Consider the following 143,251-nt stretch of genomic DNA (forward strand, 5'->3'; position numbering starts at 1 on the left):
AGAACAACTGACCAGGAATGCTACCAATTAACAGACAAAACCAGGGGTTTGTGCTTTCTGGGACAGGCAACACAACCCTGCTCTCTTATTCCCTCCCTCATGTGTGAAAGGAAATACCTGTGCTAAGAACATGCATGGTATGGTAACTGGTACCCATCACACCTCACAACACTTACCACTCTAGGAGATTCCCCTGGTGAAGTTCTCAACCAGGGACAGATGCTGGCAGCCATTTTGAGTGGCCTGGAGAGTCCTACTATGGATCTGGGGCCTGTTTTAAAGGGGAAGGGTAAGACAAGTGAACTCCCCCCCAGCAAGGATTGGGGGTCTGGGAGCTTGCTACTCCTCCCTGATAATTACAAATATGGGGTGACATCAGGCTGACTGAGAGATTAACCTTTGGACACTTGACTGAGACTATTGGCAAATGGGCCAATTAGCACCAGCTGCGAAGGCTGGTCCACTAGGAGTTAGAAGAAGACAACTAGGCTCATTTCACACTGGCCAATGAACAACTGTCCAATGGAAACTACTGGCCTGCCCGGGACTAGACTTGAGCTTGTGGCAATGAAAGACTGAGGCCCATTACCAGTCCCCCAAGTCCTGCAGATCCTCCCATCTTGAAGTCATTGTGATAAGTGTATTTGAATACTGGGCATTTTTTACATGGCTTGTCAACAGCCAATAGGCTTGACAGCGTTCCCTGCCCTGTGCTTTGTTGGCACTGACAAATTCTGCTTTCAAGAAAATGAAAGCACCCCAAACACTTGGGTTAGCTGCACCCCTCACACACACAGCAGAAGAGAAGCACTGTATTATAGCAGTGGCATGCTGTCCTTTAGTACACGTGTAACATATTAATTGGACTAGGACTGGCTTCTCTCTAACTAGTGAACTATACGGTGCCCATCACTGTTGTACTTGAGTACCTTTTAACTGGACTCGCATTGGCTGCAAGGGAGATCCACGGACTAGTGTTCTGAGCACAGGACTGGGAGCTAAGACTGTCTATGCCCTGCACTGACACTCACTTCCTCTGGAGCACTGGCCAAATCATTTCAACTTTCCTTCTCAGTTTCCCCATCTGTAAAATAGGAATAATACCACCAACCTGGCTCACAAAGGTGCTGTGTGGGGTGATTTGTGTTTTCAAGGGTTTTAAGGATTGTAAATGTGAAGAATTACCATTTTGGCTTGCACCAAAATAACACCTGGGTAGTCCTGGCTGTCAGGATACACGGGAGACCTTTACTGTGTCCATATTCCATGCTACAGTTTTGTTGTGGCTCATGCCCTTGGAAAGTGCAACTTCCCCATCCATCCACTTATCCCATGTCACACAAGGCCCTCTTCCTGTAAACCACCTCCGAGCAGCATTGGTAGCTGCATGTGGTGCAGCGCTAAATGGGTTAATGCCATGTGTGGGTCTGCTTGCATAAGTGCAGGCCAGCATCCAGGGACATTTGTGTCACAGCAAAGCCAGGAATCACTTCCCTCTCATTATGTCTGGGCTAACATGGTTCCCCTTTCATCAGGTTGTCTCTTGCCTCCAAGTTTATAGTTTCTATTTCTTTGTATTGGGTCAGAGGGAACTAATTTCCCCAGCTCCACCTCCTGCAGTGGAGAGTGGGAGAGCTTAGAACTGTCTGTGTGGGTGGCATCAGAGATTCCTTGCATTCTTCTAATATAAACGCTATTGTTGAACAACAAGAAGGGAAACCCCTCCCAAACCTCTCTTGGGCTGTACTCTTCTTCAGCCTAACTGCCCCGCTTTCCCATGGCATAGAGGAGACTCAGTATTTCCTCTCCCCTGCTTGGGGACTTCAGCGTCTCATCCTCTCTTAGGCCAAGAGAGGTAGTATGCATGGGTGGCCGTGGCAGGTGCAAGAGGCCAGGGCAGGCTAAGCCTCCCTAAACAGCCAGCCTGCCGCCGAAAGGGTGCCCACCCCAAGACCCCGCTCCCGCTTGTTCTCTTCCCCCAGAGCCCCTGCCCTTTCCCGTCCCCACTCTGCCAGCATGGGGGCCTCAGGGGTAAGGTTGAAGAGGCACATGCAAGTGGTGAGGGGCAGGCCAGATAGCCAGTCAGCAGGCAGGCGGGTGGGGCGGGGGCCTCAGGGGAAGAGTTGCAAGAGGCAGGTGGAGGGGGGAGACCTGAGGGGAAGGGGCCGGCGGGGCCACAGCCTCCCCAAATGGAGGAGTCCCGTGCCACCCTTGGTGGTATGGTCAGAGCAAGGGGCAGGGAGACAGCTGCTGGGTTCCATTCCCAACTCTACCACTGACTTGCGATGTGCCCACGGGCAAGTCATTTAGGGACCAGTTTCCCCGGCCCCTGCACAGGATGGGCAGGAGAGTGCAAGGAGACTTCTCCCCTGGAACCCACCATGCAGGGCCATGGCCCTGTCCCCCTTTGCACCAGTCCATGGAGTGGGGCAGGCTGCATTCTTAAGGGATGGTGCAGTGCACGTGTCCCCCTTGCATGCCAGGGAGCTCAGGAATGGATTGTACCTCCCTGAGCTCTCCCTGGGGAGGGGTGGTTCAGCACCACCTCCAGCACAGGGCAGTGGATAAATGGCACCATCTGGCCCTTTCCTTTGCTGTAAAATGGGGGTGGTAGTAGTGACCTGCCCTACGGGGTGCTGTGAGGCTTACTCCCTGTTTGTTTGGTGCTCTGAGATCCCCAGGTGCTACATGGTGCACAGGAGCGGTTATTGCTGCTCTCCCTTCCCACAGTGCTAACACCTGCCACGACTCTTCCTGCCACATTACGTGAGTGCGCCCCACACACACACAGCGAGTTTGGTGCTGCCAACAGAGCTTCTGTGGAAAGATTAGATCTAGGACTCTAAACCTCAGTGTGGAGGCTTTTGGAGCAAAGTCCAAGCCGCAAACATCCATGGAATGCCAAGGTGTTACAGGAAGAAGCCACTGTACAGAATCTGTGCTGTGTCTTTGTACCCCGGCCAGAACCTTATCCCTGGATCACACCTGCCATTTCTACAGTGGTGTGATTTTAATGGAGCAGGGGATCAAATACCTTATTTCGGAATGAGGGGAGTCACCAGGGTGACTAAACTTAGCGTTTTTTCCTGTAGAACAAAATAATTCTACTGAGGTCCACAGGCAATGCTCACCAGCATGCTGGGCACCTCAAATTTTGACCACCCTAGTAGGTCTGGAATCCATGAATGTTGGCATCATAAGACAACACCGATAGTACTGAGCCATGAAACTGCAGCGTCATTACACCCCAAAACAACGTCAGGGTACAAACATCCAGGATCAAGTAATCTGGGGACTTGTCACGTGTCCTGCAAGCTATGTATGACTGCTGTGCGACAATCAGGTCCAGCAGCAATCCACAAGGGAAGCGAGTATTGTGTGTGTGGTCAGAGCAGAAGTTGGGGAGCCTGCTTTACCCGTGGAGCCAGATTCAATGCACAGTAATGGGTCCTCGGCTTCAGAAAGTCAATGAGGAGTAAGGATGCAGAGAAGCAAGGATGCACCATTACCCTGCTGAGGAGTCCGAAGTCAGCCACAAGCCAACCCCAGAGCTAGCCCCAAAGCAGCCAAGGCCAGGCCAGATGGAGGAAAGATGTACTGTTCCAATATCTCACCTGGGCTCCCATCGGGTGAATCCCACCTTCCCCCCCTCCACTGCAGCAGCTGCAAGGGAGTCACACTTGCTCCCCCAGGGTGAATCTGAATCTGGCCTCCGAGTTCTAGTCCCAGCTCTGCCACTGACTTGCCATGTAAGTTTGGGCAAGTGATAGTGCTCTGTGCCTCAGTTTCCCCATCTGTAAATCAGGGGTAATGACCCTCACCTCCCTACCAGCAGCCTTAGTTAGTTAATTGCCAGTGTAATGCAGCTGTCAGAGTGCTCTGCCATCCAGAGGTGAAAAGAGCTATACAGAAATGGGAAGACAGACAGAGGGGTTCCCCCCCAGCTCCCCATTATAAAGACATTTCATCTCCTGTGGCAGGATAAGTAGATGCAGATGAAATACTTGAGCCACGACAGTGTGGAGGGAGGGAGGGGGAGGAGGAATGCACCAATAGCTTGCAAAGGAGTTAATGTTAGGGAAGAATTCTCCTTTTGGGTCACCACAAAGGGAAGCAGCAGCAGCAGCAGCAGTGCAGCAGCAGCCCTGGGAAAGATTCTTGGTACGAGAGCAGGAGTTCTGGGGACATGTTCTCTAAAGCGTTGAGAAGAGAGAATAGAAACCAGAGGGCCTGTGCTTCTCAGTTATCCTGAGGCCCTTTTAAGCCACTCTGGCAGCATAAAGGGAGCTTAATGTATGTGGAAGCCAGCCCTTGAGAATACCCCCTGCACAGCTGGCTTCCCCAGCCCGTGTAGAACTGGTGTAAAGGCTCTGCATCAGCTCTGCTGCCAGCCCCCAGTGTGTGCGAATCAGACAGGCATAGCCAGAGTATACTGCCCTAGGGCTGGTCTCTGCTTCCCAGGGCCCCAGGACAGCAGAGCTTACATTTAGAGCAGCTTCATAAGAATAATGTACTTGATCTTATTATTAAGAATCCGGGAAACTACATTCGATTCAAAAAAAGGAAAATCTCATGGGAATTTTCAGCTACCAGGAAAAACCGTGAATCCCCTGCCTGGATTGAAAGAGTTTGTTTGCCGTCTCAAAGAGAGAATGGTGGCTGGATGGGGTTAAAAGCTGCACAGCCATGGGAAACTCCCCTACCCAAGGAAAATCCAAAACCGTTGCTAGAGCACAGACAGGCTCAGAGATGGACTGCAGAAGCTTACTGCAGCTCCAGCATTCTTTGTAATAAATGAGGGGGTCTGCCCCTCCACTCACAGCTGGTTAAACGAGCCCCGCAGCCCTCTGCATTGTGCAGGCTGGCAAGGAAAGTAAAACCCCTACACTTTTTTAAGTATTAACATTCTTTCCTGTTCCTGGGTCCTGTGATGGGGAAGAGGGCAGGGTGGGAGCAACTGGGATCGGAAGTGATGGGATGGGAGGGCGTGATGATGGGACAATGGGTTTGCCATGAGCCAGATGGTCGGAGGGGGCATGGGGTGGGAGAGGACGTTCTGCAGAGATGCCTGTGGGAGGAATGTGGAAGAGAGGGCAGCATGGGAATGTGATGACATAGCTCCACTGACTGCAATGGGGCTGTGACAACTGACAGCAGCTGAGGATCGGCCCCAGGGAGCAAAGGGCGTTCTAGTAGGAGGCGACAGCAGAAGTAGCGTAAGGTCAATTTAGTTTACATCCCAAATAGACAGACCTGTTTTATGATTGACAAGTTGAGAGATTCTCCAGACAGGGCTCATCAAGGACTTTGCTAGTATCACAGAACTGCCTTCAGCAATGGATGCTCTTTAAAGTAAATGATGCATTCATGTACTAACACTCTCAGACCCGGCGGACATATCATATAAAGCAAACTTGCCACGTTTATTCATCTTTGCCCAGGGCATCTAATTTTTTTTTCTGACTGGCAAGTAAAACATCTTTTTCCTTCTATTACAATCACCTGCATTGCGAATGTTGTTGTTATTTGTATTGTCCTAGAAGAACCTAGAGGCCTCAGCCAGAATCCGGGCTCCATTGTGCACAAACACAGCAAAGAGTGCGTTCCTGGCCTGAATAGCTTATGGTTTAAATAGACAAGATAGGCAAAAAGTGGGAGAAAGGAAGCATCCCCATTAATACACATCAGGGAAACTGAGACACAGCGATCATGTGATTTACCCAAACCCACACAGGAAATCTGTAGCACAGCCGGAATGAACCCAAATCTCAGGGCCTTTACACCAAGTCCAGCCTTTCAATTTTGTGCCTGATCAGGTCCATTTTCATACCAATTTTCCAAGATGGCTCTATAACACGTCCAGCACAGCGGCAGCTGAATGGGTTTTTAATTCACATCCTGCTGATGCGGTTCAGGCCCCCGGGGACATGCCTGCCTGGGCTCCAGGAGCTCAAATCAGCTGAGTACATCTAAAAACCGCCACAGGGAGCGTGGGGATCTTCAGAGATATCGTAAGGGCCAAAGCATCATATCAACTTGCCTGCTGGGTCCATCATCGTCATGCAGCATGGAGGGCGGGGGCATTAAGGGATGCTGAGCTGTGAATGTGGTAACAAAAGCGAGTTAAGCTTCTATGTCAGACAGAGCACTTACTTACCTCCCCTGGAAAAGCTGGGCAGGAATCAGCCTCGCAGACTGTCCATGAAGACATTTCATTGCCTAGGTACTGAGGTGAGAGGTGGCGAAGCTGTGAGCACTGCATATCTCACCCAGGGGATGCAGCAATAAAGAGCAAAATACTATTGCCCAGCAGGGCTGGCTCCAGGTTTTTTGCCGCCCCAAGCGAAAAAAATTTTGGCTGCCCCCCATCCCAGCCCTGGGCTCCTCGCCACACCCCCCTGCCGCCCCAACCCTGGGATCTCCCCCACCACCCGCACCCCCCTGCCACCCCAACCCTGGGATCTCCCCCACCACCCGCACCCCCCTGCCGCCCCAGCTCTGGGCTTCCCCCCTACCCCCTCACCATTGCCCCCCACATATACCTCCTGCTGCCCCAGCCCTGGGCTCTCCTCCCCCACACACCTACATCCTCCTTCCGCCGCAGCCCCGGGTCACTGGTAACTCGCTCCCAGGGCGGGTCATTCAGCAGGAATTTTGGATGTGCACAGAACACAGACAGGATTGGTTCCCATATGGTTACAGAACTGCAGTAAAGTGGAACAATTTTCAGCTTGTGTGATTGGAGGATATCTGGATGCATATTATAAGACTGTCCTACATAAATGAGGAAAAGTTGAGGTGCCTTTATTATTCTTTTCTTCCACTCTTTCTATGGGGAATTTGCCAATGCAATATCACTGTCTTCCTTTTAAACAAACAAACAAACAAACAAACAAACAAACAAACAAACAAACAAACAAAAGGCAATGGCTGTTGAAAATAGCAATTCCAGTCCTAATAACCACCGGGAAGCATTTCTTGCTCAATTTTTTCCTACTTTTTCTACAGCAAGTTACAGTGGATCAGTATATTTGATTTGGGAGAAATGAAGTAACAGCTGCCCAAACTGAGCTTGAGCACTCCTGAATTCTGAGGTGTCCAAATCTGGAAGGCAGGTGCTGGGGGGGGCTGTGGCTCCGCAGGGGAGCACGGCAGCATGTATGCAGCAGTGTATCTGGCACTGCGCGAAGCCAGACATGCTGGTCTGAGTGGCACAGTAAGGGGACTGGGGGGTTGGAGAAGGGGTAGGGGGTTCTGGGGGGGCAGTCAAGGGACAGGGAGCAGGGGGGGTTGGATGGAGCGGAGGTTCCGGGGGGGCAATCATGGGCAGGGAGAAGGGGGGGTTAGATGGGTCAGGGGTTGGGGTGGCAGTCAGGGGATAGGCAGCAATTGGATAGGCATGGGAGTCCCAGAGGTTTGTCAGGGGACAGGTGGTGTCCTAGGGGGGAACTTGGGGGGGGTCTCAGGAGGGGGCAGTTGGGGACAAGGAGAAGGGAGGCTTAGATAGCGGGTGGAGCCCCGGGAGGGGGCAATCAGGGGACGAGGACCAGTGGGGCTTAGATGTGGGGGGCAGTCGGAGGGGGTGGATGGTGGCAGGGTGGGGCTACCCTCTCTGTGGACTGTCCTATTTTTTGAATGTTAAAATATGGTATCCCTGCCCTTCCCAATGCAGCTCTCCATTCACAGCAGGCTGCAGCATGAGGTCTCAGCTTCCTCACTCACTCCCCCTCTTTCCTGTTGGTAGTGGCCAAGGGAATGCTGGGAAATGTAGTTCTTTCCCTGCTCCAGGGCTGGCTCTATAGGCAGGGAGCTAACCAAGGAACTACAGTTCCCAGGGCCCCGTGTTGGTTCTCAGCTCCCATGCTGGATCCCTGCCACCCCTGCAAATGGGCTGCCCCAAGCACGTGCTTGCTTTGCTAGTGCCTAGAGCCGCCCCTGTTGCCCAGTTAGGGGCCAGATTCCTACCTGCAGACATGAGGGGTGTGTCTGCAGGGGTAGTTGCACTGGAGTGGGAAGATTTACCCCTGCAGGGAGGGCAGCTGTGAAATCCCAGGCAGAGGCTGCATGCGAGAAGCACTGAATCATTATTATTATTACTACTATTTACAATATGGAAGCAGCTCGGGACCCCTATTGTGAAAATCACTCTGCAAACAGACCAAGACACAGCCCTGCCCTGAACAGCTTACAACTGAATCCGTGTCTCTCCTGTCTCGCCCCTGGTTGGCTCCATCCATTTTTCGGGCTGCTCCAGCAGCTAGTTTTGATTACTTGGTGCAGGGGGGAAAGGGAGTCACAACCTCTGCTCCATGTGGGCTTACTGTAACCAGGGGCTGCAATCTGGGAGTGAAGTTGGTCCCTGAATTATTGGAGCTTGGGCGGAGTAAATGATTTGCATTATGGAACCTACTAGGGGAACGTAACATCTTTTCTCTGCTCATGCTCAGATTGCGATTTCTTCTGCTCTATTAATGAATCATCTCTAAGTTCTTGCATTAATCATGAGCACTCAGTGGTCATGCTTGTGCTGCTTGGTACGGATTGGTCACAAAAGCCACATGGTATTCCGTGTCCTGAGTGGGTGAGCATCCGAGCACTTCCAGCATGAATTCTAGCAACTGCAAATGAAACATTCCGTTTCCATGACTCATCTTGCGCGCGACCCTAATAGTCACATTCCGCAAACCTTCGTGCCAGCAAAACTCGATGGCGTGAATATTTGCAGAAAGCAAAGGTAACGGCAACCTTGGTCTGTCACTGGGGTTGACAACACCACCTCCAGCGCTAAAGAATGAGCCCCAGCAGCTCAGGGTAAAGGCCAACCCCCTTAGCTGGGAGCTGTAACTGGCTCATGGCTCCTGTGGATGTGCACCAGAGGGGGGCACATAACACAGACTGAGCAGCAGGAGACACAAACACCAAAAGGGCATAAGTAAGGCTGAAGTGAATTGGTTAAGAAATTCAATCCCATATTCTTGGGGAGTGCTTTGCATCATTCACCCAGCTCTGCTCCTTCATGGTAGCCATTGGCTGCACTGGGATGTGCTGTGAAGCAAGGACATTTTCCAAACCGAGCAACACTGACCCTTTTTCAGAATGCACATGGGCTAACGGCTGCAGGCTGGGCTGGGAGTCTAATGAACTATTGCCATCCCATGAGCAAACAGAAAGTGTCTTGAAATAGCAGGCTGTATGCTGCTCCTTAGCGACCCCTTCTGGTAGAGGCACGTATGATGTAGGTAGGCTCTAGAAGCAATGGTTCTCACTCTCTGCTGCTAGAGGAAGATGTAGCATTTGGCGAGGAGACTGCATATAACGGGGGGGGGGGGAGGTCTCTCAGCGCTGATGACATCACATGGGCAGGGGAAAGCTTTGAGTGACTGACACAAAATTATATTTTAAGGCAAACCATCCTCAAAATACACATGCATCTCTTGTCAGCTCTGCCAGCCTGCTCCAACTAATCCCTCCACCATTCAGTACAGCTACATATAAGGCCATGAATGCAGCTGGAGTGCATGCAGATAAATGCTGGAATTCACATCTGGAATGCAACACAAACAATAGCACAATCTCTTATTTATTCTTCACGTCTACTTGTTACCACCCTTGCGGAGCCATTCGCAGTGGCGATGATCAGCTTCAAGCTTCAGGTTAAGGTTGTGTTGCAGGGGTGGTGCGTACATTAACTTTTCATGTGCCGGTTTTCAGAGGTTTAGCTTTAGCTGCCCGCTACATTCTAGAAGGGCATGAGGTATCACTGGGCAACCGTAACTCTGTGCTAATAAAGTTTTGAGGCAGTTAATACAGGATAACGGCACATCTGTTTCCTTCAGCGCTTCCTAAAATTCCTTCAGAGTTTCCATCCAGGGATACAGGAAATAACAGAAGGCCCATGTTCAGGAGATGTAAAACAACTCCACACCAGACAGCCAAGTAACACTTATGACGTAAGAAACAATCCTGCAATGAAGTGCCTAGAGGATCTAATATATCCTTTCCATCTCCGTTTCCCAGGATTTCTGATTAAAATTCCTATTCTGGGATTGCAGAACAAGATACACGGACACATTGTATAAATTAGATATCGATACAGCTATAGATATAAAAAGCTTACCATCTTCAGTTTTATTTAATCTTATATGAAGAAAAAGAAAGAAAGAAAGAAAGAAAGAAAGAAAGAAAGAAAGAAAGAAAGAAAGAAAGAATTTTAGTGCCCAGTAATGAGGCTGGAGGAGGTACTGCTGCTGCAGAAACAGCTTTGGAGAAGTCCCTGGCTGGGATCCAGAAGAAGGGCACCCTGAGACTGTTGATTCTAGTATTTGCATTTGCAAATATTTGCCCAGCAGATTGGGTGGACCCGAGCGCTACCGGCTTCACGGTTTGCCGGGAAGCCTCCAGAACCTGCGCCCCCGGCCGGCGCTTCCCCAGCGCAGCTGGAGCCCGGGAGGGGAAGTGCCCAGCTGGGGGCGCGGGGTCTGGAGGCTGCCCGGCAAACCCTGAAGCCAGTAGCGCTCGGGCTTCGGGCAGCCCCTATGCCTCCGGACCCTGCGCCCCCGGCCGGGCACTTCGCCTCCCCGGCTCCAGCTGCTCTGCTCCCCCCTGACTCAGACTTCGGCTCTGTTTAAGAGCCAAGCTGCCCGAGCCAGCGCTACCGGCTTCGGGCAGCCCCCGTGCCTCCGGGCCCTGCGCCGCCGGAGCAGAGCAGCTGGAGCCCGGGAAGGGAAGCGCCCGGCTGGCGGCTCGGGGTCTGGAGGCACGGGGGCTGCCCAAAGCCGGTAGCGCTGGCTCGGGCAGCTTGGCTCTTAAACAGAGCCAAAGTCTGAGTCAGGGGAGGATCAGAGCAGCTGGAGCCGGGGAGGAGAAGTGCCTGGCCGGGGGCGCAGGGTCCGGAGGCATAGGGACTGCCCGAAGCCCGAGCGCTACTGAAGTCTGAGTCGGGGAGGAGCAGAGCAGCCGCGGGAGAGGAAGTGCCCGGCCGGTATTTTTCCCGGACATGTTCGGCTTTTTGGCAATTCCCCCCGGACAGGGGTTTGATTGCCGAAAAGCCGGACATGTCCGGGAAAAACCGGACATATGGTAACCCTAGGGTATGGGTATGGGTGGGGGAAGGAACTTACCTGTGAGTGTGACTTTCCCCCAGCGTGAGGTGAGGCAGGCTTGGCGGCTCTGGCACCAGTATCCTTTGTTGTCCCCCATAATGTCCATTCTTCTCCCCCCCCAACGAGCACCCCCCATCTTCCCCCTCCCCTCCGGCAGGGCTGGGTTGGGTGAGGTGCTGGGGAAGGAATGAAAGTGAAAGTAACTCACTTCCTCAGCAGCCAGCCAGGATTGGAATGGTCACACAGGGCTGGGCTGGGGATAGAGTGACCAGATAGCACGTGTGAAAAATCAGGACGGGGGTTGGGGTAGGGTGAGCAGATGTCCCACTTTTATAGGGACAGTCCCAATTTTTGGGTGTTTTTCTTATATAGTCTCCTATTACCTTCCCACCCCCTGTCCTGATTTTTCACACTTGCTGTTTGGTCACCCTAGGTGGGGGTAATTGGTGCCTATATAAGACAAAGCCCCAAATATCATGACTGGCCCTATAAGATCAGGACATCTGGTCACCCTAGCTGGGGAGCGCGTCTCTCCCCCGGGCTGGCATCGATCCATCTCATCCGGGGGAAGCTGCACAGGGCAAGATGAGCTGTGGTGGCTCCATGGGTGCCCCGTCCCTGAGATCAGATGCAGGGCTAACTTCACCATGGTCCGTGGGGCTGGCGATGGTGCCCATTGGTGTGTGATCGGACCTGAGGGTTTTCTGCTGCTGTTGCTACTATGCACCCCAAGAGGTGGTTTTGGGGGTCCTGCAGTTTTCCACCGATCTCCTCCTCTACTGCAGCTGTGGGACCCCCGGCTGCGGGTGAGCCAAGCATGAAAGCAGGACTGTGTTGCCATTTAGATTGTCATTTAACAACTTTGTTTGCCAAAAATGCTTGCTAACAGTCCTGAATCCAATTTCAATACTTTTTTTTTTTAATCAATATCTTAGCCAAAAAACAGAAAATTAAGTTGTTGACAATTATTTGTGACAGGTTTGGTTTGGGGCAGGGAGTGGGCCAGTTTTCATCAGAGAAACAAAAAATGTTGACAGGCTTTCCTATAGCCCTGTTACTGCTAAATAGAGCCTCCAACAACTGTAATATGCTCATCTCCTTACTAGTGTACAGAGCAGGGGTCGGCAACCTATGGCACACGTGCCAAAGGTGGCATGTGAGCTGATTTTTGATGGCACGCCGCAGCGGGCTGAGTGGCTCAGCCCACCTCTGCTCTGGGGTTCTGGCTGCTGCCCCATTGCCAGCCGGGGTCCCAGCCGCCGGCCCCACTCAGTGCCTGCTGCTGGCCTGGGGACCCCCAAGGAACCCCAGGCTGTCAGCGGGCTGAGCAGGCCGGCGGCTGAGACCCCGGCTGAGCCACTCAACCCACTGCCGGCCTGGGGTTCCATTCACTCAGCCGGCAGCGGGCTGAGCGGGGCCAGCGGCTGGGACCCCGACTGGCAAGGGGCCAGCAACCGGAACCCCAGAGCGGCAGCAGGCTGAGTGCTGCCAGCACCCCAGACTGGCCACGGACTGAGCCACTCAGCCCCCCGCTGGCCCTGCTCAGCCCGCCAGCGTCCCGCTCAGCCCGCTGCCGGCTGAGTGAATGGAATCCCAGACTGGCAGTGGGCTGAGCAGGGCCAGTGGCTGGACCCCAGACTGGCAGTGGGCTGAGCGGGGCTGGTGGCTGGAACCCCAGACAAGGATCCCAGGCAAGGATCACACTAAATTGATAAGATCTGCATTTTAATTTTATTTTAAATGAAGCTTCTTAAATATTTTAAAAACCTTATTTACTTTAAATACAATAATGGTTTGTTTATATAATATAGACATAGAGAGAGACCTTCTACAAACATTAAAATGTATTACTGGCATGGGAAACCTTAAATTACAGTGAACTTGGCACACCACTTCTGAAAGGTTGCCGACCCCGGTATAGAGTGACCATATGTTGTACTAAGATTCTCTTGGTTTTTTTTCCAGTGTGTCAGTATAGCTTTTGCCAGCCCAGAGGTTGGGCAGCCAACGTCTTACGTTTTCACATAAATCCTAAGGACGGCCCTGCTTGTAGCTTAATAGAATGAAACTTTTACTTTCAAGAAGATCATGTGATTTCCAGGAAAGGAAGTGCCATATTTGGGCAGGACCAGTAGAAACCGCTTGCATCACCACAGCTATACTAGAAATATGCTCTGGTGAAGTTTCGTGTTGTTGTTTTATCAGTCCACTCTGATTGGCTACAGGCTGTGATCCCAGGGCCACTGTTGCCAATGCGCTGGGCTGACGACACCTTCCAGAAGAGTATAAAAGGGAGACTCCTTGCTGGAAATACTTTGATATTTCAACTATTCACAAAATCCCTGGTAACATCGTCTGGTAACAGCAAAGGTAACAGATCTGTTTTTTATAGGTTCTATTAATGGATCAGAGCTGGGGAGAAGTGGGAGGAGGGAATTGCAAATAAGAGATTTGGCAGCTTCTTGGGAAAAAGCAAGCAGAATTAATCACAATCCCATAAAGCTGCCTTCAGTAGCTTCTTTGGAAACAACAATGCAGTTTTGAATGGGTGCCAGGAGATACAAACGGTTGGATTTCTTGGTAATTGGTGCACTGGGGTGTGAGTGTGTGCGCATTGGGTGTGTGTGTGTGTGTGTGCGCACACTGGGGTATGTGTGTGTGCACGCACTGGGGGGGTGCACTAGGGCAGAGGTTCTCAAACTAGGGGTTGGGACCCCTCTGGGGGTCGTGAGGTTATTACATGGGGGGTCACGAGCTGTCTGCCTCCACCCCAAACCCCGCTTTGCCTCCAGCATTTATAATGGTATTAAATATATTTTAAAGTGTTTTTAATTTATAGGGGGAGGGTGTCACACTCAGAGGCTTGCTATGTGAAAGGGGTCACCGAGAGATTTTATGGCAGTGCTGCAAATTCACTTGCAGGATGGAAGCTAGAGAAATTCCTTTTTTACACTCTGATTCCCAGCTGTGCGTGTACTGTAGCTTTGCAAATCCGTCTTTCTCCTCCTCCTCTCTATTTTCTTGTGGTTTGCCGAGGTGCTCTGAGGCACGTTCGCCTATATCTGCAAAGGCCTTTGAGATCCTCAGATGAAAGGCCTGCAGAAGTGTATCTCAAAACGCTAAATATATTATAACGAGACGAGACTCATACCTCAGCCTGCAGCTGTGGCTTCCCCCTTCCTCCCTCTATGAATGTGAGCATTACTCAGCTGATTTGCACCATGTTTGCAATTCAGAGAAGGGAGCAGGGAAGAAGGAATAATACAGACTTCTTGTGTTTCAGCGCTTATATTTAAATACCTATTATTTCCCGTCTGCTTAATGCCAAACAGCAGGCTAACTTTTACATTGGTTCCTCAGCATTTATAGGTTTCAGAGTAGCAGCCGTGTTAGTCTGTATCCGCAAAAAGAACAGGAGTACTTGTGGCACATTAGAGACTAACAAATTTATTAGAGCATAAGCTTTCGTGGGCTACAGCCCACTTCTTCAGATGCATACCTTGCAAATTTATTAGAGCATAAGCTTTCATGGACTACAGCCCACTTCTTCGGATGTATATGCATCCGAAGAAGTGGGCTGTAGTCCACGAAAGCTTATGCTCTAATAAATTTGTTAGTCTCTAATGTGCCACAAGTACTCCTGTTCTTTCAGCATTTATAGTTGTTTACTTAGCACTTGCAATGCAATTTGCATTTGCAAAAGCACTTTACAATATTATCCCTTATGAATCTCTGCAGCACCCATGTGCAATAGGTTGGGAAGCTAAGGCATAGAAAGATGGGGGCGGGAGAACTAAGGCATATGGAGGTATTGGTGGCTTGCCCACGATCATGCTGCAAATCAGTGGTTGAATCAGGATTAGAATTTAGCATCTCCTGACCCAAATACCTTTGGCTTCATTCTAAACCACCTCAGCTCTCTGTAAGGGGAATTTGATATTGCATGGATGAGACTGCCATGGGATCGGGTTGGCTCAAGAGCCAGACATTAGATGCTCCTGGGATATCTTAGCTATCTTCTCTACTGAAGATGGGTACCAGCTGAGTACCAGCGAGTAAAGGGGGAAGGGGGACTGATCTTGTGTAACATTGGAATACGGTGGAGAGTAAGGTGTTGCATGAATTGCAGGAGATTTTTCTTAAACTCAAGGAGGGCTGGGAGCTCAGCATGTCCCCTTCCCTCCCTTGTGGTTTGTAGCCGGAAGCCAGAGAGGAGCATTATAAGAAACACCCCAGCAAGTCAGGTGAAGTATTGGTTCCTCAGCAGCAGTATTGTTCATTAGACTGTAAGCTCTTCGAGGGAGGGGCTGTGGGACTGCACCTGGGTTGCAGATGCAGTACAAAGAGAAACGGCTCCATCTGCCAGCAAAGCCTGCCAGCTGCATGTGCCCCTCCCTTTCCCTGAGACTGGCGCCTCCTGGGGGTTCCTGCTGGGCAGCGGAGCTCCACACCATCCACACTGCGGTGGCTCGGGGCTCAGTGCCACAAGTCACGTTGCTCGAGTGGTTGTCGGCACACCCCGGAGAGGGCTCCGGTGCTAACACAAGAGTTGATTTGGGGTTACATCATGGTGGCGAATGTGAGTGACGCGCCCTGCTTCTCCCTCCAATTCATACAGGTCCTGCTTGGAGGTTTCCAATTCATCCACAAGAATTCCGTTTGGTAGCAAAGGAGTGAACTCCCCAATCCTTCCTTCCGCAATTAACCTGCCACTGGCTGCGTGATGGCTGCATCCGAGAGCGAGGGGTAAGTGGATTTGGGGGAGCTGGCCGCGGGTGCGGTCAGTGCAGCATGGGCAACGTACACAAGCCAATGGCAGTAGTGCAACTTGCACTGTCTTGCTGTAACCATTGCCAGCAGGCCTGAGAGGACAGCCCCCGGGTAGGTGGATCACACAGCAACAACTTTTTTCCTAATCTCATGCTGGCAGCAAAGGCAGCGATGCCTGGCTAATGTCTGCCAAGGAACCGCTGGAGACTGGCCCTCAGGGCTGTAACAGCCACTGTCATTCATCTAAGCGGCTGTCAACTGTGGCACATGGATGCCTGAGGACTAGTTGCTCTGCTAAAGGGAAGGAGCAGTTTATGGCCTTGTCTCCACTACAAGCATAAATTGATGTTGAGCGTGGCTGTCAGCAACTGGTTACCTCAGCCCGGACTGAGGGCTGCTAAGCCACAAGCATAGGAAATGATAAACCATGTCGAGCCCCATTTCGTCAAACTGTCTGAGTTCATTTGGGTGGAATGGTGCTAATGCCGGTGGGCCAGATCCTCAACTGGTATCAAGCTAGGGTGACCAGATGTCCCGATTTTATAGGGACAGTCCCGATATTTGGGGCTTTTTTTTATATAGGCTCCTATTACCCCCTAACCCAGTCCCAATTTTTCACACTTGCTGCCTGGTCACCCTATATCAAGCCAACGGAGCGATGCTGACCGACAGCAGCTGGTGAGCTGGCGAGGGCTTTCCTGGTCTCTGCTTGCAACTTAACTGTGCTCACAAAGGTTTAAATGTCGCAGTGCATAAGACCAGGCCTAAGAGTCCACAGGATGATAGTGGATGCCAAATTGGACATGAGACTGCCGATGAAAAGTACTGTCATAATTACGGGTTTGCTGAAGTGCACTGGGTGTGAAATATGACCACTTCTTTCTGCTGCAGGAAACAGGAATGGGAACATCTCAGTGAAGTATTTTAAGTTAAGGGGTTCCTACCCTTTCTGTATCATTTGTATTCCCTTAGTGCCCATGGCCCAGAGCCAAAAAAATAGCTAGGCTTCTAACTCTTATTGAAATCAACAGGAGCTAGGTGCCTAACTACCATTGAGGATCTGAGCCTAGAGGGCCCAAGTGAGATGGGAACTCAGTGATGCTAGGTGCTTTACCAGGGCTCACCACACTGGCGCCTCCTGCTGGTCATCTTGGGGATTAGCTCTGCAGGTCAGTACGCCTACTCCCAGTGGTGCCTCACTCAGTGTCCCTTCTGCTCCCGGACTCTCATCACTCCAAGGACCACGGTGTTCTCGTCACAACCCAGCCCTCTGGACGTGTCATGATCTGCGCACCCCCCTTCCAGGGGTGAGTGCTGCAGTCTAACTGTCCCACCACTTCCCCAGTGGGGACTACAGTCAATTGTCCGGCCACTTCCCCATGACCCCAGCACCCTCTTTGCCCTTGCCTCAGGGCTTCAGCCTGCAAATCCCAGCAGCCAGCCAGGAGCTCTTCTCTGGTCCCTGCACTGCTCAGTCCAGGGTGCAGGCTTCCTTCTGCCTGCCAGATACCCAGTCCTCCCTTCTTAAGCTCTAGGAAGTAACTGACCCTCCTCTGCCCTGCGGCTCTTCTTATATGGGCCTGCTGGGCCTTGATTGGCTGTTCCTCACAGCCTCTCTCCTATTGGCTGCTTCCTGAGCAGCCTCTCCTGGGTCCTATTAACTCCTTGCATGCCAGTGTGGGTAGACACCTAATCACAGTGCTGTAGAAACACATCAATTCATAGATTCCAAGACCAGAAGAGAGAACTGTGATCATCTGGTCTGCCCATGTACCACATAACAAAGGCCATGTGACTTCCCCACAATAATTCCTGTTCGAATATGGAAAGATATGGATTCAATAGACCAGTTAGACAAAAAGTGCAGGGAGGGAAATGAACCATCGTCATCCCCATTTTACAGATGGGGAAACTGAGGTCCAGGGAGATCGAGAGATTTGCCCCAAGTCACACAAGGAGTTTGCAACACTGAGGCACCTAATTTTCATATTAATTAGTTATTATTGACTCACAATCCATTTATAGCATTTCTGTGCACGTGTTTCTCCAGAATAACTGCACATAGCTGTCTTGCGTGTGCGTTTTTATCTCTTCTGATAGATGCCTAGCAACTGTTGCTTGTTCGTTTGCGCTCACCAGCAACAGAAACCTGCAGCTGATCAACTCTGTCCTTCCCATGCATTCCCAGGGAGAAGGCAGCATTTCCTTGGGCTGCATTTTCTCCTTCAGCAGCACACCCACTGTTCAGCCTTAGCTGGAACAGCAGAGCTCTTCCCTGGCGGCTCTGGTATTACTCGATTGTTGTTGTTTGCAGGGGTGGATCTTTGATCTGCCATTGACCAATAGGCCTGGCATAACCTCTGTCTCTGTCATTACAGGGGTTCTCAAAAATTACGATTTGCCTTCTGGCTGATTAAGCAGATCAACAGCGAAAACTACGAGGGGCTCCGCTGGGTAGACAGGGACCACACTCAGTTTCGCATCCCCTGGAAACACACTTCCAGGAAGGATATCAACCCTAACGATTACAAGATTTTCAAGGTAGGATCCCAAATGATTCTCTTTTTCCCATCCCCACTAACCCCCATCTCCTGCAGAAGCAAGTCCCAGTCCAGGGTGTAACTTTGGATTTACACCAGGGTAACTAATTAAGAGGAACTAACAAAACGATCAGTGTTGATGCCCTAATGTTGCTCTGTGACATTTGCCTTACAATGGTGTGTCACTGCGTGATGACCTTACATTGTAAGGATGCAGCATTGTCACAGTGTGGCACCAGGCAGTAGTTGGCTAGTGCCCTCTCATTCGATGGAGTATCCATCCACCAGGGTATCAGAGCACAGAAGGGTTCCTTGGCAGAATGCACACCAGGCCTCAGAATAATGACCAGCTTCAATTCCCATGGCTGTGGGAGGATCCCAATGACGCTGGTGGGGTTTGTAACATGTTCCCTTGCAGTACATCATCCGTCACTTGCTAGCCCCATGTGCTGAATATATCCCTAAGTAGGGGGTGGTTCCTGGTAAACAGAAGGCAAAGCTGGAACTCAACCAGTGTGGAAGATTGTTTCTGTCTGTCGTTTCAGTTATTTTCTTTAATAATTACCTCCTGTTTAAGACTGTTTCTATACATCATAATAGGGCTTCTGCCCTATCTGGAATGTCCTGGACTGTCCACATTTTAATGGGATCTTCCCTGCAGACTGCAGCTTACAGGCAATTGAAAGGTTCCCAGATAACATTGTCCTCTCATAATGCTCAGAATTTATGTCGAGATGTGACATGAAATGTCTCAGCTCAAGCTGGTTAGAAATTTTCAGGTGGAACATTTTTCTGTTCCATTGTCAAAATGGAAACATTTTGCTGGAATGTGTCAACTTCAATGAAATTTTGATGGAAACCAGGAAGATTCCTAATCACACCCTGCCTGCCAGGCAGAGTTCCATAGAGCCCCAGCTTCCAGGCTCCCCAACCTGCCTTGCTCCCTGCCTGGTGGGCAGCTGGGATTCTGAGCAGCTCAGGGAGCTGGGGAAAGGTTGCCAAAAGTTGGAATGACGTTTTGGAATGTCACTTTTCTGAAACAAAATTTCAGAATTCTCCTTCCCTGGGAAATTTCAAATTTGCATTTTTTGTTCTGTTTCAGAATAATTTTTCCCCCCTAAAATTTCAGAATTTCCTGCAGAATGGGAATTTCAGTTTCAGCCGGCACTAGGCACAGCTAAGAGTAGGATTACCCTCCAAAAGACTGATCTGGCAATTATCAGGGGGTAGCCGTGTTAGTCTGTATCTACAAAAACAACAAGGAGTCTGGTGGCACCTTAAAGACTAACAGATTTATTTGGGTCATGAGGGGCTTCACTTCGGATGCATAGAGTGAAAGACTTTCACTCTATGCATCCGAAGAAGTGAGGTTTTTACCCACGAAAGCTTATGCCCAAATAAATCTGTTAGTCTTTAAGGTGCCACCAGACTCCTTGTTGTTTTTGATCTGGCAATAGCTCTCAAAAATCCTGAAGCTGGGCTGTCTTACCACACTGAGAATTATAATAGTTGCGGTGTCACGGTTGGTAAAGGCCAAAATAATCTCCCACTTGATTCTGCTTAACTTCTGTTTGTGATCTTTCCCTTGGCAGCCAATTAATGGGCACGTGCCTTGGAAAACAAAAATTGTCATCCAGGAGATAGATCTCGCTTTCAGACTTCAGGCTTATTACAAAGGATTGGACAGAGCTGCATTAACAGATCGTAGGCAATACAGGGCAGGGCCGGTCTATCACTCTATATTTGTATAGTGCATAGCACAATGGGGCCTCAGACACTACCGTTATACAATAAATAATAATATGGACCAGTTGGGCAGTAGCCTATTGTAATGAATGAGCCCAGAACAACAGTCATTGAGGGGGTACCTTATAAGAAAAAGGGAGGGGGGAAATGGGATCCACTGATGATTTTTCCTAGTATTTCTCCTTTCCTTTCCATTTAACTCAATGCTGCATTGTACGATGCATGTCTGTATTTGGACCCAGTGTCCAACATGCTCAGATGCTGTGATGATAGGAGACTGTATATGCACCTAGGCAGAGCACATGTCTGAAATCTTGCCAAAATCAGCACCAGAAACCTCGGCATCCTAGGAGGAGGTTGGGTCAAGTTCTAAACCCTTGGGTGGTGGGGGTTGGGGGTTGTGTTTTAGTCCTGGACCACAGTAACGAAAAGGGAAGGGGTTACTCCACACTGTGGTCTGAGTGGAGGTTGGGGAGGGAAAGGAGGTTTACGCTTACGGCAAAGCGCTTGATGGGCTCCTTTAAAAAACCGACGGTGCTAACAGAGAGCTTGGAAGGAATTGTACAGAGATCTTCATGCCTTGCTGCCCGTGGGGCTAAGATCAAAATGGCTTTCTGCTTGACTGCACTGACAGACTGCTCCTTCTCTAATGCCTTCCGACCTGTCTTCTCTCCCTCACTCCCTCTCTTTATGGAAAGGCCTGGGCCATAACCAGCGGAAAGTACAACGAAAAGCTGAAAGATCTAGCCAAGTGGAAAACCAACTTCCGCTGTGCCATGAGAAGCACAAACATGTTCCTGATGGTGCAGGATAACTCAAAGACCTCTGAGGACCCTCACAAAGTGTATCAATACATCAGCCCAAGCCCCGATGCTGTGGCAGCTGCTAATGCCCCGACTACTAAAAGTAAGGATGCTGGCAATACAGGTGCAGACAGACATGGTTCTGATTTGTGCATTGAGCTCTATTCTTTTACTCTCTGCCTGGCACTAGTCCAGCTCCAGTCTGAATAGAATCATAGAATATCAGGGTTGGAAGGACCTCAGGAGGTCATCTAGTCCAACCCCCCCCTGTTCAAAGCAGGACCAATCCCCAGACAGATTTTTACCACAGTTCCCTAAATGGCCCCCTCAAGGAGTGAACTCACAACTCTGGGTTTAGCAGGCCAGTGTGCAAACCACTGAGCTATCCCTCCCCCTGCCCCCAGTGTCATGTACGAAAAGATAGGATTTTAGGCAACTGCCTTTAAAAAAAGACCATGGGGGGCAATATTTCAAAAATATTCATCCCCCAGCAGCTCCTAGTGTTCTCAGTCAATGGGAGCTGCTGAATACTCTTGAAAATCAGGGCTTGTGGCCTGAACTATGGGTGACATGGTTGGAGTGAGATCATGGTGTTAGTGCTGCTCCCTGCTGGTAGGGCAGAAGTGCTAACAGTACCGGATGTTTTCCAAGGGAAATCTCACTACCCTGCTCCTGCAGATTTCTGCTTTGAGCAAACTCTGACCTAGTTAGAGCTACCCTGTAAAGTCAATGGGGCTGTGAAGGCTATGGTGACACAGGTATAACTGAGGGCAGCTTTCAAGGCTTCCAAACAAAGTGTCCAAAAGATCACAAAGGACCAGATAAACTGGTGGCATTAAGGGCAACATTTTCAGGAGTGCCCACTAATTTTTTGGGTGCACAACTTGAGACGCTGCAAAAGGACCTGACGTTAAGAAAGGGGTCTGCATCTGCCCTCCGAAAACTAGACCTCTTCAAAGTGTCTCAAGTTGGGCACCCAAATTCACCAGTCCCTTTTGAGAAGTTAGGCCCTTGGTGTCTCCAGTTGGGCTCCTAAAACTTGAGGGAACCCCAAATTAGTGAAGAGCTTTCAAAATATGGGCCTTAAGCCCTGAGCAAATCCCACTTCTTGGAACTATGGATCGTGTTTAACTTCCCATGTCAGAAATTCCATTTGCTAAACCACTGCTTTTTTCCTCCCCATCCCTATGTAATTTGCTGTTGTCTTTTAGACAATAACCTGCGTGCCAGTAAAGAAGACATCAGCCCCCATTCTGAAGAAGCCCCTCATCTGCACCACCATATGCCACAGCAACTGCAGGTACCAGAACTGCGGATGGGAGAAGCGGGGGGAGTGCTAAGCTTGAAGGCGCCCTGGAATCATCAGAACCTGATAACATTTCACTAAACTTAGGTGGCTCATGGGAAATTAACATGGATAAACTCCCCACCACCACCACCCCCAATGCTGTAGAGTTCTGACTCAATCAGCGTCACTACTAGAGCCCTCCATGTGACTGTCTCTCTAGACCAGGGGTCGGCAACCTACGGCACGCGTGCCAAAGGTGGCACACGAGCTGATTTTCAGTGGTACTCACACTACGCGGGTCCTGGCCACCAGTCCGGGGGGGCTCTGCATTTTAATTTAATTTTCAATGAAGCTTCTTAAACATTTTAAAAACTTTATTTACTTTACATACAACAATAGTTTAGTTATATATTATAGACTTATAGAAAGAGACCTTCTAAAAACGTTAAAATGTATTACTGGCACGCGAAACCTTAAATTAGAGTGAATAAATGAAGACTCGGCACCGCACTTCTGAAAGGTTGCCGACCCCTGCTCTAGACAGTGTCCCTGGGAGTTGCTTGTACGCTGAAGGGACAGAATCTGGCCCCAGGAAAACAGCTGGGCAAATGATCATGCATCTCTTTTTGCAAGAGGTCATATTTGCAACACCAAATCGAAATACACAGAAGATGATCCAGCTCAGTCTTCTCACTGTGTGAAAAAAGTTTTCCCACGATGGAATGAAAGTTTTTGGCTGGGGGAAAACGGCTTTCGTCTGCTACTAATGTAACCTTTTCATGCACACAGTGGATTGAGGTGAGGAGGGAACAAAGTTTACCTGTTCTGATTTTGGCATGAACATGTCCAAACATTCAGGACACCCTTTCTCCCCTCCAGCTCTTCCAGGAACCTTCTGTCTCTCAGAGGCCTTGTCTACAGGAAAAGTCTAAAATTTAACTAAGGGTGTGATTCAAAATCAGTTAAGCTAAACCAGAGCAAATCCTTGTGCGGACACTTCTGGTTTGGTTTAACCCAGTCTTGGTTTGGTTTAGCTTACGTCCGTTGGGAATCAGTTTAAAGCTACACTAGAATAAGCTACTCTTAAACTGCAATAAGTTCCACCCAGTTGTTTGTAGCAGTTTAGCTGAAATCAGTTTTAAGTTAACCTGGTGCGGCTTTCTCATGTAGGCCTATGACCTTGGGAAGATTCTATTGGCTGCTGTGGAACTACTCTAATTCACACCAGCTGAGAATCTGGCCCCTGGGTCACACTGGGAGAATTGTCTCCATTCCAGCCACCAGTGGCCATATACCAGCATAGCTGCAAACCTTCATGTCCATAACGAAAGCCACCATTTGCATCAGGGGTGTTTATCCCTGTGTCAAGCAGGCTCCCAGTTTCTCAGCCCCTCCCTCTCGGATGCCTCTTCAAGTCAAGAATGCAAAGCATATTTGGCTTGCATGCATCAGAATAGCCATTCTCTTTGGCTCAGACTGGTCTTAGCTGGGACTCACATGTTTCTGCTGGGCCACTGGGAAGCAGCAAGTCTAGCAATAGAGTGAGGCCATGCCTGAATCCACTTTACTAGTCAAAGTCTCTCTGTGAATGGGTGCCTAGAAATGCCCAGCTAATTGTAGGGACGTTGCTTCACTGATGCACTTTGTCTCTCACATATCTCTGTGATGAATCCAATAAAACAAAAGGAAAATGGCCTCGTGTGCTTTGTTTTGCAGCCGCAGATAGAATTAGATTTGGAGATGTTGTCGCTGGAAAACCCTCCCCAAGGTAAGTTACTTGCTGATTTCTTTTTAAATGTAAATGATTGAATTCCAGAAGATAAAACCCAGAATAGAAACCGTGGTGCTGCATATGGCCCTGTGCTCCTCCATTATTTGTTCATGGATTTGGATCTCTTAACTGGCTTGGGCACTGGACTGAAAGTTGGGAGCCCGGGGGACTCTTCCCTGCTCTGCCACTGACTCATTCAGCACTTTGGTTGAGTCTATCAGCATTTCCCCATGACCTGGGGTAGGAAGCAGGATGAACTAACCAGAAATTATCCTGCGGCATACAGACTTTGATTCAAAGCCCTTGCCTCCTAGTGCAATAGCCCTGAGGCTTTTCCAGCTTGACTGGAATTCTGGTGGAAGGTCTGTGTTGCATTTAATTCTAAACAAATAGAACAGGAGTGAGTAAATGTAATACATGCTTGGGAACCCTAGAGGGAGCTTAGGGAAGGAGTCAGGAGAGAATAACAATATGGTGGCGCTGATAAACCTTCGCTCGAATAAGCAGTCAAGTTTAATCCTTGTTCACTTCAATTCAGATTCAGTGCCCTGCAGTTGGACTGTGGTCTGATTGCCTTTAAAATCAGCCTATTCAAGATCAATTTCCAACCCAGCAATCAATCAGAGACACTACCCCATAGTCGGTGGGTCAGTGGCAACAAGTCTACCAAAGAACCCCTGCGTGATGCCATCAGGGGCAACAACCCCGGGCAGGTTCAACCATGGTGCTAAGGTCAGGAGGGAGACAGACTTGGCCAACAGTGTCACACCCCCAACAGCTCCCTTTGGCCATGAATGGTGAGGTCCTAGCCAAACCCCATGGGTAGGAGCAGGGCTATTGCAGGCTTCCACCATGCAAAGTGAACTGCTAAGGAAAACCAGTTTCTAATGGGGCAGGTGGAGAGGTGCGTGGGGAAAAACTTGTGACACGCATAGAGAAGTGCGTATGATTGAGACCATCCTCTGCTTTTGTTGCTCCACAGAGATGGATAGCGTGCAGAACGAAAGGCCAGTCTATGACCCTGGCAGGAATCCTCCCCAGGACTACACCACCAATAATTCGGCCCCAAATGGCTACCAGTACAGCCCCAACACACTCCACTGGATTCTGCAGCAGTGCAACTTAACCCAGAATGACTGCAGCCCACAGCAGCTGCCGTGGGCTCTGGATGGAGGTTTAGATCACGGTTCAGGTAGGCTGAGGCCCCAAAGAGTAGAGCTGTACCCAGAGGCGCCTACGTTTCATAATATAGCTGGCTCTCGCTGGACTTCCCATACTGCGCCTGTCTTAGAAGCGTTGGGTGGGGAGTGTCGGGACAGTCCCGTTGTATTCCAGGGATGAGGAAATCCTGCCCTTCCTTCTGATGTTCTGGTCGAGAGCTGTGGTTCTTCACAGTCCCATGCCAGCAGAGCCTCCTCCCACAGTGCGGACAGTCCCAGACAGGAAGCCGATGGGCTGCAGGGAAGTGGTCTGGGAGGTATCCCTCTAAACAGCTGCTCCACCCCATGTACTTGGCTCAGAAACTAAGTGGCAGGTTATTGTACGGCATCCAAGCAACAGCAATGGAGAGGACCTAAAGCAGGGGTGCCCACCCCGTGGCCCTCGAGGCTCTTAATTGTGCCCCCTCCCCAGGGGCAACTGTGTAGAAGTAAATTCATACTTGGTCCTCGCTGAACGCGTGTCCCTGAGCGGCACCGTGTGACTTTGCAATGCGGTGTTTGTATCAGCCCGGTTGCTGCAGCAAGGTGCGGGGAGTGCCGCTGCCCAGCCAACGCCCACGGTATCTCCCTCAGCAGCTTTGGTGTGAGCCAGAAGCACAGGGAGCGGCTACTCTCCCTTTCCCCTTGCAGCTGCTCAGCAGCACCCCTGCTGGCTGCCTGCTGCATTACAGGCAAGAGAGGTTGCTCTCTTCCCCGTGGGCTATGGGAGCTGTAGGGAAAGCAGGACAAGAGTTTGACTAGCACGGTGTGGGTCCTGGGGGAGAGCCTGGCAAAGGACTTACTCCCCTTCCCCATACAGTCATCCAGGGCAGCCCAGGAGAAAGGAAAGACAAGAGTCATTCTGATTCTCTGCCCCATAGGCTAGAGCTCCATCTGTGACCCCCTCCTCCTGCATGCCCACTGCTAGGAGGACATCTAGGAGCCAGCTGTGCTGACTCTGGCTCCTGCTGGGGACTCCCCCACATAAGGGAACAGTGTTGTCCATTCTCAGGATTTTAAGCATTGAGTCCTGGGCGATTTGATATCTTGTTGTAAAGCCCCAGCTCCTGGAGTCATGGGATGACACAAAATTCCCATCTTTCATTTAAAAAATGAGAAATAAGTTTCTAGCCCTCATGGTTGCAGAGAACAGCTTGAAATCGTGAACTTCAGAGGTAAATAAAAAGAGCCCCAAATTGGGGGCTGGGGGATGGTTATTTTCGGGGACTTGCGTGATGATTTGAGAGCAAGCTGGGTTACTGACACCATGGGAGTCCTGCAGGGTAAGTTCCATGCCTGCCTCAGCAGTGGAAAGCGAGCCAACTTTTTGATTGGGACCCTCCCACCCTGCCCTTTCTGAGATGTCTGACCTTCAGGCTCGGAAGCTCTGGCACCACATCTCAAACAAACGGCAAGAGTCATTCACCCTGCCCACCCCAAGACCAGACCTGTGCTAGCGATGGGCAGCAAGGGCCCTGCACTGAGCCACTCACCCACATCGGGTGTGTTACGGCTGGGTGGATCAACCTCCGAGGTCAGGGTCAGTCAACAGCACTGAAATCTATCTCCTCTCCCTGTTTGGATTCCCAAAAGTGAGGTTCCGGGTAGGGTTGGGAAGCATGGGGAGAGCATTGTGATGGCAAAGCTTTATTCAATAGGAAGATCTTGCAGCATTTCCAAAAAGTGACAGAGCACGCTCAGCAGCTACTGAATTGTCTAATGCAATTGCTAGCATGCTGCAGTGCCTTACCCAACTCTGGTAATTAACACTGCGCTTCTTTCCCCCAGGCTATCCAAACCAACATATTGGCCAAAATAGCTACCCACAGCAGGGGAGCGGGGTGGCAAATGGACCAGTGGAGGACTATCACCAATCAATTGGCCAGTGGGTGACCCAAACCATGGCAGAGACCCAAACCATGCAAAATGCTTATGGCCCTTCTGCTGCCTCACTTCTCCAGCAGCCCCTCCCATCCAGCACAGTTCCTGGCACGAGTCAGCTTCTTAATAACACAGGTCAGTATATCCCCATTATCTGAGAGCTGGCTGGTTTAAGCAGGCACTGGTCGGGTCATTGAGCCCCACAATGGAAGGATATGCTCCCCCAAGAGCAAATGAATCAGATACATAACTAGGCTCGGGAGGGTTAGATTTTTATCCGTAAATGTCGGTAGACGTCGATTTCACTCTACACACACAAACCAAGGAATAAATATTCCATCAATAAAAACTGAAATATGCAGATAAGCAGCATTTTTCCTACTCTGGCTAACAGTTTACTAGCGTTTGGTTTAAGGCTATGGGCTGTGTACATTTTGACCGGTGATGTCGACGATTTATGTTCTAACAGTTAGAAAGCTTTAGCTTTTTTGAAATCAAAGTCGGTCATTAAAGAATTAGTGCCTGGCCTGCCCTGCTGTCTGACCCCCTCCCTTCATTTCCCACAACTGTGAACATTTAAATTGAAAAAAATGCTTAAAAATAAACCATCGCCATTATCCATCAGTTATCAGAAATAAACATCGAGCTCTGCCAAGCCTACTTAGAGCCGATACCGCACGTGAAGCCAGTTTGCCAGAAAAGCCCTGCTCCAGTTCAGCACCTAAATGAAGCTCTTTGCTAGATGTAAAACTTCCCCCATTCCCTTGTAATTATTCATACTGCACCAGCAGGCCGTGAGGTGCTTTAGGGAGATAAAGTCTCTGTTCCAAAGAGCTTCCAGTCTACGGAATGTGGAGGATGGAAGGCAGCAAAAGCAAAACAGCCGAGCAGTGACGCAGTGCACGTGTCTGGGCAGTGCTGCCGTTTGTGCAGAATTATGATTTTGTTTCCTTCTCTTTAAAAATCTTTTTTTCTTTTTTTTTGGACAGACAGTTTAGGGCTCAAAGCAGGGGGTTTCCAGGAGGGACTTTAGAAGAGAATGGAAAATGATTGACTTGAGGACTGATCCAACACCCACTAAAGTCAGTGGAAGGACTCCTAGGCCTACTGGAAGACTCTCGTTGGTATCAGTGGGCATTGGATCAGGTCTGTCGACAATGGCGGGTTCCAGGCATGGGGCACAGCACAGTTGCGTGGGATGAATACAAGGACCAGTTAGTCACACAGAGCAGAGTGGGTGAGAAGAGCAGAGCTAAGCAGAAACTAACGTGTTCATTACTGCCTAGCAGTCTCACAAGCCTGTTGTTCCCCATCCTAGCGGAAGTCCTGTTTGAGGGGAGACCTCACCTCAATAACCAAAGCACTTTCCTGAGTGAAGCACCTGCAGGAAACGCACTGATCTATCCAACACTGAATGGCCCGGAAGAGAACAGTTATCACCAGCTGGCAAATCAGTGGGCAGCCCCAGCAGTGGTGGAGCAGAACGGGTTCACCCAGCCTGCTGCCCCTCTCCCAGAGCAGCATCCTCCTCCCCACACAGCGCCATCGCGGAACAATACAGGTCAGTGACGCCACCCCAGCTGCCTGCTCCAGGGAAGGAGACCTGCCCCAAGCACAGAGTCCATCAGTCACCCACCCCTGCCTCTTACCTCTGAAGGTGAACGGGAACTGGGCCAGACTAGTCAACTCTTTAGGAAAACGCAGCTATTGGAACCAAATGGCACCGGCCTTTCCCACCCCACCCCTAGATTAGAGGGCCCTCTTCACTTCTCTTGTAGGTTTAGACATCTCGGCTTCAGGTTTGAAATAGACACCCCGCCCCACCCCCATCTACATCTCAGCGGCCTCGTCTCCCCTTGCGGAGGCGGATCCAGGAAAATCCATGGGGTTCACAGACATGGCACTCACATGTAAAGCGGGGACCAACTGCAGGGATGAACAGGTACCTTAACACTCAGGCAATGCTCTGCTGAGACTCCCAACAAGGGTGCCAGTGGAGACCAGGCGTGGGGACGATGGGCTCAGCATGTCAGGGGCTAATCCAGCACCCACTGAGGTCAGTGAAAGTGTCTTCACTGACTTCAGTGAGCATTACATTGGGCCCTTGGCAAGCAGCCTGTTAGGAACCAGAGAGCACCTGTTCCTGGCAGGCCCTCCTATATACTCCAAGCATTCCCTCATCTCTTGCAGAAACCATTCCTCCCAATATGGACGTCACCATCTATTACCGAGGGAAGCCACTCCACGAGGTGCAGGTGGCCACCAGCAGCTTCCTGTTCACGTACAATAATGAAGACACCACCGTTGTCCCGGGCTGCGCGCAGGTGGTCCAATTCCCAAGCCCAGATGAGCTGCCTGACCAGAAACAGGTTCAGTTCACCAGGCAGCTGCTCCTGAACACAGGGCTGCTGCTGGAGCAGAAGCACAAGAAGATCTATGCCAAGCGCCTGAATAAATGCAAGGTCTTCTGGGCCCTCTCCAGGCAACTGGCGAACATGGCTCAGAACCCTGAGCCCAAGCTGCTGCCACGTGGCACAGAGACGGAGATCTTCGACTATGAGGTGTTCTCAAAGGGTGAGTCTGCAGCCGGGTAGTTCTTACTCTATGGGGCCAGATTTATGGGTAGTAGTTCGATTAGCCGAGATAAACTCCAAGGGACTTTATTTACCATATGTTTGCACCATGGGGCTCCAATATGGTTGAGGCGCATAGGCTGATCATGGCCTGGAGCCCAACCTGCATAAGCACTGGACTCCAGGTTTTGCCTGGGCACTTCGGAGAGCAGAGAGAATGGCCAGGAGTAAGGATGAGGAAACCCCAGAATCTCCTAATCAGAAAGCTCCTCTCATGGCCATGATCTCCTGACCATCCCAGGGCAGTTTATTTAATCCAGCCAACCGAATGCCTTCCTTGTCCTAGCACTACTAAAACCATCCTGGTTCTTCTTGCAGAGCTGAAGGATTTTAAGGAACATCAAAGGGCTGCATCTCCCGACTTCACCATCTACCTTTGCTTTGGGCAGTGCTTCTCCAAATCCAAGCCCAAGGAGACCATGTTAATCCTGGTGAAGGTGAGCCACGAAGCATCGTTCTCCCTTAGCTATGGAGGGAAGCGCTGGCTAAATGCCAAGCATCATTAGTCTCTGGCGGGATGGTTCAGTGGTTAGTGTTCATTCACTGACGGCCAGCTCCATTGACTTCAGGCTGCGCCCCTCTTCTGCATGGAAAGGTCCGTGTAGCTGGTGAATAGCTAGTGCTTGAGTGGAGATCCCTGGATAACCAGCTGGGGGAGATTTACCCCCACCCACTTAACTTCATAGCCACACCGCAAGACGTGGGGAATCCTCCTCTGCCTCTAAAGCTTTACAGTCCTGGGAGGGTAACGAAGCATCCCTTTCTAGCTTAATGATTAGTCCTCTTTGACTACCCAAATTCCCCTCCCATGAGCCCTGCCAATGCACGCACCAGTCCTGGCTCAACGCTGTTCGAGAGGCGTGGGAACGCCTACCGTTCAGCACTCTGACACCACCACGGTGGGTACCAAGATAAGAACCTAGACTGATCCGATGGGGCTGCAGCATAGGCATAAGGGCCTTCTAGGGAAGAGCCCCAGTGCAGGAAACCCCTTCAATCCAGGCACAGAGCCAGCCTGATGCTGCTTTCACAGCAGCCCCCAATGCAGAGCATAAGCAAAAGGAAGGAAGAGGTGGATCAGGCACGGAAAGGCTGTGGCGAAGGCCGACCTGCACCCTGGCTAGTCTGCATGCTTGCAAAGCCCACAGCAGACTGTTGCAGCCAGCACAGGGCTGCATCTGGGGTTGCCAGACATAGGTGAGAGATGCACTTGCCCCACTCTTGCACCCCAAGCCCTCACTTCCTTGTCTCTGGGCATTGCTGACAGAGCACGTCTCCCCCAGCAGTCACCCCCGGGGGCAGGGGACCAGATGGAGGCTCTGACGGGCCCATTCACGTGACTCCTTCACAAGAGGCAAAGCGTAGCAATGTGGCAGCGCAGGTGAACGCCTCCTGAGGGGTGTTTGTTTCTCTCTTGCAGCTGGTGCCTAAGTTCTGTGAGTATTTCCACGACATGGTGCTGCGGGAGGGAGCCTCGTCCCTGAACAGCGGGAACGTGAGCCTCCAGCTGTCCAGCTGCTTCAACAGCTTGTATGACCTCATTGAGCAGTTCAACATGCAGATTGACTGAACCTTCTCCCCTCCCTAGGACCCGATCTGCATGTGCATTGGCCAGTCCTTGCCTAGGTCTCTGCCTGACTGGCCTGCCTTTGAAAACACTTCTGCCTTTCCCTCACCCACTTGCATCAGTTTGCTCCCATCAGAAAACATGCGGGTGAGATGATGGGTGGCCTTGTGGCTTAGCCACATCACTGGGACTCAGTAAAGCTGGGTTCAATCTCTGCTGTGCCACTAGCCTTCTTAGTGACCTTGGGCAAGTCACTGCATCTGGGCCTCACTTTCCCCATCTGTAAAATGGGAATAATTCCTTACCTCACAGGGTTGTTGTGAGGAGAAATGCATGTGAAGTGCTCAGATATTATGGCAATAGACAGCTCAGCCTTCCCCACTCTGGGCCACCAATTGAAAATAGAGATTTTTTTTCCCCCAGCTGAAACAAACAGACTACCAGACACTGTGCTCTGAAGGTAGAAGCAAGAGAATCTTCCTCTGTTTCAGGATGTCAGCAAGAAAGTCAGGGCGTGGGGGCGGGGGGGGAAGAGGAGGCAGGGAGGGGAATACTCTTCTACAGCACTGCCATGTAATGATCTTGTGGAGCTGGCTGGATTTTAAGCTGGGTGAGGTGTTTTTTTTTTTTTTTTTTAAGAAATGGGGATGTTGACGCGGGGGGAGGGGAGGAATCCTTACCACCTGTTGCTGAAGTGAGCGAAGCAGGAACCCCTGGGGTGGATTGTACAATAGCCCTGGCCAGCTCTCCTGGGATCACAGGGTTAGTACAAGGTGAGCTAATCCGTCGGACAGAGGCTAAGGCCCAGCTCCTAACGTCCACTGATTTGAATGGAAGTTCAGAGCCTAAATACTTGGGGAGCTGGGCTTTAATCAGTTGATCAACCATTATGGAAAAATCTCCACCCAGGGCTAGGAACAGGGGAGGGGCCCCTATAGAAGAGACAGACTCCACGTTCTCCCCAGGCTCTGTCCCTTTCAAGCGCTCGCCTGTCAGAGGTCTGTGAAATGGAAGCACCCATGGTCACGTCGATCTGCGAGTGACTGCAGCTGTGTGCAAGGAGTGTACAGAAGGCTGAAGTAAGCAAGCTCTAGGAGGGCTGCTTTAAACAGCTGGCCCATGCCTCAAGCCCTCCCCTTACCACAATGCGAGGAGAGGGGAAAGAAGGAGAATGAGTAACACCCTGAACAGTGTAGCAGAGGGGAGGCCCGGAAGCCACCACAGAGGCTGGTCCTGCTCCCAATGGAATTTTGCCATTGACTTTCCTGGGAGCAGGATCAGTCCTATGCCAAAGTAGCTTGCGCCCCCAAATGTGGCTGGCTAATAAATTAAAGTTTATAGCTCAACCCTGTATTTTAACCTCTCCACACTCTGCCTGAGGTCAGTCTGCAGGCCCAGCTGCGCTCAGGCCTTGTGCATGTTGTATGAGCCCATGCGCCCTACAACTCCTTGTCATCCTTGAGCACGGAGCTGCATCTGCCCGAACCAAGTCACACCGACAACACCCCACATCATTCTTTGCCAGCTTCTTGCCCCATAAAGCACATTCACACAAGAGAAATGCACTCCATGTTGATGTAGGATAATCCACCATACCGCCTCCCTATCCCTTTTTCTGTCCCGCCTCCCTCGGACACCACAGCACGCACGTGCTGGCTTGCAGTCATCTGATGAGCACACAGCATATATAGGCACAGATCCATAAAGCTGGCACTTTCCTAACCATACATGCTCAGGGTAACCAGTTGTTTTAATGGGCATAGGCCAGCAATTCTTAAACTATGGTTCACGCTTTATTTTTTTAACTGCAGCGTAGCCAAAATCTCAATTCATTAATTGCCTTTCAAACAGCTGCACAGGCACTAAGTACCGCCGGTGCTTTCCCCACGTTAACAATTGCGCTAGTTGCCACCATGATGTTGTGCAATCAGAGCAACGAAGCTTGTGCAGCGGGATGGGTCATAAGACATTAGGTCATGACCAACACTGGATCAGTATGGGAAGGCCTACTGCTGTAGGCTACTGTTACGCAAGCAGTTTGGACTCTGACAGGAGACCTGTATGAAACTGACATCACACACTGGGCATTATTTTTTCCTCCAAAAGCAACTACAGATGTTAGCTTTAGGACCCTTCCATGTCCTAGCTTAGCTGTGCTATTGCTAAGACACCTGAGTATCACCATGGTATCTGAGCACTGAGCATCTGTGGAAAGCAGCAAGAGGGAGATGACGAGTGTATCTTCCTCTTTTTGCCTCCCCACAATTCTGAGCTGTCTATATTTATTGTGTTAACGCGGTTCTGGGTAGTTTCAATTATGTTAATTTTAAATTTCTTGCATTCCATGAGCTTAGTAACTGAGGCAGTAAATGAGTGCCAATTCGCTTAGTCATTGCAATGTGTGCGTGTATTACACACACACACGAAGGTTGGCATCCACACCAGCAGCTCTGATTGCTTCCTCCTTGTCCTTTAAAGGCTGCTTAGATCTTTATACGTGTCATCCTGACTGAGCTGTGAGGAACAAAAATGCAAGTGTCTCAAGGTCTGATGGCTAAAAGTTTGATTTAAATAGAAAAATGAATAGATTCCAAGAAGTCTCATCCTCTGCCCTTCCTTTGACCAGCCAAGGGCATTTTAAGAAAAAGGGGTGGGGGGTAGAAATCAGGGAAGCAGGTCTTCCCAAACCTATGCACTGATGGAGCCCAACATGCCTTACAAAGGGTGAATGAAATCCTGGCCCTGCTGAATCAATGGGCGTCCTGCCATTGACATCAGAGGGGCCTGGATTTCACCTGGTGTGTCTGGCAGAATGTTAAGCACTAATATTAAAGTATAATTTATAGAACACATGCCCCGCTGTGGTACTTTCCCTAGGTTTTCTTTATTGCTTAGGTTGCATAAGTAAGTTGTGCATGTTTGGTTTTTAGCTTCCTTTTATTAGCACGGGGGCTCTGGGTTTCATCCAAATGGATTTTGACTTAAATTTTCAAAAGTGATTTTGGGGGACATTTTTTAAAAGGGCCTGATTGTCAGAACATGCAGAGCACCTGCCCTCTCAAAGGCTGTCAAGCCAGCACCCACAAACTGAGCCCACCCCACCCACCCACAAATCACTAGTAAATGGGTATGTGCACAACTGCCTGCTCCTAGGTGGAATGTCACCTGTTTGACAGGTTCCCATCAGGGGTTAACCTAGATGACCAGCACCTGAGCAGCTGGAGAGGCCTTTGGCTTTGCAGCTGTACTGCAACTTCCAAATAGAAGCAAATCCCTTTACATGGGCTAGGGTTTAATTCAGTTGGTGTCAGTCCAGCCCTCTCCCGGCCAGCCTGAGGCTGGAGAAGGGCTCTCCTCCTGACATCTTGTACTGGAGTTCATGTTTACACAAGGGGGTTGGTCTTTGCTGCTGCTGGCCTCACAGAAGTAGTTCCAGCACTAGCAGAAAAGCTTTAGGGGTCTGATCTGGCTCCAGTTGAATTCAGTGGCCAAAGTGTGTGTTTTCAGGGGGAGGTGAATTAGCCTCAAGAGGCTGCTTGCCTATAGCATGAGGAGGAGATGGACAAGGGCAAGAGAAGGGATTGGGGGGCAGGGGGAAGACATGAAAGCAGCAGGTCAAGGCGAGCAGGGGTGAAAAGAGCCCCACACACAACTGTCCCCAAGCCCCTTTTCCCTCTTCTCTATAGAGCAGCAGCAGGTCTGGTGCCTCCCAGAGCTGTCTTCTAGCTCAGGTGTTGAAGACTTTAAGTAACATTTGACTTTATTAATATGCCTTTTTCTAATGTCATGTCTCATGCAGCCCCAGGGTGTTTGCACTCTCTGTAGAGCAGGCATTGCATTATCTGGGAGAAGATTGCACAGCCTGAGAACGCTCCCTGGTTAAGGAGATGGTAGCCTGACACGGCGTAACTTGTGTAGCAATGTTGGTGCAGTGTGGGTGGGATGGATGAGTCACAAGCAGGGTCGTGGATTTTATGGAGCGTGTCTAGACATTGCAAAGGAGTCAGAGTCTCGCTCATGTGAGCATGTGTAGCTCCAGCCAAGTCAATGCAGCTCCAGAGCCGGCCCACTGAATTTAATTTAGGCAGAGAGTGAAACATCTGGAGCGCACGGGTTCTCAAACTGGGTGTTGTGACCCCTCCGGGGGGGTCACAAGATTATTTCGGGGGGCCATTGCGAGCTGTCAGCCTCACACATGTCGGGGCTCCAACTATCAACCCCCAGGTGTGCTAGGGCTCCGGCTGTCAGCCCAAGCCCTTTACAGCTGGGTGGCTGGAGAGCAGGGGCTGCTGGCCAGGCTCACAGCATTGAAGGCAGCAGCTGCGCAGAAGTAAGGGTGGCATAGTATGGTAAGGGGGGGGGTCGTCACTTTTTTGGGGAGGGGGGGTCATCACAGTCTGAAATATTTTCAAAGAGGGTCCCAGCAAAAAAAAGTTTGAGAATCCCTGAGCTTGAGAATGTGCTGGCAGGGAACTGAGCAAGAGACCCCCCACACACACACCCCATCTACAGTGCAGCTCCTATCCAAGCACAACTGTATGTCGGTGTTGGTCTGACTGCACATGCCATGCTGCACAGTCATGTTTGTAGCCGTACGTTATGGACAGCTATCCCACTCTGACTCAGCTGCTGGGGGAGAGGGGCAGAAGATTGTGGGTGTTTAATAAGGCCCAATGAGCTTTAGGGCAGGCTGACCTCCCACTCACACAGCGAGGAGGCAGGAGAACTGGCTGGCATTGCACACACGGTTAGGTGGTTATCTGCTGTAATGAGGAAGGACCATTTAGAACCTAGTTACAGCCTAATAATGATGTTCATGAGAAAAATCAAAGCATGGTGTATCCAACATGATTACGTTGCCAACAGCGTGTGTGGACATGAACTGGGTAGGGAGGCAGCCGCAGTACAAGCTGTACGGTAGAAGGGCCTCTCGCTATTGCCATGAAATGCCAAGATGATCCGAGTTGGGTGCTACAGATTATTCTGCCTTTTTAGTAACATGACCCTTGTGATTTGATTTTAAAATGCTTAACTCCCATCAATCACAGATTCAGGGGGGATTTATTGTGTTCTCTCACACCCCAGTTGTGATCATGGGAGTTCCACACAAAGCAACACGTTAAAGCCTTTCATTTTCCTTCTCTCCAAAACTTGGGCAGCAGAAGGAAGTAGGAAATAAAAGGACACTAATGACCAGCTTCTTCATGCTAAGTCAGAAAATCAAATTTCATGGCTCAGCATCTGCACTGCACCTTTGGGAGGCAATCAATGTGGGTGTGGTAATTAAATATGGATTTTTGTAGTGTACTTTTTGATACTTGGTTAATTACTGCTCCTTCCCATATGATGGAATAAACGGGCTGCTTCCCCAGAGGTTGTAAACTGGCATAGCTCTCCTGACACAAATAATGCTTTCAGCAAATCCGAAGACCCGGAAGTTCTGGTTCTTCATTAACAGGCGTGAGGTGAATAATGTTTCTTAGTGAGGAAACAGGGCCTTGATCCGAAGCTTAACAGGAGCCTTTCCAAAGGCTTTCAGTGGGCTTTGGATCCAGCTGCTAATGTATCACAAAATCTGAAAGCTTCTTTCCGTCTTGATTTAAGAAATGTTTCTTAGAACCGTAACTGAGGTAAACTGTAATTCTGTTCTAACGCCAGGTCAGTTTTCATATTTTGTGCCCATTTCTTGTGTGTATTCGGAGTAGTGCAAACCTTTCAGCTACTGATGTGAGCGAAGCTCTCTGTTCACATTGCCTGTGCCGATGCATAGATAAGTGCCCTTTTCCCCTCTTGGATCTGTGTAAATAAACTGACATTCCACTGTCCTCCACTGGGTGGAGATTGTTTATTGCACAACACCGCCAGTACACACACTGCAAACAGTGAAATGCATCCTGCTGTACAGAGCACTTAAGAGATTGCTTAACGTGGCGCTCAACACGCTAAGAGTCTTGGCTAAAAGGAAGTCCTTCCCAATGGATCTCTCTTGGGCAGGCCCAGTCATTTGTCCAAGATACTCTGAAATAAGAAAGACAGTGAGTAACTGCAGGGTTGCAGCTTCTGTTGCTAGAAAGCAAAGAAACTTGAAGTTTAAGCAGCCCAAAGTTTGGGAGTATTTGGCTCTGGAGTTTCAGTTCCGAACCCCACTTGAATAGAAAAAAACATCAAGTTGTCAGACTACCAGCCCCAGAGCTTCCCTCGGGCATGCAAGAGGTACACAGTGCCAGTCCCTGGAGCGCTGCCTCGTTCAGTAACAGGGGAAAACAGAATTTGAGTAAAATCAAATAAACCAAACCTCAGCCTGGCTCTATGGTGCTGTTCACAGCACATTTCCATCTTCCAAGTGAAAAATCCAGGGGGGGTTGCTGCTTCCATGTGCCAGACTGTGCACCACATGTTGTACTGGGGGTCTCCAAAGCCTGAAGCAAGACCTGCTTCTCTTCACTGACCAATTCAACAGCCATAGTGAGAAGACTTGGAAAAGTGCCTTTAGTGAGTGCATGCGCAGCTAAGGATGTTCACAGGTGCATCCAGCTCCCAAGACAGCAGGGTTCCCCTTGGTTGGTAATGCAACCAGTGCAGTTCCACGGGGCAAGAGGGGAGAAGTACATAAGGGGTACACACCCCACGTGAGGCAGCCAAGCTCTGCAGGGGCTCCCTGCAGTGGTGGGATTGCTGCCACCTGGGCTGAAGTAGCCTCTAGACATTGGGTTCCAAATCACACCGAGGGCTTGGGGAGGAAAAGCCGCTTCCTTCATTCTCCCCCTTGCCCACAACCAAGTTTTCCTAGTGCCCAGCCCAACTACACAGGCTGGGAACTGGGAAAAATTATTGGCTGCCCTGGAACAATGACCAAGGGCTGCCACCGCACAATGCTTTTACCAAGGGCAGGCTGGGAGCTCGACCATCCACAAGGCCATCGGCAAAGCGATGCTGTTACAGTGTTTAACTTCCATTTCTCTTTGCTCCTTACGTAATCCCCATTAACTCAGGCCCTTCACAGGCTCATTGTGTGACAATTCCATGGGAATCTCCATGGGGAGGTAACGCCTTGGAAAACCGAGGCCTTAGAGTATAAACACCTTGGGGCATAATTTCCCTGTCACCCCATATATGCCAATGGTGCTATGATCTAAATAGTGCTTAGTACCACAATTACACACCGATTACACATTTAAAGGAATTGACTTCTATGGATTTAGACTCTAACATGCCATCACCCAATTGCTTTTTATATACATCAAGGACGGGGCTTTCAAAGTCCACTGGGGATTTAGATGCCCCAAATCCCCATCTGTTTTAAAAATCTCAGCCTAAACATATAGCGTCTCAATTCATTTAGGAATAACACTGATAGACGCAGAAAGACTGATAAGGAAGAGGGGCAGCGACAGAGAGGCATCCTTCAAGGTAGCTGTATTCCTTAACAAAGAAGGACGAATGCTGAGACAGGATGATTGACATTGGAATCACAGGGTGAGGATCCCTGGATTGTGTTATGCAGCCGGTCTGGCTAGATCACATTGCTCTGTTCTGGGCTTCAAACAGATGGCTCTATGAAGCCTATCTGACCAGTGTTCTAGAGTGGGTATGTTCTGACTAGCTCCCTCATTGTTCTAGGACCTGCTCTAATTCCCATTAAAATCAATGGAAAAATTCCATCTATCTATCCCTATGGCCTCATCATCATTGTATCTGAGAGTATCAGTCAACAGATCATTACCCCACCTGGGAAGTAGGGATGGGATATTATTTCCATATTACAGAAGGGGACCTGAGGCACAGAGAGGCTAAGTGACTTGTCCAAAGTCACCAGGAATCCAGAGCACAGCAGGGAATTGAACTTGGTCTTCCAAATACCAGGTCAGTGCTTTAAACCACTGGGCCATTCTTCTCATTGACCATAATAGGAGCTGGCGTGGGCCATGTTAGCGCAAGCCCAGCTCCCCACAACAGGAAAAGAATAGAAGCCAAAAGCCAAGAACAGAACACAAGGAGCAAAGCTGCCACCGAGTTACCTGGCGATTGATGTGGATGCTGCTGGGGCCGAAAGTTGTAGTCCCGTAGCTAGTGACATAATAGTGAGCAGGGGGCGGGGGCTGCGGAACCTCCACGTCACTTGGAACTGAAAGGAAAGAGAAGGAGACATCAGCCCACCCTGCCACAGCCAGGGAGGAATCCCAACACCCCCCACCCCACTGACCATGTAAAGTGCTTGACACATTAACTCATCCCTCCTGGCAACGGAGGCAGAGCCTCAGACGGTGCCAACTGGCATAGCTCCATTGACTTCAGTGTAGCTAGGGAAATTTATACCAGCTGCGCATCTGCCCCAGAATGTGAGAGGCAGATAAGCAGGGACACACAGAAGCCTGTCGTACAGGAACAGCCAAGGGGCCAGCAAGAACTGGCCACCTAGTCACAGTGGTCTTTAAATAAAAGAGTGGAAAAAAAATTGTTCAGAAAAACTTGGGAGTTTATTAGAAGCAGTTCTTAACACAGGGGAGCTGCCTGTCAGAGATGGATTGTACAACACTGCATTGTCAGGCCTTTTACAGATGGGGAAACTAAGGAAAAACTGGTTATGTGGGTCAGGTCAGGGCAGAGCTGGGATTGGAACCCAGATGTCCCAATTCCCAGGCCTTTGTTTGTTGTAACCACTGGACCATGCTTATTGTCATGCTTATCTGATTACAGTCGTGCACTTAGAAGACTCAACTGGGATCCGGGTGCTATTGTGCTAGGCGCTGTGCAAACACTGCGAATGACAGGCCCTGCCCCAAACAACTTATGAGCTGTGCTAATAACACAGAGACACAGAGGAAGTATTAGCACAGGACAGAAAGATGACTCAGGGTATGTCTACACAGGGATAAAAAAAAAAAACAGCAGCTGACCCCAGGCTCCAGGGCTGAAAAATTTCTGTGTAGACATTCAGGCTCAGACTGGAGCCCAAATGTTGGGACCCTGCAAGGAGGGAGGGTCCCAGAGCTCCAGCTCGAACCCGAATGTCTACACAGCAATTTTTAGCCCTGCAGCCCAAGCCCAACAAGCCTGGGCCAGCCGTGGCCATGCTGGGGGGCTGTTATCCCTGTGTAGATATTCCCTCAGTGACTGCTTGTACAGGGACACACAGGAAATCCTTCTGCCTTCATCTTGTGGGTTAAACTGGCCCCTACGCTATAGCAGGATTACAACCCTCTGCCCGTACCTTTGGGTAAAAGCAGCTCAGTTTGAAACCGATGGCCACATGTTCCACAAGTTTTAATTTCTTCCTTCATCCTTAAAATAAAAAGAAAGGAAAAGAAAAAAAAACACTAATTAACAAAGTGCCACTAAACACCTTTACAGCCATGGAAGACTCTGGGATTCCAAAAGGGGCACTTCTGAAAAATTGCTCTTTCTAAAATGTTATGGACAAAAACCAGAAAGAGAAAATGTTTCCCGTGGTCTAAAGGGAGGATTTTGTAGTTGAGATACTAGACTGGGATTCTGGGGTTTCTAAGGGACCTTTGCCAAGCCACTTAAAATGAAGATTACATAGCAGCAAATGGGAGTTCTTTGAGATGAACCTCATATTCCTGCTTGTGGGACCAAGGCACCCAGGCCACAAGCCGGTGGCAATAGTGGAGTGGGAATATCCAGAGGTCACTCAAAGAAGGACCACAGTTTTCAAACTGAGGGGTTTAAATACAGATGTAGGCTCCCATTTCCAAAAGGGCTCAGAGTTGTTCCCATTCAAGTCACCGTCAACTTCAAGAGCAGAGTTAGGCCAAGTTCAGTGCTTTTGAAAAATCCCACCCATAATCCATATTTACACACCACAATCAAAGTGGCTCAATTTTCAGAAGCACTCAACTCCCAGTGGAGTCAATGAAACTTCAGAGGCACTCCAGCCCTTTGAAAGGCAGTCTGCTTTGGTTTGGATGCTTAAATATGGATTTAAGGCCTGATTCAGCAACGATTAGACCAGGGGTAGGCAACCTGCGGCAGGCGAGCTGATTTTCAGTGGCACTCACACTGCCTGGGTCCTGGCCACCGGTCCAGGGGGCTCTGCATTTTAATTTAATTTTAAATGAAGTTTCTTAAACATTTTAAAAACCTTATTTACTTTACATACAATAGTTTAGTTATATATTATAGACTTATAGAAAGAGATCTTCTAAAAATGTTAAAATGTATTACTGGCACACGAAACCTTAAATTAGAGTGAATAAATGAAGACTCAGCACACCACTTCTGAAAGGTTGCCGACCCCTGGATTAGACGCTGAATGATTAGCTGTCTGGGGCAGGGACTGTCTGTTCTGTGTTTGTACAGCACCTAGCACAACGCGACCCATGACCAGGGTTTCTAGGAGCTACTGCAATACAAATAACAAATAATAATAAAATGAAACACACACTTAAGTGCTTTGCTGCATAGCCGTATAAGTGCCCAATGTTGGACACCCAAGTTTGAAAATTGTGCCCTTTAACCTCTTGGTGCTCCTGTTTCTTGTTCTATAGAACAGGGTTAGTAGTTATTTGCTTCACTGGCATATAGTGAGGATTCAGACCTTTGTAACTTGACTCGCACTGCTCTGATGGAAAGTATTATAGACATGCAAAGAATGGGTCTTTTTTAGAACTGATCACCATTTGTACTGTGGTAGCAGGTGCTCACAGTACACCCCCATCACCGGTGTTTCCTGTAGGCAAAATAGGTTACAGGACATACGTACACCGTGTTCTTGTCATCCACATCTGGCCAGAAAAATTCTGCAGGACATCCTGCCGTTCGACAAGGCGCCTTCATGCACATGTGGAGACCAGGCCACTCCTCTGAGAGCTTCCGGATGATGAAGATGATCGCCATGAAAAAATCCCATGTGAGCCGGAATTCTTTAGATGAATAAGGGAAAGAACTGGCTGCTGTTAATCATCAGAGTTACCTGGACTGAGTCAGCCCATTTAGACCACAAATGGTAATGGGTGAGCAAGAGTTACTTGCAGGCTGGGTTATAGGCAAACAGTTGCGCCAGCTGGGTTCTTTCCAATTCACCCAGACTAGACACCCTTTAGGAGCAATTTAAAGATGAACCAAAAAACAGTCCCCAAAAGCCACGTTGTGCCCTTCTTTGCTTATTATTTGTATTGCCGCAACACCGAGCAGCCCCAGGGTGCTAGAGGCTGTATAAACAGAACAAAAAGATGGTTCCGACAGCGCTTATGGCCTCAAACTTTTATTAAAAAGTATTTTTCTGCTTTTATTCCCATTATGGTAGTGAGGCCCTTCTTTCTGCTAGAGCACCAGAAAACTGGTAGGCCTATGACACCAAGACACTGAACAGTTTAGGGGGGAGGGAATGTTTAAAACTCTTTTAGGAGGGGATGGTTGTGCTAGTCAATGTCTGTGTAACTCAAACATCAAGAAGAGGCGTTCTTTTTGTGAAAGCTTCAATCTGACTCTCCCCTTTGAAGGCCGAGAAAATTCTGTCTCCAACCCTCCAGCAAAAACAGGATTTGAGGATATCGCTCCTCATTCTAAGGTAAAACATACAACTTAATGAAAGGGAGCAGGAGTTTACTTTGAAAAATCTCAACCAGATCTTAAATGTGGAATCAGTCTCGTGACATTCCATGCCGTTTATTTTGAGAGAGACACTGTGGGACCCCAATTTCATTAAGATCTTGGGAACACCCAAATCTTTAAGAAGTTGGAAGTTCTATTAATTGGGGTTTCCCCAGGTTAGAGAGAGATGCGCTCCAGTGGGACAGGCCAGAGGAAGTCACATGGTTCTCTGTAGGTTAGGGAGCTTCGGAGAGTTCAACCCCTCGGAGACACAACCAATCTGTGTCTAACCAAAAGTGGGGATCATGCTGTACATGCATTGGCCCGGCATGCAACACAGGTGCCAGTTTGTTTAGTGGGGTTTGGGTGCAGTGCAAGAGAGCAGATGGGAAGGGGACAACTGCCCTCCAATCCCAGGCTAGGGAAGCCAAAGAGAACATACTCAGAAGAGAAATCAGTGTCTGGGGCTTCACTCTCACCTCTCCTTTGCACTGGCTTTCTGCTCCGGAGTTCAATATAACTATAGCCCTTCTGGTTGTTCTCTTTGATCAGCAAGGGTTTGCCACTGCATATAAGCAGGCACGTGACTTTCGCAACCCAGTGGGCCGAATAGAAGGAGCAAGCTTTCACCATGAGCCTGCAATGAGATTGGAGAGAGACATTAGCCAAAAGATTGAGACAGTTCTGCCCTCCAGCTCCAGTATCATGGAAACTATTTTAAGTCCCACCTACTGCCGGAATATATGTAGCCAACCCCAGGTGGGACGACAATGGGGACTGAACCAGGGACCTCTCATACTATATTAAAAACATGAGCCTCTACCGCTGGAGCAAAAGGACTGAGTCCCATTGTTAGCAGCTGTAGCAGACCCACTAAGAGAGCTGGTTGGGAATTTTTCTACTCAACATGCACATTCATCAGAACCAAAACTTTTTGCGAAAATGTTCCAGATTCAACAAAACTCATCAGCAAAGGTCTTTGGATCCAGGATGGAATTTCTGGTCAAAAATCAGACCAAGTGCCCAGAATAGTCCAGAGCTCAGGGGTGAGGCAAGTCCTTGGCTTTAACTGATTCAGAGTAGTGTCTTGAACCTGGATCTCCGTATCCCAGGTCTGTGCCTTAATCACTGTTGGCTAGTCTGGGGTGGAAGGAGCCTCTTTTTGCACAACCGATTTTGAAAGGTTTTGTATTTGTTCCACATCAGAACAAAAAACTCCAAAATCTCTGAATTTTTGCAACAATTGAAACGTTTTCTGGACTGCCCTACTCATTAACCCAGTGCTACTCAGACTGAAGCTTGCAAGCCACAATGGGCTCTTTCTTTAATGTGTCTCCAGTGTCTCTTTGCAGCACATGATATTAAAACACTGATTTAATTATTCGCCAATCTAAGTTATTAACCAATCAGGATGTTTTTACTATTTTATTTAGGGTTACCATACGTCCTCTTTTTCCCGGACATGTCCGGCTTTTCAGCAATCAAACCCCCGTCTGGGGGGAATTGCTGAAAAGCCACACATGTCCGGGAAAATGGCCGGCACTTCCTCTCCCCCTGTGGCTCTGCTCCACTCCTCCTCTCTCAGATTTACAGAGCCAAGCTGCCCGAGCAAGCGCTACTGGCTTCAGGCAGCCTCCGGACCCCGAGCCCCCAGCCAGGCACTTCTCCTACCCGGCTCCAGCTGAGCTGCTCCCACGGTGCAAGGTCCCGAGGCAGGGGGGGTGCTGCCTGAAGCCGGTAACGCTGGCTCCTGCAGCTCTGCTCTGTAAGTCTGAGGGGGCGGAGCCGAGCTCGGCTGGAGCTGGGGAAGGGACGTGTCCAGCCAGCTCTGGGTCCTGAGGTAGGGGAGGGCTGCCAGAAGCCAGCAGCTCGGCTCTTATAGTCTGAGCTGGGAGGAGCAGCTCAGGTGGAGCCCAGGTAGGAGAAGTGCCTGAAGCCGGTAGCACTAGGGCAGCTCGGCTCTTAAACAGAGCCGAAGAGTCAGGGAGCAGCAGCAGTCGCCAGAGCCTGCTCTAAGGTAAGCCAGGGATGCCAGCAAAGCTGGGAGTACCATGCGCCGCTGATTGCACAGGTGGGGGGCAGCGCTGGGGGAGCTGCTCCGGGGAGTCGCCAAAAAGCACTGACTGGTGGGGGAGGAGGGGAGGGCAGTGTGAAAAAGGCAGGAGTGTGCAGAGGGATCAGAGCTCTGGCTGCGATGGGCATCGGGCTGCCTTGCCTGCAAGTGGATCAGAGCTCCTGGGGCTGGGGTGTGCTGTATGGCACTCAGCTCCCCATTTGTGATGAGACACAGCAGTGTGGTGGATCACTGCGAATTGATGAAGAGTGTGACAAATTCTGTGCTGAAGTGAATAATATGTACAGCAGATGCTTAGAATATTTGGAGATGTGGCTTAGACCCCTTGAAGACTTCTCTTGTTTCAGGTGGATTACCCTGAGTGAGACACCGAATTGGAGTGATGTGGAACCTTGTATCAAGTACCTGACCGATAAGGGGATGCAAATTGATGACGTGAAGTGTTTTGATCAGTTCAGCAACCTGAAGAAGTTTACAGAAAGTTGCAACAGTGATGAAGAGTTCAGTAATTTGCTAGCACACCAGAAGTGGACCAAATATTTTGAGAAATCCAAAAACATTGAGTGTCATTCAGAACTGTTAAAGATTGCACAGTTTTTCTTTGCTATTCCTTCTCACAATGCAAATGTAGAGCGAATTTTTTCACTGATGCAAAGCCAGTGGACAAAGGAAAGGACCAACTTGAATGTTGAGTCGTTGAAAGGAATTCTACTTGTACAGTACAACTTCAGACAAACTTCTTGTAAAGACTTTCATGCCTTCTTAAAGAGCAATCAACCACTGCTGAGAAAAATGCGATCTGCAGAGAAGTATGCGTGGGCACATGAGGAGAAAGAAAACTGAAGAACTGGTGAAAGGAAAGGACTCACTACATATAAAGAATTACGTTTTAGAATTAAAGAATTAAATAGCTCAAAATGTCCGGGATTTTACCCGGCAGGGAGGAGAACTGGGTGCTCCAAGGCATCTGGGGAGCTGGGAAACAGAACAGTGTGAGCTGCGTGTCCTGACCGCTCCCAAAAACGGAGCGCTGGGGCAGATCCTCCACTGAGCAGCTTCATTAAAGTCATGGGAGTCTATACTAGTGGAGTGCCTGACTTTAGAATTGGTGCAGTTGTTTCGTGTGGCTGGGAGGGAGGAGGGGGAATGTGGGGTGCTCAGGGGAAGGGGCGGAGACTTTGGGGAAGGGGTTGGAATGGGGGCAGGGAAGGGGCGGAGTTGGGCAGGGCCAGGGGCGGGGAAAGGGGTGGGGCGGGGGAGGGGAAGGGGCGGAGTTGGGGCGGGGCCGGGGCCCCGTGGAGTGTCCTCTTTTTTCAATGTTCAAATATGGTAACCCTATTTTATTAACCAATTGTAGTTGATAAAATACTAATACTTGATCAGTCATTTTGCTGAGAGAGTGAGCGAGCATGCGTATGTGTACACACTGTGATAAAGTTCCTCCTCTACCTTGGTGGGTCCTGCGCTTATTGGTGGATTTTGCTTGCTTCAGAGATTCACAGTAACCCTCAGTTTGGTCACTTTCGTGGCTCAAATATGCTGTTCACTCAGATAACCTCATCACTGGCCAGTATGGGGAAAAAAGAGTAAAAAATAATCCCCGCAGTTTCTGCTGATCCACCATGTGGGTTGGGGAACAGCCCAGAGACCTTCCCCTCTGGTGGAACCTCCTGTGTTGGAGTTGGGAGGTTTGGGGGGAACCCGGGCCTGCCCTCTACCCCGGGTTCCAGCCCAGGACCCTGTGGATTGCAGCTGTCTAGAGTGCCTTCTGGAACAGCTGCTCGACAGCTGCAACTCCCTGGGCTACTTCGCCATGGCCTCCTGCCAACACCTTCTTTGTCCTCACCACAGGACCCTCCTCCTGATGTCTGTTAACGCCTGTACTCCTCAGTCCTGCAGCAGCACACCCTCTCACTCTCAGCTCCTTATGCACACCTCACTAACCGGAGTGAGAGCCTTTTTAAACCAGGTGTCCAGATTAGCCTTAATTAATCCTAGCAGCTTCCCAATTGGCTACAGGTGTCCTAATTAGCCTGCCTTAATTAGTTCTAGAAAGTTCCTGAGTGTTCTGGAATAGTCCCTGTTATCTTAAACAGGTCCCTTTTCCCTGGGTAACTTGGAACTAATGTATCTACCTTCGACCACTCTCTTGTAGCCATCTGGCCTGACCCTGTCACAACACACACAGTATATATTACATAATATTTAGTGTATATATACACACTAGATCAGGGGTCAGCAACCTTTCAGAAGTGGTGTGCCGAGTCTTCATTTATTCACTCTAATTTAAAGTTTCACATGCCAGTAATACATTTTAACGTTTTTAGAAGGTCTCTTTCTATAAGTCTAACTAAACTATTGTCGTATGAAAAGTAAATAAGGTTTTTAAAATGTTTAAGCAGCTTATTTAAAATTAAATTAAAATGCAGAGCCCCCCGGACTGGTGGCCAGGACCAGAGCAATGTGAGTGCCACTGAAAATCAGCTCGCGTACCGCCTTCGGCACGCGTGCCATAGGTTGCCTACCCCTGCTCTAGATATTTCCCAGTCATACTTTTAAATATGAATATATTGTACTATAGTAAATGAAACAATGAATTCACGCTCCTGTGGCTCTTTTGGGTAATGCTGATCCCTTATTTGACTCCTGAATCACTGAGGTCCGGGTATCATTGCACTAACCTCTTCTGAGGATCAGCCACTAGAGGATGACAAAGACTCAATCTCCTAGTGCAAAAACAACGAGGCGTCCTTGTGGCACCTTAGAGACTAACAAATTTATTTGGGCATAAGCTTTCGTGGGCTACAGCCCACTTCATCAGATGCATGGAGTGGAAAATACAGGAGCAGGTATAAATACATGAAAGGATGGGAGTTGCCTTACCAAATGTGAGGTCAGTCTAACAAGACAAATCAGTTAACAGCAGGATACCAAGGGAGGAAAAATAATTTTTGAAGTTGTAATGACAGTGAGATCTCTCTCACACACCCAAATTCACTCACTCATTTGTCTCTCTTTCTTGCTGGCTTTTCCTTTCCTTCTAGCCCTGGAAAGGCCAGCAGCCAAAAGCTTCTTCCTAAAGTAAATAGCTGCCCCATGCATTGGACAGCCTGGGTGCTTGGTACACGTTGGGTAGCTAATAATCCCACAGGCAAACCGCAATATTATTAGTATGGATAGATTCATACATGCATCTTGGGGAGTGCCTCTTCCTGCTTCTCTCACTCTTGATGCAGCAAGATGACACTGATTTGAACAAGCTACCCTGCCAACATGGATCCATTGGTACAAATCACTTCTTTATGCAGAGATAAGAGACTTTAGAATGGATTGTTGAGTCTGCCATTCATTTTCTGGAAGGGAAGAAATGCCCTGGGCTCTAAAGCACCGTTCAAGCGAAGAGGTCCAGCTTCCCCACCAGCTGTTAACAAAACCCCTCAATGCTCTAAAAGCTGCATGAACTGAAGCTTGGGGCAAATTAAAAATTACCACCAAACCAAGACACTCCACTGCACATGCTTCACCCTTAGGGGACAGGATGAGAGAACAACCAACAGGTGACAGATGCAGTCAGGTTGCTTAATGCATAACTGGAAGACACTCCGATACTACAATGATGAGCGCAGCATAAAAACCTGTACAGTGAGAATAGAATTAGATGTTCCTTTGAACATTGGGGAACCCCAGATCCTGACTGGATGGTATGATATGGCTGATAATTAACTCAAAAGGCGATGAAGCCAGATCATGAAAACATTGCGTCCAAACTCATCCCAAGGACCGGGTGAAGATCAGTATTTGTGAAGGTTCGGAAACGGGCTACCCTACAGAGTATAAGATCAACTGAATTGCAGGAGGAGGGAAGCTCACAACTTCCTTGTATTATGATGACCCTGATTCTCAGCCTTGCCCTCTCGGCTGTAAGCAGAGATCAGCCAGAGAGGTAAATAGCTGGATTTGGTTTTTTGCTGTGCTAAGTCACAAGTCACAGGCAGCCAGACTCACAGGGGAAGGCAGTGACCCAGCAAGTCACCCAGGACTGGCTGAGCTCATGAGGCTAAGTAGAAGATGCACTCCTTCACCGTGGCATCCATAGTTTGGTTTTTGCCCCACAAAAGGGACAATTCCAAGGAGCTCACGCTAGGTAGAATGGCTGCCCTGTGGAAGTAGTTTGGGTGTGCTAGGCCATTGTGAAAGAGAATACGGCTCAGCAAATGGGATTATGAAAATGTCCTCTCAGTTTCCCTGTCCTCCCCTCCATAATGCTCCCTGCAGTTACTTTGTTCAGCTCTTCTAGGCACTAATAGACGGCTTAGCGGACCCATAAAGGCTGGAGACCAGTGCTCCAGAGAACCCACCTCCCAGCACAAATCTCCACATTCATGTGGTTTGCCCACTCCCAACTGTCAGGATTACTGGGACTAGAGCCAACCTTAGACATACGCAGCATATGCAGCTGCCTAGGGCACCATGAAATTTAGGGCACCAAATTGCCCGAAATTTCATGGTGCCCTAGGCTGCTGCATGCTGCATACACGGCAGCCCCAGCCCCGGCGACCAGCCCTGTCCCCCGGCCGTCCCCCCCTGCAAGGGGCAGGGCCGTCCCTAGGGGGTGTGGGGCCCCAGACAACTCCCTCCACCCTGCCTCTTACCCTTCCCACCTGCTCTGCCCCTGGCCTGCCCCCATTCCACCTCTTCCCCCAGCAACCCCGCACTCACTGGCAGCAGCGGGAAGCGGAGCAACCCGGCCCCAGCCTGTTCTACTCCGCCAGCTCCCAGACACGGTGCTCCGCTTCCCGCCACCGGTGAGTGCGGGGAAAGGACTGCCCCCACACTCACCGGTGGCGGGAAGCGGAGAGACGCAGCCCCAGCCCGCTCTGCTTCCTTGCCCCAACCCCAGCCATATTGCTCGGGTTGCGGAAAGGACTGCCCCGGATCTCACCGACGGTGGGAAGCGGAGCGCCGTGGCTGGCGGAGTAGAGCGGGCTGGGGCCGGGGCGAGGGAAGCGGAGCAGGCTGCTCCCAGCCCACCGCTAATCTCCCGGGCCACTCTGGGCCTGTGGGGCCCCCAAAAGTGGCCCCCCACAGTTCCTGCCTCCCAGACCCTAGGGGGGGAGGGAGACCTGAGGCCCCACACAGCCCCCTGCAGGGGGGGCTGCATAGGGCACCCAAATGGCTAGGGTCATCCCTGACTGGAACATCCAAATGGACAGAAATAAAGCCATAGGGAGGCACGTCACCAAAACAATATGCAATGACTTACACATGCAACGCCAATCAACACAAATGGGAACCAGGCAGTATGAATCCCTGGGCAGTACACTACTAACGTGCCCTATTATTAATAATTTATATGACAGTAGCACCTGCAGGCCTCAGTTGAGTTCATAACCTTGTGGGGCCAGATGCAGTACCCACCCAAAGAGATTCAGTACTCGCTCTCGGCAGACAGAGGGAGAATTATTCTTCCCATTTCACAGATGGAGAACTGAGGCTTGGAGAGATGAAGTGATTTGCCCAAGGTCACACAGAGTCTAGGAATTGAGCCCAGATCTCTTGAGGCCCAGTCCAGGGCCTTAACCACTAGGCCAACCTTCCTTTCGATCACTATGAATTAATGTGTTTGTTTATACCAGTACCAACAACATGCTTCCCAGACAGACAAGAAGGAATGACCCCTGTGCTGACGGGCTCCCCAGCTCAGGACATGCAGTCAGGCAGCAGCACATGGCCAACGCAAGTGGGCTGGCTCGTTACCTTTGGAAGAAGCCCTCTGGGATCTCAGGTGAGAAGTAAGCCCGGATGTGGAGATCCTCTGGATGATCTCCTCCCCACCTCTCAGAAACCTCCTCGCTCTGGTTGAGATACGTGGGAAACAAGTAATAGGCCTCGCCGCAGTCCTGCGTTGTTTCCCACCGCTTCCCTGGCACAAACTCCCTGGCCCCTGGGTTGAGGTCCTTGGTATTCCTCACCTCCAGGCAGATCTCAAAGTGCTCCAGAAGGCTGAACAGCTTCCCCTTCTTGGCCTTGTGCCCCACCATCTCCTCAAAGATGTCCCTCATCCCTTCTGAGTAGAGCTGGTGCTTGACCAAGGCTCGCATGGCCCGCTGGCACAGCATGGCCTTCGACTTGAACGTCCACACCCAGTTGGACTGGTCTCGGATGGTAGCATGTTCTCCCACCAGCAGGTCCACGGAGATGCTCTCCAGCTGCTGCACCAGGTGATATCTAACAAGAATCTGAACAGGAAGAAACAAAAGCTCAGAGAGCCAGGGAAGATTTCAGTAATGGATGCAGCTTTGCTTAAGTACTTACAATACCACATCACCATTTTATCTGAGGTCCTCACAGTTTTTATTGTATCCTCACAGCACCCATGAGGAGGGAGGGAAGTGCTCTAATCCCCATTTTATGCATGGACAACTGAAGCACAGAGAGACTAAGCAGTTTGTCCAAGGTCACAGAGGAAGCCTGTAGACGAGCAGGGAATTGAACCTGGTTCTCCCAAGTCCTCGGCTAGCACCCTATCCTCCCTCCTAGCCTCATCTCCCAGGAACACAGCAGGCACAAGGTTTCTCCAGCAATTGCAGGGAATGGGACCAAGGTCCTTCTACACAGCACACACCAGCATGAGGAAAACAGAGGCCGTAGTTGAACTGAGCTGAAAAGGACTATTTTTAAAAAGGGGGCAGGGGGAGGAGAATCTGAATCAGAGGCATTCATTTGCTCTTCAGGATACATTCAATGGCTATTGGATGGCTCCAAGAAACCGGGGAGAGGATCATCTAAGCCAGGTTGGTATGAGCAGGGTCTAAACTGTATTGTTAAATTTATTCACCAAAATCTGGGTTATTGCAGATAATGTACTATATGTATCTTATGACTTTTGAGCCAAACTGTGTGTTTGTGGATAATCTAAGCACTATACCCAGATGTACAAACACTCTTTCCTTAACCTGTGTATTATATAATTTTAACATGAGCTTTAATAAAATGTTTAAATCTGCTGGCTGTGAAGATGAATGAGAGGTCTCAGTCCAGTTCCTAGTAGACAGTGTCCACATCACAGTGGTTAGATCAGGAGACTGGAATTAAGGACTCGTAGGTTCTATTCCTGTCCATGATTTGCAGCATGACCTTAGGTATTTTGCTTCCACTTACCTATAATGCTGAGTCTCTCTCACACAACTGTTAGGCGTAATTGATTGCTTGCAAAGTCCTTTGAGAAACCCAGCTGACTGGCCTTTGTAAGTGTAAGATCATCTCAGACCTGCCCCAGAAACCGAGGCATGGCTGGAGAGCAAAATAAGGCTTATTCTTTCCAAACCACCCATCACTCTTGTGCCTGGACAATGCCGTGCAGGGTGGCACAAAACAGAACACGCAGGGAGGCAGGACGCTGCTTCCCAGAGAAATAACCTGGTCATGGAGGGAGGGTTCTACAGGTACCCATGCACTTACCTTGAACATGGTTATCAGAAAGGCGGGCCGGAGAAAGACTGTGCTTTCCAGCTGCTTGATTTCTTCATACCATATAATCAGCCCAATGCGGTGGAGGTATCTCAGGATGTCCTGGAAAAGCTCTGTGCCCAGATGGCTCAGGTGCTCTCGGTGGGTGATTTCACTGAGTAAATGGTTGAGGTCCATCATACCTAGAGAGAACAGTATCACATGGAAACTACTAACACAGGGTTTCAAACAGCAGCTGAAATGTCAGTGTGTGGGGGCTGGCCCGAGGCGGAGTCCTAAAAGGGCCAATGTACATTAGTGCTAACGCATGACTTGGCAAATCCCACTCCAGGTCAAAAGCGACTTCTGGCAGAACTGGACACAGGAATCCCAAAGCACCGGGGAAGCGGAGTGCCTTTATTTGCATGACAGTACCCAGGGTGCTTTTCCAACTCTCAGCTATTTCACTGCAGGGCTGTGGTAGGAGTGTTCAGAACAAGCCAGAGGTAAGTAGATACGCACACGTATACAGATCTGTACCAGGCTCTTTGAAATGGTTACTGAAATACACAGACCACCCTGTTATGGACCTAGTCCGGCAGTCCCTACTCAGACTAGTAGCTCCATTGAAGTCTAACCATTTACATGGGGAAGCGTTTGCAGGATCAGGTCCTCTTTGGCTGTGCGCTGCCAATATGTTCCTCTAAGGAACTTAATGGAGCTCACTCTAGCCCAATGTAAATAAGAATGGACTTATTTACTCCCCGCGAACACAGAGTAGAGAGTCATCACCTGGGCTACTACTCTTCCCCTTAATCCACACAATGCAGGAAGAGAAAATCCACACAAGAAGAACAGAGCTCTGAGATGGCATTTCAGCCTAACTTCTATTTCTGACATCCCCCGGCTCTTGTAAGTTGAGCCAATAGGAGCAGGCACAGGAAAGATCTACACAGCAGCCAGGAGATCCTGTCTGCCTCCGGAATCTCCAGTTCTCAGATACGCTTTGCTCATTATCTCTAGAACCTCTCTAGGTCTAGGCTAATCCAAGGTGGGCTATTTTAGAACATAACTAGGATGGCCATGTGTAGGGATAGTGCTGCTATGTTACTGGCTGGAAGCAGCAGAGCTCCTTGGTTACTAGACATACAGTGAAATCACAGCCCCCATCATACTGAGACGGGAATAAATGGAAGACAGAATTGACTAGACATATGGTTAAATACTAATGCTCTGCCCTGCAAGAGAATGGGGTTTGCGTCCCAATCTCTCTCACCCTAGCTGTGCAACACTTGGAACTGCTACAGACCACCACCTGCTTAGCTCCTAGACTGGAGACTGTGTTGAATCTCTGAACTGCCAACACATCTCCAGTGGAATAAGGAGCAGTGAGTTTATTGGGCATCAGAGGGAGTCCTTGGCCAGCCCTCCTTAGCCAAAAAGATGATGGTTGTAGCGTAGGTCCCCTAAAGCAGTGAACTCTCAGTGGGGAAGGGTGGTGGGGAGAAGAGAAGATCTATTGATACGTACCATATTCTGCTGTCTCCTCACTCTGCACAATATCTACAATTGCAGCTTCCACTTCCTTATAGACAGGGGGCAGCACTCTGATAACATTAGGAAATATTTCTTCATTCTTGACATGCTCCAAAATAGTAGTTTCAAGTTTTTTAATATCCCAGTAATCAGTGCAATTGATGGGAACAAGGTTTAAAATCTGGAACGAAAGAAAAACAGAGTCCAACAGCACTCCGTTACTACGGAACACTCAGGGCACATGGTCCAGCTGGAACAGAGGGGGGATTTGGTTTCTATATAGCACCCGTATTCCTACATACAGGATTATACCATTTTTTGATTAAATGCAGTTAAAAGTTGTTTCAGGCACTAAGCCTGCCCTCGAGCTATCCCCACTCCCTGGCCAGTTGTTGTGATTTTACAATCACACTTTCCTATATACTGTTTTTAAATGTTTCTCTCCCTCTTGCTGCTGTGCAAGAGACCCACACAAACAGGGGAAACTGACTGACTATACACAGGAACCAGGGAAACTGACCAGACATCATAATTAACTGATGAAAAGCTGATGAAGTAAGTGCAATGTTAAAAGCTATAAATAAGACTTTTTTGAAAAAAATCAGAGAAATGGGGAAAAAATAGCTCTTCCCATGTGCTACTGTCAGTAGCATTAAAGCACAATGCAGCAAAAACCCATGGGGAAAGACTAAAGAAGGCAGAAGAGCAAACCACAGAGGTCATACGTCAGAAGACCACAGCAAACTCATATGCCATATTTTGTCTAGCTCAAGCCCGGATAGCATGTACTAGTACATAACAGGTACCACGGTTCTCTTCAGGTGGTGACGAAAGCCAAATGCTGACATTTTTGGTGGGTTGTGGTGGGTGTTTTGTCTGTCATTTATAAAGGTGTGAAGCAGCTAGTAATCAGGGGCTGAGAAGGAGGATTGCCCAATGGTTAGTGTGCTGGCCTAGGACTTGGAAGACCTAGGTTCAGTTCCCAGCTCTGCCACAGCTTCCTCTGTGACCTTGGGCAAGTCATGTCATTCCTTTGTCTCTCAGTTCCCCATCTGTAAAATGGGGATAACAGTACTTCCCTACCTCCCAGGAGTGTTGCAAGGATTAATATTAGAGATTGCGCCTACTACACGGGGCCCATATAGGTACCTTAGATAGATAGCAGTGTCCCAGAGGGATCTAATTTCATGGGAAGAATAAGCAGCAGGCACAGAGACACAGGAGCACTTTGAAAGATTCTGTTTCCATTAAGATGTCCCCAAGAACAAGAGATGGGGTGAGAGGGAAGAAAAGAGAAACACAGAACGTGTCAGAGGAAAAACAAAACAAAACTGATTTCTTAATAGTAAGGCAGACTGGACAGAATATTTTAAACTCTGAACTTGACAAAAAATTATGAATTTTAATGAAAAAGTGGGGGAGGAGTCAAAATTTGTTGCTAAATATTTCCCCCATCCTCCCCCTTTTTTGTCCATCTTGTTTTTAAATAAAGCAGCTCTACTAATACAGATTTCCACAGAATTCACCATATAACGGTTCTTTATAGCCTGGGGGTACCCCGGTGATGGGCTCATGATCCAGAGATTAAATTAAAAGCAGAGATTTAGTTAACCTCCCTGGGGCTGAGCACTAGAATCTCCTGGGAGAAGGGACTGAGTCTCCCATTGGCCTGTGCACGCCAATGGTGCTGTATAATAGCCAATCAATAGCCCTACAGTCAAGGTGCAGCTCTCCATCTCCTTCAGTCTGTCCCACTGATCCACGTAGAATTCAGACTCCTCACTGCTTTCCAGGTTGTTGATGAAGTGGGTGAGGTTTGCCCTCCTTTCCTCCAGCATGGCCTGGATCTTGCTCATGATGTCCCGCTTCTTTTCTTCCACTTCCTCCTCAGTGCAGCAGTCTGTGTGGGTTCCCACGGGCAGGACCACAGAGTTTGGGACTCGCATGAAGAGGTTATTGATCCAGAAGCCAACCAGCTCCCGGAAGATGTCATTATTGAGCTGGTACCTGGGAAAAAAATAAAATCAATCAAACCAACTCTCAGCCAGTTGCTATCAATGCAGGGTGTGTCAATGTGCCCTGGGGGTCATCCTGAGGACTGAACACAGTGCTGCCAAAGTAAAAAGCGTACACCTCTACAGCTTGAGCTAAAGGACTGTGTCTCCTAACCGGGGTCTGTAGCTGACTCGTTTCCCTCTGTGGATGAGGCAGAGAAGAGAACAACATACACTGAACAGCGGGTTATCTCAACACCTTCCTCAAACAGCTGGTGTTGGATACATGAGACCAGATGATCATTCTATAGGCATGGCCCAACTGGTACAGACTCATACGTTCCACGCTCAGCACTAGATGCAGCGGCTGTTCAGTGGCTTATGTAAAAGGAGTTTGATCTCCAATGAGGCTGGCAGTCTCATTGCAGAGAGGGCAGGCAGCATGCCTAGTGGATAGGACACAGGACTGCATCTTGGGACCCCTGGGTTCTATCCCCAGCACTCCTGCGGGACCTTGGCCACGTCACTTCCCTGCACCGTGCCTGTGTTTCCGCCCACACACATACACACACACCCTGTGTCTGTCTGAGCTGGTTAGATTGTGAGCTCTTCAAACAAACCCATCGCATAACACTTACTTCTGGAAGTTAATGACCAGGATGACGAGGGCCTGTGGGGTGATGAACACATGGTGGGTCACGTAGTACTCCAGCTGCCCAGCAAAGTCCCAGAAGAGAAATGTGAAATCCTGGATGTGGAATTCGCTGATCTCAATCCCAACTGTCCGCTCCTCCTCAGACACCAGAACCACTTGCCTCTGCTTCAGGCTCTTACAGATAGTGGATTTTCCTGCCAGTGAGGCCCCCAGGAACATGGTCTTCACCCTCCTGTCTTCCTCCACCTGGCAGTTCTGCAGCTGGCTGAAGTAGCTCAGGATCTGCTGGATGCCCCCAGCGCAGACTTCGCTGGGAGGCTCCCGCAGCGGGTTCCCATGTGCCTTGAACATCTTCAGCGGCCTCCCTTCAAACAGCTCCCTGGGGAGCTGGCGCAGTGCGTTATTCTGCACATAGAGCTCCTGTAAACTCACCAGCTCCAGGACAGATTGGGGGACAGCTCGGAACAAGTTGTTGGACATGTTGAGGTACTGGAGGCTGCTGCTGCAGGTGGCCAAGTCCTTGGGCAGAGCACTGAGGCGGTTGTTGTTCAGCCGCAAGTGTTTGAGCCTGGGAAGATAGGAGAAGATCCCCTCCGGGATGACCCGGATTTGGTTCTGATTCAGTTCCAACTTCTCCAGGTGGACCAGGCTCTGGATTTCCTCGGGGAAGTCCGCGATCTCATTCTTGGACAAGATCAGCTTTCTCAAGTTGCCAAGCTTTGAAATCCCAGGGACGTGTTTCAGCTTGTTCCGGTCCAGGTTCAGGCTCTCCACTCTGGGGTCCTGCAGGAGCGCAGGAGGCAGCACTCTGAGCCTCATCGTGGAGAGTGTCACTTTCCTTGCACAGTCATCTTGCTCCTGACCTAACAGACGGAACAGATCATGACAGCTTGTGAGCCGGATTTCCGAGAGTGCTCCCACTGCTCTCACGCCTGGAAATCTGGCTGCTCATTTAGGGGTCTGAAAGGAACATGTTGGTGGCCGAGCTCCCTTAGCCCCACGTTCATGTAACACTTTTCATCCTTGAGGGTCTTCAAACACATCACAAACTCTAAAGGATCATTTACACACCAATGAAAAGCTGCTGCAGCAGCAGCGAAGCATGGGAGCTGTTTTAGCAGCACACAGACAGTCCCTGCACTGCATCCCTTACACAGCACGACACAACAGGCTAGAAGAGGAAGTGAATATTGTGTCTGATTGAAACTGCAGGGAGAAGTTGAGGAAACAGTAGAACTGCAGGGCTGGAAGGGATCACGAGAGGTCATCCAGTCCAGCCCCCTGTGCTGAGGCAGGGCTAGACCATCCCTGACGGGTGTTTGTCCAATCTGCTCTTACAAACTTCCAAGGACGGGGATTCCACAACATCCCTTGGAAGCCTATTCCAGAGCTTAACTACCCGGATCGTTAGAAAGCGTTTCCTAATAGCCATGCTAAATCTCCCTTGCTGCAGATTAAGCCCATTGCTTCTTATCTGATCTCCAGTGGACATGGAAAACAATTGATCACCATCCTTGTCACAGCAGCCCTTAAATTACCTGACTTGAAATTTGACTAGGAGACAATTTTAAAGAAGCCGTACTCTCTCCCAAAGTGCCAGGGGATCTTTCATACCAACAGCTTAGGGCCCCTGGGCAGTTGACTCAGGGCTGACTCTGCGAGAAGTGCTACCTACTGAGTCACTAATGGGTTTCCCCTCAGGAATCTACTGAGCCAACCCACTCTCTTTGTTGGCAACAGACAGGATCACAGCGTAGGCATACCACTACAGCTGTAGCCAGCTAGATGTATTCATGGTTCAGTGGTCAGGAGAGGAGTTCAGGGCCTTCCCTCAGGCCCTCACTGTCCTTGAAGTCTAGGAAACCCCAGGCAGCTATAATGGGATGCTCGGAGGGTACCTTTGTTACAGACACAAGGAGTGGCAGCTTGGGAACTGTAGAGGGACTAGCGTTGTGAGCAGAGGGGTCTGGGTGGGAGAAGCAACTGGGTGAAGAACCACCCTCGGGGGCTCAGAGGGACTAAACCCCTCAAGCAGAAGCCTAGCTGGCCATCCCCAGCCCAAATAGGAAGGGTACCTACTGCAGAGGGGTAAATGCTGGGGAGGGGACTGTTCTAAGCCAAAGTAAACAAGACCAACTTCTCCATTCTGCTTCCGGTCTGGGCCCCCGGCTGTGGTGCATCCTCTCACACAGCTCGGAGCTCAGGAACTGAACTCAAATGACTCTCCCCACAGTGCAGATCCTTGAGAGGTCTCACCCCTCACTGAAAAAGAGTTAACACCCCTTCCCCCTCCACCCCACATCCTCCCCTCTCCAGCCCCTCACTTCCTCCCTCCCCCACAACGAGGAGTTTGGGGTTGGGCAGCAGCAATGGGGAAGGGGGTTGCTTGCTACTCACAGACTCTGTGCTGAGCCATCCCGTCCCTTCCTGCCTGCAGCAGCTGCAACAGCTGGTTCCTTTCTGAAGCTCAAATGCTCCTTCTGCAGTTCCCTCCTCCCTTGGAAACGTTCTTTCGAACCCTCCCTCCTCCACCCTAGAAGGTGATTTCAAAATCTCTGTATCACCCTTCTTGCATAAGGAGAAGGAATTGCGTATTCACTAGTTCACACCAGTAAAAAGAGAAATTCCCTTAAGATCCCAGCTGTTCACTTCCAGCAGCTTCCAGTTAGCAGGGACTGCAGGTAAAGGTGTTGGTAAGTTTGCTTCTCCTTGCTTCTCAAATGGGGTCCGGTCCTTTCCTAACGAACTGCCTTTTGCAAGGCAGGACAGGATGGCTGCGTGATAGAAAAGCAGTAAACATATTAACCACAGATGGTTCAGTTATCCCAAAACCCCAACCATCTTCAGGGGCAATTGATATCAATGTATATCACATTCTCAGGGACAGATGGCCATTCTTATTAATCTTATCACAGTAGTGTCTAAGGACCAAACAGGAATGAAGATTGCACTAAGTACTGTACAAACCGTAGCAGACAGTTTCTACCCCAAAGAGCTTAGGGTCTACATGTCAGTTCTAAGATTACGCCCAAGCCACGCTGTCCAGACCAGCCACAAGCCTTCTCTATGCTATGGTTAAAAGGATACATGGTTCAGCACATGTGGATGTCAGGCAGAGGTGCCCAGAATACAACTGACATCCGACCAGCATTTCCAAGACCCTGTAAAATAGACAAAGATTTTCTCCCAGGAGGTCCCCTCAGCAGGAGACAGCATTTTAAAGCCAGAGCACTGTCTGCTTGAAATAGGACTTGCCCTTAACTTCACAATTGCCACCCACTCATCAGCCACTGTCAGCAGGGGCAAAAACATCTAAACAAGAGCTGGCCAAGGTAGGGTGACCAGATGTCCTGATTTTATAGGGACAGTCCCCATATTTGGGGCTTTTTCTTATATGGGCACCTATTACCCCCCCCCCCTCTGTTCCAATTTTTCGTATTTGCTGTCTGGTCAACCTAGGCCAAGGCACAAAATGAGATTAAACTAGCTAGGGATAGAAAAGTGTAATAAGAAAACATTTTACAAATACATTAGAAGCAAGAGGAAGACCAAGACAGGGTAGGCCCGTTACTCAACGAGGAGGAAAAGACAGTAACAGAAAATGAAGCAATAGCTGAAGTGGGAAATGCTTTTTTAAAACAGCGAGGAGTCCAGTGGCACCTTAAAGACTAACAAATCTATTTGAGCACAAGCTTTCGATCTGAAGAAGTTTTTTTACCCACGGAAGCTTATACCCAAATAAATCTGTTAGTCTTTAAGGTGCCACCGGACACCTCATTGTTTTTGTGGATACAGACTAACATGGCTAGCCCTCTGATACTTGACAAAATGCTTTTTTGTTTCAGTTTTCACCAACAAGGTTAACAGTGATTGGATGACTAACACAGTGAACCGCAGTGTATATGGGGTAGGATCTGAGGCTAAAATAGAGAAAGAACAAGTTAAATTAGCTATCTTCAAATCAGCAGGGCCTGACAAAAATACATCCTAGAACACAAAGATATCTCAGCCATTAGCAATTATCTTTGAGAACCCATGGAGGATGGGAGAGATCCCTGAGCACTGGAAAAGGGCAAATATAGTACCTACCTATCTATAAAAATGGGGATGAGGACAACTCAGGGAATTATAGACCAGTCAGCTTAATTTCCGTACCCAGGAAGATAATGGAGCAAAATAATCAATTTGTAAGCACCTAGAAGACAATAAGGTTATAAGTAACAGTCAACATGGATTTGCCAAGAACAAATCATGTCAAACCAGCCTAATATCCTTCTTTGACAGGGTTGCAAGCCTTGCGGGTAGAAGGGGAGCAGTAGATGTGATGTATCTCGACCTTAGCAAGGCTTGACAATGCTTATGAGAAGGTCATGTGAGACGGACTAGGGAAATATAGCCTAGAAAAACCTACTATAAGGCGGGTGCACAGCTGGTTGGAAAATTGTACTCAGAGTAGTTATCAGTGGTTCAAGCTGTAAAGGCAAATCGAGTGGGATTCCGCAGGGATCTGTCCTGGGTCCAGTTCTGTTCAATATCTTCATCAATGATTTGCATGATGGCATAGAAGGTACATTTATAAAGTTTGCAGATGATACCAAGATGGGAGGGTATCACAATTCAGGGTGCAACCCAGGCTAGTCAGGGGTTGTGTCACCACCTGCCCTGCAACCTTGGGCGCCTTACAATGCTTTACTATTGTAGCTCCCAACTTGGGTCACTCACAATCAGCCTGCCAGTGACACCCTGAGGTCTGTGTACAGCCACAGCCCTGACCCAGCAACTCTGACCCCAGCAGCCTGTTAGCAAACACCAGCTGCACTTTGGCTTCCAGCAGCTTTGGTTACTACCTGCAGGTTGACCCCACCACACTCCTAGTTCTGAGTTTTCCCTAAAAACATGTGCTCTGCACTGTCCAGCCCCCTCCTTGACAGTTCAGATATTATAGGTTCATTGCCCCTGTAAGGGGTTAATATACAACAACGCACTATTTTAATTGGATTTACCAAAGAATTCAGTTTAAAACAACACTGGATTAGTTTGATTAAAGAATAAAACAAGTTTGTTTACCTCCAAAGAGACAGATTTTAAATGAGTACAAGTTTAAGGCGTTAAAGTCAGAAATGGTTAGAATAGAAAATGCTCTCTAGTAACAAACAAACTAGACTTGGTTCAAGGTAAAATGCTCACCACATGTTCCCAGCAACAGGGTTGACCAGATTGTCAGGTCAGAACCCCTCCCAAAGGTGTGTGTGCGCGCGCGCATGTACATATACCAATACATACACAGGGTGTTTTTGCCCCTCACTTTTAAAGTCCAGTTAGCTTTTGAAATGCATTTTCCTGAGGTCAAGTATCAGAGGGGTAACCGTGTTAGTCTGGATCTGTGAAAAGCGACAAAAGAGTCTTGTGGCACCTTATAGACTAACAGACGTTTTGGAGCATAAGCTTTCGTGGGTGAATACACGCTTTGTCGGATGCATGTAGTGGAAATTTCCAGAGGCAGGTATAAATATGCAGGCAAGAATCAGTCTAGAGATAACAAGGTTAGTTCAATCAGCGAGGATGAGGCCCTCTTCTAGCGGTTGAGGTGTGAACACCAAGGGAGGAGAAACTGCTTCTGTAGATGGATAGCCATTCACAGTCTTTGTTTAATCCTGAGCTGATGGTGTCAAATTTGCAAGTGAACTGAAGCTCAGCAGTTTCTCTTTGAAGTCTGGTCCTGAAGTTTTTTTTGCTGCAGGATGGCTACCTTTAAATCTGCTATTGTGTGTCCAGGGAGGTTGAAGTGTTCTCCTACAGGTTTTTGTACATTGCCATTCCTAATATCTGACTTGTGTCCATTTAACCTTTTACGTAGGGACTGTCCAGTTTGGCCGATGTACATAGCAGAGGGGCATTGCTGGCATATGATGGCTTATATAACATTGGTGGACGTGCAGATGAATGAACCGGTGATGTTGTGGCTGATCTGGTTCGGTTCTGTGATGGTGTCGCTGATGTAGATCTGTGGGCAGAGTTGGCATTGAGGTTTGTTGCATGGATTGGTTCCTGAGTTAGAGTTACTATGGTGCGGTGTGTGGTTGCTGGTGAGAATATGCTTAAGGTTGGCGGGTTGTCCGTGGGCGAGGACTGGCCTGCCTCCCAAGGCCTGTGAAAGCGAGGGATCGTTGTCTAGGATGGGTTGTAGATCACCGATGATGCATTGGAGAGGTTTTAGCCGAGGACTGTAAGTGATGGCCAGTGGAGTTTTGTTGGTTTCTTTCTTGGGCTTGTCTTGCAGCAGGATGCTTCTGGGTACACTTCTGGCTCTGTGATCTACAACCCATCCTAGAGTATTCACCCCACAAAAGCTTATGCTCCAAAACATCTGTTAGTCTATAAGGTGCCACAGGACACACTGTCGCTTTTCACATTTTCCTAAGGGTCACTCCTAGATAAAGTTCCTTCCCACCATGAGGACGGAGACATGGAGTCTCATGGTGAAAGAGGTTCCATGTTGTTTGTTAAAATGCAGATCAATCTTTCCTGCTGTTGCCACCTGGTTTCTAGAATTCCTTCTCCCCAAAAGCCTCTATACACATGACATGCTGAAGGCAGTCATGAAGTTCCAGTACAAGGCAAGGACAGTGGTGGCTCATTAAAAATCGTGTCTGCCTTTAACAGCATTGTGTTATACACCTTCATTCAGTTAGTGCAGTGGTTCTCAAACTGTTTTTCCCAGACCACTTGAAAACTGTTGAGGGTCTCGGCGGACCACTTAATGATCTTTCCAAATGTTATTTGTACCGTTAGCTCACTATTATAAAGCGCTTTGGATAAAAGTGCTATATAAAAAAATCCTTAATAATAAAGTTTTTTTGTTCTACAAATAAAAGCACACAACTCATATTTTAGTATCAGTAGTCTTACCTTTCTAAGGCAATGGATGTGCCCTCTCCCCCCCGCCACGGCAAGGACGGGGGTCTCTACCTGGCAGCCGCGGCCCTGGAGCTGGAGAAAGTGGTCTCTTTCTCTGGTGGCCGCAGCCCTGCACGTCCCAAATTCCCCCCACCCCCTCTTCTCACCCCACTACCTCCTCCCACCTACCCTCTATTCCCCCAAGGCCACCACCTCACCTTACATGTGCATCTTCTCCAGGGTCCAGGCACCTAACTAGTGGAGCCACACCTGCGCGGCTCCACTAATTAGGTGAGTGGCCCTTCATCCTCTCATGTGCAGCCCCCAGGCACGCACCTTAGAGGGAACTATCCGCAGACCACCTGAACGGAGCTCGCGGACCACTGGCGGTCCACGACCACAGTTTGAGAAACTCTGAGTTAGTGGCTTTTTAGACAGTGTTCTTTTTTAAACTGGACAGATGTAAGGGAAAGGAGGGGAGGGAAAGGGTTGTTCTAAGCCACATAATGAGATAGTTCAATGGTACTTGGATAAAGTACCCAATCTATAAAGTATTCAGTTGAGACAGTTCTGAGCTTATGTTAAAGAATATGCAACAGCGTAAACACAGATGTAGTTAAATAAGAAACAAGATTTTCTGGTATGTTAAATATAGCAAGAAGGACAAATTCACACACCTTATGCACTTTTATACATATTTTTCATACAGTTGATCTCAACAACTGGTTTTCCCACTGACAGATTTATTCCAAACAATGGCGGAGCAGTTCTAGTCTATTATCTGTGTACTTGTGATCTTGTAACCTGAGAGCATGGCAAATGCAGACTGCATGCTTTGATGTGTTTTCCTTCTACCAGGTAATCCTACCACAGGTGATATCACATAAGTAGGGCCCTACCAAATTCACAGTCCATTTTGGTCAATCTCACAGTCATAGGAATTTTAAAATAGTAAATTTCATGATTTCAGCTATTTAAATCTGAAATTTCACGGTGTTGTAACTGTAGGAGTCCTGACCCAAAAAGAGGTTGTGTGTCCCAGTTTACTTCTGTGCTGCTGCCGCCAGCAGCGCTGCCTTCAATGCTGGGCAGTTGGAGAGCGGTGGCTGCTGGCTGGGAGCCCAGCTCTGAAGGCAGAGCCGCTGCCAGCAGCGGTGCAGAAGTAAGGATGGCCTGGTATGGTATTACCACTCTTACTTCTGCACTGCTGCCTGCAGAGCTGGGCCCTCAGCAAGCAGCCGGCACTCTCCGAAGGCAGCAGTGCAGGAGTAAGGGTGGCACGGTATTGCCAGCCTTACTTCTGCACTGCTGCTGGCGGGGCGCTGCCTTCAGAGCTGGGCACCCAGCCAACAGCCGCCACTCTCTGGCTGCTCAGCTCTGAAGGCAGCGCAGAAGTAAAGGTGGCAATATTACGACCCCTCTAAAATAACCTTGCAACCCCCCCCGCAACTCCCTTTTGGGTCAGGACCCCCAATTTGAGAAATGCTGGTCTCCCCTATGAAATCTTAAATCTGAATAGTACAGGGTAAAAAGCACACAAATGACCAGATTTCACAGTCAGTGACGAGTTTTTCATGGCTGTGAATTTGGTACGGTCCTACATATAGGAGTGATGAATTTCAAACCTATTATTGTAATAAATACATCTTGCAATATGTTTTCTTAACATACAGCACCACCACATTTACCTCTGAACAATTCTTGACAAGTTCAAGACTGATGCTGCAAGAAAATACAAATTAGGAAACAGTCAAAAGTTGTTTTAAAAGTCCACATTTTTTTTTATGGAAGTCTGGCAGCAATATTTACATCTCAGCACCCCCAGTGTTAACATTTTAGTGGTCAGTTCATCAGAAAAGTAATTACATAGAGTACATATGCACCCAACATAATGATCAAATCTACAAGCTCCAGTTCAGAACAAGGGCTCACTTCAACATCTTGTCCAGACATTCTTTTGCTTCCATATGGCCCTGAACTATAGGACCAAAATAAAGGCTTTGCAGCAAAGGGAATAAAAATGTGCCTAACCAACTGTGGGTTTTGAGGGTGTGTAGAAGAGTTGCGCCGGGGCTCTACCCTCCAGGACGGAGGGGCGCCACACCGGCTCACTATAGCACAGGCAGTCAATACTCAGGCCCCTTTTCGTAGGGGTTGGGTAGTAATCAATTAGTTTCAGAGTAGCAGCCGTGTTAGTCTGTATCCGCAAAAAGAAGAACAGGAGTACTTGTGGCACCTTAGAGACTAACAAATTTATTAGAGCATAAGCTTTCGTGGACTACAGCCCACTTCTTCGGATGCATATAGAATGGAACATATATTGAGGAGATAAATATACACACATACAGAGAGCATGAACAGGTGCGAGTTGTCTTACCAACTCTGAGAGGCCAATTAAGAGAAAAAAAAAAAAAACTTTTGAAGTGATAATCAAGCTAGCCCAGTACAGACAGTTTGATAAGAAGTGTGAGAATACTTACAAGGGGAGATAGATTCAATGTTTGTAATGGCTCAGCCATTCCCAGTCCTTATTCAATCCTGAGTTGATTGTGTCTAGTTTGCATATCAATTCCAGCTCAGCAATCTCTCTTTGGAGTCTGTTTTTGAAGTTTTTCTGTTGTAATATAGCCACCCGCAGGTCTGTCACTGAATGACCAGACAGGTTAAAGTGTTCTCCCACTGGTTTTTGAGTATTATGATTCCTGATGTCAGATTTGTGTCCATTATTTCTTTTGCATAGAGACTGTCCGGTTTGGCCAATGTACATTGCAGAGGGGCATTGCTGGCACATGATGGCATATATCACATTGGTAGATGTGCAGGTGAACGAGCCCCTGATGGTATGGCTGATGTGATTAGGTCCTATGATGATGTCACTTGAATAGATATGTGGACAGAGTTGGCATCGGGCTTTGTTACAAGGATAGGTTCCTGGGTTAGTGGTTTTGTTCAATGATGTGTGGTTGCTGGTGAGTATTTGCTTTAGGTTGGGGGGTTGTCTGTAAGCGAGGACAGGTCTATCTCCCAAGATCTGTGAGAGTAAAGGATCATCTTTCAGGATAGGTTGTAGATCTCGGATGATGCGCTGGAGAGGTTTTAGTTGGGGGCTGAAGGCGACAGCTAGTGGTGTTCTGTTATTTTCTTTGTTGGGCCTGTCTTGTAGGAGGTGACTTCTGGGTACTCGTCTGGCTCTGTCAATCTGTTTTTTCACTTCAGCAGGTGGGTATTGTAGTTTTAAGAATGCTTGATAGAGATCTTGTAGGTGCTTGTCTCTATCTGAGGGATTGGAGCAAATGCAGTTATATCTTAGAGCTTGGCTGTAGACAATGGATCGTGTGGTGTGTCCTGGATGGAAGCTGGATGCATGTAGGTAAGTGCAGCGGTCAGTAGGTTTCCGGTATAGGGTGGTATTTATGTGACCATCCATCAACTCAGGATTGAATAAGGACTGGGAATGGCTGAGCCATTACAAACATTGAATCTATCTCCCCTTGTAAGTATTCTCACACTTCTTATCAAACTGTCTGTACTGGGCTATCTTGATTATCACTTCAAAAGTTTTTTTTCTCTTACTTAATTGGCCTCTCAGACATCGGCTGAGAGGCCGATGTCTGAGACCTGACACCTGACATCGGCTCACAGGTCTCTGCAGCCGGACTGGGGTCGGCTACCCCCGGGCTACTTCCGTGTTCCCCCTCAGGGCCTACCTCGTTGGCGACACCGGGTTCGGGCCAGTCCAGCAGCATCGGTTCCTCTGGTGCGGGGCTTGGGGCCCGGTCCGGCAGCTCTCCACCAGGATAGCTGGCACGGGGCAGGCTTGGTTCCTCCTCCTCGGGGTATCGGGCCTGGGGCAGGCTTGGCCAGTCCTCCTCGGGGTACCTGGCGAGAGGTAGGCTCGACCGGCGCGGTGGGGTGGCAGGCGGTTCGCGGCCTGTGGTTGGCTCCGAAGCGGGAGCTCGGCCCAGGATGTCTGCTCTCTCTGCCAGCCTGGCCTCCACTGAGCTCTGCCGGTGGGCTTTTATACTTCCAGGTCGGGGCCGTGACCCCGGAGGGGCGGGCCCCGGACCCAGTGGCTCCGCCCACGTTGGGGTTAGAGGAAGCTCGGCCCTATCCGAGACAGAGGGGTGCCACACCGGCTCACTACAGGGTGTTTTTTTAATAATGGGTCAATATCCTATTCAAAGAAGTAGAACGTTCACTCTTTCATGTAGAGCTGAAACAAATAAAAGGGAGACCAGATCTGAGAGCCGTGCATGAGCCCTGCAGCTGTGCTGACGGGATCATCTACAGGCTAGTGAATGCTGCTATTTTTTGGGAGGTGGTCAGGAGGACAGAAGACCTCTCTCCCCCTTTTCCCCTGGCGGCGGTGCCTACGGACTTAAAAAACATGGGCTGAGATTTTTTCAGAGCCAACTAGGGTGTTCAGCCACACAATTTGCATTCAAATTATTGGAAGTAGTGTGGCTAGATGCCTTAGTGAGCTTTGAAAATTTCAACCATTTAATTTGTCTACTATTGCAGTCAGCCAAAATCAGCTTCCAATTACATACACATACCAATTACCAAGGCTAATGAAGGCATAAGAGGGTAGCGTACTGCAGGGGTTCTCAACCTTTTTCCTTCTGAGGCCCCCCCCAACATGCCATAAAAATTCCATGGCCCACCTGTGCCACAAATGTTTTTCTGCACATACAGATTAAAAGCCAGGGCCAGTATTAGGGGGTAGCAAGCAGGGGAATGGCCTGGGGCCCAACACAACAGGCAGCCCTGCGAAGCTAAGTTGCTCAGGCTTCCACTTCAGCCCTGGGTGGCAGGGATTGGGCTTCAGCTTTCTGTCCTGGGCCCCAACAAGTCTAATGCTGGCCCTGCTCTTTGGTTTATTTTGGTGGCCCCCCTGAAACCTGGAGTGTCTCATTTTTTAAAATCAAATAGTAAAGTAGCAACTCAGAATTGTGACCCAAACACAGAGCTCAGATGGAAAAGAAAGCCCAAGGTAAATACTGGAAAGATAAGATAGTTGAAGATATTCAGAAGGGCAATATAAGAGCGGCTAAGGAAGTTCTGTCACATATGAGGCTTTAGTTAAACACCTTGGCCAAAAAAAAAAAAAAAAGCTCAGATTTATTTATGTATTTAATTAAAAATAAATAAATAATAATAATAATAGAAAGAAAGAAGAAGAAGAAGATGAAGATGATCACCTGTAGGGTGCCTTGTTCTTGGCAGATGAACCCGCCATCAGAAGGGCATAGCGTATCCAGATGTGCTCCAAGAGGTTAGGTAAGCATTCTTTTTTTAAATTTTACTACACCTACCTTCCACAGCTTCTTACAGTCATGTATATTATATTCTAATTCTTATGTGAGAGTCCTTTCCTGATCTTTAGCCTAATCATTTCCTTACATATAATTCCCTCCCCTTCCAAAACAATAACATGGACACTGATCAGTTCAGCATATTAAACCCAACCAAAAAAACACCCTAAACCACTCATCAGCCATTACTTTCTAGCCATCTGTCTTGGAAAAGATTTGCATCAACCTGATTCTGCAGTACCCAGGGACAAGCATTGCTATTATGAAGAAATCCGAGGTGTTCAGAACTCATTACATGTACTGTACCTCAATAATGTGAGCACCAGCCATCCTAAAAATAGGTAACATACTAATTCAAGAAATTACACACCCTACACAAGGGGTATGTTTACACTACAGCGGAACAACTATAGCACTGTAGCTGTAGCGTAGATACTTTCTACATCAAAGGAAGGGATTTTTCCATCAATATAGGTATTCCACCTCTCCAAGAGGTGGTAGCTAGGTTAACAGAAGAATTCTTCCGTCAAACTATCCATAGCCACACAAAGGGTTAGGCAAACCTAACTACTTTGCAGATGGTATGAAATGTTTCACAGCCCTGAGTGATGTAGCTGGGTCAATCTAATATTTAGATGTAAGCCAGGCCTTAAATAGAGCCTGGGGTATCCTTTTAAGACCCAAGAGTGGAGATTTATACAGAAAAGCTACTGAAAGAGTAAGATGCAAGGATAAGGACAAATAAATGACACTTTCTGCATGGCTAAAACCATTCAAAATAACTTTATAAATTCTGTCACATTTCTGATTTGTACATCGTTCCCTCTCATTCCTCAAGCTTGTTATTGAAAAATTCACAATCTTTGCTCTTTGTTTTCTCTGAAAGGCAGTTTAGTAAAACGCAAAAACAACCATCGGCACATTATTTACAAAATTGCAACATAATCTGCCCCCCCTTCAAAAAAATTAAGATTCTCGTTAACAAGATACTTCAACAGAATGTAAATAAATGCCACATCTTGAGCAGTGTTTTCTGAAGACACTTTATAAAGGTTAGCTCACTTTTGCAACTCCTGTACGACTGAGAGCGAGTCAAAGTTTCACTCACCATCGAGCAGGCTAAAAATACCACATTTCAAGTATTAAATCAACGTATGAGAAGTTTTTAAAGACAATCCAGAGTTTGATAAATAACACAATGGAAACAGTATCTCTCTTTATGTACTGAATATAAAAATGGTGTCCAGTTTTAAACTGTTAGCAAGACAGGTGCACAGACCAAAAATGTGATCAAAATAAACCCTAAAAACTGTAGCAACTTGAGAGCCCCCAAAGTTTAATATTTTCTAAGTCTCCGCTGAACTATGCTGCTGGTTTGGGGGCATTTGATTTATGTCGTTTGAATCTACAACTGTAGTTCATTCAAGACAAGAAATTCTATTCCCACGTGGAAAACAATTCAAGCTTCCTTCGGCAGACAAATCCTATTACATCCAGCTTCTTTACGTCTTCTTTTCAATGAGATGCAACTGCAGACTATTTATTCTCTCCAGAAGAATGTCCTTGGCCAGAATAACCCCAATTTGTCTCATGATGGGTCTTACTTCAATTCTCCATTTCGTGCAGATCTTCTTCAGTGTCTGTCTTCTTGTGTTTCCTCATATGTTTATATTTCTCAACATATGCCTTTACCAAATTGGCCACCTTCATAGGATTGATTTCTCCACTTTTGCTATGACAAATCTAGAGAGCAAAAAACAGGTAATTCAGTTAATAAATATTGTTACAAGAAGGGTGAGAAGGGTGTCAAACTACCACTTGTACTTCAGACCTGCTTTCCCAATTATGCATTCATTGTGTAGTATGAAAAACTAGCTAATAAAAAGCATAAAAAATTAACATGTGAGCAGACACTATATAGCACTGTGTGCACTCCAAGTCTATCCTTTAGCTGGCTTTAGTAGTAACTCAACCATAACAGAACATAGATGTCAGTCTAAGCTTGCTCCGCAGAAAGGGCTCCTCTGAGGTTTTCCCTAGAGGATTTCTGTCACTGGAGCATGATTCTCATAATTTCAGAAAGACTTTGACTCCTCTTATGTACCTACAATGAAGCTTATTGGATATAATATCAAAGTGGCTTGGCAAAAATCTCTGCATGTCTATGCAGAACTCAAAATCCTGACTCAGAGTGACCCAAAATAAAAACACAAAAAGCTACATTTAAAAGAACATTTTACAGTTGCAAAGTCAAACGCTCAAAAGTTAGGAAATGCCAGAATTCAGGTTGCCTGTGCAACCTTAATTCAGCTCCCTTGTGTTTATGCATTTGATATGGTCTTTAAACTCATGATCCACATATTGTATGTTCCACAGGCCTCCTACCTTATTCAGGGAGCAGGATGGATCTGCTCTAGCAATGAATCAGGGTTGTGTAGAGAAGCAGCCTGTTGTCTGTAGGACAGTCAGCTTAAATTTTTGCAGAAGTTGGAATGTGTGCAATGAAGGAGTCAGGAGATTGCAGGAAGAGGAAGGACAGTCTCGTGGTTAAGGCAGTTGAAAGCTACCTTAGAGAACTGGATTCCATCCCTGACTCTGCCATAGAGTTTCTATGTAATGCTGGGCAAGTCACTTAAACCAAACTTTTCACAGGTGATCTATAATTATGTGTTCCTTAATTTCGGAGTAGCTGACTTGCAGAAGTGCTGAGCATGAAGTCAACAGGAGCTGTGCTTTGAATGTATGAAGTGCTATACAAGGCTAAGAACTCTGAAAAATCAGCTCCTAGGTTTCTCAAATTGGGCACTCAAAATAGTGGATTCTTTTGGCTTCTCGTGCCTCAGTTGCCTATCTGCAAAATGGGGATAATACCACTCACCACCACACAGAGGTATTATGAAGATAATATTTGTGAAGCACTTGGATACTATTGTAATGAACGCCATTAAAGCCCATGAGGAAATTAATAATTGTGTCTTGGAAGAAGAATTTGATTAGTGAGCAACAAATAAGGCCTAAAGCCACACACAGAACAGTAAGCATAAAACAAAATATTAAAAGCTGCTCAAGAACTGAGCACTGTACTGCATGATCATGTAATTAAAGACTGCATCATAATGAACACACACAAAAGGGCAGAATTCAGGTTGCACAAGCAACCTATATTCTGGCATTTCCTAACTGAGTACTTGACTTTCCAACCTTAATGTTTTTTTAAAATGTAGTCTGTGTGTAATTTCCTAGGTTTTTCAACAAAGCAAATTGAAAGTATAGAAATTCAATTACGTGGCATCATGTACACACCCCCATAGGTCAACAGCAGGGTTAAAACCTTTGCATCAACTGCACAGACCTAATAGACTACCTGATAGTAGTAAGTTGTCACCCTCTATCACAGGGGTAGGCAACCTATGGCACACGTGCCAAAGGCGGCACGCGAGCTGATTTTCAGTGGCACTCACACTGCCCGGGTCCTGGCCAGCAAGTCTGGGGGGCTCTGCATTTTAATTTAATTTTAAAGGAAGCTTCTGAAACATTTTAAAAACCTTATTTATATTACATACAAAAATAGTTTAGTTATATATTACAGACTTATAGAAAGAGACCTTCTAAAAATGTTAAAATGTATTACTGGCACGTGAAACCTTAAATTAGAGTGAATAAATGAAGACTCGGCACCCCACTTCTGAAAGGTTGCCGACTCCTGCTCTATGGGGACCAGCATTTAGACTAGGATGAGACGCATACTGTGCCAGTAGAATTCACTGATATTTGCTGACAGCAGAGGAATGGCGAGACTCAAGAATCTCTGATTCTATTCCAGAATCTGGAGGTGAGTATCATCTAGTAGGCACAGACTATTTTGCCTGTTTCCCTGCAAGCTTGATCCCTTCTGCCCTGTCCCAGTTCAGTTTCTTACATATCCCTGGCTCCTTATCCCAGTACCATTAGCCTTTTTCCCCCAATCTACAGTTCCACTCATCAGTCCCCAGTCTCCTTGCCCCATCGATCCTAGTAACCCCCTCCAGGCTCCCTAAATCCCAATCTCTCCCTCTCACAGTTCCCTCCTCCCAGTTTCTCGTCCACTCTCTCCCGCTTCCTCCTCACTGACTCCCACTCACAGTCATTCTCCTCTTATTCAATTTCAGCCTCCTTTTGCCTACCCCATCCATCCCTGGCTCCTTGCCCAGCCTAGCTAGCCCAGTCTCCTCATCCAATATCAATGGTCCACCCCCAACTCTTGTTCTCCACCCCTCCATTTCCCCCATTAGCTCCTAGTTCCAGTCTCCCTCCCCCTGGTTTCAAATCTGTCTCCTTGCCCAACCAGTCTCAGCCTAACCTCCCCTGCAGCTCCCAATCTCAGTCTCTTCCCAGCCTGTGCCAATTTTTCTCCCTCACCCATTCCCTCCCAGTCTCAGACTCCAAGCCTGAATCTAACCTTGCTCTCCCCCAGTCCAGTTTTTATTCCCTCTGCATTTGAATCAGACAAGTTACATGGATGCCAGCAGGGAGGGGTCATTGAGAGTGCAGAAGAGACAGGCTCCCTGCTCTCACTGCCAATGCCCCGCCCACCCCAGAGCAGCTGGGAGCAACCATTTCAAGGAAAGTCTGACTTTGCCCCTGGAGCCCTGGGCTGGAGTGAGCATGCTCAGCCTCTCTGTGGGGATGGTGCATGCGCAGCCTGGTCAGCACTAAGAGGCTGAGAGAGGCTCAAATGAGCTCAGTGAAGTTAAAATCTTCTTCCATTTTACAAGCTAAAACTAAAGAAATCCAAGTATGCGTGAACTGCGATTTTTCAAAGGCTTACAACTTGGGCAGATCTTCAGGGAGATGGCAAAAGGCACATCCTCGATGTGAAGGCCACCTCCTGCCAAAATTCAAGTCCCTGCTCCAAAGCTTGGGGACATGAGCTGTTCCAAGAAAAGATCACAGAATTTAGCAGGAGAAAAAACAACGTATACTTCCCTAGCTCATTCTTGGAAATGAGACTGTTTCGGCTGAAATTTTCCTAAGAAAATTCAGCCTGAGGCAGACTCCCAACATGGAAAATCTCAGCCCAACCAGTTAAAGCTTGGCAAAGTTATTAGCAACCGAAAAACAGGGTATTAAAATAGGAAGCGTCAGAGAACTTTAATAATAGGTGATTTTATCAGACCTGCCTAAAACACCTAGTTCTTATGTTAAAGCTCTGCAAGATCCCATGCAGAGTTCTAGAATCTGCCACTCTGTTACAGCATGCAACTACAGTAAATGTAATCCAAGCTTTGACACTAACTGTCCGCAGTTCCCCTTCTGTTTTAAAAGTCAACATTTCCTTTTTTACCTTTTGTACTGCTTTTCGGAGAATATCTTTGTATTCCTCCTTGGTAATCTCCCTCTTCTGGTAAAAGGGCTTAATGGCAAGTTTCACTTCTTCCACAGCCCTCTCCTGCATGTGGAGTTTCTTCATATACTACAAAGCAAAAATGAAGAATGAGTAACCCAAGATTATCTGTAAGCAGCCTCCGGAGTCCAGCCCTATTTAAAAAGTCAGCTGACAAAGTGAAGATTTATTTCAAGATTTAAAGAGTTACAAGTGAAGTGAAACACACTTATAGCGAACTAGAATGAAAGTCACACGTTGAGCAAACTACAATTCCTGCTTCAGTGAACCCCTGCTCAGTGCTAAATTACTCTGAGGGTTCTACTGTATTTTGACAGTCATTCCTCAATTCACTTGTTTATTAATTTTTTTGGACTAACCTCCCTAATCCAGCAGCCTTGAATGTGAAGCATCATCCATTGATAAAAAGAGTACCTAAAAGGCTCTGAGATTGTTTATGAAGGCAAATCACAGCTGGGAAGATAATACTTCAACTTCAAATAGCTCTAACATTACACAGGAAAGATGGGTAGTAGAGAGATCTCCAAGATAAAGTATTACAAATCACATCAAAAGCAGCTTACAATTCTTCCGTTGTAACTGAATTCACACTACATAAAAATTGCTGCTCAGTCATGGATTTTCAGTGCTAGTAAGCCATTTTTTTATGGACCCAGCAGTAGATATAGTAAAAGTGATTTTTAGGACTTGCACATAGGTGTTAATAACTATTACAGGCCCAAAGATAGATAGTGAATATAATCAAGAAACCCAACTCAGCATCAAGGCAGTAGCAGTGGATATAATGCAGGTAGGACAAGTAGTAATGAACTTAATCTATAGCAAAGGAAATTAGGTTATGTTAGGGTAGGTCTACACTTACCTCCGGGTCCGGCGGTAAGCAATCGATCTTCTGGGATCGATCCCTCACGTCTTGTCTAGACGCGATAAATCGATCCTGGATCGATCCCGGAAGTGCTCGCTGTCGACGCCGATACTCCAGCTCGGCGAGAGGAGTACGCGGCATCGACGGGGGAGCCTGCCTGCCGCGTCTGGACCCGCGGTAAGTTCGAACTAAGGTACTTCGAATTCAGCTACGTTATTAACGTAGCTGAATTTGCGTACCTTAGTTCGAAGTGGGGGGTTAGTGTGGACCAGGCCTTAGATAGTTATCCTTATTATTAGAAAGTTTTTCCTGCTAAGTACTAGAATAAGTTACTGAAGGAGGCTGTGGAATTTCTGTCATTGGAGGTTTTTAAGAACAGGTGAGACAAACTACCTGTCAGGGATGGTCTAGGTAACCTCCTGAAGTCCCTAAGTAAAGGGGGATGGACTAGATAACCTCCTGAAGTCCACTCCAGCTCTACATCTCTATGATTCTCTAACTAAAGTATATAGACTTCTGCTGTAGCCAAATTATGTCCATTTCAAAACAGAAGAGAATGAATTCAGGTATTTATACAAGTTTGAACATTCTGGCTTTCAGGAATTTACCATTTGGCATTTGGTAGTAGGTCAAGCATCCCAAATGTTTTAAATTGCACTCAAACTCCCCTGCAGAGAAATTTCACACTTGTGGTGGTTTGATGCAGTCCTAATCAGTTTCATTGTGATGGGCAGGGGAGAGGGGTAGATGGCTATGCAGAAAAGAGCCTCACCTCCTCTTTCTAAGAGCATTCAGCTACAACAGAGGTCTGCTCCTGTGGTCTAGCAGAAGCTGCAGAGTGAAACTAACTAGGGCAGAGACCTAGGAAGGGGTCTGACACAAAAAAAGAGTTGTCACACAGAGGAAGACCCAGATAAACCAAAGACGAGCTTGGTCCAGTGTTCCACTGGTAGCACAGTGATCCAAAGCAAAGTTAGTCACTCTGTGGCAGTAGGGCCAGTGAAGTCACATGGAATGAAATATTTGTGACCCTAAAGCAAGTTAAACAAAACAGAACATCTCATTCATCTCTCATTTCTGATTATAGTGACAAGCCACAAAAGTGTTGCTCATGATTTATGAGAACACACAAATGCCACAGTGGGATTGGCACAGCCTGAGTACATAACTCTGAATATATGTTAACATCAGGGCTTTCACTTACTTCTTCATTTTTTGTTTTATCCAGTGGAGGGTTAGGTGCTTTGATTTTCTCTTCCACGTCTCCAACCGAAGCAGTCTGATTTCCTGGTTCAGAAGCCGTAGCCAGGCTGTCTGGCTCTGGAGTCAAACTCTGTCCTGCCACACAGCCAAGCAGAGGAAGACTCCCCTGCATTATGAACTGAACTGTGGGCTGACTGACTGGTGCATAGGGTGGCAGGCTTGAGGGCAGAGGTGGTGTCAAAGGTATGTTTTGACTGTACACCTATGAAATAGAGACACTCTTTGGCAAACGCTTCTTGATATTACAGTGCAGAAAAGCAGAGTTTAGGGAATTTAAAAGCAGCTTTTACCCACTGAAACAGAGAAGTGACTTACTGCTAAACATTTCTTTAAGTCAAAAGGGCTGAGGTTTCCATGCCACAGCAAGACTTCTGTGTTCCAGCAGCCAGCACTACTCCTACTCAACTTCTCACTGGTGGGCAGCACAGATGGACAAGCATGTATAATATGAACCACGGCCAAAAAGCTGGGTTTTACAGCAAGACAATTTGTTCCTCAAAAGCAAGATTTTGGGGGGCAAATAAATGCTGGAAAGCAGAAGCTATAAGTATATTGCAAAGTAAAGGAATGAACTTTGATTTTTAATCTAAGTGTGAGGACGGTTTGAAGGAATAAGCAGTTAGTGGATTGCTGAAGTGCATGGGCTGTATGGAATGTACTACACGCAGAGGAAGGAGCAGAATTCTGTAATGGAAGGGGCGGGGCACAACGAGGTCACGGATGAGGTGGAATGGCCTTCCATGACACTTCGCTTTTGGAGTGGGAACCAACCTGAGAGGAATCTAGATCAGGAAACATAGGCTCAGGAATCATATAATTGGTTGGAGGAGGCTCATTTAACTGCACCTGATTTAATGTTTGGCTCAAGTCCTCTGCTTTCCAGGCCCCTTCCTTTGCTCTCTGAAGTTTGTAAAACGGCACCCCTAAAATTCCCAAGAAAAAAGCATTTAAGAACAGTGATAAAACCCAAATTCATCACAAGTACAAAGTGAGCTGTAAGAAAAGCAAAAATCTAGCACTGTGATTGGCTAAGAAAGAATTCTGTGCAGTGACTAATTTTATATTTCACAACTTCTGCTAAGTGAGGATTTTCAGATGCAAAAAGAAAATCTGATTACACACACTAGCCCACTTTTTCAAAAGTAACTCGTGATTTTGGGTGACCAGCTTGAAACACCTGAATTTTAGAGGCTGCTCATCACTTTTTGAAAATTATGCCCCATTAAGATGTTTGGGATGCAGTTCTCCTCTGAAAGAAGTTTAACAGCCTGACAGGGACGGCCTATGTTCATATTGTCTCAATGATTTCCATATCGCATGTGCTAAGTGAAAAGATGGTTTTTCTCTCAGTCTTGCAAACTCAACCTGGGCTCAGAGTCCAGCTGGATTCTTTCCATCACAATCACACCCAGCACCAAGGCTCCGCAGGACAAAGAAGGTCTGTGGCTACACCTGAACAATCTCACTGCCTTTCAATTACAAGCCAAGAGACACTTGTGCAAGCCTACTGTTTTACTGGGTTTGCACAAGTATAACTGATTGGAACTTGTCAAATAATTCAGTTGATGCACAAGAAGGAACAAAATCCAGTTACATCCCTCTTCGCTGTGTTAGTGCTGCAGGAACAAGAGTGAAGAGCAGTTATTTGTGCCACTGGTCACTTTAGACAATGAGAGACCTGGTCTGCACCTAAAAATTAGATTGACCCAGCTACATCGCACAGGGCTGTGAAAAATTTCACAACCCCTCCCCTCCTCCCCGCAAGCAGATGCAGCCTGGCTGATGGAAGAATTCTTCCAACTACCTAGCTACTGCTTCTCACGAGGGTGGATTTACTACAGCAATGGAAAAAACCCTTCTATAGCTGTAGCAACTATCTATGCAGTGTAGTTGCAGCTGTGCTGCTTGTAGGGTAGACATGCACAGTTATGACAATGACTTTTCTTCAGAGTTTCACTACAGAAGTGCGAGACAGCTTTCTATTTCACTGACACGGTCCCTTACAGACAACATACTCAGTGCATTATGATTATGGATATGATTTTGTCACAGTAAAATTAGGAAAATTCCCAGAGAAGTCATAGTAAAAATGTACAAAATCATGGTATGGTCATGGTGAGGCTGAAGCCTGAGCCGAAGTAGTCAAGGAGATCTGTTAAAGTCACAGAATCTGTGATCAAATCATATCCTTAGTTATGACTTGTTTGTTTTGCAAAAAAAAAAAAAAAAAAAAAAAAAAAAAACTTACTTGGTGTTTTTTCAGCAGTCAATGCATCACTTTCTTCCTCTTGTAAATTCCATGTAACCCTTTTCACAAGTGCTTTAGCTTTCAACACAGGACCCTGAGGTACTGCCTCCAGCTCAGGTTTATTTACATCATTGGCTTTTTTATCTAACACAGGACACTCATCATTAGCATCTTTCACACACTCTGCAACTTTATTTTCAGATAAGCTTTGGGTTGGTGTTGCCTCACTTTCATCCTGCACAATAACTTCCTTCTCTCGAGGTGATTCTATTAGAGGTGAACACTCTTCAATATCTTCTATTTTAGTTGTAGTTTCCTCCAGGTTCACACTATTGTGGCTACTAACCACAGCTGAATCAGTCCCATCTATTAATTCCCTCTCAAGGGAAGCGTCTATATTGTCGTGTAAAGCAAGAAAACTTGTGTTCTCTGGCAGCGGGGGGGCAGCTTCATTTGTAAAATCCTCAGAAATGTGCTCCATCTCTGCACTCTCTTGGGCATTTTCATGATGTACAGCAGTCTCGCTTGGCGTCTCCTTTTCAGGTATGATGGCTGATTGGAGGTTTAAGGAAACATCTTCTGGCGTTGGCTCTTCCAGCTCTTGTTTCAAAGAATGACAATGCACAAAAACACTGGATACATTGTCATCTGACGACCTCTGATCCTTCTCTGGAGGAGGAAGTGATGTCACCTGTTTTGGCTTGTGCTTTCTTTCCTTGGAGCGTGATCTAGATCGTGGTCTTTTCCCCCTAGATTTAGTGCTTTTGTGCTCCCTGGACCTCGATACAGAGGGCGACCTAGATCTCCATTTTCTCCTTTCCCGTGACCTGGATCTTGATCTCTTTCTCTCCCTTGGCCTTGAGCTACCATCTTTTTTATCATATCTCTCATAGCTTTTGTCTCTCCTGTGCTTCCGCCTTTTAGTTCTCTCAATGCTATTTGATCGGGAACGCTCTCTCCCTCTTGATCGAGAGCCAGATCGCCTTTTCTTTTTTCGGCTTTCATAAAACTCAAAAGAAGAGCTGTCAGGACTCCCTGAGCGTGACCTGGATTTCTTTCTGTCCCTGGACCAGGAACCTTTTGATTTTTTGTCTTTCGTTTTATCCTTTGCTTTCTTTTTTTTTGATCGTTCATGACTACTTGAACGATCACTAGACGACCGCCTGTTCTTGGATTTCAGTTTGTGTATTTTGCTGTAGTCCTCTTCAGCTGACCAAGAGGCGGACCTGGAGCTTCTTTCCTTTGAGCGTGTTCTCGACCTGGACCTTGATGGGATTCTCTTATGTTCTTTGAGAACTGCCTTTTTTCTTTTCAATCTTTTCCGGCTTCGGGAGCTGGAGTTTGACCGGGATCGGGAACGTGACTCTCTCTCCATTTGTTCCCTTTTATGGATTTTTTGTTGCCCATCATTACTAGAGGGGCTATCTGGCTCCAGCTTCACATTAGCTCTAGCTAGGTCTCCTGCATCAAAGAACACACTAGGACTTTCTCTGCTTTCTTCTTCTAAATACTCCAGGTTAGAAGTTCGTTTGACTGCAGATGAAGTACAGGGCCTGCTTTGCGCTTCTTCCTCATCCATTTTCTCTTGTTCAGTATCAGAGATCTGTTCCACAATCCTACCCTCTATTGTCACATCATCATGAGACTCTGTGTTACTTGATGGAACATCAGATGATTCAGCACCCGATCCAAAGATATTTTCTACCGTGTAAGGGGTAAAACGACGTACAGTTTGAAATGTTTGAACTCTGGGATTTTCAATCGAAATGGTTCTGGTGATGTTTGTTAGCGGCACTCCTGAGACAAGCCTTTCAGGACTGCTGTTTGTTGAACTTGAATCTGAGCCTGTTGGATCAAAGGGATCGTATAATATTTCACTTTTGATCTGCTTTGGTTTTTTAATTGAGAAGAGAGGGGAAGGATTCTCTCTCTGTTCCACTTTGTTGTCTACAGGGCGGAAGGTATTACAAAACCCAGGATTAGACAGTCTGCTGGAATGCCCTGCATTTCCAGGGATATTAATCTTAAAGCTCTCAAAAGAAGAGCTTACACCTTTACTCCTTGATGACCCCAACAGTGTTGTACTTCCATAGACACCTGTATTTGTGGAAAAAGAGCCTCCACTTGTGTGTGTCTGTTGTTGAGATTCCTTGGTATTTGACTTGTTGCTTTCCATCTTGCTACCTTTTCCTGACTGATTAGTGCTCCCTTTGCCAGTCAGCTGGGTTATACAGGAATTGGGGATGTCACAGCTTTGGTTCCCTGAAGGTTCTGATTCTGAATGCCTGCTGACAATTTCCTTTTTAATCTTTGGTATCCTGGGAAGCTCAGAGATATCAATCCTCTTAGGAGCTGCTGGTTGTAGCAGCTGTCTCACAGCTACACTTTTTGAACTCAAATTAGAGTTATTGTTGAAGGGTTTCGAAGAGGGCACAGCATGTTTAGAATCCCCATTAAATCTAGGCATTTCATCTGATTTTAGACCAGGTCTGCTCAGATTTGCCACACTGAGAGTCTGAACAGATCTAGGAGTCATTGAATATTCTAATCTAACAGCTGCTCTCCCCGCTATTGTCTGTGTGGGGTTCTCTGCCTTCTTGAACCTGCTTAATGAGGATGATGTTGAAAATAAGCTTGATGAGGTGGGTCTGGTGTGAGGATTCAGCCCCAACGAAACTGAAGGTTCTGCACTGGAGCTGCTTGCTGTGGTCCCTGAGTGCAATGTACTTGGTTGAAGATTTTCTCCTAATCCATCTTCCACCCTCAAGTCACTAAGTGAGTTTCTCTGCCGTGACGGAACTAAAACATACAAAAGAAAAAGATAATCTTTTCAACATTTACTCCTCTTATTCCAAAATGAAAGGAGCATTAACTCTGTACTAGTCTTAATCTTCCACTTTTGCCTGTTGAAGCATCCTTGGCAACAGCAAGCCACCATGCCCGGTACCATTTTAGTCAAATGCTCAAGGCTTATGTTGGACAATGGTGTCTTTGTGGCAACCAAATATCACTAGTAGAGTAGCAAGTGCACTTGGAAACACCAAAGGGCATATAATGAGACTGTTTCTAATCTTTTAGCCATAGACTGATTAACATATGTCGACAGTGATATGTGGGGAATTAAAGGACAATTAGCTTTAAGAATTATGTTTAAGATTTCAATATGAACAGATATTTTCCAAGATAAGAATGATTAAGTCAGGAGAGTGAATGTACCTCAATATATGAATACAGCACCTACTCTACCAAGTATTTAATTTAATTTTCTTGCCAAGCTCCTCATCGCTGTACTTTGAGCTGTCTGTTCATACCATTCACCGTGTATTTCACAAATAAGGCGGCAGTAAACATGTGAAATTCCAGGAAAATTGGGTTTTAAGGTCCCTTTGCTTCATCCAGTTCACTCAGAGTTGTGACAAATGACAAAACAGCTACAGTGCAGTACTTATATATAGGGCCCTACCAAATTCACGGCCATGAAAACATGTAATGGACCGTGAAATCTGGCCTTGTGTGTGCTTTTATCCCATACTATACAGATTTCACAGGGGGAGACCAGCATTTCTCAAATTGAGAGTTCTGACCCAAAAGGGAGTTGTAAGGTTATTTTAGAGTCACAGTAGTGCCACCCTTACTTCTGCACTGCCTTCAAAGCTGGGCAGCCAGAGAGCGGTGGCTGTTGGCTGGGTGCCCAATTTTGAAGGTAGCACCCTGCCAGCAGCAGCACAGAAGTAAGTTTGGCAATACCATACCATGCCACCCATACTCCTGTGCTGTTGCCTTCAGAGCTGGATGGCCAGAGATTGGCGGCTGCTTACGGAGGGCCCAGCTCTGGAGGAAGCCATGGAGAAGTAAGGGACAATACTGTACCATACTATGCCATCCTTACCTCTGTGCTGCTGCTGGCAGCAGCTCTGCCTTCAGAGCTGGGCTCCCAGCCAGCAGCCACCGCTCTCCAGCCGCCCAGCAACGAAGGTAGCGCCACCACTAACAGCAGCGCAGAAGTAAGGGTAGCAGTACCACAACACCCCCTACAACAACCTTGCGATCCCCCTCCCCACACACACACACACACACAACTCCTTTTTGGGTCAGGACCCCTACAATTACAACATCGTGAAATTTCAGATTTCACTAGCTGAAATCATTAAATTTACGATTATTAAATTCCTATGACTGTGAAATCAACCAAAATGGACTGTGAATTTGGTATTTGCTTATACAGGTGACAACCACCACCTCCCATTAAACCAGTTCTTCCAATGACCTTGTCACTATGCAATTAAAACAGAAGCATGGGTGTACATGTCATAAACTTATTATTTTTACTCTAGTTAATACCTACCGCCCTGATCCCGTAAACGTTTATGTATATGCTCAAAGTTAAGCACATATGTAGTGTTTGCAGGATAGAGACCCATGTGACTAAATACCAAACAGTTAATTAAGAACTGAGAAGCCAAAACCTCACCTGCCCTCTTTGCTGTTAGTGAGCCATCTCTGTTGATGACCACATCAGACCCACTCATCATGAGGAGGCTCTGCCCAGACAGGATGCTTCCCAACAGGTCAGGCGCAGGGGGAGCTTCGGTTTCTTGATCAGGAATCAAGACAGGCACACTTCTCCTGCATATTACAGAAGGGTTACATTTTCCTTACCTTTACAGTGCTCTCGGACTACACAAATGGATTATATTACAATGAAACTAAGATCAGCTATCGGGTGCATGCAAAGGAATGGTGCGCTCAGCCAGTACAGTTCCCTTTATAGGAGTTGGCTTCACAAAAGGCATTCAGCTTCTGCCTCCCTCTGCTGAGAGATGGTCAAAATACCTACTCTCTGGACTGGTGCCCTATAATGGCAAAGTGAGTGGCTATATCAGATACCTGCATGTCTTAGGTCTGCTGTGCAGCATGAGATCAGAATTAAAGCTAAATGCCTTCAGCCACCACACTACTTGGGAGTGTCACTCAATTGTTTGAAAAACTACACATTTTTTATGAAGACCTTATTAATTTTTTTAACCACCATAAAGTGTCATTCTGAAGTTTATCATAAGCATATCTCCCATCATAGCTGGTCTGGTCTATCTCAACCTTTCCTCCCCATTCCAGCAGTTCTACCAGTTTACTTCTCAGCAGACCTAAATTACTATCTCAAAGAATTTACTTAAGTTAACTTAGTGGTTTATGGGCACCTATTGTAAAGGAATCGAAGTGCATGATAAATTAAACCCAAGAGCCATATTAATGGGCTCAACTATAGACAACATTAAGCCCTCTCCCTGCATTACCTAACCATTAGGGAAATTTCTTACCTATACTTTGTCTCCTCTGGAGACATCATTTTACTTGATGCCTACACTCTTGGGTCTTGTTTCTAAAACTTCCATAACTCTCAAATATTATTGGCCCACTGAGGCACCCGCAGGCATATCTGAAGGACAGACCAAGTGCCAGTGCCTCAGTGCCTTTTGGGGCACTCCACTTCAGTTCACGATGAACACAAAGCAAACAACAGTCCAACCTTTAAAGTATTATTTATGCCAGAAGTATATGCCTATATGACAGAACTACCACATAATGTAAAAATGTTTGCCTCCCAGCTCTGATTGGAAGAGGTGCAGTAATCCAGTTAAGTGATGTCTTCAGAAATGCTGAATTACAGGTAAGTAATTCTGCCTTCTGAACAAGAAGCTACCCCCAAAGCCATCCCACAGGATCACTGAGACTTCCCAAAACCTCTTCCTCCAAACAAGAGGTGGGAAAGTGGAGAAAAATACCAAGTAGCCAAGAGGCACGAGCACGTTATTCTTAAACCCATCATATCACCGGGGCAGTGAGATGACAACCTGCAGCTCCCTTATTTTTCCAGGGGAAGGGGATGGGAGGGCGCGGAGGTGGTGTGTGGGTGTGTGTGTGTTTTTCATCTTCTCTCCCCCACACTCGCTTTCTCCTTGCTCTAGTGATTTTTTTTACTCTCCTTTTTCCTTTCACTCACACCCCTAATCTGTCCCTGGACTCTCCACATTCGCTCATCTCAGTCCCGTCCCCCCCAGCCACCAACACACTGGAATCCTGAAGCTCTCACTGCACTTCCTTCAGCCAACTCCTCCATTCAACTGCAACGGAATGTCCCAGTTCCAGCATTCCAATCCTGTTTAGTTTATTAAAAGGATATTGTCCCAAATATTCTGCTGCTTATTTGAACAGAGGAAAGCTGAATCATTGACTGCCCAGTATATATAAGCAGAGGTTGAAAGTGAACACTCATTCCTCAGTCTCCTTCTAAACTCTACCAAATGGCAGAGGAAACAGATTAGTCACCCAAATCATCTGCTAGTTTACTGATCTCCTCCTCAGGTTATATGCAGCTTGTTGCACCACATTATTTAGAACCAGTTATGTGCCCACCCTTCTGAAGTGCAATACGAGGATCCTTTTTTGTGGTGCACACCACTTCTCAGACACAATTTTTAATTGAGAGAGACTGCAGGGCTGCTCAGTGTTCCCAGACATATGTTTAAAATGCAACATTTAAAGTAAAAAATGGCCAGACCACATCAGAACAAGAAGGGATAACTTCCAAATTTCAATATGTTAGTTAGATCTACTGAATGAGAAGCAAGCAAGGGTGATGTAAAAAATGGGATAGAGTGAATCACGAGGAAATACAGCCAAAGAAAGCATATCAGAGTTTAAAGCACAAGGCTAAGTGCCTTAAAAAAAAAATTATGAAAAAAAAAAATCCTCCAACTGCAGGTGTCTCAATGTAACTACATTAATTGAACTGTTATTAGTGTAAACTGTGTTATAGTTAAGGCTATGTTTTAGTCACAGGTATTTTTAGTAAAAGTCATGGACAGGTCACAGGCAATAAACAAAAATTCTCGGCCTGTGACTTTTACTATATGCCTTTGACTAAAATGGGGGGGTGAGGGCAGCTTAGGAGGGTGGCCATGGGGAAGTGGTGGGCACGGTAGGGGGACGCAGCAGGAGCTGTGGGGCATGCCGGGTGCTCTGGGGGGGAGCGTTGCGGTGTGGGGGGTGCCGCAGGTGCTTGTGGGGGCAAAGGATTGGTGGGGCTGGGGCAAGCTCTCTACCCAACTCCTGAGAAGCAACCCCAGCTCCTAGCTCCATGAGCTGCCTCCGCTCCACCCCAAGCCCCAGGTCTGCTGCTCCCATTGGCCACGGTTCCCAGCCAATGGGAGCTGCAGGGGCGGTGCCTGCAGGCAGCGACAACATGTGGAGCTAGGAGCTGAGGGAGGGGAGTTCCTGTTGCCCTTTTGGGGAGCACCCTGAAGTAAGCACTGCCCCGCACCCCAACCCCCAGCCCTGAGCTCCCCCACACCCAAACTCCTGTTGCTGGGGGGAAAGGGAGGGCCCAAGATTGCCCCAGCAGCGGCCAGTGCACCTGGCCTGGGGGCTGCCTGAGCTGCTCAGGGGGCCCCCAGACCAGACGCATCCATGACTTCCGTGACCTCCATGACAAACACGGAGCCTTAATTATAGTTCCTTAGTAACTGCCCAAGAAGGGCCAAAATGTGCTCTGATTCTGGATACCCAGAAAAGCTCACGCAATCTTATAACCCAGATTCCTTCTATAATGTCTGTTTTATACAATTAAAAAAAAATAATAATTTGTCTGCCTCACCCAGAAAGTCCCACAGAAACTGGTCTAGCCACAGGCCGATGAGATCTTAATGCAGACTGGGAAAGAATTCTCCTTTTGGCGCTCACAGGTGAAGCTGGGTTGGCTGCAATCTCTTCATTACTGCAGACACAAACAAACACAAAGAGAAACTGTCAACTTAAAAACCCTTGTTTAAACAATTATCTACTCTTGCCATCACAGTGAAGGCTACTAGACCTGAAAGAACATAACCAAAATAAAGGGAGGAAACTTTTTTCCTAACGTTTTGCGTACAATAGTTCTTTATACTTGTTTGTATGGGTGTCCCAAACTGCAACAGGAAAGATTTTTTTTTTTTAAAACATATAGGTAAATGCAACTATAAAATTACAAAAGTTAGGGAGCTATTCAAGGGAAGGTGTCTTATTGGAAACAGTCTTTAAATCTTTTCTAAAATATATTAGTCTTCAAATGGGCAGTATCCCTTTAATGACAATAGTCAAATATGCTTTTCAATTTAAGATTAAGCTTTAAAAAGGGGTTTCAGATTTATTCATGAGATTAAGTGACTCAGAAGTGGCATTTTGACAAGATCTGGCGGGATTTCTTCTGATTCAAGGTTTAAAAATTGAAGGGAAATGAGAGAGAAGAGACCTATATAACGCCACAGATTCATTGTACTTTTAGAGTTAAGGCACTGCATCATTATACCCCCCAAAATTTGCTAACTACTTCTTAATAAAGAATATCACAGTCAGTCACTAGTTAGTTAACAAGAATCAGATTCTAAAGACACTTACGTAGCTTCACACACAAATGACAAAAGTGACTAATGATTTTTGTATGCCCAACCTGACACTTCTGAAAAAAGCCTAATTTTCAGAGGGTGGATATACTCAGCAATTTCTGAAAATCAGGCCCCTCTAAAAAGTCTGAAACTGGGCACAACCACTAGTCATCTTTTGTTCTGTAGTTTTATATTACTGGTAAATATCATGACTAAGGCTAAGATTTTGTCACTATTATTTTTAGTAAAAGTCAGGGACCGGTCATGGACAATAAACAAAAATTCATGGAAGCCTATGACCGGTCCCTGACTTTTACTAAAAATAACAGTGACAAAATGGTACTGAGGGGGTGATGTGACCCCAAGCCTGAGCCCTGCTGCAGCGGTGGGGGGTGATCCAGCATCCGCCCCCCACAGCAGCTCAGAGGTGTGGTGGGCCCCTGCCACCCGACAGCTCCAGCTCCACTGCCCCAGGATTAAGGCAGAAAATGTCACAGAATTCTGGAATTCACGGAATCTGTGACTTCCATGACCTCTGTGACATAATCTTAGCCTTAATTCTGACCTCCCTCCAAAAACATATATATTTGAAATATTTAATTTTGAAGGAAACCAGATATTTAGTATTAAAATATTTTAACAGCATTAACACACATCTGAGAAATCATCAGATCTGTGGTCTTGATCCCAAGATCTTACCTGTCATATGGGTCCAGTTCATAGGGATCTCCAAACACAGACAGAGAAGCTGCACCAATATCTGCTCTCATAAGGCCAAGTGAGGGTTCTATTGGTTTATATACAGAAGGGATTGAAGCTCCACGTACAGGTCTACCAAGCCCAAGAGTTCTTGCAATACGGGAGCGAGCAGTGACCTCATTTTTCACCTGGACAGGTGAGGAAAAAAAAAGTTGTTGACTACTATGCATTGTAAGACAGGCTTCTATCAACATCCAAATTAGCTACAAGAGCAAGGAGGGAAGAGGCGGTGATACCTGGCACTAAAAGCATGTGGCAGTTTACAAAAACATATTTTACTTTGATTTGGGGTGAAGTTTGCAGAGCAAGCAGTTTAAGAATGCGCGAGGCCTGCAGGTGTTGGGCATGAGTGTGCTGTGTGTTAGAGGCCCTAACTTCTCTCAGTAGTATACATCTGATATGGTGAGGACTGCATTGTTTACTATTTTTATTTAGTGTATTATAGACAGTATAATGGAACTTGCATAGGTTGATGAGGGTAATTTTACATACGTACTCGGTAAGTTGCACATATTACATTAACTTGAGTGGTCATTTCAATTTCTGAAATACAATACCTTAACACAAGAGTCTGTCATTCAAAAGGGATGCTATCAAACTCCACATTATCTTAACTAGTCTAAAGACTGTGGCAAGGGAAAGTTATAACTGTAGGGAATAACCACCACTTAAAGCAGAGTATGACAAGCTGCAGCATTGCAGTTGTGCCACTGTACTGCTTGCAGTGTAGACATACCCTTAAGTTTGATATCGATGCAAAAATTCCATAGCTTAATCAGTGGGCTTAGAAACAGAGGGTGATGGAGACTCACATTTCAAGTGAGCGTGGACTGGTGTCAAACAAGAGTAGCAGTTTATTGGCAAGAGAGCAGTGTGAAATCTGCAGGGTTCAGTTTATACAGTGAACCGTATGTTTAATTCCAGGGTTTGGCAGCAAGCCACGCAAATATGCTTAGAAGTTAGTTCAAGTAGACTAACTTCCCATTCTCCCATACTGCAGAAGAAGTGAAGAAACTCCGGTTTCCCAGGGATTTCAGTGGAAGAGTTAGGGGAAGAATGTTCAATCCCTAGCACTACTGGTCCAGATCAGAAACATGATGAAGCTCTTCTCATACAGTGCTACAGTAGGCACACTAGCACTCTCAACATTAAGCGGTCATGGAATAAGAGGGACTGGTAACTGGTTAAAAGATAGGAAACAAAGGGTAGGAATAAGTTTTCAGAATGGAGAGAGGTAAATAGTGGTGTCCCCCAGGAGTCTGTACTGGGACCAGTCCTATTCAACATATTCATAAATGATCTGGAAAAAGGGGTAAACAGTGAGGTGGCAAAATTTGCAGACGATACAAAACTACTCAAGATAGTTAAGTCCCAGGCAGACTGTGCCAGAGGATGTTGTGAAGGCCAAGCCTATAACAGGATTCAAAAAAGAACTAGATAAATTCATGCAGGATAGGTCCATCAATGGCTATTAGTCAGGATGGGCAGGAATGGTGTCCCTAGCCTCTGTTTGCCAGAAGCTGGGAATGGGCGACAGGGGATAGATCATTTGATGATTACCTGTTCTGTTCATCCCCTCTGGGGCACCTGGCATTGACCACTGTCAGAAGACAGGATATTGGGCTATATGGACCTTTGGCCTGACCCAGTATGGCCACTCTTATGTTCTAAATTTACTGAAGACAGTATTGAGTAGTAAATAGATGAAAAAAAAGCTTCTCTGATAAGTAGCATTCTCCTAGGACAGTGGTTCCCAAACTGGGGTTTGAGAACCCCTGGGGGTTCACAAAATGTAACAGGGGGTTCTTGGAAAAAAATTCCCTAATGGTGGACAGAGCTGTCCCTAGGGATCCTGGGCAGCACGGGGCCAGCAGCCTGGAGCCCCTGGACTTCCAAGAGCTAAGAGGATCAAAGCAAGCATGTCTATCACACTGAGGAGATTTAAACTTCAAGACTCCTTATAAGAAATAGAAAGGGAGGTGGATATTTTTTGCTGTTTTTAAAATTAAATAGGCAGCTAGTATTGTTTTTAAAATTATTATGATGAACAAGTTTAAGCTTTGTTGTAATGTGTGCGTCGTTTGTCTGGACTGCTCAAGACCTGAATGCTTGTGTAGGAGGAACTTTTTGAGTTGGCTTCTTAAATACCTTCATGCTGTTTCACATCTGATACTCCTTGATGAAACATAGGAGCCTTGTCTTATAACAGGCTTATTCAAAGTGATAGAAGCTATGAAAGTGAGATCTTGGAAGAGTGTTACCATTTTCATAATGTAATAAAAATACTGTAATGATAAATAAGAACATAAGAATGGCCCTACTGGGTCAGAGCAAGGGTCCATCTAGCCCAGTATCCTGTCTTCCAACAGTGGCCAATGCCAGCTGCCCCAGAGGGAATGAACAGAACAGGTAATCATCAAGTGATCCATCCCCTTTCGCTCATTCCCAGCTTCTGGCAAACAGAGGTCAGGGACACTTAATAATAAATAGTGTGTAATAAGCATGTCATAAAAACAAATTTTATATTTCCAAGATAACTGCTTTTATAATTTATACTCAGGTAAACGAGAAAATCCCTGGAAATATTCATTTTTAGGAGGGGGTTCGTGAGACTTGACATGTTAGTGAAAGGGGTTCACAGGTTGTTAAACTTTGGGAACCACTGTCCTAGGACTATATTATATACATTGTACATAATTCGCCTGTATTCAAGTCATGCTTGCTGCCATTATGACAATGTATTTAGTGTGTGATAGCTCATAGCAGAGTAACAGTGTTACACCAGAGAAATTAAAATAATGGCAGAGATTTTTTATACCAGCATAAACTAACATCTGAACTTACTCGTATCTTCTTCCCCTTTCTCCTCTTTACTCGACGCTTACGTCTCTTGATCCGTGTCCCTGAACTCTTTTTTCCAACAGAAGACTTTGTCTGAGTTCTTTTTTTGCCTGCTTTCTTCTTTCTACCTGAAGAGACAAGCATAGCAAAGTATTTAACTGAAGAGCAGAACTGTGTGTACACACACATACACACACTAACCTCCAAAGTTTCCCCACAGACTACAAACAAGTTTACAAAAGAAAAAGCTGTGATGTGCTGCAAAGGATCCTAAACTGGAATTAAATAGTGCAGTTGGAAGGGAAGGAATATAAAAGCTTGGTTTCAATGTGTCACTGTTTTTTAACTGAATACAAGTTCTCTTTAAAAGCATTAGAGTGATGTAATCATGCAGTTCCATGGAGGCACACAAACATATCTGCTGTACTGTTTTCAGTTTGTCTCATACTTTGTTCGCTCAAACCTTTTACTTTGTAGACAAGGAATCCTGGAAGGGTTCTGATCCCCTTACCTGTTTTTCTTTTCTGCCTGGTTGGAGCCCGCGGTGTCAGAGGTCGCTGGTATACTGCTGTGCTTAGCCCTGCTGCAACTGCCTCAATTGTTTCATCAAGAAGAGAAGACATCAGATACCGTGGCACATGCTGCATTTCAGAACAAGAAATCACGTAAGTTATACATACCATAAACGAGCAACAAAAGTTTGAGATAGTTTTGTTGCACTTGTTTAAAAAGGGATTTGTGATCCAGCACCAAAGTTCGCTTTTCCCCGACCATCATGAATCAGGCTGTCAACAAGAAATGGTTCACCTTTAAAATTAAGTCACTTGTGTCACCAGCACATGCTGCATCTCAAGTGAAAACTGCCATGGCTTTTTAAATCTACCTCAATGTTTGAAGCCAGGGACATTTTTACTCCAATGCTTTATTCTGGTGAGAGAATCTCATACCCACTGTCACTGTGAAACCTCCCCAAACCCACACAACTGTCCACTGGCTTCTCCCAAAGCAGGACTAATCCATACTGACCAAAAATGAAAGCAAAGTCAAGGCAGTGTGGGGCCCAAGATCTTAGCTTCCTCACTTTTCAGGCTACATTTTCCCCTTAAAACCCACAGACATACCAAAGGCAGCAAATCTCAACACCAACATCCTGGAGCTGAGCTTAAGGATAAGAGAGAGACTCCTCTTCAGTGTCACTTCCTCACAATAAGCAGAAACTACTATTTCATGGCCCAAGTCCCTTTTCCCTTGCACAAGAGGTGTGCACCCACCTCCAAGATCCAGCTCCTGAAGATCCTGAGTTGAAGTGCGAAACTCAGGACGGGAAGGGTATGTCTACACAGCCTTTTTAAGCAAACTCCCAACCTGGGTTGACAGACGCTGGCTAGTGGGGCTCGCACTAGTGCTCTAAAAATAGCTGTATAGACAGCACTCTGAAGCTGTGGCTCGGGCTGGAGCTCAGGCTCTGAAGCCCAGGAAGGGGGTGGGTTGTGTAGACATACCCGAACTTTGATCATCCAGAGGAGAACAGAGAGCTCCCTTGATTGTCCAGTGGTAGCACAACTGTCATTACCTTTTTGTAAAAAGGTAAACAACAACATACTCTAACCCAGTAGTTCTCAACCAGGGCCATTGGGGGTACTCAGATGTGTTCCCGGGGTACATCAACTCATCTAGATCAGTGTTTCTTAACATGGGGGTGGCGGAAGAGGTTTAGGGGAGTCGCAAGTGCAGGGCTAGTGTTAGGGGGTGGCAACCACACCACAGGGAGCTCCGTGAAGCTAAGTTACATGCTTCTGCCCCAAGCGGCGGGGCTTCAGCTTCAGAGGTACAGTAGTCTGGAAAGGTTGAGAACTACTGCTCTAACCTAACCAGTTTGGTTAAGTGCTATGGTTTTATGAAAGCCACCTCTACACCACATATTACATTGGGAGTTCAAGGGGAAAAGCAATTTCAAACCACCATAAATGTAGTATAAGAGATATTATCGCACTTCTTTAGAGTAATGCTCACAATGTATCAGCCTATTACATTTTGTATATATTTATATAAAATATATAAACTTACAAAAAATGACTTACCTATAAACTCCTATACATAGCATATAATTTACAGAAAAACTGCTTTAGAAGTGTTTTATGGTTGTAAAGCAAGAAACAAAATGTGAAATTAATATAAACTATAGCTGACAGAAGAAATTTCATCTCAATGTGGTGTTAGCATTGAAGCCCAATGAACACTTTAAATGTCAAACACACCCTACAAAACTTTTTCTTCAAAGGTATTCATTAGGGCAGAACTGCATTTTAAGCTCTGTGGGTGCCAACCTGTGCCACACACGAACATTTTCTGTTGGGGGGATGGGAGGGGAGAGGAATAGGGGATACCTGAACATTGCAGATTTTAACTATACCAGGTACATCTGGAATAATGCATGAATTACACAGTGAAGTTTCTGCCTCTCCAAATACCAAAGGTATCTGAGAATCTGAAATCAACACCCTTCTGTATTTGCCAAAGGGCACAGCAGAAGAGCTTATTTTAGCTTTTGGATTTTTACTTATGCTCTCGGGTCAAATCTAAGTGTCAACTAGAGTAAGAGAGGTGTGCTTTTTTTTAAAAAATGAAGCGAGCAATAATACCTTTCTAGGGAAAGTTTGTAATCATCTCTGCAGATTGGAGAAGTGGAGCTCGGAATGGTTTCTTGAACAGGAAGTACTTGGCACCCAGTCTTGCACTACTATGCAACGATTAAGTCCCCGTGCACCACCTCTCTCATCTGCAGGGAGACAGCTACACACTGTATTTATAAAACAACAGGTACGGAGAGACAGTAATAAAGCACTAGCAGTTACCCTGCAAAACCTTTGATTTCAAGACACTTGTCTAGTGTAACTGTATTAAGCAGTTAGCATCTAAAGTGAGAAAGGGAACAACATCTACCAACTGCTTTCATCTATATTTTTCAAAAGTGCATCCAACAATTTGTGGGATTTTTACTGTGTTATTGATCCTTTTTAAATTTGGGGGGCTGAATATTGGGAGTGAGGAGTTGGTTCAACATACCATATGAAGTGACCAAAAAAGAGACTAACAAATTTAAGGCTTATTAGGGCTCTTTGGGGAAGTCCTAAAATCATTTAACTTAAGAAGGACCCAATGCATGCTGGAACCTTGTTTGTACTTTGTTTTGATGACTGGACTTGTTGCTATATTTCAGATTGCTTTGAGTTTGTTCAAGATCTGTTTTTAAATAGGATTGTTTGGATTAGATGCACTACTGGAAAACTTTGAAAGGACAGTGATTAACAGTCTGATATACTTCTCAGCCCACGGGAAACCGAGACACAGAATCTTAGACTGAGTAACTTAGAAGGGAAAGTCTTGGTCTTTCGTTCTGCTTTTGTCATTTTGTTGCTTCTTTATGTCTCTACTTTGTTTTTATTTATTTTTTGTTCCTAATTATAGGTATCAAGGCTATTGAGCATCAGGCCATGGCTTTTCTCAGGTTTCATCTAGATTTTGTTTTACCAACTTGTTTGATTGCCAACTTTAACCATTGGGGGGATGGGAGGGTGGGAAGAGAAGCATCATCCAACAGGGACCTCACCTCTGATCCAGTTTTTTTTTTTCCCAAACCAGACCTCAGGATGATTAGACACTTTGCGCATCACTTAAACTGACACCAACCTCAAACTGACAATCACCACCCACTCACCCGCCACTGGACTATGAAAAGAAACCTGTTCTTTTTCTTCTTCTTCCTTCTACTGTCTTCTCTCTTATCTATGTTTGACTGTCTCTGTAGAATTTGACATGACAAAACTTGCAGCTTTGCAAGTATGTAGAGAATGTTTTGGTTGCAACTTTGATATTTTTAACAACTGAAACACAGATGGTTTTGCAACTTGCCAGTTTTCCTGTACTTCCAGCAAACAAAAGGGAAGGGATAACTTCATATAGCATTACTGAAAAATTAAGTGTCTGAAACCATTAAAAAGAACCACAAGATATACCACTAGTCATGGATACAACTTCTGAACAGTCTATAAGCCATGACAGGTTGGGGCATGAATTAAGAGTTTTCAGGTTTATGCAAGTGAAGCCCTAACAGCATTGGCTTAAAGCATATACAAGAGCGTCCTGGGTTTTCAATGAACTTCAGTAGCTCTCATCTGGAGGACCCTAGTTATTCCAATCATGACCATGGAAGAAAAAGCTAACAGTTTTGTACAACTGTGGGAGCACTTTGCACTGTGGACTAATATCCTCTGGGGATTCAGGATGGTAAATTCAATTCCACTTGTGACTCAAGTATTAAAATGCAGGTCTCCAGAGAGATATGCAAATTAGTGCACTTTTCAAATCAATTTTGCATCTATACAATTTGCTCACACATTGCACAACTGGTTGTGTAATAACTCCCAATTTACCAGAATGCAATCATTTAATCCTGGACAATCAGAATTTAATTGCAATTCAAGCCTGCTGAGCTAGTAATGAGTGGGCTTGTTTTAACTCTCTTAAGAGCGTCTTTCAGAGACTTGATTTAAAATTTTAAGTTCATATTTCTAAGTTAACTGTACACTTCCCAATACCTGAATTTGCTGTGCAGTTGTTATTCGGTTTCTGTTCACTGTTGCCCTAACTCGTTCACTCTGCCGAGTCCTGGCTATTGCTCGAGTTCGGACATTAAGACGTAGCCTACTAGTGGTAGGGGTGACATCAGCTATGAGGGCAGCAACCTCTTCTTCACTCACATGATCTGTCTCTGAAAAGGAAAAAGCCCTCTGGGTCACTTGTCAGTATATATTCCTTCAAGAGTTGAAAGTTTTACTATAGAATCTAAATCAAGATACTCATTCTGTTTTCTGCACCAGACATACACACACACACCCTACATCACAGCAAACTGACCCTTTGGCAAGGAAGGCAGCACAAAAATATCCAGAGCCAGATAATGTCACTCCTTCAGCTAGCTAGATGATTTGCTGGGGGCATTGAGAAGAGTTGCTTCTACCCTGTCGTTCCCAGCCAGGCTAGGGCTGGCAATAGACCCACTTCCAAGTCAACACACTGTAGCTTACGATCCCTGAATAAAATCTTAATATACAAACACTGCTTTCCTAGTCAATGAGCCCAAAAGAGGCTGCCCACCAAAACAATCGGGGGGGGGAGAGGGGGGGAAGGTGTCGAATCTGGGGCCTAAACAACTGAACAGCATCTCTTTAAAGAACAGCTGTTTTCCATGATCCGAGTCAGGGTAAAAAGTGTGATTTGATCAAAATACTTACCAGCAGCAGCAACAGCAGCATTAGCTGGTGCACATGCTGGACAGAACCATTCATCCACAGGTACCTCACTCAGAGGTGGATTAAGGCATTCCATGTGGTATCTAATACAAGAGCAACACACAGTGAGATTCTTATCAACACTGAAAGAAAAAAAGCTTCTTTTTTTTAAATTCCATCCAAGGGCCATATAAGGTAGTCATCTCATACGCAAACAGATATCTAATAATTCTCTAAGAACCACTGCCCTAAACTGCGGTCTATGGAGCTGCTTCTATTAGTTTCCAAGCAATAATGCTTCCTGATAGTTATACAAGTGTCATGGATTCTTGCAGGATTTCTAGAAGTTCCTTTAACCACTTACAGCTCCAAGCCTCAGAAAATTCTGCACCCCCGATGGTTGCTTCATATTTTGTTGGGTGTTTGTTGTGACTGGGATCAAATTCACAGAAAGAGATAGCAAATACAGAGCAGGAAAAAAATCTTCAAAGTGCTCTGGAGAAATTAAAAGCAGTGGAAAGGGTAAAACAGACGTTAGCGTGAAATAATGCTGGTTTCCAAGGATTAAAAAAAGTGGTACTGTTGAAATCTTTACTGGGCCATACATCACAGACTGGATCTGCTTCTTAGATCGTGTAGTTTTGAATACAAGCCCCATATATCAAATATAATCCAGGCATCACTCAGACGACTAATGTCTGCTGAAGTTTTCCACAATACCATAACCTTCTATAACTGCCCAGGCTAGGAGCTTCACACGCTCTCAAAGGTTCACCCATATATAAGGGGCCCAAGTTTGCAGTCCTCCACATAACATTATACAGAGGTGCATATGTCCAGTTCAATTTTTAAAGACAAAAAATGGGATAATGCTCGTTCCATAATAAATATTTTAAAATGTTATTTGCCTAGTGATTTGAATTGCTAGATCAAATTGTCTCACCAACTGTAGTCAACAGAAGCTGTATCATCAAGCTTTTTAGGATTATGCAATTCTGTTCCTTTTATTGATTCTATTCCATTTTCAACACCGTTAATACAAGAGAGCATAGCATTAGCTAAAGTCAGGATTGTCAGTAAAGTGTTTAATCTTTTGAAGCAGCTTCTACTCAAACTACATGGCTACAAGACATAATCAGTTTTAAATGGATTTTCTCCAGTGAATTACCCAACCTAAAAACCTAAATGCTTGGACTGAGTTCCATGCCTCAGGTTAAACATTGTATTAGTGGCTCTTTCCAGCACAGATTTAAGCCAATATCAATTATCATATTAGTATGTTTCTATAATTGAAGCTTTTTGCCACAAAGGAAAGCCCTCATGCAATTCCTACACATGCAGAAAATCTGGACCTGTTTTCCTGGAGCATGTGATATTTTCTCCATTAAAAGAGAAGGATGACCCTATATATGTGGTTTGAACGATGAACAAAAATGGGAAATATAATTATTGTTTCTGTTTCAGATCACTGAGACACAGGTAATCTTAGAAGTTAGGAGACTTAAAATTTGAAGAAAATAATCCTAGGTTTCTTTAGGACTTATCCTAGCCACAGAGTCCTACAAGAGAGCTAGAAGAGATGAAAAGCACTTTCTGAGAACAAAGCACTGAGAAAGTTGTAGTTTTGCAAAGAACAGATATTTCTAGGAGAGAAACTTATTTTGAGAAAAACAAAATTAGCTGAGACACAAGGTGGATGAGGTAATATCTTTTATTGGACCAATTTCCATTGGTGAGTTGTCTCTCTAATACCCTGGGACCAACATGGCCACAACAACACTGTATACAAAATTAGCTGAAACTGTCACTTTAAAAAAAAAAAAAAAAAAATCAGAACACAAAAAGTAAGGACAGACTTGCACAAGTAAGAACTTGAGTTAAGTTAAGAGTTCTACTTATCAAATCTTATTTTGTTAGGAGTTCTTTAGTTTATAAATATTTACTATATTTGTTCAGTGTTTCAGCAATATGCCTGACCTTACAGTTTTTACCTGCCAATCCCAACCATGAATGAATGTTTAAATTCCCTTGGGACTATAGATTGTGAAGGCACAAACAAAGCTATACTTACTGATATCCATTCAATTTGTTAAAATTTCAATGAACAGTTTTGCAAGGTTGATATAAATGGTGTAACAGCTTTAAATCCTTGCATGAGACTTTAGCCACAAGCTATATTTAAGTACCTTGATGCAGCTGTCTGTATTCAAATATTTAAAATAAGAGTGTTTTTTAAATTGCCTTAAAGATACTACCTTTGCTTATTCTAATTAAGGAAAAACAAGAAGAGAGCGAGGAGAAAGGTAAATAGACCCTTTTCCTCTCCCACGATAATAATCACCTTGTTATGAATGGTAGCCCACAAAGATTCAGTGTACTGAAAAACAGCTGTGAATTATAACCACTTCACTCCCTCAGAGGGAGCCCTTTGTGACCGCAAACAAACTAACTCAGGCCGTCAACCCTTCTTACCCTGCATCACAGCCATCACACAGCAGCAGGCGGTCTTCTCTGTCACTTCTGCCACACACCTCACAAAAGGTTGGATCATCCTCCCCGCTATCACCATCCTGAGCTTTTGTATTCTCAACAGGAATCTAAACAAGAGAGTTTCACATTTTAAGTAGAAGCTTCTATTCTTTTTATCCACCCTGTTACATCAGCAACAATAGTAGTTCACTGCTACAGTGACCGCCTGTTCTACCCTAACAGAACCTCCATTTTATTAAAAGTATCTAGAACATGATCATTTATGAGGTAAGTGCTACAACTTCCATCATCCATCTTCCTTATTTGTAGTAGGTTTGACTGGATATCATCAGCAATAGAAAATTGCCATTTAAATCAATAAGTTAGGTCAAAATTCTGACTAAGATGGAGATGAGAAAGGCCCAAGAGGTGTATAACTAAGAAAATTTCAGATTTAGATGCTTCTGACTTCCTTGACATTAGTGGGATGCCACAAAGAAACACCCCTAGTAGTTATGAAAGTAGCACTATGAGTTGATTATTTCAAATTAACTTCACAGAAACAGATATGATTAAAATAAATAGGAAACATGGTAGTAACACAGTAGAAATACATAAACTATCTTATGATAAGATGCCACCAGATCCCCAGAATTCTAAAAGAGGTTGTGTCTTCAAGACGGACAGTATGCTGATTAACATGTTAAAGAAAAATGGACAATGCTAACTCATCAAGACCACAGATTATTAGAAGTTATCAATACATTGAAGCTCTGGTGCTAGGAATTGAGACTCCAATATCTGATCCGTCATCTCCTTTTGAACATCTATTTACCAGTACAAAACAGTGCTAATGAGAGGATGCCTTATCTCTCCACATACATTTAACCAGGGTTTACTCCGATTTATATTACAGCAACATGCACACAGTTCTAGGCACTTTCTACTTAGACAAAGATGGTCTCTGCCTAAAAGAGTTTACAATTTAATTCCTATTTTAAAAAATAGGTAGTTATGAAAGTTAAACATACTATATTCCCATTCCTTCTGACTTAAATAAGGCACCACACTTTGTGATGTACCATGAGTAGTATAGATATAGATAGATTTTAAAAAGCTAAACACAAACTTTCCTGAAAAAGTGATCAAATTAGGATAGAGGTAATCCGTATAATAACTGAATATTAAATAAATTGTATGAGAGAAACAAATCTCTGGATAAGTATTTTCTGGTTACATTGACTTTAGTTTTTTGAAGGTTAGTAGACGGCCTACCTTTTTTAAGATTCCACCACCGAATCGCACCCGAATGCAAATATATTTAAAGAGGATTCGATCCACTGGACAGGAATTGGCATTCTAGAAAGAAAAACAACAAAATTTAGTACCTGTCCCATCAGCAAGGGTCATAAGCAGAGTTCTCAACTCAAATCAGTTTTAAAAGGGCTGTTTTCAATTACCAAGAGTCTGTGGAGCAGAAGCACTTTGTCATCTTGCCATCATTGCTCTCGATTAAATCTCAAGAAATCTCAAGAATCTTAGGAAAATGGATTTGAATATTCCAGCTACTTGCTGATTTCCTTACCACAACTCAATAGATCTTTACTAAGATATTACTGCAGGCTGATCAGAAGACAGACAGGTGTGAAAGCTTAACACACTATCTTGGATAAAAGAACAAGAACAGAGAAAAAGGACGTACTTTAGACCACTCCACTATACAGTCCAAGCAGAAGTAATGGGCACAGCTCTCAGGAGTTCCAACAGCCTGATTCCTAAAGGTGTTGAGGCAGATGGGGCAGTTTTCAGCATCATCATCAGAAGAAATGTCCCCTCCATTTGTCTGTAGCGTTGTTTTCGGAGAAACGGTTGTTTCCCCAACAGCAGATTCCATTTCTTCCTCTTCAGCATAGTCATCATCTTCCTCCTCATCTTCAGAATCTTGAGAATCAGAAAAAAAATAGCTTTAATGTACTGCAGGGCTGCAGCGTGGGAAAATACTAAACCAGAAAGAATCCTGATCGAGCGGATGCTTTTGGGAGGGAAGGGTAAGCACAATCCTTTTATCACAAGCTACCCTGATTTTTCTCCCTCTTTTTCCCCTCCACTTTATTAAGCACTAGATATTCCTTTAAAAAAAAAAAAAAAAAAAGGATGCTCTTTAAATCTGTTGGTAATCAGAGTTGTGATTAGTCTGGCAGAAGATTAAAAGGAGAGACAACAAAATAAGTATATCTCTGGTGGTGGTGAAATAGTATAAATCAGGTTGGTGCCATTTCTGCATAATTTTCAAAACAAGTATTCATTCACTTTTTCATAGGAGCTGTAGAGGGTATAGAGCACAGCCAGATATTCCCAATCATTCCAGAATAGGAGCAAGATTTTTCTGAAGCGACTAGTGATTTTGGGTGTCCCACCAGAGACATTAAAGTCTCGTTAAAATGCAGAGCCACTCACCCTCCAAAAAAAAAAAAAAAAAAAAGAAAAGCATGGGGTCTGTGACAGTGTACCCCATAAGGCTTTATGGGGAGGGGGTGCTTATAAATGTATGACATAACTGGAATATGTTTTGTGCTGCCTGTGCCAGGTAACATATCTCCGTAAAGGTTATGGTCTACTATATCTATTCATCCTATTTGTACATTATATATATATATATATATATATATCATTTTCTACTTGAGGTTAAGAATATGGGCTGTATGCTTGCTTGGTTTCTAAGTAAGCTTTGGGAGGCATTTGGTCAGCTTCTTTAGGAAGGAATTCGCCAGGTTAAGTACCTGATCAGGAAACACTTGGAAAACAATGCATCTTGGAATGCTCCAATCCACATGAGAAGTTTTCCTGGAGACATACAAGATACCATGTGGACAATGGCGTCGGCCTGTAAAGACTGAGTCATGCAGGGGCATGTGACTTGCCCAGGTGACTCCAAAACTCCATCTTGGAGCTGGACTTTGCATAGGAGGAAGGAAGGGGGTCCCCACTCACAAGAGTCTATTTAAACCCGTGGGAGACCCCTCCATTTTGTCTTCAGCTGGCTAAAGAAGGAGCCTCTCCACGCCCCCCAGGATACTTGAAGGAGACTGAAACAAAAGACAGTAACTACAGGGGGTGTGAGTGATTGCTGGACCCAGGCTAAAAGGAGATTAGCCTGTAAAAGGGAGCACTCTGGAACTGGTGAGGAAATTATCTGTATTCAGTTTGATTAGGCATAGACTTGCGCATTTTATTTTATTTTGCTTGGTGACTTTCTTCTGTCTGTTACTACTTGAAACCACTTAAATCCTACTGTCTGTATTTAATAAAATCACTTTTTATTTAGTAATTTACTCAGAGTACGTATTAATACCTGGGGGAGCAAACAACTGTGCATATCTCTCTATCAGTGTTATAGAGGGCGAACAATTTAAGAGTAAAACGGATTTATCTGGGTTTAGACCCCATTGAGAGTTGGGCATCTGAGTGCTAAAGACAAGCACACTTCTGTGAGCTGTTTTCAGGTAAACCTGCAGCTTTGGGGCAAGTTATTCAGACCCTGGGTCTGTGTTGGAGCCGACGGGTGTGTCTGGTTCAGCAAGACAGGGCGCTGGAGTCCTGAGCTGGCAAGGAAAACAGAAGCAGGGGTAGTCTTTGCACATCGGGTGGCAGCTCCCAAGGGGGTTTCTATGATCCAACCCATCACAGGGTCTTCACCCTCCATAACATCATTTTGCCAACAAGCAAGTTACATTTGAATAGAAATTAAAAATGAATTGGGAAAAAACACAACACTTTTGAATAATTAGCAGGTGCTAATACTACAGTATTACTAACATACTATGGTGATAAGTGTCATAGAATATTTAATAAATAAAAAACATCTATTTATATGGCATGTGTAAGAGGGTCTCAAGTCCATTTCTTATCAAGATGCAGTTGAAGGAAGGGAAACAGTCACTAAATTCTACTTTATTATCTTAAATATGAGCATTTTAGCCAAACACAAGGACCAAAAATGTTTAGACTCCTCTTTTAAAGAATCATGAAAATAGTTATAAACATTGGATTTACATTTTGTTGCTACTTTTTGGAAGGAAAGCTATAACCCCAGTTTCTCTCTTCCAGCCATCAAAAACATTTGAAGCAAACAAACACACACAAACATGTTTAACAGACTCACCCTCTAAATCTTCATCTTCACCTTCTTCCTCATCCTCCTCACCCCCATCTTCATCAGTGCCATCTTCTTCCTCACTTCCTGTATCGTCTTCTGAATCCCCACTATTTCCATCGTTGCTTTCTTTTAAAATGACAAAAGGGAAAACATTAATTGCATCTACTTTGCACATGACCCTTCAATAAGCATATACTGCAAATAAAAAGTATGTGGGATAGCCAAGCACGTATCAGAAATCCTGCTGCGGGCAAATCCATATAGAAGCTGAAACAACAGATTTACAAGGTGCTTTTTGCAGCACTTTTTTGAGTACCATTTATTATCAAGCTGTGATGGCACTGTTCAGCGTTTAATTAGCTAGTAGTGTGAAGAAGCCAACAGCAGGAGGCACAGAACTTATGAGATGGCACAAAGATTTAAGTCTTTTCTCCCTCATAACAGATATTTATCTATAAATACTACTTATTTGGATAGGCAAACACTGTTTAAAACCTAAAACAGGAAGTATACAAGTACAGAGAGTGGTTTGAGATACCTGCTTCACTTAGGAGCACTAAATTTGATCTTTTGCCTTTGCCTAGTGCAGCATTCTTGTTTATCAGTTCGTCCTGACTGTCATCATCCATTGCAGGGCATTGGGAATCAGCTCCCTGAAAAAAAAGAAGAAGATTCAAGTAAAACACAAGTTCCAAAAAGTTTGACAGCTCACTGTTTGAATAAGCATAATAATTTTTTTTGCTCAGCACACAATGAGAAACAGTGAATCTAGAGAGGTATATACATTGTAGACCATGTTTGATAAAATGCATATCATGCTTGAGTGATTTGCATTTTGGCTTTTTCACTTAAAATGTTTAACTTGTTCCAATTTTCAGAGAGACACATTATGGGTCAGAAGAATGTAAAATTTGTTCCCAAATTTGTAGTTAAATTTTTCAATCCTGCACCTGACATCCCTCTTGCTGAGAAGTGGCATTTCTGACAGCACCATAGGATCCCAATATAAGACTAATATTAAAGCAAAATATTGAACACTTCAATTGTTACTCCTTAAAAACAATTTTTCTTTGATTATTTATCACTTATGTAAGCTGGAAATTGGCTTTACACTGGGCTTCCAAACTAGTAACTTACTTAAAGTGGCCACGCCCACTAGACTCAAGGATACAAAATGTAATTAGAAACTTTGTTTTTCAATTCATTTCAGATGATCCCCAGAGAACCATATTTTGTCAAGTAAAGTTTTAGAATGTTGTGATGAGCTAAATAGATGCAGCTTTTTCTCAAGGTTGGTTTACACTTACAATTCAAAATTTCTTCGTTTGGACCAGCGAGAACAAAAACAGTGAAAAGAGAGTATCCCATGTTATATCCAAGAGCCACATCTGTAAAGGATTTTTTGCTTCCTTGGTTGTTAAAAGTTCAGAGTGGCAAGAAGTCAATTTGCGAATGTCAAGGACACTGAGTGGACCATTTATAGAGGAACTTACAGATATCAGAGTCTACAGCTCACTGTATCCTTTGAAGGGAACCCAATCCTTGTACACGAGTACATAAATTCCAATTCTCAGCAGCATTCAAGGACTAATTGAAAAGAATCTATTAAAGTACCAAAGCACAATCTCAATATTTGTTCCAAGTCAAAAAACCAGGCAAAAGAACATTGTGTTTCAGACAGTCTAAATAAGTCTTTTCCTTGCACAGCTCCATAATGAGGTGTAACAAACAAACAAAACAAAAAAACCACAGATCCCATGACCAATCTTTCAAAGAAACAAGGAGACATGGTTTAGTGCACATTAATGTAACTAAAATTAATTGTTGTGGGTCAGTAGAGGCTGGTAATAAACTGACAAACGCTGAGTGATGTGCCATGATCCAAATCCATAATTAATGACAATCAAGCCATTGCTTTTACTCCACATGCTACTAATACAAACTAAGAAACAAAGATTACTGTGCAATTAAATATGTTAATCTCTGGCTTGCTTACAGAAATCTTGTTTAAAAAGACATGTGTTTTATGTCAGGATTCCTAGAGGCTTTCTTCAGAGAAGGGATATAGACATTCTCTTATGAATGTGATAATGAGGTTCTAATTAGTTGCCTCATTCTCCCTCCCTTCCACCTTCACACTGCATATAATAGATCTAAAATAAGCTCTGAAACACCTTATCACTGTATGTTTTATGCAAATGCTCATGATGTGCCCTGAATTACACATCTTCACTCAGGCCTTGGCTACACTGGCGCTGTACAGCGCTGCAACTTGCTGCGCTCAGGGGTGTGAAAACACACACACACACACACACACACACACACACACCCTGCGCGAGCGCAGCGCTGTAAAGCGCCAGTGTAATCAGCACCTGCAGCGCTGCACACTCGCTCACAGCGCTGCAAGCTACTCCCCTCGGAGAAGTGGAGCTCTCACAGCGCTGGCGGCGCGACTACACTCGGCAGCGCTGTGAATCCCCAAGTGTAGCCAAGGCCTCAGTCATTTCCTTTTGAAGCCATGTAGCATAACCCTGCACTAAATTAACTGCCTTAAAAATGCAGGTTTCACTAACCCATAAGACTAAACTGTAAAAGCACTCTTTAATGTTAAGTGAAAAAAGCAAAAAGTGTATCCTCAGTCAAAAGTTCCATTGACTTCAATGGGAATCTATCCTGGGTACAGGGTTAAGCTTCTAGCTGACTTAGTAACAGGAGTGATTAAAAAACATTTACATTTGATGAAGACTGAATCACTTTCAGCTAAAGTCGATCACAATGTGATGTAACTGAAAGGATAAGAAGCACCTTAAATCTGCTAGTTTCCATTATCAGTTTTTCAAGTTTCAGCAGTGCATATTTATGTATTTAAAATGAGTCAACTCCATTATATAAAATATAATTAAATGCTACACTAGTTGCACTAACTATACAACCATAATATTGTGGTAAAGTTGGAAAATTCCAAAGCCAAGTTTCTTAGAGCAACTTTAGTCAGGCTACATTGCTGAGGTGGTTAAATTTTTTTAGAAATTCTTATTAAATTTATAGAGTACAACTTGGTATTTAGTTAATATTTCTATTATTGTTACATGTATCATCACAAAATACACAGGACGAGCAATGTGACCAAGTTCACATCACTGTAAGAACCTTAATATTTGTACTTCCTGACCTTTTATTTTAATTTTCCATCTTAATGTTGCACCAACATAGATTGGGTGTATTTTCCTCTTTGTCTGTTGACTGTTATCATCCACATTCACCCTTTTACACAATTTCCAAACTATCAGAGGTCCAAAATTTTAAAGAAAAAGTGAAAGTCACGGAATCCATAGCTAAAATTCAGCTTTATCATGAAGTTCACCTTCTCTCCTTTCCCCACTCTCTTTACAGCATAAGCTTCCATCCTTTCATTACACTAATTGAATCTATTTCCCCAAGTTAAAGTATCCTCACACCTTTGTGTCAACTGTCCGAAATGGGCCATCTTGATCATCACTTCAAAAGTTTTTCTCCCCTGCTGATAATAGCTTCTCCTAATTAATTAGCCTCTTACAGTTGGCATGCCTACTTCCACCTTTTCATGTTCTCTGTGTGTATAATATCTTCTTACTGTATGTTCCATTCTATGCATCCGATGAAGTAGGCTGTAGCCCACAAAAGCTTATGCTCAAATAAATTTGTTAGTCGCTAAGGTGCCACAAGTACTCCTGTTCTTTTTGCATCTTTTCTCTGTCCCACGGCTTACAAATGAACTTGAATATCCTCATGAAGCTTTTACAATATATATATATCAGACAAGAAGTGAACTGGAAGAGTAAGAATCAGACATTTAGTGATAGTTCTAAGGAATGGTCAAGTAGATGTCTTCATGATTTCAAATGTACATGTATTCATTCATTCTGTTGCTTTGGAATGACATAACCACTAGTACTATCTAATTTGTATAATATTTTTGCTCTTCTTCTCCAATGAAAGGTATCCATGAAGTACAAATGCAGCACAAATTAGCCACTGTTACTCCAAAAACCTAGCTGATATAACTGATGACAGTTATGACCCAGGCCCCGTTCTGCATTTGCCACATACAGTACTCAGAACACTCAATTAAGTTAATGGGAAGTTTGCATGCATAAAGAACACAAAATCAAGCCCCACAGAAGAAAACTTCACATAGGCGTTTGCTCCATGAGAAATTTGGATAGAGAAGGGGGAAGACACAGCCTTTGCAAATAGAAGGTGACAAACTGAAGCTAAAATAGATTCTAGTTTCTAAAGAAAGCAAACAAAAAACAAAATCATACTCGATAGTTGCCCTTTAACAGAAAAACTGATGACGACTCAATGCCTTTAAGAAGCAGTATATTCTCAATGGCTCAAGCCCATTGTTTCTGGAATTCAGTCCCACTGAGCCTGAGACGAGCCACTTTTAGAGCAAGATGATCTTTTTTTAAGTCACCAGATCTGGAGTATATCATTTGTGCATTTACATATGTTAGCCTTTCACAACTGGAGATGTGGGTGCAAATTTGGTTTGGGCCACCAGTGAAGACTAATTTAACATTGTCCAGACCCTCAAAATTAAATATGCCGCCAGAAATAATGGTCTCTTTTCTGGGAAGCAGCCATACTGCAATACCACACTCGCAGGTTATGGCGGAGAGGCACTAGCAGACTTTGTGGAGTAAGGCAGAAGCTGGGGAAGCTTAGTCAGAGCCCTCAGCATCCATCCATCCATCCACCACCACAGCAAACCCAAAGAGCCTTCACAGCCTCCTGATAGTCACCTAACTCTCACACTCGCACTCTGAACATTGTTTTCTGCTTCCGTGTGTCTTGCCATTAGGTGTTGGTCCACTTGCATCCTGTCCACCTCCTCAGTTATTCAATCTCACTACACCTGTTCATTGTGCCTTATCATCCTCCCCTTCTCCCACTATGAATTCCCTCCCTCTTTACCTAGTCCCATCATACTCTCCCAACCCCTTCCCACCATTCTTCCCCCTTACCTTCAATCCCAACAAATGTCTCATCCAAAAAATTAAAGCTAAGAGAGGGAAGGGTGTTACTATTCACTTCAAATTCATAAAAAATGTTGTGCATATAGTTTACGCACCATTCACAGAACTTGAATACACATCTTATGTACAGCAATTTAAGATAAGCCCTGGAAATAATCTCCCCCCCCCCAAAAAAAAAACATTAAAATATCTGTAAAAAAATAAAAAAAAGATGAGCTCTGCAACATCTTAATAAAACATTTATATATAAAACAATAAGTAAATGCCAGTTGCCCAGATCACTGCTTGTACGTTGATCCTTTCCCTCACTCGTCTACTGTCTTCATCTTTATAAACGGTGAACTCAGAGCAGAGACTGTCTTCTCTGGGTGAGTGTGCACAGCACAGTGAGAGGTTGACCATAATATACATAATAACCCCATATTTTACTGTGAAAGTTATTTATTAGTCTCAATATGGAAACAGAGTTTTAAATCATTTACATTTAATTATCAAATAGTTAAACGATTTTCAAATTTGTACTTGCAAGAGGTTCTCTGAAGGAACAAAAAATTAAATGTTGAATTAACTTGTTTTGGGGGGAAAGGGGTACAACAGATAATTTTTAAAAAATTACCCAAGACCCTGACATTTTCATAAATCAACATTTTAATCCAACGGCACTGTCATCTTCTTATGTTGGGTACTTTGAGTAGTCTTTAGGCGTACCATTCATTTAAAAAAATGAAAACAGATTTCTTTTAGTCTACTTGCAGAAGCATTCTGGATTACAGAGACTCTCAAGACAAGAAAGCAGAAGTCAGTTAGATTTTCTCATATCTTTGAGGTTTTCAATTCCATTATTTTGATCACTTGTTTTGTTGACAGTAATTGGAAAGATATACACCAGAGAACACCTACAACTAAACTTAAATCTCCTAAAGACTCAGCATGTAACTTCCAGACTTCACTAACCAGGAAATGTCTATTTTATTTGGGTTTCATACTACTGAAATTGTGCAGTTCCCACTTAATGTCGGACATCAGAAAAATCACTGGATGTGATTCAGGCTTCAGAAGCTGCAGTAACTAAAACACACATAAAAGTTATAAAGATCAAACCTCATGAGGTTGAGAAAAAGGCTAGAGATACACAGGTTGACAACCACCATGATATCCTGAATGTAAAGCAACAAGAAGTTAAATTGATTAAAAAAAAGAATAGTCTTAGACACACTAGATAAGCTTTGGGTTAGCAATAACGCAATAATTCCTCTACAGTTTACTGCTATACATTTCACATACATTATATGTCATGTTGGAATTTGCAACAAAACTTTAGAACCAGCACAATAAGTCTAAATCTTTATTCCAGGCAGCCCACATATTAGGAATTAGAACCACTCAACCAAAGCCTTTACTATATTTTAAATAACTGTAAGGAATGATGCAGAACAACATAATCAACTTCCTATAGTCCCAGAACCCATAACTGCAAAAAATGTGACACCTCTTCCCGCAAAATGAGGAATCTAAGACTATTTCAGATCTCTCCATAAACATCTGACTTGGGTTTTAATATCTGGCCTAAAGAGGCTTCCAGTGACAGAAAGAACAGGAGTACTTGTGGCCCCTTAGAGACTAATAAATTTATTTGAGCATAAGCTTTCGTGGGCTACATCCCACTTCTTCGCCATCTTTCAGCATGAGAAAAGGCAATCAGTGCATGTATCACAAGACTTGAATCTTGACTAAAGATTGCAGTCTCAGTATTGTTTAGTGTGAGATCTAAGGGCTCCCATTCTTCTGATGAGTATTAGATGCTCTAATAGGCCAAAGCAGCTAAATCAGAGTAGTAATAATAAACGGATCTCAAACTATTACAGGAACTCAGAGAGCCAGAAAGCCACAGTTAAACTTAACTTGCATGGGGTTAGATAGCATGGGGGGCAGGAGTGGAGGTCTGCAACTTCCTAATTTACCACTCCCTGGCCTACAGTGGCTTTCACTAGATAACCCACTGACACTTCTGAGGTGAAAGACCAGCATGTTACAGCCCTGGCTGAGTGTCCCCTTGTGATCCATCATCAGGCTGCTGTACTGGACCCAATCCTTTGATCCCATGTGCTTTTAAACATACTGGGTCCTCCAAGCTGTGTCCAGACAGCTGTCTCTCTTAGTCTGGCCCTTTCAGGCCCACCGCCAGGATACAGACTCCATCCCTTCTTGGATGTGGGACCCAACAGTCCAGCTGCCTTGAGCCCCAGAACCAGTGCTAGCCCCTCAAATCTGCCCAGTATCTTATGCATGCCTAGGGTGACCAGATGTCCCGATTTTATCAGGACTGTCCTGATATTTACTTCATTGTCCCACATCCCGACTGACGTTCAGTCGGAACGCGAATTGTCCAGTTATTTTGTCTCCACAGGCGGAGCCCGGAGGGGGCTTGCGCCCCCCCCCCGACTCTGCCCCCTTCCTCCCCCATTGGATCCCTCCCCAAATCCCCACCCCCTCACTGCCCCATTGGATCCCTCCCCAAATCCCCATCCTGGGGGGAGGAGGCAAAGGCTTTGGCCTCGGGGCTGGGGAAGGGGTGGGGGATGCTGGCTGCAGCTCCGCCACCCGTGCCCCAGCCAAGCAGTCCCGTGCCCCACCAGGCGCTTTGCAAAGGGTGGCAGAGTCGGGCTCCGTGGGGGGCTGGGTGCCGGATTGTCAGTACCCTTGCCCAGCCCGTGTTTGTGAAGCCAGCTCCGCGGCAGCCAGCCCTGAGCGCCTCCCTTCCTGCTGCCCCGGGAGCGCTGCGCCGCACAGTTGTTTGGCTGCTCCCGCAGCTGTGCTGCTCGGGCGAGCAAGGGGGTGTGTTGGCGCCGGGTGCCAGGCACACGCACACCTCTGCCTGACACGCAGCGAGGGAGAGGCGGAGGAAGGGGAATGCGGGGTGCTCAGGGGAGGGGGCGGAGACTTTGGGGAATAGGGTTACCATACGTCCGTTTTTTTCCGGACATGTCCGGCTTTTCGGCAATCAAACCCCCGTCCGGGGGGAACTGCCAAAAAGCTGAACGTGTCCGGGAAAATGCCGGCCGGGCACTTCCCCTCCCGCGGCTGCTCTGCTCCTCCCCTGACTCTTCGGCTCTGTTTAAGAGCCGAGCGCTACGGGCTTTGGGCAGCCCCCGTGCCTCCGGACCCTGCGCTGCAGGAGCCCGGGAGGGGAAGTGCCCGGCCGGGGGCGCAAGGTCCGGAGGCATAGGGGCTGCCCAAAGCCCAAGCGCTACTGGCTTCATGGTTTGCCGGGCAGCCTCCAGACCCTGCGCCCCCGGCTGGGCGCTTCCCCTCCCGGGCTCCAGCTGCGCTGGGGAAGTGCCGGCCGGGGGCGCAGGGTCTGGGGGCTGCCCAGCAAACCGTGAAGCTGGTAGTGCTCGGGCAGCCCTTTTCGCGTGGCTGGGAGTGGGAAGGAGGAGGGGGCGGAGTTAGGGCAGGGAAGGGGCGGGGCTGGGTAAATGGGCGGGGCCAGGGCCCTGTGGAGGGTCCTCCTTTTCTATTTGTTAAAGATGGTAACCCTATTGGGGAAGGGACGGAATTGGGCCGGGGAAGGGGTGGAGTTGGAGTGGGGGAAGGGGCGGGGCCAGGGCCCCAGCCCCGTGGAGTGTCCTCTTTTTGCAGTATTGAAATATGGTAACCCTAGTTAAAGATAAAGATCATGAAAATTGACTGTATCTTTGTATTCGCCTGGTTATCACTAAAGCAAAAATTTGGTATTTTGTGTCTCATTTTTTAAGTAAAGTTTAGTTGTTAATTTAAAAAAAATAAGTTTAGTTAAGTTTTAGTTTCTTTAGTTTGATGAATAAAAATAACATCCTTTATGATTGAGTATTCAAAAACTGTTCGCCTTTAAAAAAAAAAAAATTCCCTGGGTGCACACCCTAATGAAATGTGATGCGCACGCCTATGGTCTTTTACATCCAGTTTTATTGCTAAATTATAAAATTGTACTTCAGAGGACATTAGAAACACAGATCAAGCCACACAGTGCCCATATCAATGAAGTAAGCAGTTTGTGATGGTCCATACTTTGTGACACATTACTAATGTGAACATTCTCTGCCTAAGGGCTCGATGCTGCATTTGCTACAAGAAGATAGCTTTTTTAATAATCTTGTAAAAGGTTTAGTAAGAGACACCCAGAAGTTACAGCTCTGAGCTTTTAAAACCCGAACCCATCTTGCTGGGTGGGTCTGGCAGCAACCAGACCGCCAGGCTTTGATCTGACAGAACTGCATTCCCGCCCCAAGTCACACTGGGGAAACGGCCCCTGACACACATTCATTTAGTAGGAAAACAGTGTTACTGAAATGTAACCTCCAGCACCTCAGTCACGGTCTCAAAGGCCTGTTGCTACCGATTATATAAGCGGAGCTGGCGAGAGCTGGGACGCCGCCACCCTGAGCTAGCGAGGCAGCGGGGCATATGCTGCGGAGCTGCCTGGTGGTGGAGTCGCCTGCCCGCGCGGAGGCCAGCTGGTGGGTGCGGAGAAGCGAGGTTGTCTGCGGCCAAGTAAAACGAGTGGCCAGGACAAGCCCCGCAGCAAACACACGCCGAACTCCCAACTAACCCCGCCCGCCGCCCGCCAGGCACCGGAGCCCGAGCGCGGCTAGCAGCCTCCCCCGCCCCCCGCTCCCCGCTCCCCGCGCGCAAGATTCTTAGGGCGGGCAGCCGCGGAGCTCTGGGGGGGGGGGGGGGGGGGGCTCCGCTCCCGGCCTCAGCGACTCACCCCCGGAGAAAACCCAGCGCCGCCGTCGGGGCCTCACTCCGCGAACGCGCCGCCGCTGCGCTGCCCAGCTGACAAGGAACCGGGAGAAGTGGGCGGGGGGAGAGACTAGGCCGGGACACTGGGGGGGCGGGGGGCCGCAACGCCGCTGGGATTCCCACCCGGAACCAGGCTCGCAACACTTCCGGGTCACGCAGCGAGCCGCGCTCCCCCAAAGGGAGGGGACACAAGCTGCTGGGTCGAACCATTGCGTCTACGATGGGGGTGGGGATGGGGAGTGCAAAGTAGCGGATCGAACCATTGGGGTGGAGGAGTGAGTGCAGGCTGTCGGGCTGAACCATTGGGTGACTGTAACGGGGGGAGGGTGGATCTCTGCCCTGCCTGGGCTATGCACACGGGGGTTAGGTTGTATTTTGCATGTACAAATTTAGGGCAGCTCAGTAGCTGCCGAGGAGCATTCCTCCCAGTTAGCGGGAAGGGATGGTTTCCCCCATAGCGCAGGCTGCCATGTGGGGGGCACACACCAATCACCCCGCCCAGGCACTGGCCCCAGCAAATACTGGTGGGCAGGGGAGCCTCTTACACAGGTTTTGTTTGTCCCCCTAGGAGCCAGCCACCAACACCTCACCGGCACTGCCCCTATCCTCAGTACACAGCCCACAGAGACTGCCCTGGGCATGCCGTGTGCCTCGCTGCCAGCATCTGGGTGGCGCATGCCGGGCAGGGATCTGCCATGGCCACAGGCCACATGAGCTACAGCCTAAGACATGCTGGGCCCATTGCCCACGTCGTCATGGGTGCCAAGGTCAAATGGGACCATTGTGTCCTTGTCTACGCTACAAAATTAAGTCAACCTAAGTGAGGTCAATATACAGCCACCGCAGCAAATATTGCGGTTTTTCATGTCCACACTACCCTCCTCACTAGGAGAACTTGCACTGAAGTGGGGGGGGGGCTCACAGCTGGATCCCCTCCCTCTGCCTGCACAGGGCTGACAACTTGGCCTACCAGCCCTGAGGCAGAGGGGCTTCAACTGTGAGCCCGCACAGGGCTGACAGCCAACAGATGAAGTAAGTAACAGTGTCTACATGGACACTGTCACCCTAACTACATTGACCTAAGCAGTATGCCTCTCACAGAGGTGGAGTAGGTCAGTGAAGTGGGTGACTTACATCAGCAGTAGCAATGTTGTAGTGTAGATGCTTACAGAGTTAGGCTGGTGTAAGCTGCCTTGCATCGACCTAACTCTGTAGTGTAGTAGACCAGGCCTGTGATCATCTAGTCTGACCTCCTGTGTAACACAGGCCATAGCATTTCCACAGCATTATTCTGAGAGCAGATCTTTTAGAAAAACATCCAATCTTGATTTTAAAATGGGCAGTGATGGAGAATCCAGCACAACCTTTGGTAAATTGTTCCAATGGTTAATTACTCTCACCATTAAAAATTTATACCTCATGTCCAGTCTGAATTTGTCTAGCTTCAACTTCCAGCCATTGGATCATGTTATACCTTTCTCTGCTAGATTGAAGAGCCCATTATTAAATATTTATTCCCCATGTAGATACTTACAAATATTTTGCCCTTCCCTGCTCTAGGATGCTTCATTCTAGTTGGATATCTCCCCCGTTTATCTTTTCTTTCTTTACTCAGGGATATATTTACAGGCCTGGGACAACAGCAAATAAAGGGCAACCACCAACCAAAAGGGATTTGCCCAGATCATTAAAAAAATCATCTTAACTTGACTTCTGCATAACTATTGTTCATAGATTTTAAGACCAGAGGGACCATTAAATCTAGTCTGATCTCTTGTATTACACAGGCCATAGAATTTCACCCAGCTACTCCTGTTTTGAGCCCAGTCACTTGTGTTTGATTAAAGCATATTTTCCAGAAGGGTATTCAGTCTTTATCCAGGGATGAAGAATCCATCATCTCCTTGGTAGTTTGTTTCTGTGGCTTGTGGGGGTGGGTGGGTGGGTGTGTGTGTGTAAAAGAATCCTTTTTTTGTACTCCCTGTACTTATCCATTGTACACTCAAATCACCTATCGATCTTCTTTTCAATAACAGACTGAGCTCTTTAAGCCTCTTACTATGTCATTTTCTCCAGCCCTCAATCATTTTTGTAGCTCTCTTCTGAATCCTCTACAATTTTTCAACATGTTTTAAATATGGACACCAAAACTGTATGCCACATTCCTATATTAGTCTCACCAATACTATATACAGAGATAAAATCACCTCTCTACTCTTACTCACCCATTAATACATCCAAGGATCACATTAGCCCTCTTTTGCCACAGCGTCAAGCTGGAAGCTCACATTAAGTTGTTTGTCCATTATGACCCATAAAACCTTTTCAGAGTCACTGCTTTCCAGGACACAGTCCCCCATTCTGCAGGTATGGCCTGCTTTCCTTGTTCCTAGACTATGACCTTTTATTTGACTGTATTAAAACACATTTTGTTTGAATGGGCCCAGGTTACCCAGCGATCCAAATCACTCCGTATGACTGCTGTGTCCTCATCACTATTTACCACTCTGCCAAGCTCCGTGTCAACCGCACATTTTTCAGAAGTGATTTTATATTTATTTCCAGATTGTTGATAAAAATATTGAACAGCATCAGGCCTAGAACCAACCCCTGAAATCCCTAGTCATGTTAAAGAGTCTCAGGCAGCCTTAGGTTATCTTGACCTCCTACCTCAGTTGAAACCTACAAATTGCCCTCTCACTAGGATTTTGCTTCTAGTGACATAACTCAGGATAAGAGCAAGCCTTTTTTCCTGGTGAAGACAAGGCCACAGAGGTTGGTGAGTTCAGAAACTTGAGTTATTGGAGATAAGAAAAAACTTACATATTTTAGCTTTTTATCTATTTATTCACTGTCCAGTAATTCAGATAGGTCAAGAGATTTTCCTCAACCTGTAAAACGTCGTCGTCAACTACACCAAGCATGGAAAGTTTCAACGCCAACCTTTTTCAGAATGTTATGAGCATGTGAAAATAGGAGGAAGGCTTTAAAATGAACATCCTGACATAACTACAGAAATTGCAAACTAAGAAGCATCTAAGATGAAATCCTGGCACTATTGGAGTCAAAGGCAAAACTTGCATTACCTTCTTATTACCAGGATTTCAGCCCCTGAAATTTTTTTACCTGAGGAAGAGGATTGTAGCATTGCCAACTTTTGTGATTTTATCGCAATTCTTGTGATACTTGGTATTTTTCTAAAAGCCCAGCTGCTGGAATCTATAGAGCATGAGAAAATCTTAAGAGGTTAATCGAATGCACTCTAAAGGCTCAGAAACCAGAAGGCAAAAAAAAAAAAAAAACCCAAACCCCACTAAAAATGTACTATTTAAAAAAAAAACTCTCGTGATTTTTTTAGCCAATCTCATGATTTTTGTGGGTGTGACTAATGACTTTTGAATGCCTGGGATTGGCAATACTGGGAATGACAGCGGGACTATGGTGAAAAGAACAAGAACGAGAAGCAGATTGCTGCTTATAAATGTTTAGGGCCTGGTTTTATAGGGGTACTATCGAGCACCCACAACTCCTACTGAAGTCAACTGCAGGTGCAAGGACTCAGCACTTCTGAAGTTTTCCAAAGGGCTCAGCAGACAGCTGCTCCCATAGTGACATTATGGCCAGATTTTCAAAACAGTGGAACACCCAATGTTCTGAGCTCATGAAATTCTAGCCGCGATTGTGGGTGCTAAGATCTTTTGAAAACTCTGGCCTTAGTACGTTCTAAAATAGACGTTTGAGGGTACGATAAAGGAGACAATACACTAGCTCTACCACTAGAGGTCTCTCCTATACTCATTAAGAACAACACACCCTCCTATCTGATTAGCCCACTGACAATGTATGTTATCTGTAGTGTAGTGGTAGCTGTGGCGGTCCCAGAATATTAGAGACAAGCTGGGTGAGGTAGTATCTTTTATTGGACCAACTTCTGCTGGTGAGAGAGACAAGCTTTCAAGTCACACAGAGCTCTTCCTCAGGTCTGGGAAAGGTATCCCAGCATCACAGCAGAGGGCATTTTGTTCCATGGGCAGTGGGTATAATAGACCAGGGAAGGCTTAGCTGCTGCCGCCAGACACCTGGGCCACGGTGGTCCTCCTGCCCCTTCCCCCGAGGTCCCCACCACCTGCTGCTTCTGCCTGCCTGCCATGTCTCCTCCAGTCCACACCCCACCCCGGAGGTCCCTGCTGTGCTGCTCGCCGCATCCCTCCTCCTTGGGGACAGGGGAGTGAGGAGGGACGCGGAGAGACAGCGGCAGGTGGGGGGAGTGAGGAGAGTTGGCCGGGTACTGGGGCCAGCAGCTGGGCCAGTGGCTCGGCTGAGGGGGAGGGGCCTTCAGGGGCGACTGGACCCAGGCACCTAGGGGGCTGGCCTGGCACTCGGGGGGCCAGTGGCTCAGCTGGGGAGGGCCTTCAGGGATGGGGGGGGTGGCTTGGTCTGGCGCTGCAGCCAGCTTGGTGCCCAGGGGGCCAGTGGCTCAGCCTGGTGCTGGCAGGTGGGGCCGGCGACACGGCTGGGGGAGCCTGAGGCGCTGGGTCTGGCACGGCACTCGGGGGCGATGGGTCTGCAGCTCGGCCCGGTATGGCTGGGGCGGGTGGGCCAGGCCTCCTCCAGTCCCAGGGAGGCCCCTCAGGGCTTCTCCTGTTACGGGAGGGTGGAGGGAAAAGGCAGGGCCAGCAGCTAGCCTCCCCAAAGCAGAGGTTGACCTGCTGCCCATGTTTTGTTCCACCTTACCTTTTGCTGCGACACTGGGAGTACCTTTCCCAGAACTAAAGAAGAGCTCTGTGAGGCTCAAAAGCTTGTCTCTCTCACCCACAGAGGTTGGTCCAATAAAAGGTATTACTTCACCCATCTTGTTTCTCGTATCACAGTTTATAGAAGGGAGAAGCCTACTGCTATTAATGCTCAGAGCCAGAGGAGAGAACACAGCTGTTTCCATGCAGCCAGAGACTAGAAACTAGGCAGGATGAAAAGAACTGCTGATAACCACTCACCTACTGGCTGCATGCATGTCTGAGAGCACCTAGGCGGTGCGCAGCTGACCTCTGCTCCGCTGCACTTATGCATTCTTGAGACCTTCAACTCCAGAGCAGCAATGAAGGACATAAAGGGATGCTGCAAAAATATGGTTTTAACAACACACTGGAAACATGTGACCAATACATAGAGTGGGAGTTCATCCCCACCTGATGGGAGTTCACCTGAATAACAGAAAAGAGCAAAACTCAAAAGCTGGTAAGCAGTCTGTCTGCTGACACAGATACCTCGAGGTGCTCACTTTAATGGAGGTTGCCACACAAGTCCTGATTCTGCTTTATCAGTGTTTCCCCCCACCCTGCGAAGTGGGGAATGGGGGCAAAGAAAAAGATAACACAACAAGGCAACCTCACATTCCTCCCATCTCCAGCTATCTCCCACCTGATCGCTTCTTCATAGTATCCCAACACCCAGCTATCATGCCACTAATGGTACATTTTCTAGGGTCCCCACTGCATTAACTGGGGGAGGGAAGAACTCTACTGGGATTTATGGAAGGATAGCTTCCCTCCTGAACTGGGCCATTCCCATCCCTAGGAGGAAAGGTGAGGAGGAAATAGGTAGTTCAGCTACAAACAAGAGCAATCTTCTTCCCCCTCTAAAAAAACATGGGAGGGAATTAAAAGAAAATACAATTATAACAGAGACTACATAGTAATATCATAGGTGCTGACTCCATGGATGCTCCCAGTACCTCCCACCTGCTGACGGCCCCACTGATCAGCGCCTCCCCCCAGCACCTCCTGCACGCTTCTAAACAGCTGATCCGTGGCAGGCAGGAGGTGCTGGAGGGAAGGAGGAAGAGCAAGGTGCACTCAGGGAGGGAGCAGGAAGAGGCAGGGCGGGGGCAGGAGCTTGGGGGAGAGGGTGGAGTGGAGGCGGGACCTGGAGCGGGGCAGGGGTCAAGCACTCCTAGGGAAAGGACAAAGTCAGCACCTGTGAGTAATATACTTCTTGCCTCCTCCAGGCCCAGATTCAATGCCGGCAGTGACTCAGGGAAAGGCTGGTGACCCTTTACCATGACATCTTTATTGATGGTGTGAGTGTGTGGCCTCTGCCTCACATGATGCATAGTTCAGAGCCCCATGTAGGACAGAACATTTCAAAGCAGTTATTGGAGCATCTAAACAAATATATAACAGATGCAAACATACGTTTGATACCTTATCATAAACATTAGGCATCGTGGGAGAAGAGCTATAGTTGCACAGTGTGATTCTCTAGTGTAGATGGGGCTTGCATGGGGCTGCAGTCCCTTTGCCTAGGGCCCACATTCACAAAGGTATTTAGGCTCCTAACTTGCATTGAAATCAATGGAAGTTAGGAGCCTGTATACCTCTGTGGAGCTGGGCCCAAGCTCCCAAGATAGTTGTTGCACTGTCAATATACTAACAGTTGGCTATAGAAGGGAGAAGGGTTGGTGACAGGATATAGAGCTTCCAGGTGTGATGAAGTGGGAACGTTCTTAATATTTTCTCTGACTACTGTGTGGGTGCCTCAGTTTCCCCTATGCATTTCTTAAGTATCTAGGTGGTGGGATAAGGATGTGTGATTGTTGCAGAGCCCTAGGCAGGTGTGATGCTGTCTGCACAGAGAATGGCCAACACCCTGTCTCCTGGCAACTGATGGCCTGGGCCCCTCCCCTGCAAGGTGCCAACTGAAGGTGTTGGAGAACAAAGTGATCAGGAGGCCTCCTGGCCCAGGAAAGAGACAAAGCCCAGAGGAGGGGCTAGAGAATTTCAGTTTGGAGCTGGCTATGGAGACGGGGAGAGGCCCAGAACCTGGGTCTGGGATCCCCCAAGATGGACCTGACTGAGGGGTCCTGTTTTCTGTACCTACAAGCTCTGTTTTAGACTGTGTTCCCAGGGCTGTCCCTAGCTATTCTGGGGCCCTACGCAGCTGCCCCCGCCCCCCGTGGGGGGCTGTGTAGGCCCAGGTCTCTGTGTGAGGGGGAGAGGCTGGCTTGGGGGACAGGGCGGAACAACCCCCCAGCACTCACTGGTGGCGTGGCGGGGGCCGGGCCGCTGCACTTCCCGCCGCCGGTGAGTGCAGGTCCAGCCCTGCTGCATTCCTCAGGGGACTGGGGGCGGGGCTGGGGAGAAGCAGGGGTGGGGCTGGGGTGGGAAGAGGTGGGGTGGGGGCTTTTGGGAAGGGGTGGAGTGGGGGCAGGGCTGGGAAGAGGTGGAGCAGGGGCTGGAGCAGTACGCAGCTGCGCAGGGCACCAGGAAATTTGGTGCCCCAAATTTCCTGGTGCCCTATGCAGCTGCGTACTTTGCGTATGGGTAAGGACGGCCCTGTGTGTTCCTGTCATCTAATAAACCTTCTGTTTTATCAGCTGGCTGAGAGTCACATCTGACTGTGGAGTTGGGGTGCAGGGTCCTCTGGCTTCCCCAGGAGCCCCGCCTGTGCGGACTCGCTGCGGGCAGGGCTGGCCTTACCATGAGGCGAACTGAGGCGGCCGCCTCAGGTGCCAGACTGTGGAGGGGTGGCACTAGGACCCAGAGTGTAGAAAATTGTGTCTGCTGCTGGTGCATATGTATTCTCTCTGCTCTAGATGGAAAGAGATGGTGGAGTGCTGTGCTGGAGGAAGGAGGGCACAAGAGACATAACTGGCAGGCAGGAGAAAAGGTGAGAGGGAATAACAGAAAGCAGCAGGAGCTGCAGGGAGAGAGAGGAGGAGGAGCCTCTTCTATACCTCTCTAGCACCCCCAGGAGCTTGGACTGATTAACACCAGCTTCTCAGGGAGCTTCCTGTTTAGGGTTACCATACGTCCAGATTTTCCTGGACATGTCCGGCTTTTGGGGGCTCAAATCCCCGTCCGGGGGGAAATCCCCAAAAGCCGGGCATGTCCGGGAAAATCGGGAGGGCTCGGCCGGGGCCTCTTTGGCCGGGGCCGGGGGCATGGTGGCGGGCCGGGGTGGGCGCGGGGCCGGGCGGGGAGCCGGGAGCCGGTCCGGGCCCGCGGGGCCGGGAGCCGCGGGGGGTCCGCGGGGCCGCGGGGTCCGCTGGGCCGGGGGGCCCGCGGGGCCGGGAGCCGGGGGGTCCACTGGGCCGGGGGGCCACGAGCCGGGGGGTCCGCGGGGCCGCGAGGTCCGCGGGGCCGGGTGCCGGGGGTCCGCTGGGCCGCGAGCCGGGGGGTCCGCTGGGCCGGGAGGTCCGCTGGGCAGCGGGGCCAGGGGGGCCGCGAGCCGGGGGGGCCGCTGGGCCGGGAGGTCTGCGGGGCCGGGGGGTCCGCTGGGCCGCGGGGCCGGGGGGTGCGCCGGGGGCCGGCAGTGCTGGGCGGGCCGGGGGTGGTCGGCCGGGGCCGGCAGCCCAGGGCCCGAGCCGACCCAGGCTGGAGCCGCCGGGGGGGCCAGCTGGGCCGCGCCTCCTCCCCCCACACCCCCCCTTACCTGCTTCAGGCTTCCCGCGAATCAAATGTTCGCGGGAAGCTGGGGAGGGAGCGGAGACTTTGGGAGGGGGCGGAGTTGGGGTGGGGGCATGGGCGGGGCTGGGGGCGGGGCCGGGGGCCCTGGGAGTGTCCTCCATTTGGAGGCACAAAATATGGTAACCCTATTCCTGTTTCTTGCTGCTTCCCTGAACCCACTTGAGGAGAACAGGCAGTCAACTGAAGTAGGAGGAGCCAGTTAGGCCCTTAAGATGCTGATATCTTCCCTCACTCAGGCCCTGGTACCAGCCTGCTTATTTGTCCCCTTCAATTGAGTGTTGAGAGCCATTATAGCTGGCACAGAACAGCATTCATGAGTGAAAGAAGAAAACGCTCCTCTGGGGCAGCATTCAGAAAAAGAAAGAAAGCAAAGGAAGCTTTTCTATCTAAGCAGGAAGGAGCTCTCCTGAGATACATAGACACAAATGTTCACGGTGAGCCTTCCGGCCCCAGTGAGGATGTGAGTTGTAAGGAGATGCCTGATCTTCCAGTTAGTCAGAGTGCAGGTGACCTGGCAGCTACTGCAGCATCCATATCTCCATCTCAAATGGATGTAACCAGACACATTCCTGAAGAAAAGTGTAGCTCAGAGAAGAGTGTGGTGGAGGCGCAAGAAACAGCGGCTGCTGAGTTTAGTTCCTTAAGTCTAGATGATCCAGGACTGTGGATCCACTTGAGCAGTAGCCTGAGGGACTTCCTTGTACTGCATGGGCCACAGCAAGTGAAAAACTTCATGTTCCCCAAAGACAATGAAAATAGAAGTTTCTATCCAACACATTACTGGCATGAAATCCCCAATGGTGACAAAGTGGAGAGGCCATGGCTTATGTACTCAAAAACCCAGAATGCTGCATACCGTTTTTGTTGCAAACTCTTCCAGTCTAATGTTCCAGCCACATTGGGTTCTACAGGAACAAAGGACTGGAAAAATCTGGCTAGAAATCTGGCATGCCATGAGAAGGCAGCAAATCACCAGGGAGCATTCCATAGGTGGAAAGAGCTTGAGATGAGACTAAGGTTAAAGGCCACCATAGATGATCAGCATCAAGAGAAGATTGCATCAGAGTCTCTTTACTAACAAAATGTTCCGAAAAGGCTCATTGCCATTGTGAGAATGCTTGCTACCCAAAACCTAGCACCGTGTGGCACTTCAGATCAGCTGTATGTGCCAAACAATGGAAACTTCCTTAAAATTTGGAGCTGATGGCTGAGTTTGATGCTGTACTCCAGGAACATCTAAGAAGAGTCACCATCCAAGAAATGTACAAACACCACTACCTTGGAAAAACAATTCAAAATGAGATCATATAGTTTCTGGCAACAAAAGTCAAACAGAAGATTGTGGCAGATCTGAAGTCAGCAAGATATTATTCTGTTATTCTGGACTGCACACCTGACATCAGCCATACGGAACAAATTACTTTAATGGTGCGTTTTGTAACAACAACAGAACCTAGTGAAAATGTCCCTGCAATGGTGACTGTCAGAGAGCATTTTCTAGAATTTATTGACTTTGATGATACTACAGGAGCTGGTATGACAAATGTGCTTCTTAAAAAGCTGGAAGACACGGGAATTGCGATAGCTGACATGAGAGGTCAAGGCTACGATAATGGTGTCAACATCAGGAGAAAGAACAGAGGACTGCAGACACGGATCTGCGAGTTAAACCCTCGAGCTTTTTTTGTCCCATGCAGTTCTCATTCATTGAACTTGGTGGTCAGTGATGCAGCATCAGCTTCTAGTGAGGCTGCTGAATTTTTTAATGTAATTCAAAGCATCTATGTATTTTTCTCTGCATCAACTTATCGATGGCAAATTTTGAAGCAACATCTGGGATCATCCTCTCTGACACTGAAACCACTGAGTGCCACAGGATGGGAAAGTGGAGTGGAGGTGATAACGCCTATCAAACACCAAATTGGGAAGATAGATAATGCCATAGTTGCCATTATGGAGGATAATGCTATGACAGGAACTGTTCGTGGGAGAACAGTGGTAGAGGGAAATGGAATCACCAGAAACATACATAACTTCAAATTTCTGTGTGGCTTAGTGTTGTGGCATGACGTACTGTTTGAAATAAATGTTGTAAGCAAGAGACTTCAAGGTGTTGACCTTGATATATCTGGAGCAATGGAATAACTGGACAAAGCAAAGTCATACCTACAGTCTTACCAGTCAGATGAGGGATTTCAAAACGTTCTGAAGAGTGCACAGAAGTTGGAAGAGGAACTTCACACTGAAGCTATTTTCCCACCCATTCAAGAATACAAGAGTCACCAAAGAAGAAAACATTTTGATTACGAGGCACGGGATAATCCCATAAGAGACCCCAAACTACAATTCAAAGTTGAATTCTTTAACCAGGCGCTAGATTGTGCAATACAATCAGTTGAAGAACGTTTCATGCAGCTCAAGGAACACAGCAGTCTATTTGGGATGTTGTATGATATTCCAAAAATCCTCACTGTACCTGAAGAAGACCTACACCAGCAATGCAGGGCACTAGAGACGGTGTTGACACATGATGACATGCGCGATATTGATGTGAGTGATTTAGGCGATGAATTGAAAGCTCTTTCAAGATACATTTCAGCAGGATCAACTCCAAAGGCTGTTCTGAAATATATGTGCACAAATAAGATGACCACTCTCTTTCCAAATGCTTTTGTTGCTCTGCGCATAATTCTAACACTTCATATAACAGTTGCCAGTGGAGAATGCAGCTTCTCCAAGCTGAAGTTAATAAAAACACATCTACGCTCCACAATGACACAGGAGAGGCTGGTCGCCTTGCAACCATCTCAGTAGAGCATGAGCTGGCCCAGAGTGTGGACCTTCAGGAAGCAGTTCAAATCTTTGCAACCAAAAAGGCATGGAAAGCACACTTTGATTATTCAAATAGATAAAAATGCCAGTGTTTACTATTCAGACAAGAAAAATTACATTTGCTGTTCAGGCGTTTGAAAGTTAAGTGTTACTTAAAATTTTTGAACAAGGCATTTTAAGTTGTTAGTTCTCCTTTATTGGGGTAGGTAGCAGAGGAGTAGAACAGGAAGAAGGCAGAATTGAGAACTTTCAAAGTTTTGGCCCAAGCGTGGGGGTATGGAGGCGTCATTTGAGCTCCCCACCTCAGGTGCCAAAATGTTGTGGGCGGCCCTGGCTGCGGGAAGCGCATGGGTGTGGAAGGGGTTGCTGAGTGCTCCAAGATCAGACCAGGAAGGTCAAAGCTGCGTTAGCTTCTTGCCCTGGAACAGTATGCTCAGAGAGAGGAGGCATGCTCCCCCAGAGTCCTGACTGGCTTCGTATGGAGTAGATCCAGAGCATCGCCCGGTGACTCCGTGACACTAGGTCACCAGCTTAACTCCAGGCTGGAAGTTTTTACCATCTGACGGTTGATGTCCAGTGTGAAAGGAGTTTGGTGGTGCCAATTCTTGCCCCAAGCCTTGATTCAAAGCCCACTGAAAAGACTCCATTGGCTTTGGAGAATTTTAGATCAGGCCCTCCACTGGTTCATCAGGCCAGCAAGGTGTCGATACCTCAAAATCCTCCCTTGTTTAGAGCCAGCCCAAACAGAATTTCCCTCTCATTCCCTAGAAGTGATCCTCTCCCACCTCAAACAAGGCGGAAACTTGGACTCTCATGGTTTGTTCAGTGGATAAGCAGAGGACTTCACTCAGGCATCTTTCTCTAACCCCATAAAGATATGTAACCTCCATCCTGCACAAAAAAAAACCCCTGACTATGGTTTGGAGAATCTCATTTTGAAAGGAAAATGCCGGCATTTCTATGTATAGATGAAAGGCTTGGAAGGAACCCCTTTTGCCATCTAGTCAGATTCCTGGCAACAAGGAGCTCACCATCAGCCTACCAGATCTCACTCAGAACACCTCTGAATTTGCTGGACTGTAACTCCATTGTCAGATATCCTGTTTCTCTCTCTGCTTTGGATTTGAGTTGACACCCCCCGTTATCTCTCATTTACTAATGAAAGTGGCCAGTAGCAGCATTCCTATTTTCTAGCAGATGCACAGAGACACAAAACCAGCAGGGTAGCAGCTTTGCTTAATTTGTGTTTGTACTGTAGGCTGTGTTATCAGATGCCATGTTAACCAGCAGGCTCTTTCTTTATTTACAGGATTGACGCCCACTACCTAGGGAACTAAGTAAATGAAGCAAGGGTGAATCACATCACAGGGGTGTGGATCTATATTGGTTTCTTTATCGTTTTATCACTTTACCTACACCCTACCCTCTTTCTCATTCTCCCTTGATTTTCCTGGCCCAGGAGCTGAGGTGTTTGAGTTAATTGCTAACCATGCCCCTTCCACCATCAGATTGTTTTGCTAGAGAGTTTTTTTAACCTAGTTAGGTAGCATGGGCAGGTGAGGATTATTCACTGTGACATGTCAGCCTGAGACATTTGCTGAGATTATCCTGATTAAAAATTGTACAAAAGGTCATAGGAGTTGGGGGTTCTGGCTTCATTGTAATGGGTCCCCCGAGACATGTTACAGATGGAAAAGCTGAAATTAACATAAAATAACTCACTGGAAATAAAATTAATAAATACACAATATATTAGAATATTTAAAGATTTGTATATATCTTTTTTAAGCAACCGGGTTAGTTCCTGGTTGAAAATTTTAGATTTCCCTCTCAAATCTGCACAGCTGAGCTCAACTCTAACGTTTGGCTCACCTGCTGGAGAAATCACACAAGTAGGGAGAAAATAATTCTTCCTGTATTATTTCATCCTCTACAGTCTTCTATAGGTCTTTAAATCTTGACAGTCCATTGGAAAGGGGAACTGAACCCACATTGCCCACGAGTCAGTCAAGAAAACTGCCCTATTTATTTATGAAAAAAGGAAGCAAAATGAAGCACAGGATCTGTGAAATCTGCAGAGCAATTACATACAGGTGCACACCTACAACCAAGAAACAGGCATGTTCCAGGGTCAGCACTGGGCTAGCACCTTGTCAGAAGCTGAAGAAAGAGGGAAAGCAGAATTCCCTTCCCTGATGATACAAACATAGCTAAGTGAATGTGCCAGTGTATTCTATTATTTTCTCACCGGTCTGAGAGAGAGACGAAGTGAGAGGGGGGGTAGAGGGCTGCCTTAAAACAACAGCCACTAACCACTGTACACTTTAAAAGAAAAACAAGCCCTTCATTATGAAAATATTAATTAAACATTGTTAGGATACAATTTGGAATTGCACAATTTTGATACAAAACAGTATTTGTGGCCCACTGAGAGAATCATTCTTACTACAGGGAGCAGGAAAAGTCCCATCCTGGTCTCTTTTTACTAACAGAACAAACAAAATAATTTTGTTCTTCTTTGTTTATGCCAGTTGTGGTACCAGTTTCAGCTTGGCAATGATCCTCGCAAGGAGAGAGGCCATGCTGATTCCTATCCTGGAGTACAGCAGAGGAAGACACCTTCCATCATCCCAAAATGTGATCGTCTTTAAAAATAAATTTAATCTTTTGCGAATTCTTGGTTTCAATGTGATTTGAAACTAAGCTGGAGACAAAGGGCCAAATTCTCCATTTGGGTTAGCAAGTCCTACTCCATTGAAGTACAGGGAGGTACTCCCATGAATGTCCCAGAGACTAAAAGCTAGATCCATCCTCCTTTGAAGTCAGTGGGGGGTGTCTTTCAGCTTACCTCAGTGGATACAGAACTGGACCTTAAAATCACACCTCTTCCATTTTCCAATATAGCAAATAGAGCTGTTTGCTCATTGAGATACTGCTTCTTTCCATATTGCTGTGTTGTCTTGGTCTCAGCGCCTGCTTTACACTATATGTTTTCAATATGAGGCACAGAGATTTAGCCGTGTGCAACACTTACTGTATTGACAGTGGGAATCATGCAGCTAAGCCACCCAGAGCTGCTTTGAAAACACTCCAGATCTCCTTTGCTTTTCACCTAAGGCTTGCATGCAGATTTAATAGGATTTCATTACATGTGTGTATAGTGACTAGCACGAGGGGGCCTCCGTCCCTGATTTGGGCCCAGGGGCACTGCTGCAGTATAAAGTAATAAATAAATAACAACAACAGTTTGTAAGGATAACGTTTTACATGGGAAAACTTTAGATCTGTCAAAGCACGAAGGGGACGAAGTGTGTCTTGGAAGTTAAACTAACATCAGCATCAGAGAAATCTACTGGTCCATCTTGACTCACAGGAAAGGTTGAAGCACTTGTGAAATGTAACCAGTGGATAAAGAGTATTGCAGAAAGAGGGATGGCTCGAGTAACTCCAACACTGAGGTTGTTAACCATAGTCAGAACTTAAGTCATGAGTAGGGAACACAGCAGAGGAATTAATCAAGTTGGCTTTCACATGATTCTTCTCAGTTCCTCTTCTACTGTGTTACAAGATCACCCAGGCCAGATTCGGGCAGAAAAGCAAAGAGACAAATCATTGCTTTAGCCTTCATTTCTCAATGCATATATGGATCAGGATCAGATTCTCTGGTCTGGGTCATAGCAGCACAAAGTGGCCTTAAAGCCTCTTTGAGAGAGGGCCAGTGGAGAATTGGCCCTGCCCAAGGGAGCTCTGCCCGTGGAAAGCTGTAGGACTGCCTCAGGTTCAAGGTGTGGGGCACAGAGAGGGTAGTGGGAAGGGCTCTTACACTGGGGCTGCACATCTGTGGATCAGGAAACAGCAGACAGCTTTCTAGGTTCCCTTTCCACTGTGTTCAAGCAGAACTCAGGCAGGATGGAGAATCAACCATTCAGTGTACAAAAACAGGGCCAAAGGTAACCCTGGTGCAAGCAAGTGGCACTCCCATTGACTTCTAAGGGAATTGCACCTGCTTACATAAGTGGTTGAATTTAGCCCCTTTTGTTAAGCATCCAAAAGGAATCTTAGGTCAACCAGTTACCATGGAATCATGTGATGCAACTGCCAAAATGAAGCCAAAAGCAAATAGTCAGAAAGAGCCAAGTTTGTGTCCTGCAAATTAACTGCGTAGAGCACCATATCAATCCCTGCTTTTTGGGTCCACTCTATGGCCTCCCAAGTCAGAGACGGCACACCAAAGGGCCATCAGTGAGCACATGCTCTTCAGCCATCTCTGTTCCTTTAAAGTGCTATTAATCCTGCAGATTCCCTTATAGTGACGTGCACTCTGTCACATTCATCCCCATGGTCAGGCATAGACCCGGTTAATAGTATCAGCTGTGTTTCCAGCATGCTGCTGCAGAGAGCAGGACAAATGGACAGGTGCCAGTCCCCGATAAGATGCTGCTAAATGAAGCTGAGGAGGGAAATTGAGTTCCCCAATGACCCCCCAATGTCTTGTTTTAGCTGTCAAAGCCCTCCTGATCCTCCCCATAACGAGTGCCTTCCTTGACCCCAGTATTCCATATTCGACTCTGACTAGATTGATGTATTTGTAAGATGGGCAGAGACTCAGGCAGACTCCTCAAATCCATACATCTGACTGTTCCCAAGGCTCTGAATAACCTCTGGCTGACCCTTGGAAATACCAGAGATTGCCATTATCTGCGTTGTCACACAGAAGTACACATGCCTCATCCTACCCCCGAAACTGGCCACACATCAGAGAGTCATGGCATAGAAGATGTCACTGCTGTTAATAAAATCACTAGAAACGATATAGGTGGTGTGATGATGCTTACTCTGCAATATGGTAATACCCTGTCAAATAGAAAGCTCTGATGACAGTATTTCTGTATAATGTCTCTGTAAACAAAAGCTAACTATTGTACTCATTGTTTCATTTCTGATGTTTGCATGGCAAGGATTTGTAAACTTGTTAAAGCATCACAAATAAATAAATAGTTAAAAAATAAAAGAAAATGTCATTGCTGTTTGGACTGGTGGATGGGCACCACCTCTTTCAGAAGTACATGTACTGGCTAGCACCAGTTCTCTGTATTACAGCATGTAATATCTTTAGTGTTACACAGTGAGGAAGTGTACTTTGGCTTCTGACTAAAAACCACCTATTGTCTTCACACTGTGGATTTGAACCAACTCCAAGATCTGCTCTCCACTGTGTGGCACACACAGCTAGTCACTGTGATAATTAGAACTGCAGCTACGTTCCCCTAAGAAACCCCATTCTGGTGAGTTCACATCATGGCTGTAACATTTATCTCTGGGGCAAAGATTAACAAACACAACCTAATTGGGATGGTGTAATGAGTTAAATGTCAAGTTTGAAATCCTGAGAGCCCCAGATTCAACTCTCAGCAGTGTTGTCTCAGCCCTTCGTCTTTCCAGTGAAAATAAACTTGGATCTGTGCAGCTTACTGTGCAAAAACCTTTATCCTGCAACCTAACCAGATGCCTGTCTATAAAGATCCATGGCATTCTTCATAAGAAAAGGGGCTTGTCCAAGGACACTTGAACCACATGTCTTTTCCCCTTACTGTTGTGTTGTGTGCTGATTAGTGGAGGATCATTTGGTCATAAAAAGCAACAGAGGGTCCTGTGGCACCTTTAAGACTAACAGAAGTATTGGGAGCATAAGCTTTCGTGGGTAAGAACCTCACTTCTTCAGATACAAGTTAAATGAGTTAAAACTTCAGACTTGCATCTGAAGAAGTGAGGTTCTTACCCACGAAAGCTTATGCTCCCAATACTTCTGTTAGTCTTAAAGGTGCCACAGGACCCTCTGTTGCTTTTTACAGATTCAGACTAACACGGCTACCCCTCTGATATTTGGTCATAATGTGTGTATTGGCTGTGAATGTTCCTGACACACCCTGGCAACCTGTGTGCCTTGATCCCCTGTAGTGATTGATTTACTAGATGATAGCAGCTTGCTACCAGCTAATGGAGTTCCTCAAGAGGTAGAAGATGCTGAAGCTTTTGTTTTCAAATCTTATTGATGACCTCTGCAGGGGGGTCTTTACATTTTCTGCAAAATTCCCAGTGAAGTCAATGGACCTGATTCTGATCTCACAGTGCTTTTACACCCATATAACTCTGTTGGCTTACATGGCATGACTCTGGATATACACCAGTGTAAATGAGAGCTGAATCAGGGCCCAAGGGAATTTTGCTTGAGTAAGGAATGCTGAATAGGACAGTACATATAAAATAAAACGAGGAGTCCTTGTGGCACCTATAAGCTTATGCCCAAATAAATGTGTTAGTCTCTAAGGTGCCACAAGGACTCCTCGGTTTTTTTGCTGATAAAGACTAACACAGCTACCACTGAAACCTACATATAAAATAGAACCATGGATATTTAAAAAAGAAAAATGCTATTGCTGATTCTAAGCCAGACAAGGGTGATAATGTGTATAGAATTTATGAGACTTAATCATGTTTTTATCATTCAAAAACTTCTCTGAAGTTTGGGGGGGTGGCCATTTTCCTACATTTAATTAATTTCTCACCAGCTTCAGCTGGGATTGCCCAAACTTTGCCCAGCTGAGGGCAGCACTGGCATCTTTACAAGACTCTAATGGTCAAACCGAATTTGCATAAAATGGAACAGAGCCTCCCTCATTAATACTACAGAATCGTGGTCTGCAGAGTACAAGGCCCAGCATACAATGCTTCATCTTGATCTTGAAGACCATCTCTTAGCTTTGCCAGCTGTCCCAAAAACTGCAAGTTCAGGTTGGTTGTTGTGATTGCACCTCTGCAGGAGACTCAGAGGGTAGTGAGATGAGCAAAGAAGTGTTGCAGCATATCAGTTAGTTTCTAATTTGTGCAGTGTAATAAACTTTATGGAAAGTGTGTGGTTTCAGGGTCAGAACAGCAGGGGTGGATGGGAGTCAGAATTCTGAAGCTGCATGCCAGAGTCTACCACTGACTCATTGTGTAACCTCAACTAAGGTACTCTTTGGGGCTTAGTTCATCTATCCATAAAAATAAACCTGGTCTAGTACAATTTACTTCACAAGGGTGTTGTTAGGCTTACTTAACTCTTGTAAAGCACTCTTGAGATTCTCAAGGGAAAGATACCATGTAAGTGAAAAGTGCTACAATTGCTGAGAGGACAGCATCAAAACCCCAAAGGTTACAGAGAATGTATCTGACCCTTCAAAGGATTGTTTTATAATTTGCCCATCACATTTTTGGGGAAAATGTTAACTTATTTGGCCACACTAAAACCTTGAAAATATATATATATAAAACAAACCCTCCCGCAGTGTCATTTGTGCTCTCCAATAGAATCATACAGTTCACAATTATATGTACTGTACAATTTCCCCATCGTACTTTGTTGAGCACCACCAATATGCTTAGTGGTGGGAGCAGAGATACTGCAAACACCAGCCATGCATGCTCCAAGGATTTTTACAATCCAGTGGACAGTCCATATAGCATAGTCACAAAAATACATCAGATGACGAAGGACTTGAAACTCCCCTCATCAAGTGTTGTTGTTTTAGGATTACTTTGGAGGATTATTGTATTATTGCATAGTATCAGCGCTGTACAAATACTTCATGCCCTCTTCATATATCATATGCACCAGTTCCCCACTCTTCCCCCCGATATCTGCACTAGTTCTGCAAAGCACATTGTGTGCACTGGAGTATTAATACAATGCATATGAGCTCTGGGGCGCAGTGCAAATAATCTACATCGTATCGGTTCACCGTGCAGATTACTATGCATTGCACTTTAAACAAGATTCCATACGATGTGCTTTGGGAGGAACTGGTACTTTGCAAATCAGATGCACTATCTTGCACTGTAAAATCTCACCCTTCCCCGCCTCCTCTCCAGAGGACAGGTGGCGTAGGTGATTGCACGTTACTTTTAATCATTAGCGCTCAATAGCCCCCAGGCACAGGCAGACGCGCGCCCTGCACAGACAGGAGCAGAAGGCTACAGCCCTGCAATGGGGTGTGCAGCTCACGGCGAGCGCTTCGCCTAGGCACGCTGCAGCCAGCAGAGAAACTTGCACGCGCAGCTGCAGGAGTGACCCCTAGTGGCGCGCGGCGGGGCAGCCACAGCCAGCACCGCGCGCCACCAGGGTCTTGTCCTGCTGCTGCGCTTGCTACGTGCACATTGACACTGTCCTCATGGCAAAGCCCAAATGGACCGTACCACTGCGCACCCCCTGCGAAGGGGGGGATGTAGGGATGGGAGCAACCACCACATCAATGGGTGCAGTCCTTCCCCCCTACTGGGCGCTTTCCTGAGAGCCAGCTCCTGGCTGGGGCCGTCCATTGCGGGGAGCTGGGGCTCGGATGGGGGCGGGGGCGTGAGAGACGGATCAACAGGTACAAATGGTTCCGCCCTAAAATAAGGACGTGCAGAACCGAACGCGCCCGCACCCCGCGCTGTAACTGGCAGGGGAGGGGAAAGGAGGACCTGCCGAGCCGGCTGTGCAGCGGGGACGCCCGCTGATTGGAGGGGTCGGGGCCCCGGGCTTCCAGGCGCACTCCCCATTGGCAGGCGGGGGCAGCGCGTCACAATGGGTGATTTGCATGAAGCGGGATGGGGCGGGGAGGAGGGAGAAGGCGGGTTGCACGGCAGCGGCATGGGCAGGGCGAGGGAGAGAAGTTGCAGGCGGCTCCTGCCGGGGCTGGCTGACCAGGACGCGGGGTGCCCGAGGCCAGGGGGCGCCTAGCGGGGCAGCGCCGCGGACGGGTCGAGCCCCGGGAGCAGCACAGACAGGAGCTGCCAAGTCGAGGTGAGCGAGGGGCTGGGGTGCGTGGTTATTTGGGGGTGCAACCCCTCCAAGAGGGGTAACCAGAGGCAGTGATTCCTGGCTTCCCTCCCGCCGGGGAACGTGCGCTGCTGGAGAAGGGATCAAAGAGCTAGAAATCGGGGATTCCCTGGCAGAGGGATGCCCTGGCAAACCCAGCCCTCTCCTCGTGCCCGGCTGTGCAGGGGCTCTTCCCCAGTGCCAGCTCTCCCCTTCCTCCGCCCGGGCACCGGACACGGTGCTCATCATGGCTTTGCAATCCCTTCCCCTATGTCCCAAACCACGGCCCGTGTGTGCAAAGTAAACCCCCCGCCCCTCCTTGTTTTGTGTCCCTCTCCAAACTCCCCGGGCAGAGTCAGATGCGCTTTCGGTTTTGCAATGGGAATGTTAGGGGTGAGGCTTTTCGAAACCTAATGTCAAGCGTTGAACTGCCAGTGTCATTGTGGCTGAAATAAGCGGCACCTTAACACACACACACCCCAAATGAAAATCGTCAATTTAAAAAAAATGCCAAACTTGGCTTTCAAAACGAAAAAAGTTCATGATCTAGTGAAACCTGACAAATAATCAGCAAAAGTCCATCTGAGCAGTTGGTGTTTTTAAAGGTTAAAAAAATGCATAGGAAACCTTGGAGTTTAAAGTGTTCCATTTAGACAAGGGGGTGCTTAAAGCGAATTTTGCTGTGATAACTGCTGACAGCATTGTGTCATCCTCTGAAGACTTGTACTGGCCCCTGTTGAGAATAGGATACTGGTCTGGATTGACCATGGACCTGATGCAGTAGAGCATTTTACATCATTTTAAAAATTTTATTGGATTGTAAACTCTCTGGGGCAGGGACCACAGCTTGGTACGAGTGGTACAATAGGGGTCCTGACTGGCACTGGAGTTTTGACCTGAAGTTACAAGATACTGTTAAATAGCTAGAAAGAAGGAACCAGTTCAGAGTTAACCTGACAGGGAACTGTGAGCTGTTACTGACACACTCAAAAGGAAATTAATCAAACAAACCACCAGCCCTATTACAAAGTTGTGACTGACCCAAGCACTGAATAAAAGTTTGCATGTTTTATGCCTAGGCTGGGGAAGGTCATAACTGGAGTACTCACGTCTCAATGCATAATGGTAGCTTGTCTCTTCCTGGCTGTTGATCTGATTTGTTTCTTCTGTGTTTCAGGTCAGTGTGCTGGGGTGGGAGGTTGTTGCTGGCTTTCTGGAAGCATGCATCTGTCTGCATTGGGTTAATCCTCCAGAAGCTGGTGAGCCACTGACTAACGCACATTGTGCTGTTAAAGACTCCACTGTGCGTGTGACAGCGGCTAACCAGCTTTTCGGCCATCACTGTATATACTTCATCACCCTGCCCCATGAAGAGGCAATACTGGATCTTGGGGACCGTACCTAGCTTCCATCAACATGGTAGGAGAGCTGTTCGCATCCCAGCAGCAGCCCCTGACAAACCTCACAGACCTGAACTATTGTGAAATCTTCAGAAAAGTTTGCTTGCAATTTGTTTCTTTCCCTTAAAACTCAAGCTGAGAGGGAGTGTAGTACCTTTTCTTAAAATAAGTTCATTGACTGTACTGTGTTTAATGAGTTTCCCTTGATACGTATGCCTTTCAGACGTTCTGTGTATTTACTTTTTTTTTTAAATTAGCAGAGCATCGAAAGACTAAATGCTTCTGGGCCATTCTGCAACAAGGACTCAGTGAACTGTATACATGATGACATGAGCTAGGGCTGCTGTGACAGGAAGCAGTTATAAAGTCTTCCTGGGAAGACTGCAAATGCAATAGCACATCTTTGAAAATGAGACCTTGCTTCCCTGCACCTCACCCATTCCTTCCAAAAAAGCTAGTGATTTGGGGATTTGTTTAAATCATGTTAGCTGGAGAAACTCTTCATCCAGCCAGTGACATCTTGGTACCAGTCAATGACTAATTCAACTCCTGCTGCCAAGGGTGTGTTAACAGAATAAACTATGCCTGGTATTGCCCTGTTGAGTCACTTTAAAGACTCTTTAATTTGTTTAAAAGTAAAGCATAAACCAGTTTCACCTTCCTTTTTTTTTTTTTTTTAAACCACCTTTGCAGTTTCTTGTAGCTGGCTGAATCTTAAATGAGGGCTCTGCTCTTTTCCAAGCCAGTTTTCTCTCCTGATTTGATCCTGCGGTGAAGTCTTACTGATAAACACAAGTGACTCCGTTCATTTCTCTAGCCACAGAATGTGATGTCACAAATGCAGAATCAGCACTTCATTGCTTGCGTCACGTGGAAAGCGAAGCTGGGATGAAAGGGAAGTTTCAGATATTTGTGGCTGCATTAAATAGCAACAGTGAAGAGGATAGAGGAAGTGACCAAGCAAATTGCATTTGGTATAAAGTTCTTTCAGTTTTGCTCCATTATGGAAACTCACTAGCTACAGAGTTTGCTCCTAGGGTGTGGTGTGAGGTTGTTTTACCTCTAGATGACTTCATGAATCCAAGCCAGGTTAGTAGCGACTGGTTACTTTTTTCGGATGGCTGTTTAGTAGCTATGATTTGGTGCTCTCCATCTCATTCCAACCAGACCCTGCGGGAAACCGAGCATTTCATCCTGGGAAAGAAAAAGATGTTTTTAGCAGCCAAAAAGGCTCAGGTTTGTTTGTACATAGTAAATAACACAAGAAAGTTTGAAGTCAGGTCTTTCTCATCCAGCTACAAATCAGGGAAAGCAAGAAACTGCTTTAAAAGAGAAGGTGTAAGTCTGTGCCTCCCTGAGTAGCATGTTCTTGCTAAGCAGTTTCCCTTCACATCCTGAAGTAGGCATGTTTGCTCTCCTGAGAGGAAGTCAACTCTTCTGTCCTCTGATCAGGGTAACTAAGTCCAGCTGGCTGGGTCAGAAACACAGCTGTGTCCTCTTAGCCCAAATACCCTGGAAGGGAGGAGAGCAGCTTTGGCAGCTGCTGGTGGCTGCATCTACACAATAGCTGCCTGGCTGTCTTGTAATGTTAAAAATAGGACCAGGGTGTTTGTGGTTCCCCCAACCCCAAATATACCGTCAAGAATCTGCAAACACTCATAACCTCTCTCCCCAAAGTTGGCTTGCTCAGTAGAGAGGCTGAGAACTGACTGGGCTACAGAGAATTAACTACCTTCTCCTAGGGCAGTTAAGAGACTGGTCAGTGGAAGAATAGAGCAGGGGACTCTTGTACTGTAGATAGCTGTGGTGCAACAATTCTGCGGACAAACATAGGATGTCAGTTTGTGAGGCCATCTACTCTGATCACTATTTATATTTCCCACCATCACCAGTCAGTGGCTTAGCTACACAAGTGCTTCTGCCTACAGAGCTGTGCTGGTGGGGGCGCAGCAGTAGGGAAACTTGAAAAACACTAGTGTGTGTAGATGAGGCCTGTGCTTTTGCACCTTTCACTGTGACTGTCAGTTCAAACTACGACAAAACTAAGCTGTGGTATGGAAGCCTCCACTTAATAAGTCTGCAGCTGAAACTTATAGCTATACAATGGGATAGTTCCTTATTTCATGTGTACATAGTCTATAACGTGCATTGCGCTGAAAAGGAGACCCTTGGACTGATCAAGAGGAGGCTTTATAGTGTCAAAATGTGGACTGCCTAGGCTGATACTTGCTGGGTGTGAGATCATCTTTGCAGACATGTTGATTTCAAATTCCTCTTAGTTGGTAGTTGAATTTCTACCTATGATACTAAAGTGTGAAAATACCATACTTGAGAATCCTATTTCCCCCCAAATTTACAATATTCTTGTACTCGTATAACATCCTGTGCAGCTCCAGTAAGATAAGTGAGGAGTTTGAAGCAACAAACTTCCCCTCCACCCCCGCCTTTATATATTCCCATGAAGAATTGTGTTGCTGGTTTAAAAAAAAATGCTTCTATGGTAAGATTCTAGTGACCTGATCAGACTAGCCTGTTGTCACCTACAATTCTCAATAAATACTACAATATCACTCTGTATACATTCATTATTATATTCATGGCCCTGGGATGATGAAAGCTTAAGCAGATCCAGCTGTGAGGCATGATAGGCTGGCCCAAACAACTGAAAATGTAAATCACTTCCTTTCAGTATCTCTGCTACATAATATTAAAGCCTCTGGGGTTTTTTGCCTCTGTTTTCACTGCCTCAGCAGCAGTGGACTGTCTATTGACTTGAGTAGGAAAGTGGAGTGGACTAGCTGTGCTGAAGAAGTATGGTGTTGGGAGGTGTCTCTCCATACTAGAACAAGCTGAACTGTTGTTCACCTTACTGTCCTCTTTCCAATAGTTCTGAGAAGAACCTCTCCGCTTTGAAGCATAAAAACCTTTCATGTAAGTGGGTTATAGTCACTCTGAAAGACACTTCTGCTGAGAAAATACATCCCCAGTTAAATGGTGTGTGTTTGTCAGTTGCATGGGCGGGGAGGGGTTTGTATAATATAAAAATTTAAGAATTGTTAAGAAACAGATACTGTATTCTGGAATTCACATTTACAGCAGGAACATTCAGGGCTAAATTAAAGCAAGGTCTTAAAAACCGTTGGTGAAAAATGGTGCAACGTGTTGTACAGTCAAAGAAGTGAGTGTCTTGTAGTAGTGGAGGATGCTGAAATGAAGCCTGTTAAGCAGAAAGATCCTTCAGATATTTTAAATATATTTATTTTGCTTCGACTGCAAAGCATTGCAAAGGAGGCTGGTAGACTTGTAGTTCACCTATTAGTGCTAGGAAATGCAAGCACCCTTTTGTGTTTGTAATGCACATGCCACTTGCAAATCATATGGTGTGTATTTGGTGCGTTTAGATCTGAGTAGCAATGAAGAGAAGCTAGTATGTTAAGAATAACGAATAGTTAAAAGGGAGTCTGTGTTACTTTTACATAAGTGCAAGTATGAGCTTATATAATACTTAAAAAAAAAAAAAAAATCTGGCAGGAGATTCCATTGGGAGAGAAACTTGCTCATCCATAAACCACTAAGAAAATCTCCCAGACACCTCCAGGACAGAGCAAGAACCACTGAAAGAAATCATAAAGCAAGGTAGAATCTATTTTGTCTCTGTTTACCATGGTAGGGGATTATCTACTTTAATCATAAAAAGGACAATTATGATTATGTGCTTGACTTCCCTTCGCTCTGATCTTTGTTAATCAAGTGATCTTCATTCTATGGCTAAAACAAATCACCCCTTCTATGGTTTGTGCACCCAGGTGCAATAAATGGAGCATTTGTAACTCGGAGAGGCTGTGGGGCCAGCGGGTGCATTTTCCGCTAGTCTCCTACACCTTGCATTATATAACATGCTGAATCCTGAAGAAATGCACTGTGTAGAAGCTACTTGCAAGAAATAAGAATAGCCATAGTGGGTCAGACCAGGGGCTGGGAGCACTACACTGCAACTTCATAATTGCCGTTTGCATGAAACAAACAGGCATAGAAAATGAGCATGTTTTGTTGCTGTTTGTTTCACCTAATAGAAACCAAAAAGCCTAGAGTAATTGTTTATGAGCGCATAAGCAATCTCAGTTAAGTCTTTAGGGTAACAAGCAGAATGCCTGGCATAAGAACTGGGAATAAGATAGGCAGATGACTTTAGAAGTGTTTAGTGCATGTGTTTTTGGTAACTTGTGCTATGTTGAAAGTTGGGTGGGCATGTAAGACAAGATACTACAAATTTCTGATCTTAATTTCATTGTGGGAAGAGTGGACAGATGCCCAAATATGACTGGCTATTACAGTAAAAAGACAGAACCCACTGTACACTAGGGTGGAGAGAGGAGTAAAGGGATGTAACGACGACTCTCTGTAGCCTCTCTTTCAGTGTCCTTTGCATCCTGTCTCTTACGTCCATGTTCTCTCTTCCCATCACTCTCTTCGTCCTTTATGAGCTACAATTTTAAACCTGTTTTTCCCCTTTCTAGCTGCCACTAGTGCACGGAGAGTTGCCAAGTACAACTGGCTGCATCTAGTCATGGTGGCACTTATTTCCAGTGTAGTGCATGGCATACAGACTCACTGACCTTTGAAGAAAAATCATGTACTTGACACAAGATGACTAAAATTCTGCCCGTGGCTCTGATTACTTCCACCCAGGAGCTTTCCATACTGATGTAGTCTGTAGGTGCATTATGGGAATCTTATTCACTTTAGAGAGGAGATGCTGGATTAGGTGGACCATTGGCCAGTTAGGATATACCAATTTATATGGTCTTATTTTATCTAGTTAAAACGATCAAATGCCTCCACTGTGGTGAACAGAGTAAATCCAAAACAGTACATCACTCATGGCCAGCTAGGCTTGGGAAAAAATCAGTGTAGTGCTGGACTGATGGGCAGGGCCCTTTCTGACAATCTACTTGTCTGAATATGGCACTTGCTCTCTAAGGCTGTCCCTGGAAGTCTGTGGATTTAGTTCTGTTGCAGTGGGAGCTGAAAGCATTTGTAATGTTTAGTATAGCTGGGAGTCAAAGTCAACAGACTGAAACCATCCATTGGCATAATGGCTGATACTGGTACGATCTACATCAGCTGATGGGGTCATTTTGGCTTTTAGAGAATAATGTGACTGCTCTGCCTATACAGTGTCTGTGTTTCACATATTTCTATGTAGCTGTTTCTAAATGCAAGGTACAGGCTGGAGTGCATGGCAGTGCCACAGGAGAGAACACACAGACTCTTGGTGCCCCATGCCAGCAGCCTGCTCCATCCCTAGCTCGGGAAGGGAGTGATTTGACTCAGCCAGAGGGAGGCACTGTTGAGTGATCAAGCAGCAGCTATGGCAGGAATTCCCATCCATTTCTCTCTGGCCAGAAAGATTAGTGAATGCAGCATGGGGTCTTGGTGCAGTGGTTACATGGGCAGACGAGGAGGGGGGGACTTGGGGTTCTGTTAGGGATGCAGAGTCCTTCCTCCTACTGGGGCACTGGAAATGGCAAAGCCCTGAGTTACACAACGGGAGGAAGCAGCTGAGGGATCTGACTTTTAAATGCAGATAGGAGTATGTGGTTGTGGGCTCCAGGGAGTTACCTCTATTAATGACAGGGGAGGAAGTTGCAAAAGCACCCTAGATTATAAGATAACTAAAGCAAACAGGAGTTCTTGCTGGACTCATCAGCGTTCTCTGCCCCCTCATAACACATCAAAAGATGCCTTTTGCCTGTGTTTATGGCCATCTACTAGGACTCTTTAGTCAAACTTGCTTTGTAGGATGTATGGGGCAGCAGTTTTATATTCTGTGGGAGCAATCTTTGGGCTGTAGCTTGCTGACTTTCTAGAGGAAGCATGGGGAGGCGGTGCACACAGGGCCGGCTCTGGCTTTTTGGCCGCCCCAAGCGCAAAAAAAAAAAAAAAAAAATCTGCGACACGGCCAGAGCGTGGGTGCAGGGGAACCGGCGGGGTGGGGGGAGGGAGCGGGCAGGAGAGAGAGAGAGAGAGAGAAGGGGGTGGCCAGGGCTACAGCAGGGGCGCTGCCACGTGGCCCCTCCCGCTGCGCCGCCGCCTGCCGGGAGGGCTCCGCTCCGGTCGGCGGGGAGGGAAGGAAGAGGACTGCCCTGCAGGGTGCTCTGGTTCTGCGCGCCGCCCCCTACAGGGTGGCCGGAGTGGAACAACAACAAAAAAGCAGCGGCTGTGCCGCCCTAGGATTGGGCAGAATGCCGCCTCGAACAATCTGCCGCCCCAAGCACCAGCTTGCTCAGCTGGTGCCTGGAGCCGGCCCTGGGTGCACACCAGGTCCAGGCGTGGGTAAAAGTTGCTTGCTATTCAAATACATCCAGCCAACCAGATCTAAATCACTCTGGCATCCCCTACAAGGCCCCCATGTTGTCCAGAGGAAACACATGGTGAATGTTCCAGATGAACTGGCTGTGGGTGGGACAGCTGTCGAGGGACACCTTACAGGGTGAAGGGGACAAGAAGAAAACAGTTGACATGCAGCATAGTTCCCCCTTACGGGATAATCCTCAACATATCAGAGCTTGGTCCACATATTTATTACTGTCCATTACTTTTTTAGCTTCCTGGAATAGCTTGATACCAGGGATATATACTGTATTTATAACTGGCATGGCCTGACTCCTAGGGGTAGAGGGGAGAGAGAGCTGTTTTCAATACCAGGACATAGAGAGCCCACATACATGGCAAGTTCACCTTGGATGAGGGCATCAGAGGTTGCAGGAGTTGTTACCTTTCCTCCCACTTGTGAGACAAGGAAACTGCTGGTGGTGTATTTGGGGGTCCATTTCTTCTTAATCACCTTTATGCAGCCCAGGACACATCAGCCTAATTTCAGTATTGTTGCCACTTCTAATTTAGCTGAGTGTGTTCACCACCATCCTGAGACCATCGGTGATGAGGCTTATGGCTGAGAGTTGCATATGCCACGCTCATACATCCTGCACTACACCACTGGAAAGTATGAGCATTGCCCCCTTAGCACACCAGCACTGAGAGACCTTGGGCTCTCTGGCCTCCCTTAGACAGTTAAGATGTAACTGACGCTGTCATTGGTAAACAACCTAGGGGGACCAATGCTTCTCTCCTCACAAACGGGATTCAAGCCAGGGTTGGGCCTGCACAGTAATACAATCATCACCATCACGAGACCAGCTTTTATCTGCATTTTAAATACAAGGGATTTTTCTCTTCCTTTACTTCTTGCTACCTTTTAGACTCCCAGTTTCTACTAAAGTCACCCACCAGCCACCCTGAAAAAATTACTATGACACCTAATCACTCTTTTCCTTACAGACATCTTGTCTTTATTTGTCCACGGCAAGAGCGAATTTTGTCTTTTAGGTGACATTTGTTCTTTCTTTTCCTGTTAAGTTTGAAGGAGAATTCAGGCCCTTCCTCATGTTGGGAGGAAAAGGGATTGCAGCTGCATAGAGGGTTACATTCCCTGATGCATTCAAGTGCTGCTCTGGGCCACCTGCTGACACTGCCCAGCTGTTCTAGAAGCCGTATCCAGAGAGCCGTGCTCTTCCTTACTGTGCCAACCAGCTGCACTAGCCCCATAGCTGGCAGGAACTGGTGGGAAAATGGCCATGCTGCCGTCAGCTTTCCTGAATGAATGAGGGAGGGGTTGGATTTTGGCTAACCGAAGGACCGATAGCACTGACTTTACCTTGGCATACGGGGGAAGGTATGGGGCAAGATTTACTCCTTCCACCCTTAAACAGCAGTGGGTAGCTCCTGCTTGTCTTACCAATAACCAGCAAGAGCCTTCACATGCAGAGACTGGCAAACTCACTTCACTTGTAACTGGCAGACTTGATCAGTGATGACATGCTAGTGTCCTAACCCAGGGGTGTCTGGCTCTTGAGGTTTTTCAAAATGCTCTCTCCCTCTGCTTTACAAATACATCTACTGTCATCAGTTTATTTCCCTTACTGTTTACATCAGGGATTGGCAATCTTTAGCATGCGGCCTGCCAGGGTAAGCCCCCTGGCGGGCCAGGCTGGTTTGTTTACCTGCCGCGTCTGCGGGTTTGGCTGATCGCAGCTTCCACTGGCCACGGTTCACTGCTCCAGGCCAATGGGGGCTGCGGGAAGGGGTGTAGGCCAAGGAATGTGTTGGCCGCCGCTTCCCACAGCCCCCATTGGCCTGGAGCGGCGAACTGCAGCCAGTGGGAGCCACGATTGGCTGAACCTGTGGATGCAGTAGGTAAACAAAGCGGCCCGGCCCGCAAGGGGGCTTACCCTGGAGGGCCGCATGCCAAAGGTTGACGATCCCTGATTTACATGTTACTAAAGAAGTGGTCCTTGGGGCTCATCCCTGGCCTATTAATAGAATTAATCTAACACAAAAAATAGCAGGTGTGAGAGAAACTGGTTTGGAGGCATGGACAGAGCAGCATGGAGACTCCATCAGAAAGATTTTTTTTTTTTTTTTTTTTAAATGGTATAGGTCACCAATTTCATTTACAGGCTTTTCAATGGAGCTTTAACAACATAGTACTTGACTGCATCACAACTGGAAATCCATTAACGCTTCCTACCACCCCAGTGGGAGGAAAGAGGTCATTTCCCCTGCTGGAGAAACAGAGGCGCACCCATCTAGTTGCCCATGGTCATAGTACAGCTGGCAGAGTGAGGAACAGAACCCAGCTCTGCACATACACCCAGTCCAGCACTTTAACCACACGAGCAGCCTTCCTCCTCCCTCCCCAGTACACACAGTGCGCTTTATTTAAAATGTATTTTTCAGTCTTGTAGCACAGGATAATTCCTTCCTGCTGCTCTGTCGTGGCCTAGAAAAGGACGGCATCATCTACACTGTAGCACAAAGGGTTTTCCCAGGGCATAAAATTTTAATTAGGAACAATCAGGCTGCCTTGAAATGGGAATTGCAAGCAGCAAAAGTCAAATCATCAATAAAATATTCAATGGCAAAATGTATTATTGACACAGCCTTAGAGCATGTAAGAGCCAAAAGGCAGAGACTGTGGCTAGTTAGCCTAAGAGCTCTGGGTGCTGTTCAGTCTTGTTAGATTAAACGCATAAGGCATTAACTGGAAGCAAACGCTTACTGCAGGGAACACTGGTGTGGATCTGGGTTGCGTACCAGCACCACTCCTCCAGCTATTACAGCAGAGGGGATGGTGGGCAGTGAAGCCCAGCTACTGAGAACTGCAGCGATGACGCACTTCAGGAGGGGTTCTGGCACTTCAGCTCACTTATTGGAATGGTATAGGGTGTGTGGGCAGGATAGTGGAGACTCTGCCTGGATTACTCCTTCAGTCCAAGCCTCTGAGCTCTACAGCACAAAGGCACCACGGTTAAACAGGAGTTATTCGGCCTGAGACGAGACTCAGAATTCAGTTTGATAAGAACAAAGCTCAGAAAACCTTCA

General features: G+C 46.6%; 3 protein-coding genes across 5 annotated transcripts; 1 reads left to right on the top strand and 2 right to left on the bottom strand.

The window, feature by feature from the left end:
* The first annotated feature begins 13,392 nt into the window (after positions 1 to 13,392).
* IRF7 (interferon regulatory factor 7) lies at positions 13,393 to 31,818 on the top strand. The gene is made up of 12 exons (XM_054027917.1): positions 13,393 to 13,472; positions 15,721 to 15,848; positions 18,251 to 18,413; positions 20,857 to 21,064; positions 22,173 to 22,261; positions 23,966 to 24,017; positions 25,003 to 25,212; positions 27,008 to 27,235; positions 28,419 to 28,661; positions 29,291 to 29,674; positions 30,052 to 30,170; positions 31,154 to 31,818. Exons 2-12 carry the CDS (start codon positions 15,826 to 15,828, stop codon positions 31,301 to 31,303), a joined length of 1,869 nt encoding a protein of 622 aa, XP_053883892.1. The 5' UTR covers positions 13,393 to 13,472; positions 15,721 to 15,825; the 3' UTR covers positions 31,304 to 31,818.
* A 5,310-nt stretch (positions 31,819 to 37,128) lies between these two features.
* LOC128837077 (malignant fibrous histiocytoma-amplified sequence 1 homolog) lies at positions 37,129 to 59,006 on the bottom strand. Of its 2 annotated transcripts, XM_054027916.1 has the most exons (11): positions 58,959 to 59,006; positions 56,545 to 57,424; positions 55,628 to 55,919; positions 53,907 to 54,093; positions 52,389 to 52,579; positions 50,685 to 51,166; positions 43,333 to 43,490; positions 42,024 to 42,183; positions 40,512 to 40,582; positions 39,319 to 39,425; positions 37,129 to 37,318 (listed from the first exon to the last, which is right to left on the bottom strand). In XM_054027916.1, the coding sequence occupies exons 1-11, from the start codon at positions 58,975 to 58,977 to the stop codon at positions 37,301 to 37,303; spliced, it is 2,565 nt and encodes an 854-aa protein (XP_053883891.1). In that variant the 5' UTR covers positions 58,978 to 59,006; the 3' UTR covers positions 37,129 to 37,300. The 2 variants fall into 2 exon arrangements, with proteins under 2 accessions (XP_053883891.1, XP_053883890.1); XM_054027915.1 differs by having other exon boundaries at positions 37,129 to 39,425.
* Positions 59,007 to 69,537: 10,531 nt separating this feature from the next.
* On the bottom strand, positions 69,538 to 112,372 carry PHRF1 (PHD and ring finger domains 1). Of its 2 annotated transcripts, XM_054026960.1 has the most exons (18): positions 112,237 to 112,372; positions 103,007 to 103,121; positions 102,475 to 102,594; positions 100,015 to 100,253; positions 99,588 to 99,671; positions 98,316 to 98,440; positions 95,847 to 95,947; positions 95,151 to 95,323; positions 91,064 to 91,193; positions 90,556 to 90,680; positions 87,652 to 87,839; positions 86,187 to 86,306; positions 83,004 to 83,158; positions 78,533 to 81,331; positions 77,131 to 77,207; positions 76,226 to 76,486; positions 74,097 to 74,225; positions 69,538 to 70,516 (listed from the first exon to the last, which is right to left on the bottom strand). In XM_054026960.1, the coding sequence occupies exons 2-18, from the start codon at positions 103,095 to 103,097 to the stop codon at positions 70,379 to 70,381; spliced, it is 5,055 nt and encodes a 1,684-aa protein (XP_053882935.1). In that variant the 5' UTR covers positions 103,098 to 103,121; positions 112,237 to 112,372; the 3' UTR covers positions 69,538 to 70,378. The 2 variants fall into 2 exon arrangements, with proteins under 2 accessions (XP_053882935.1, XP_053882936.1); XM_054026961.1 differs by lacking the exons at positions 95,151 to 95,323; positions 95,847 to 95,947; positions 98,316 to 98,440; ... (3 more) ...; positions 103,007 to 103,121; positions 112,237 to 112,372 and adding an exon at positions 93,195 to 93,285.
* Between the last annotated feature and the right edge of the window lie 30,879 nt (positions 112,373 to 143,251).

This window comes from Malaclemys terrapin, chromosome 4 (assembly GCF_027887155.1).
Source record: "Malaclemys terrapin pileata isolate rMalTer1 chromosome 4, rMalTer1.hap1, whole genome shotgun sequence".
In the NCBI taxonomy this organism is placed as follows: Eukaryota; Metazoa; Chordata; order Testudines; family Emydidae; genus Malaclemys; species Malaclemys terrapin.

What these genes read in the sequence shown, in the direction of transcription:
- IRF7 (XM_054027917.1), top strand. Translation starts at nt 15,826, where the DNA reads ATGGCTGCATCCGAGAGCGAGGG. An exon ending in TAATGCCCCGACTACTAAAA is followed by an intron (nt 21,065 to 22,172) that starts GTAAGGATGCTG and finishes GTTGTCTTTTAG; the next exon opens with ACAATAACCTGCGTGCCAGT. An exon ending in GCTGGAAAACCCTCCCCAAG is followed by an intron (nt 24,018 to 25,002) that starts GTAAGTTACTTG and finishes GTTGCTCCACAG; the next exon opens with AGATGGATAGCGTGCAGAAC.
- PHRF1 (XM_054026960.1), bottom strand. Translation starts at nt 103,097, where the DNA reads ATGGATGATGACAGTCAGGACGAACTGATAAACAAGAATGCTGCACTA. An exon ending in TGTGATGGCTGTGATGCAGG is followed by an intron (nt 95,948 to 98,315) that starts GTAAGAAGGGTT and finishes CTCTTGTATTAG; the next exon opens with ATACCACATGGAATGCCTTA. An exon ending in TGCTGCTGTTGCTGCTGCTG is followed by an intron (nt 95,324 to 95,846) that starts GTAAGTATTTTG and finishes TTTCCTTTTCAG; the next exon opens with AGACAGATCATGTGAGTGAA.
- LOC128837077 (XM_054027915.1), bottom strand. An exon ending in GTGGATGACAAGAACACGGT is followed by an intron (nt 40,583 to 42,023) that starts GTACGTATGTCC and finishes TTTTATTTTAAG; the next exon opens with GATGAAGGAAGAAATTAAAA. An exon ending in TGAGCTGCTTTTACCCAAAG is followed by an intron (nt 39,426 to 40,511) that starts GTACGGGCAGAG and finishes CTTTCCTTTCAG; the next exon opens with TTCCAAGTGACGTGGAGGTT.